The sequence below is a fragment of the Dendrobates tinctorius genome, unplaced genomic scaffold (assembly GCF_039654945.1).
Source record: "Dendrobates tinctorius isolate UK_male_01 unplaced genomic scaffold, ASM3965494v1 ptg000250l, whole genome shotgun sequence".
Lineage (NCBI taxonomy): Eukaryota > Metazoa > Chordata > Amphibia > Anura > Dendrobatidae > Dendrobates > Dendrobates tinctorius.
In genome coordinates, this window is record NW_027361917.1 from 15,045,691 (window position 1) to 15,189,869 (window position 144,179).

The window sequence follows — 144,179 nt, forward strand, 5'->3', positions numbered from 1 at the left end:
TTATCAGTATTAACATTAGTTTTTTTCATGTTTCACATAGAAGCTTATAGGGAAAAAAACACCAAAATTCGCACAGTTCAGCAGCGTCTTCAGCCTCCCAGCGATCGCAGATCGCATGAAATCACATCCACTTTTCTTGCACATATAGGCCGTAGCGTAAATGCTGTGTCTTCCGCTGATTTTTTTGGGGGGGCAGAAATTCTGCTACGTTTAACTGTGTGAATAAATGCTGGGCAGGGTGCAATAGTTGACTGCTTTGTCTCCCATCCTTATAGGACCCCTAGCATGGTCCGCTGAGCTTTGAATGATCTTTTAATAGGCTTGGATTCTGATAAATAGTTGTTGCAATAATCGCTGGAACCAAGTCCTAGTGGCAGGGCTACAACCCACCTCCCCATAAAATATAATGTACCCCCCATAAGAATATAATACAACCCACCTCCCCATAGAATATAATGTACCCCCCATAGAATATAGTACAGCCCACCTCCCCATAGAATATAATGTACCCCCCCATAGAATATAATACAACCCACCTCCCCATAGAATATAATGTACCCCCCATAGAATATAGTACAGCCCACCTCCCCATAGAATATAATGTACCCCCCCATAGAATATAATACAACCCACCTCCCCATAGAATATAATGTACCCCCCATAGAATATAATACAACCCACCTCCCCATAGAATATAATGTACCCCCCATAGAATAGTACAGCCCACCTCCCCATAGAATATAATGTACCCCCCATAGAATATAGTACAGCCCACCTCCCCATAGAATATAATGTAGCACCCCATAGAAAATAATGTACCCCCCATAGAATATAGTACAGCCCACCTCCCCATAGAATATAATGTAGCACCCCATAGAATATAGTACAGCCCACCTCCCCATAGAATATAATGTAGCACCCCATAGAATATAGTACAGCCCACCTCCCCATAGAATATAATGTAGCACCCCATAGAAAATAATGTACCCCCCATAGAATATAGTACAGCCCTCCTCCCCATAGAATATAATGTAGCACCCTACAGAATATAATGTATCTCCCCCCCGGTGTGTATATGTACACGCCGGTCTCCTCATCACCACCGGTGAAGCCGCTGCTGGCACAGAGCTGACATCGTGCAGATGGCCCCGATCACATCAGACAGCGCCGCCCTTTGCTCTCCAATAGAATAGCGTCGTAGTTCGGTATGCGCGCATGCTACGACTCCGGCGACACGGTCCGCAGGAGGATTCTGACAGAAGGACACATGTCCGGTCATATTATAGATATATAGTCACGAGCGAACGGGTTGACACCCTTTAAACTGTTCCAGAAAATGAGTGCAATTTACACTTGTTTTGTTCTATACCTGTTACTTATCAAAAAGTGTGTGCAGTGCAGTGGCTGGGCGCAGGCAGGCGCACGTGGAGGGAGGGACCGCCGGAATAGGCAGCTGCAGCTGCTGGATCAGACTATATTGCAACATGGGCAGCTGCTGTCACCGTCGCGATCCCACCAGCCTCCGAAGCCCACTGGTCTACATCCAGACACCACCGCACACATCTCTATAAGCAGACCTCAGCGCTATTTATGTCCCAGTAATGGCCAACCACTATAAATTATGGAGATTTTTTAAAATGCCACCAGAGTGATCTTCTGACAAACTGAACATCCCTGTTGTCAAAATGTACCGCCCCTGCTGTGTATTCTGGAGAAACTAGGTGACACGTTTGTGTTTCCTGCAGCTCATTTGCATATATGGATGAGCAAGCGCTGTGATTGGCTGCTGTAGAATCCTAGTATGTTTCAGTTGGAAGAGAGGTCAAAGGCCATCGTGTCTGTCCGCCTGCTGCTCAATGCAGCAATGGCAGGATTCCCTAAACCCTCTCAGACAGATGTCTGTCCAGCCTCTGGGTGAACAGTCCCACCGAAGGAGAACTCGTCACCTCCTCTGGTGGCCGCCTGTTCCACTCATTGCTCACCCTCACTGTCAAAAAGTTTTTTTTCTAATGTGTATCTTTTCCCTTTCATCCCATTGCTTCTCGTGCTTCCATGTGCAAATGAGAATAAGGATGATCCCTCTACATTGGGGCAACCCTTCAGATATTGGTGTCCTCCATCTTATAGAAGGGAACGCCTTTCCGACAGAACAGGCTGACTGAACGTGACGGCCGTCGCCATGATCCCTATGGCCGGCGCATACACACTGCTATGTTGCTGATGTTGTAGCACATTACTTCAATGAAATATTAATGGTGCTGACACGTGCCGGATTATCAGACGTTGTCAGTATTAATCGTGGTGACAGGTGCCGGATTATCAGATGTTGTAAGTATTAATCGTGCTGACACGTGCCGGATTATCAGATGTTGTCAGTATTAATCGTGCTGACACGTGCCGGATTATCAGATATCATGAGTATTAATGGACCTGAAACATGTGCCAGATTATCAGATGTTATCGGTATTAATGGTGCTTACAGATGCTGGATTATCAGATGTTATCAGTATTAATGGTGTTGACAGGTGCCGGATTATCAGACTTCATCAGTATTAATGGTGCTGACACGTGCTGGATTATCAGATGTTGTCAGTATTAATCGTGCTGACAGGTGCCGGATTATCAGATGTTGTCAGTATTAATCGTGCCGGATTATCAGATGTTGTCAGTATTAATCGTGCTGACACGTGCCGGATTATCAGATGTTGTCAGTATTAATCGTGCTGACAGGTGCCGGATTATCAGATATCATGAGTATTAATGGACCTGACAAATGCCGGATTATCAGATGTTGTCAGTATTAATCGTGGTGACAGGTGCCGGATTATCAGATGTTGTCAGTATTAATCGTGCCTACACGTGCCGGATTCTCAGATGTTGTCAGTATTAATCGTGCTGACACGTGCCGGATTATCAGATATCATGAGTATTAATGGACCTGACAAATGCCAGATTATCAGATGTTATCGGTATTAATGGTGCTTACAGATGCTGGATTATCAGATGTTATCAGTATTAATGGTGTTGACAGGTGCCGGATTATCAGACTTCATCAGTATTAATGGTGCTGACACGTGCCGGATTATCAGATGTTGTCAGTATTAATCGTGCTGACACGTGCCGGATTATCAGATGTTGTCAGTATTAATCGTGCTGACAGGTGCCGGATTATCAGATATCATGAGTATTAATGGACCTGACAAATGCCGGATTATCAGATGATATCGGTATTAATGGTGCTTACAGATGCTGGATTATCAGATGTTATCAGTATTAATGGTGTTGACAGGTGCCGGATTATCAGACTTCATCAGTATTAACCCCTTAACCCCCAAGGGTGGTTGGCACGTTAATGACCGGGCCAATTTTGACAATTCTTACCCCTGTCCCTTTAAGAGGTCATAACTCTGGAACGCTTCCATGGATCCCGCCGGTGATTCTGACATTGCTTTTTTCTCACGACATAGTGTACTTCGTAGGGATATACTATTGAAGAGAAATAGCGCAATAGTGCATTATCCAGTGTAGGTATATCAATTTAAAAATAATACACTCACCAGATGGAGCTTGTAATAAGCATGGAGGATTCGCTGCTGCAGAAACCACAGATCCACGAGGGACCAACGTAGAAGATGCAGGAGAGGAGAAAAAGTGGTCAGACAATCCGCGCTGCAAATCACTTTGAACCCCCAAAGGGCTTCACAGAAGTTTATAACGTGCAGCCATCCAATTAAATACATCATATTTTTTCCACAAAAATGATCTTTTCACCCCCAATTTTTATTTTCCCAAGAGTAACAGGACCCCAAAAGTTATTGTGCAATTCATCCTGAGTACGCTGATACCCCATATATGGGGGTAAACCACTATTTGGGCACATGGCAGAGCTCGGAAGGGAAGCAGCGCCATTTAACTTTTTTGGCTGGAATTGAGATCGGACTCCATGTCGCGTTTGGAAAGCCCCTGAAGTGCCAAAACAGTGGAAACCCCCCAATTCTAACTCCCACCCTAACCCTAGCCCTGACCCTAGCCCTGACCCTAGCTCTAATGGGAAAATGGAAATAAATACATTTTTTTTTTATTTTATTATTTTTGCCTAACTAAGGGGGTGATAAAGGGGGGGTTTGATTTACTATTTATGGCGGGTTTTAATTTTTGGCAGCTGTCATACGCTAAAAGACGCTTTTTATTGTAAAAATAGTTTATGCATCACCACAATTGAGAGCTATAATTTTTCCTTATTTTGACCCACCGAGTCATGTGAGGTCATATTTTTTGCGGGACGAGTTGACGTTTTTATTGGTACCATTTTCGGGCACGTGACATTTTTTGGTCGCTTTTTACTCCGATTTTTGGGACGCAGTATGAATAAAAACCAGCTTTTCAGGAATTTCTTTTGGGGGGGAGTGCGTTTACACCGTTCCGCGTGCGGTAAAATTGATAAGGCGCTTTTATTCTTCGGGTCAGTATGATTACAGCGATACCTCTTTTATGTCTTTTTTTATGTTTTGGCGGTTTTATGCTATGAAAATTTTTTTTTATAAAAAATAATTATTTTTGCATCGCTTTATTCTGCGAGCTATAACTTTTTTATTTTTTCTCTGATGATGCTGTGTGGTGGCTCGTTTGTTGCGGGACAAGATGTCGTTTTCAGCGGTACCATGGATATTTATATGCGTCTTTTTGATCGCGCGTTATTGCACTTTTTGTTCGTCGGTATGATAATAAATCATTAATTTTTGCGTCGTTTTTTATTTTTTAAGGGGAACGCTAAAGGGGTTAACTAATGGGACAGTTTTATAGGGTGGGTCATTACGGACACGGCGATAACAAATAGGTGTACTTTTATTGTTTTTCTGTTTCTTTATTTTCAAAAAATGAATTTATTAGGGAATAATTTTTTTTCTTATTTATTTAACGATTTTATTAAAATTATTTTTACACTTTTTGTTTTTTACTTTATTATAATGTCCCATGGGGGACATCACTGTCCTGTGACAGATCGCTGATCTGTCACATCACAGATCGCTGTGACAGATCAGCGATCTGTCACAGGCACTGCTGCAGGCTTCCTCATGCCTGCGCTCTGCGGGCAGTGAGGAAGCCAGCTCCCTGCAGGCCCCCGAAGGTCCCCGTCGCCATATTGGATCCGGGGACCTGCAAGAAAGGCGACCCCCGCAGCGGCGCTGCACATCGCGCTGCTGTGGGGGTCGCAGGGAAGCACGGAGGGAGCCCCCTCCCTGCCGATGCTTCCTTTAACCCCCGGTACACCGCGATCATGTTTGATCGCGGTGTGCCAGGGGTTAACGTGTCGGGGGCGGTCACACATTGTGCCGGGTGTCAGCTGTGATAATCAGCTGACACCCGGCCGCGATCAGCTGCGCTCCCCCCGTGAGCGCAGTTGATCGCATTAGACGTACTATTCCGTCCTTGGGACTTAGGTCCCAGGTCACATGGACGGAATAGTACGTCTAATGTAGGAAAGGGGTTGATGGACCTGACAGATACCGGATTATCAGATATTATCAGTATTAACATTAGTTTTTTTCATGTTTCACATAGAAGCTTATAGGGAAAAAAACACCAAAATTCGCACAGTTCAGCAGCGTCTTCAGCCTCCCAGCGATCGCAGATCGCATGAAATCACATCCACTTTTCTTGCACATATAGGCCGTAGCGTAAATGCTGTGTCTTCCGCTGATTTTTTTGGGGGGGCAGAAATTCTGCTACGTTTAACTGTGTGAATAAATGCTGGGCAGGGTGCAATAGTTGACTGCTTTGTCTCCCATCCTTATAGGACCCCTAGCATGGTCCGCTGAGCTTTGAATGATCTTTTAATAGGCTTGGATTCTGATAAATAGTTGTTGCAATAATCGCTGGAACCAAGTCCTAGTGGCAGGGCTACAACCCACCTCCCCATAAAATATAATGTACCCCCCATAAGAATATAATACAACCCACCTCCCCATAGAATATAATGTACCCCCCATAGAATATAGTACAGCCCACCTCCCCATAGAATATAATGTACCCCCCCATAGAATATAATACAACCCACCTCCCCATAGAATATAATGTACCCCCCATAGAATATAGTACAGCCCACCTCCCCATAGAATATAATGTACCCCCCCCATAGAATATAATACATCCACCTCCCCATAGAATATAATGTACCCCCCATAGAATATAATACAACCCACCTCCCCATAGAATATAATGTACCCCCCATAGAATAGTACAGCCCACCTCCCCATAGAATATAATGTACCCCCCATAGAATATAGTACAGCCCACCTCCCCATAGAATATAATGTAGCACCCCATAGAAAATAATGTACCCCCCATAGAATATAGTACAGCCCACCTCCCCATAGAATATAATGTAGCACCCCATAGAATATAGTACAGCCCACCTCCCCATAGAATATAATGTAGCACCCCATAGAATATAGTACAGCCCACCTCCCCATAGAATATAATGTAGCACCCCATAGAAAATAATGTACCCCCCATAGAATATAGTACAGCCCTCCTCCCCATAGAATATAATGTAGCACCCCACAGAATATAATGTATCTCCCCCCCGGTGTGTATATGTACACGCCGGTCTCCTCATCACCACCGGTGAAGCCGCTGCTGGCACAGAGCTGACATCGTGCAGATGGCCCCGATCACATCAGACAGCGCCGCCCTTTGCTCTCCAATAGAATAGCGTCGTAGTTCGGTATGCGCGCATGCTACGACTCCGGCGACACGGTCCGCAGGAGGATTCTGACAGAAGGACACATGTCCGGTCATTTTATAGATATATAGTCACGAGCGAACGGGTTTACACCCTTTAAACTGTTCCAGAAAATGAGTGCAATTTACACTTGTTTTGTTCTATACCTGTTACTTATCAAAAAGTGTGTGCAGTGCGGTGGCTGGGCGCAGGCAGGCGCACGTGGAGGGAGGGACCGCCGGAATGGGCAGCTGCTGGATCAGACTATATTGCAACATGGGCAGCTGCTGTCACCGTCGCGATCCCACCAGCCTCCGAAGCCCACTGGTCTACATCCAGACACCACCGCACACATCTCTATAAGCAGACCTCAGCTCTATTTATGTCCCAGTAATGGCCAACCACTATAAATTATGGAGATTTTTTAAAATGCCACCAGAGTGATCTTCTGACAAACTGAACATCCCTGTTGTCAAAATGTCCCGCCCCTGCTGTGTATTTTGGAGAAACTAGGTGACACGTTTGTGTTTCCTGCAGCTCATTTGCATATATGGATGAGCAAGCGCTGTGATTGGCTGCTGTAGAATCCTAGTATGTTTCAGTTGGAAGAGAGGTCAAAGGCCATCGTGTCTGTCCGCCTGCTGCTCAATGCAGCAATGGCAGGATTCACTAAACCCTCTCAGACAGATGTCTGTCCAGCCTCTGGGTGAACAGTCCCACCGAAGGAGAACTCGTCACCTCCTCTGGTGGCCGCCTGTTCCACTCATTGCTCACCCTCACTGTCAAAAAGTTTTTTTCTAATGTGTATCTTTTCCCTTTCATCCCATTGCTTCTCGTGCTTCCATGTGCAAATGAGAATAAGGATGATCCCTCTACATTGGGGCAACCCTTCAGATATTGGTGTCCTCCATCTTATAGAAGGGAACGCCTTTCCGACAGAACAGGCTGACTGAACGTGACGGCCGTCGCCATGATCCCTATGGCCGGCGCATACACACTGCTATGTTGCTGATGTTGTAGCACATTACTTCAATGAAATATTAATGGTGCAGACACGTGCCGGATTATCAGACGTTGTCAGTATTAATCGTGGTGACAGGTGCCGGATTATCAGATGTTGTAAGTATTAATCGTGCTGACACGTGCTGGATTATCAGATGTTGTCAGTATTAATCGTGCTGACACGTTCCGGATTATCAGATATCATGAGTATTAATGGACCTGAAACATGTGCCAGATTATCAGATGTTATCGGTATTAATGGTGCTTACAGATGCTGGATTATCAGATGTTATCAGTATTAATGGTGTTGACAGGTGCCGGATTATCAGACTTCATCAGTATTAATGGTGCTGACACGTGCCGGATTATCAGATGTTGTCAGTATTAATCGTGCTGACAGGTGCCGGATTATCAGATGTTGTCAGTATTAATCGTGCCGGATTATCAGATGTTGTCAGTATTAATCGTGCTGACACGTGCCGGATTATCAGATGTTGTCAGTATTAATCGTGCTGACAGGTGCCGGATTATCAGATATCATGAGTATTAATGGACCTGACAAATGCCGGATTATCAGATGTTGTCAGTATTAATCGTGGTGACAGGTGCCGGATTATCAGATGTTGTCAGTATTAATCGTGCCTACACGTGCCGGATTATCAGATGTTGTCAGTATTAATCCTGCTGACACGTGCCGGATTATCAGATATCATGAGTATTAATGGACCTGACAAATGCCAGATTATCAGATGTTATCGGTATTAATGGTGCTTACAGATGCTGGATTATCAGATGTTATCAGTATTAATGGTGTTGACAGGTGCCGGATTATCAGACTTCATCAGTATTAATGGTGCTGACACGTGCCGGATTATCAGATGTTGTCAGTATTTATCGTGCCGGATTATCAGATGTTGTCAGTACTAATCGTGCTGACACGTGCCGGATTATCAGATGTTGTCAGTACTAATCGTGCTGACACGTGCCGGATTATCAGATGTTGTCAGTATTAATCGTGCTGACACGTGCCGGAATAACAGATATCATGAGTATTAATGAGCCTGACAAATGCCAGATTATCAGATGTTATCGGTATTAATGGTGCTTACAGATGCTGGATTATCAGATGTTATCAGTATTAATGGTGTTGACAGGTGCCGGATTATCAGACTTCATCAGTATTAATGGTGCTGACACGTGCCGGATTATCAGATGTTGTCAGTATTAATCGTGCTGACAGGTGCCGGATTATCAGATATCATGAGTATTAATGGACCTGACAAATGCCGGATTATCAGATATTATCGGTATTAATGGTGCTTACAGATGCTGGATTATCAGATGTTATCAGTATTAATGGTGTTGACAGGTGCCGGATTATCAGACTTCATCAGTATTAACCCCTTAACCCCCAAGGGTGGTTGGCACGTTAATGACCGGGCCAATTTTGACAATTTTTACCACTGTCCCTTTAAGAGGTCATAACTCTGGAACGCTTATTATTATTATTATTATTATTTATTGTTATAGCGCCATTTATTCCATGGCGCTTTACATGTAAGGAGGAGTATACATAAAAACAAGTACAATAATCTTAAACAATACAAGTCATAACTGGTACAGGAGGAGAGAGGACCCTGCCCGCGAGGGCTCACAATCTTCAAGGGATGGGTGATAATACAGTAGGCGAGGGTAGAGCTGGTCGTGCAGCGGTTTGGTCGATCGGTGGTTACTGCAGGTTATAGGCTTGTCGGAAGAGGTGGGTCTTCAGGCTCTTTTTGAAGGTTTCGATGGTAGGTGAGAGTCTGATATGTTGTGGTAGAGAGTTCCAGAGTAGGGGAGATGCGCGAGAGAAATCTTGTATGCGATTGTGGGAAGAGGAGATAAGAGGGGAGTAGAGAAGGAGATCTTGTGAGGATCGGAGGTTGCGTGCAGGAAAGTACCGGGAGACGAGGTCACAGATGTATGGAGGAGACAAGTTGTGGATGGCTTTGTATGTCATGGTTAGGGTTTTGTAATGGAGTCTCTGGGCAATTGGGAGCCAGTGAAGGGATTGACAGAGGGGAGAAGCTGGGGAATAGCGGGGGGACAGGTGGATTAGTCGGGCAGCAGAGTTTAGAATAGATTGGAGGGGTGCGAGAGTGTTTGAGGGGAGGCCGCAGAGCATGAGGTTGCAGTAGTCAAGGCAAGAGATGATGAGGGCATGGACTAGGGTTTTTGCAGATTCTTGGGTGAGGAATGAACGGATGCGTGAAATATTTTTGAGTTGAAGTCGGCAGGAAGTGGAAAGGGTTTGGATATGTGGTTTGAAGGAGAGATCAGCATCAAGGATTACTCCGAGGCAGCGAGCTTGTGGGACTGGGGAGAGTGGGCAGTCATTTACTGTAATTGATAGGTTCGTAGGGGGGGTCACGTGAGATGGGGGAAAGATGATGAATTCTGTTTTGTCCATGTTGAGTTTCAGATATCTAGTGGAGAAGAAGGATGAAATAGTGGACAGACATTGAGGGATTCTGGTTAGTAGGGAGGTGATATCTGGTCCAGAGATGTAGATCTGTGTGTCATCAGCATAAAGATGATACTGAAAGCCATGAGATTCTATGAGCTGTCCCAGGCCAAAGGTGTAAATAGAGAACAGCAGGGGCCCTAGGACTGAACCTTGTGGGACTCCGACAGATAGGGGGCGAGGTGAGGAGGTGGTGTGTGAGTGGGAGACGCTGAATGTCCGGTCTGTTAGGTATGATGAGATCCAGGAGAGGGCCAAGTCTGTGATGCCGAGGGATGAGAGGGTCTGTAATAATAGGGAATGGTCCACTGTGTCAAAGGCAGCCGACAGGTCCAGGAGGAGGAGGACAGAGTAGTGTCGCTTGCTCTTGGCAGTTAAGAGGTCATTGGTGACCTTAGTAAGGGCAGTTTCAGTGGAGTGGTGTGACCGGAAGCCAGATTGTAAGCGGTCGAAGAGGGAGCAAGAAGAGAGATGGGAGGACAGTTCAAGGTAGACGTGTTGTTCCAGTAGCTTGGAGGCGTATGGGAGAAGTGATATAGGGCGATAGCTAGATACAGAGGATGGGTCAAGAGAGGGCTTTTTGAGGATAGGTGTGATGGAGGCATGTTTAAAGCTTGAGGGGAAAACACCAGTTGTTAGTGATAGGTTGAAGAGATGGGTTAGGGTTGGGATGAAGACTGTGGTGAGGTTTGGGATGACCCGCCGGTGATTCTGACATTGCTTTTTTCTCACGACATAGTGTACTTCGTAGGGATATACTATTGAAGAGAAATAGCGCAATAGTGCATTATCCAGTGTAGGTATATCAATTTAAAAATAATACACTCACCAGATGGAGCTTGTAATAAGCATGGAGGATTCGCTGCTGCAGAAACCACAGATCCACGAGGGACCAACGTAGAAGATGCAGGAGAGGAGAAAAAGTGGTCAGACAATCCGCGCTGCAAATCACTTTGAACCCCCAAAGGGCTTCACAGAAGTTTGTAACGTGCAGCCATCCAATTAAAGACATCATATTTTTTCCACAAAAATGATCTTTTCACCCCCAATTTTTATTTTCCCAAGAGTAACAGGACCCCAAAAGTTATTGTGCAATTCATCCTGAGTACGCTGATACCCCATATATGGGGGTAAACCACTATTTGGGCACATGGCAGAGCTCGGAAGGGAAGCAGCGCCATTTAACTTTTTTGGCTGGAATTGAGATCGGACGCCATGTCGCGTTTGGAAAGCCCCTGAAGTGCCAAAACAGTGGAAACCCCCCAATTCTAACTCCCACCCTAACCCTAGCCCTGACCGTAGCTCTGACCCTAGCCCTAATGGGAAAATGGAAATAAATACATTTTTTTTTTATTTTATTATTTTTGCCTAACTAAGGGGGTGATAAAGGGGGGGTTTGATTTACTATTTATGGCGGGTTTTAATTTTTGGCAGCTGTCATACGCTAAAAGACGCTTTTTATTGTAAAAATAGTTTATGCATCACCACATTTTGAGAGCTATAATTTTTCCTTATTTTGACCCACCGAGTCATGTGAGGTCATATTTTTTGCGGGACGAGTTGACGTTTTTATTGGTACCATTTTCGGGCACGTGACATTTTTTGGTCGCTTTTTACTCCGATTTTTGGGACGCAGTATGAACAAAAACCAGCTTTTCAGGAATTTCTTTTGGGGGGTGCGTTTACACCGTTCCGCGTGCGGTAAAATTGATAAGGCGCTTTTATTCTTCGGGTCAGTATGATTACAGCGATACCTCTTTTATGTCTTTTTTTATGTTTTGGCGGTTTTATGCTATGAAAATTTTTTTTTATAAAAGATAATTATTTTTGCATCGCTTTATTCTGCGAGCTATAACTTTTTTATTTTTTCTCTGATGATGCTGTGTGGTGGCTCGTTTGTTGTGGGACAAGATGTCGTTTTCAGCGGTACCATGGATATTTATATGCGTCTTTTTGATCGCGCGTTATTGCACTTTTTGTTCGTCGGTATGATAATAAATCATTAATTTTTGCGTCTTTTTTATTTTTTAAGGGGAACGCTAAAGGGGTTAACTAATGGGACAGTTTTATAGGGTGGGTCATTACGGACGCGGCGATAACAAATAGGTGTACTTTTATTGTTTTTCTGTTTCTTTATTTTCAAAAAATGAATTTATTAGGTAATAATTTTTTTTCTTATTTATTTAACAATTTTATTAAAATTATTTTTACACTTTTTGTTTTTTACTTTATTATAATGTCCCATGGGGGACATCACTGTCCTGTGACAGATCGCTGATCTGTCACATCACAGATCGCTGTGACAGATCAGCGATCTGTCACAGGCACTGCTGCAGGCTTCCTCATGCCTGCGCTCTGCGGGCAGTGAGGAAGCCAGCTCCCTGCAGGCCCCCGAAGGTCCCCGTCGCCATATTGGATCCGGGGACCTGCAGGAAAGGCGACCCCCGCAGCGGCGCTGCACATCGCGCTGCTGTGGGGGTCGCAGGGAAGCACGGAGGGAGCCCCCTCCCTGCCGATGCTTCCTTTAACCCCCGGTACACCGCGATCATGTTTGATCGCGGTGTCCCAGAGGTTAACGTGTCGGGGGCGGTCACACATTGTGCCGGGTGTCAGCTGTGATAATCAGCTGACACCCGGCCGCGATCAGCTGCGCTCCCCCCTGAGAGCGCAGCTGATCGCATTAGACGTACTATTCCGTCCTTGGGACTTAGGTCCCAGGTCACATGGACGGAATAGTACGTCTAATGTAGGAAAGGGGTTGATGGACCTGACAGATACCGGATTATCAGATATTATCAGTATTAACATTAGTTTTTTTCATGTTTCACATAGAAGCTTATAGGGAAAAAACACCAAAATTCGCACAGTTCAGCAGCGTCTTCAGCCTCCCAGCGATCGCAGATCGCATGAAATCACATCCACTTTTCTTGCACATATAGGCCGTAGCGTAAATGCTGTGTCTTCCGCTGATTTTTTGGGGGGGGCAGAAATTCTGCTACGTTTAACTGTGTGAATAAATGCTGGGCAGGGTGCAATAGTTGACTGCTTTGTCTCCCATCCTTATAGGACCCCTAGCATGGTCCGCTGAGCTTTGAATGATCTTTTAATAGGCTTGGATTCTGATAAATAGTTGTTGCAATAATCGCTGGAACCAAGTCCTAGTGGCAGGGCTACAACCCACCTCCCCATAAAATATAATGTACCCCCCATAAGAATATAATACAACCCACCTCCCCATAGAATATAATGTACCCCCCATAGAATATAGTACAGCCCACCTCCCCATAGAATATAATGTACCCCCCCATAGAATATAATACAACCCACCTCCCCATAGAATATAATGTACCCCCCATAGAATATAGTACAGCCCACCTCCCCATAGAATATAATGTACCCCCCCATAGAATATAATACAACCCACCTCCCCATAGAATATAATGTACCCCCCATAGAATATAGTACAGCCCACCTCCCCATAGAATATAATGTACCCCCCATAGAATATAGTACAGCCCACCTCCCCATAGAATATAATGTAGCACCCCATAGAAAATAATGTACCCCCCATAGAATATAGTACAGCCCACCTCCCCATAGAATATAATGTAGCACCCCATAGAATATAGTACAGCCCACCTCCCCATAGAATATAATGTACCCCCCATAGAATATAGTACAGCCCACCTCCCCATAGAATATAATGTAGCACCCCACAGAATATAATGTATCTCCCCCCCGGTGTGTATATGTACACGCCGGTCTCCTCATCACCACCGGTGAAGCCGCTGCTGGCACAGAGCTGACATCGTGCAGATGGCCCCGATCACATCAGACAGTGCCGCCCTTTGCTCTCCAATAGAATAGCGTCGTAGTGCGGTATGCGCGCATGCTACGACTCCGGCGACACGGTCCGCAGGAGGATTCTGACAGAAGGACACATGTCCGGTCATATTATAGATATATAGTCACGAGCGAACGGGTTGACACCCTTTAAACTGTTCCAGAAAATGAGTGCAATTTACACTTGTTTTGTTCTATACCTGTTACTTATCAAAAGGTGTGTGCAGTGCGGTGGCTGGGCGCAGGCAGGCGCACGTGGAGGGAGGGACCGCCGGAATAGGCAGCTGCTGGATCAGACTATATTGCAACATGGGCAGCTGCTGTCACCGTCGCGATCCCACCAGCCTCCGAAGCCCACTGGTCTACATCCAGACACCACCGCACACATCTCTATAAGCAGACCTCAGCGCTATTTATGTCCCAGTAATGCCCAACCACTATAAATTATGAAGATTTTTTAAAATGCCACCAGAGTGATCTTCTGACAAACTGAACATCCCTGTTGTCAAAATGTCCCGCCCCTGCTGTGTATTTTGGAGAAACTAGGTGACACGTTTGTGTTTCCTGCAGCTCATTTGCATATATGGATGAGCAAGCGCTGTGATTGGCTGCTGTAGAATCCTAGTATGTTTCAGTTGGAAGAGAGGTCAAAGGCCATTGTGTCTGTCCGCCTGCTGCTCAATGCAGCAATGGCAGGATTCACTAAACCCTCTCAGACAGATGTCTGTCCAGCCTCTGGGTGAACAGTCCCACCGAAGGAGAACTCGTCACCTCCTCTGGTGGCCGCCTGTTCCACTCATTGCTCACCCTCACTGTCAAAAAGTTTTTTTCTAATGTGTATCTTTTCCCTTTCATCCCATTGCTTCTCGTGCTTCCATGTGCAAATGAGAATAAGGATGATCCCTCTACATTGGGGCAACCCTTCAGATATTGGTGTCCTCCATCTTATAGAAGGGAACGCCTTTCCGACAGAACAGGCTGACTGAACGTGACGGCCGTCGCCATGATCCCTATGGCCGGCGCATACACACTGCTATGTTGCTGATGTTGTAGCACATTACTTCAATGAAATATTAATGGTGCTGACACGTGCCGGATTATCAGACGTTGTCAGTATTAATCGTGCTGACACGTGCCGTATTATCAGATGTTGTCAGTATTAATCGTGCTGACACGTGCCGGATTATCAAATATCATGAGTATTAATGGACCTGAAACATGTGCCAGATTATCAGATGTTATCGGTATTAATGGTGCTTACAGATGCTGGATTATCAGATGTTATCAGTATTAATGGTGTTGACAGGTGCCGGATTATCAGACTTCATCAGTATTAATGGTGCTGACACGTGCCGGATTATCAGATGTTGTCAGTATTAATCGTGCTGACAGGTGCCGGATTATCAGATGTTGTCAGTATTAATCGTGCCGGATTATCAGATGTTGTCAGTATTAATCGTGCTGACACGTGCCGGATTATCAGATGTTGTCAGTATTAATCGTGCTGACAGGTGCCGGATTATCAGATATCATGAGTATTAATGGACCTGACAAATGCCGGATTATCAGATGTTGTCAGTATTAATCGTGGTGACAGGTGCCGGATTATCAGATGTTGTCAGTATTAATCGTGCCTACACGTGCCGGATTATCAGATGTTGTCAGTATTAATCGTGCTGACAGGTGCCGGATTATCAGATATCATGAGTATTAATGGACCTGACAAATGCCAGATTATCAGATGTTATCGGTATTAATGGTGCTTACAGATGCTGGATTATCAGATGTTATCAGTATTAATGGTGTTGACAGGTGCCGGATTATCAGACTTCATCAGTATTAATGGTGCTGACACGTGCCGGATTATCAGATGTTGTCAGTATTAATCGTGCTGACAGGTGCCGGATTATCAGATGTTGTCAGTATTAATCGTGCCGGATTATCAGATGTTGTCAGTACTAATCGTGCTGACACGTGCCGGATTATCAGATGTTGTCAGTACTAATCGTGCTGACACGTGCCGGATTATCAGATGTTGTCAGTATTAATCGTGCTGACACGTGCCGGAATAACAGATATCATGAGTATTAATGAGCCTGACAAATGCCAGATTATCAGATATTATCGGTATTAATGGTGCTTACAGATGCTGGATTATCAGATGTTATCAGTATTAATGGTGTTGACAGGTGCTGGATTATCAGACTTCATCAGTATTAATGGTGCTGACACGTGCCGGATTATCAGATGTTTTCAGTATTAATCGTGCTGACACGTGCCGGATTATCAGATGTTGTCAGTATTAATCGTGCTGACAGGTGCCGGATTATCAGATATCATGAGTATTAATGGACCTGACAAATGCCGGATTATCAGATGTTATCGGTATTAATGGTGCTTACAGATGCTGGATTATCAGATGTTATCAGTATTAATGGTGTTGACAGGTGCCGGATTATCAGACTTCATCAGTATTAACCCCTTAACCCCCAAGGGTGGTTGGCACGTTAATGACCGGGCCAATTTTGACAATTCTTACCACTGTCCCTTTAAGAGGTCATAACTCTGGAACGCTTCCATGGATCCCGCCGGTGATTCTGACATTGCTTTTTTCTCACGACATAGTGTACTTCGTAGGGATATACTATTGAAGAGAAATAGCGCAATAGTGCATTATCCAGTGTAGGTATATCAATTTAAAAATAATACACTCACCAGATGGAGCTTGTAATAAGCATGGAGGATTCGCTGCTGCAGAAACCACAGATCCACGAGGGACCAACGTAGAAGATGCAGGAGAGGAGAAAAAGTGGTCAGACAATCCGCGCTGCAAATCACTTTGAACCCCCAAAGGGCTTCACAGAAGTTTATAACGTGCAGCCATCCAATTAAAGACATCATATTTTTTCCACAAAAATGATCGTTTCACCCCCAAGTTTAATTTTCCAAAGAGTAACAGGACCCCAAAAGTTATTGTGCAATTCTTCCTGAGTACGCTGATACGCCATATATGGGGGTAAACCACTATTTGGGCACATGGCAGAGCTCGGAAGGGAAGCAGCGCCATTTAACTTTTTTGGCTGGAATTGAGATCGGACGCCATGTCGCGTTTGGAAAGCCCCTGAAGTGCCAAAACAGTGGAAACCCCCCAATTCTAACTCCCACCCTAACCCTAGCCCTGACCCTAGCTCTGACCCTAGCCCTAATGGGAAAATGGAAATAAATACATTTTTTTTTTATTTTATTATTTTTGCCTAACTAAGGGGGTGATAAAGGGGGGGTTTGATTTACTATTTATGGCGGGTTTTAATTTTTGGCAGCTGTCATACGCTAAAAGACGCTTTTTATTGTAAAAATAGTTTATGCATCACCACATTTTGAGAGCTATAATTTTTCCTTATTTTGACCCACCGAGTCATGTGAGGTCATATTTTTTGCGGGACGAGTTGACGTTTTTATTGGTACCATTTTCGGGCACGTGACATTTTTTGGTCGCTTTTTACTCCGATTTTTGGGACGCAGTATGAACAAAAACCAGCTTTTCAGGAATTTCTTTTGGGGGGGGGTGCGTTTACACCGTTCTGCGTGCGGTAAAATTGATAAGGCGCTTTTATTCTTCGGGTCAGTATGATTACAGCGATACCTCTTTTATGTCTTTTTTTATGTTTTGGCGGTTTTATGCTATGAAAATTTTTTTTTATAAAAAATAATTATTTTTGCATCGCTTTATTCTGCGAGCTATAACTTTTTTATTTTTTCTCTGATGATGCTGTGTGGTGGCTCGTTTGTTGCGGGACAAGATGTCGTTTTCAGCGGTACCATGGATATTTATATGCGTCTTTTTGATCGCGCGTTATTGCACTTTTTGTTCGTCGGTATGATAATAAATCATTAATTTTTGCGTCGTTTTTTATTTTTTAAGGGGAACGCTAAAGGGGTTAACTAATGGGACAGTTTTATAGGGTGGGTCATTACGGACGCGGCGATAACAAATAGGTGTACTTTTATTGTTTTTCTGTTTCTTTATTTTCAAAAAATGAATTTATTAGGGAATAATTTTTTTTCTTATTTATTTAACGATTTTATTAAAATTATATTTACACTTTTTGTTTTTTACTTTATTATAATGTCCCATGGGGGACATCACTGTCCTGTGACAGATCGCTGATCTGTCACATCACAGATCGCTGTGACAGATCAGCGATCTGTCACAGGCACTGCTGCAGGCTTCCTCATGCCTGCGCTCTGCGGGCAGTGAGGAAGCCAGCTCCCTGCAGGCCCCCGAAGGTCCCCGTCGCCATATTGGATCCGGGGACCTGCAGGAAAGGCGACCCCCGCAGCGGCGCTGCACATCGCGCTGCTGTGGGGGTCGCAGGGAAGCACGGAGGGAGCCCCCTCCCTGCCGATGCTTCCTTTAACCCCCGGTACACCGCGATCATGTTTGATCGCGGTGTGCCAGGGGTTAACGTGTCGGGGGCGGTCACACATTGTGCCGGGTGTCAGCTGTGATAATCAGCTGACACCCGGCCGCGATCAGCTGCGCTCCCCCCGTGAGCGCAGCTGATCACATTAGACGTACTATTCCGTCCTTGGGACTTAGGTCCCAGGTCACATGGACGGAATAGTACGTCTAATGTAGGAAAGGGGTTGATGGACCTGACAGATACCGGATTATCAGATATTATCAGTATTAACATTAGTTTTTTTCATGTTTCACATAGAAGCTTATAGGGAAAAAAACACCAAAATTCGCACAGTTCAGCAGCGTCTTCAGCCTCCCAGCGATCGCAGATCGCATGAAATCACATCCACTTTTCTTGCACATATAGGCCGTAGCGTAAATGCTGTGTCTTCCGCTGATTTTTTTGGGGGGGCAGAAATTCTGCTACGTTTATCTGTGTGAATAAATGCTGGGCAGGGTGCAATAGTTGACTGCTTTGTCTCCCATCCTTATAGGACCCCTAGCATGGTCCGCTGAGCTTTGAATGATCTTTTAATAGGCTTGGATTCTGATAAATAGTTGTTGCAATAATCGCTGGAACCAAGTCCTAGTGGCAGGGCTACAACCCACCTCCCCATAAAATATAATGTACCCCCATAGAATATAGTACAGCCCACCTCCCCATAGAATATAATGTACCCCCCCATAGAATATAATACAACCCACCTCCCCATAGAATATAATGTACCCCCCATAGAATATAGTACAGCCCACCTCCCCATAGAATATAATGTACCTCCCCCATAGAATATAATACAACCCACCTCCCCATAGAATATAATGTACCCCCAATAGAATATAATACAACCCACCTCCCCATAGAATATAATGTACCCCCCATAGAATATAGTACAGCCCACCTCCCCATAGAATATAATGTACCCCCCATAGAATATAGTACAGCCCACCTCCCCATAGAATATAATGTAGCACCCCATAGAAAATAATGTACCCCCCATAGAATATAGTACAGCCCACCTCCCCATAGAATATAATGTAGCACCCCATAGAATATAGTACAGCCCACCTCCCCATAGAATATAATGTAGCACCCCATAGAATATAGTACAGCCCACCTCCCCATAGAATATAATGTAGCACCCCATAGAAAATAATGTACCCCCCATAGAATATAGTACAGCCCACCTCCCCATAGAATATAATGTAGCACCCCACAGAATATAATGTATCTCCCCCCCGGTGTGTATATGTACACGCCGGTCTCCTCATCACCACCGGTGAAGCCGCTGCTGGCACAGAGCTGACATCGTGCAGATGGCCCCGATCACATCAGACAGCGCCGCCCTTTGCTCTCCAATAGAATAGCGTCGTAGTGCGGTATGCGCGCATGCTACGACTCCGGCGACACGGTCCGCAGGAGGATTCTGACAGAAGGACACATGTCCGGTCATATTATAGATATATAGTCACGAGCGAACGGGTTGACACCCTTTAAACTGTTCCAGAAAATGAGTGCAATTTACACTTGTTTTGTTCTATACCTGTTACTTATCAAAAAGTGTGTGCAGTGCGGTGGCTGAGCGCAGGCAGGCGCACGTGGAGGGAGGGACCACCGGAATAGGCAGCTGCTGGATCAGACTATATTGCAACATGGGCAGCTGCTGTCACCGTCGCGATCCCACCAGCCTCCGAAGCCCACTGGTCTACATCCAGACACCACCGCACACATCTCTATAAGCAGACCTCAGCACTATTTATGTCCCAGTAATGGCCAACCACTATAAATTATGGAGATTTTTTAAAATGCCACCAGAGTGATCTGCTGACAAACTGAACATCCCTGTTGTCAAAATGTCCCGCCCCTGCTGTGTATTTTGGAGAAACTAGGTGACACGTTTGTGTTTCCTGCAGCTCATTTGCATATATGGATGAGCAAGCGCTGTGATTGGCTGCTGTAGAATCCTAGTATGTTTCAGTTGGAAGAGAGGTCAAAGGCCATCGTGTCTGTCCGCCTGCTGCTCAATGTAGCAATGGCAGGATTCACTAAACCCTCTCAGACAGATGTCTGTCCAGCCTCTGGGTGAACAGTCCCACCGAAGGAGAACTCGTCACCTCCTCTGGTGGCCGCCTGTTCCACTCATTGCTCACCCTCACTGTCAAAAAGTTTTTTTCCAATGTGTATCTTTTCCCTTTCATCCCATTGCTTCTCGTGCTTACATGTGCAAATGAGAATAAGGATGATCCCTCTACATTGGGGCAACCCTTCAGATATTGGTGTCCTCCATCTTATAGAAGGGAACGCCTTTCCGACAGAACAGGCTGACTGAACGTGACGGCCGTCGCCATGATCCCTATGGCTGGCGCATACACACTGCTATGTTGCTGATGCTGTAGCACATTACTTCAATGAAATATTAATGGTGCTGACACGTGCCGGATTATCAGACGTTGTCAGTATTAATCGTGGTGACAGGTGCCGGATTATCAGATGTTGTAAGTATTAATCGTGCTGACACGTGCCAGATTATCAGATGTTGTCAGTATTAATCGTGCTGACACGTGCCGGATTATCAGATATCATGAGTATTAATGGACCTGAAACATGTGCCAGATTATCAGATGTTATCGGTATTAATGGTGCTTACAGATGCTGGATTATCAGATGTCATGAGTATTAATGGTGTTGACAGGTGCCGGATTATCAGACTTCATCAGTATTAATGGTGCTGACACGTGCCGGATTATCAGATGTTGTCAGTATTAATCGTGCTGACAGATGCCGGATTATCAGATGTTGTCAGTATTAATCGTGCCGGATTATCAGATGTTGTCAGTATTAATCGTGCTGACACGTGCCGGATTATCAGATGTTGTCAGTATTAATCGTGCTGACAGGTGCCGGATTATCAGATATCATGAGTATTAATGGACCTGACAAATGCCGGATTATCAGATGTTGTCAGTATTAATCGTGGTGACAGGTGCCGGATTATCAGATGTTGTCAGTATTAATCGTGCCTACACGTGCCGGATTATCAGATGTTGTCAGTATTAATCGTGCCGGATTATCAGATGTTGTCAGTACTAATCGTGCTGACACGTGCCGGATTATCAGATGTTGTCAGTATTAATCGTGCTGACACGTGCCGGAATAACAGATATCATGAGTATTAATGAGCCTGACAAATGCCAGATTATCAGATGTTATCGGTATTAATGGTGCTTACAGATGCTGGATTATCAGATGTTATCAGTATTAATGGTGTTGACAGGTGCTGGATTATCAGACTTCATCAGTATTAATGGTGCTGACACGTGCCGGATTATCAGATGTTGTCAGTATTAATCGTGCTGACACGTGCCGGATTATCAGATGTTGTCAGTATTAATCGTGCTGACAGGTGCCGGATTATCAGATATCATGAGTATTAATGGACCTGACAAATGCCGGATTATCAGATGTTATCGGTATTAATGGTGCTTACAGATGCTGGATTATCAGATGTTATCAGTATTAATGGTGTTGACAGGTGCCGGATTATCAGACTTCATCAGTATTAACCCCTTAACCCCCAAGGGTGGTTGGCACGTTAATGACCGGGCCAATTTTGACAATTCTTACCACTGTCCCTTTAAGAGGTCATAACTCTGGAACGCTTCCATGGATCCCGCCGGTGATTCTGACATTGCTTTTTTCTCACGACATAGTGTACTTCGTAGGGATATACTATTGAAGAGAAATAGCGCAATAGTGCATTATCCAGTGTAGGTATATCAATTTAAAAATAATACACTCACCAGATGGAGCTTGTAATAAGCATGGAGGATTCGCTGCTGCAGAAACCACAGATCCACGAGGGACCAACGTAGAAGATGCAGGAGAGGAGAAAAAGTGGTCAGACAATCCGCGCTGCAAATCACTTTGAACCCCCAAAGGGCTTCACAGAAGTTTATAACGTGCAGCCATCCAATTAAAGACATCATATTTTTTCCACAAAAATGATCTTTTCACCCCCAATTTTTATTTTCCCAAGAGTAACAGGACCCCAAAAGTTATTGTGCAATTCATCCTGAGTACGCTGATACCCCATATATGGGGGTAAACCACTATTTGGGCACATGGCAGAGCTCCGAAGGGAAGCAGCGCCATTTAACTTTTTTGGCTGGAATTGAGAGCGGACGCCATGTCGCGTTTGGAAAGCCCCTGAAGTGCCAAAACAGTTGAAACCCCCCAATTCTAACTCCCACCCTAACCCTAGCCCTGACCCTAGCTCTGACCCTAGCCCTAATGGGAAAATGGAAATAAATACATTTTTTTTTTATTTTATTATTTTTGCCTAACTAAGGGGGTGATAAAGGGGGGGTTTGATTTACTATTTATGGCGGGTTTTAATTTTTGGCAGCTGTCATACGCTAAAAGACGCTTTTTATTGTAAAAATAGTTTATGCATCACCACATTTTGAGAGCTATAATTTTTCCTTATTTTGACCCACCGAGTCATGCGAGGTCATATTTTTTGCGGGACGAGTTGACGTTTTTATTGGTACCATTTTCGGGCACGTGACATTTTTTGGTCGCTTTTTACTCCGATTTTTGGGACGCAGTATGAACAAAAACCAGCTTTTCAGGAATTTCTTTTGGGGGGGGGGGTGCGTTTACACCGTTCCGCGTGCGGTAAAATTGATAAGGCGCTTTTATTCTTCGGGTCAGTATGATTACAGCGATACCTCTTTTATGTCTTTTTTTATGTTTTGGCGGTTTTATGCAATGAAAATTTTTTTTTATAAAAAATAATTAGTTTTGCATCGCTTTATTCTGCGAGCTATAACTTTTTTATTTTTTCTCTGATGATGCTGTGTGGTCGCTCTTTTGTTGCGGGACAAGATGTCGTTTTCAGCGGTACCATGGATATTTATATGCGTCTTTTTGATCGCGCGTTATTGCACTTTTTGTTCGTCGGTATGATAATAAATCATTAATTTTTGCGTCGTTTTTTATTTTTTAAGGGGAACGCTAAAGGGGTTAACTAATGGGACAGTTTTATAGGGTGGGTCATTACGGACGCGGCGATAACAAACAGGTGTACTTTTATTGTTTTTCTGTTTCTTTATTTTCAAAAAATGAATTTATTAGGGAATAATTTTTTTTCTTATTTATTTAACGATTTTATTAAAATTATTTTTACACTTTTTGTTTTTTACTTTATTATAATGTCCCATGGGGGACATCACTGTCCTGTGACAGATCGCTGATCTGTCACATCACAGATCGCTGTGACAGATCAGCGATCTGTCACAGGCACTGCTGCAGGCTTCCTCATGCTTGCGCTCTGCGGGCAGTGAGGAAGCCGGCTCCCTGCAGGCCCCCGAAGGTCCCCGTCGCCATATTGGATCCGGGGACCTGCAGGAAAGGCGACCCCCGCAGCGGCGCTGCACATCGTGCTGCTGTGGGGGTCGCAGGGAAGCACGGAGGGAGCCCCCTCCCTGCCGATGCTTCCTTTAACCCCCGGTACACCGCAATCATGTTTGATCGCGGTGTGCCAGGGGTTAACGTGTCGGGGGAGGTCACACATTGTGCCGGGTGTCAGCTGTGATAATCAGCTGACACCCGGCCGCGATCAGCTGCGCTCCCCCCGTGAGCGCAGCTGATCGCATTAGACGTACTATTCCGTCCTTGGGACTTAGGTCCCAGGTCACATGGACGGAATAGTACGTCTAATGTAGGAAAGGGGTTGATGGACCTGACAGATACCGGATTATCAGATATTATCAGTATTAACATTAGTTTTTTTCATGTTTCACATAGAAGCTTATAGGGAAAAAAACACCAAATTTCGCACAGTTCAGCAGCGTCTTCAGCCTCCCAGCGATCGCAGATCGCATGAAATCACATCCACTTTTCTTGCACATATAGGCCGTAGCGTAAATGCTGTGTCTTCCGCTGATTTTTTTGGGGGGGCAGAAATTCTGCTACGTTTAACTGTGTGAATAAATGCTGGGCAGGGTGCAATAGTTGACTGCTTTGTCTCCCATCCTTATAGGACCCCTAGCATGGTCCGCTGAGCTTTGAATGATCTTTTAATAGGCATGGATTCTGATAAATAGTTGTTGCAATAATCGCTGGAACCAAGTCCTAGTGGCAGGGCTACAACCCACCTCCCCATAAAATATAATGTACCCCCCATAGAATATAGTACAGCCCACCTCCCCATAGAATATAATGTACCCCCCCATAGAATATAATACAACCCACCTCCCCATAGAATATAATGTACCCCCCATAGAATATAGTACAGCCCACCTCCCCATAGAATATAATGTACCCCCCCATAGAATATAATACAACCCACCTCCCCATAGAATATAATGTACCCCCCATAGAATATAATACAACCCACCTCCCCATAGAATATAATGTACCCCCCCATAGAATATAGTACAGCCCACCTCCCCATAGAATATAATGTACCCCCCATAGAATATAGTACAGCCCACCTCCCCATAGAATATAATGTAGCACCCCATAGAAAATAATGTACCCCCCATAGAATATAGTACAGCCCACCTCCCCATAGAATATAATGTAGCACCCCATAGAATATAGTACAGCCCACCTCCCCATAGAATATAATGTAGCACCCCATAGAATATAGTACAGCCCACCTCCCCATAGAATATAATGTAGCACCCCATAGAAAATAATGTACCCCCCATAGAATATAGTACAGCCCACCTCCCCATAGAATATAATGTAGCACCCCACAGAATATAATGTATCTCCCCCCCCGGTGTGTATATGTACACGCCGGTCTCCTCATCACCACCGGTGAAGCCGCTGCTGGCACAGAGCTGACATCGTGCAGATGGCCCCGATCACATCAGACAGCGCCGCCCTTTGCTCTCCAATAGAATAGCGTCGTAGTGCGGTATGCGCGCATGCTACGACTCCGGCGACACGGTCCGCAGGAGGATTCTGACAGAAGGACACATGTCCGGTCATATTATAGATATATAGTCACGAGCGAACGGGTTGACACCCTTTAAACTGTTCCAGAAAATGAGTGCAATTTACACTTGTTTTGTTCTATACCTGTTACTTATCAAAAGGTGTGTGCAGTGCGGTGGCTGGGCGCAGGCAGGCGCACGTGGAGAGAGGGACCGCCGGAATAGGCAGCTGCTGGATCAGACTATATTGCAACATGGGCAGCTGCTGTCACCGTCGCGAGCCCACTGGTATACATCCAGACACCACCGCACACATCTCTATAAGCAGACCTCAGCGCTATTTATGTCCCAGTAATGGCCAACCACTATAAATTATGGAGATTTTTTAAAATGCCACCAGAGTGATCTGCTGACAAACTGAACATCCCTGTTGTCAAAATGTCCCGCCCCTGCTGTGTATTTTGGAGAAACTAGGTGACACGTTTGTGTTTCCTGCAGCTCATTTGCATATATGGATGAGCAAGCGCTGTGATTGGCTGCTGTAGAATCCTAGTATGTTTCAGTTGGAAGAGAGGTCAAAGGCCATCGTGTCTGTCCGCCTGCTGCTCAATGCAGCAATGGCAGGATTCACTAAACCCTCTCAGACAGATGTCTGTCCAGCCTCTGGGTGAACAGTCCCACCGAAGGAGAACTCGTCACCTCCTCTGGTGGCCGCCTGTTCCACTCATTGCTCACCCTCACTGTCAAAAAGTTTTTTTCTAATGTGTATCTTTTCCCTTTCATCCCATTGCTTCTCGTGCTTCCATGTGCAAATGAGAATAAGGATGATCCCTCTACATTGGGGCAACCCTTCAGATATTGGTGTCCTCCATCTTATAGAAGGGAACGCCTTTCCGACAGAACAGGCTGACTGAACGTGACGGCCGTCGCCATGATCCCTATGGCCGGCGCATACACACTGCTATGTTGCTGATGTTGTAGCACATTACTTCAATGAAATATTAATGGTGCTGACACGTGCCGGATTATCAGACGTTGTCAGTATTAATTGTGGTGACACTTGCCGGATTATCAGATGTTGTAAGTATTAATCGTGCTGACACGTGCTGGATTATCAGATGTTGTCAGTATTAATCGTGCTGACACGTGCCGGATTATCAGATATCATGAGTATTAATGGACCTGAAACATGTGCCAGATTATCAGATGTTATCGGTATTAATGGTGCTTACAGATGCTGGATTATCAGATGTTATCAGTATTAATGGTGTTGACAGGTGCCGGATTATCAGACTTCATCAGTATTAATGGTGCTGACACGTGCCGGATTATCAGATGTTGTCAGTATTAATCGTGCTGACACGTGCCGGATTATCAGATGTTGTCAGTATTAATCGTGCTGACAGGTGCCGGATTATCAGATATCATGAGTATTAATGGACCTGACAAATGCCGGATTATCAGATGTTGTCAGTATTAATCGTGCTGACACGTGCCGGATTATCAGATATCATGAGTATTAATGGACCTGAAACATGTGCCAGATTATCAGATGTTATCGGTATTAATGGTGCTTACAGATGCTGGATTATCAGATGTTATCAGTATTAATGGTGTTGACAGGTGCCGGATTATCAGACTTCATCAGTATTAATGGTGCTGACACGTGACGGATTATCAGATGTTGTCAGTATTAATCGTGCTGACAGGTGCCGGATTATCAGATGTTGTCAGTATTAATCGTGCCGGATTATCAGATGTTGTCAGTATTAATCGTGCTGACACGTGCCGGATTATCAGATGTTGTCAGTATTAATCGTGCTGACAGGTGCCGGATTATCAGATATCATGAGTATTAATGGACCTGACAAATGCCGGATTATCAGATGTTGTCAGTATTAATCGTGGTGACAGGTGCCGGATTATCAGATGTTGTCAGTATTAATCGTGCCTACACGTGCCGGATTATCAGATGTTGTCAGTTTTAATCGTGCTGACACGTGCCGGATTATCAGATATCATGAGTATTAATGGACCTGACAAATGCCAGATTATCAGATGTTATCGGTATTAATGGTGCTTACAGATGCTGGATTATCAGATGTTATCAGTATTAATGGTGTTGACAGGTGCCGGATTATCAGACTTCATCAGTATTAATGGTGCTGACACGTGCCGGATTATCAGATGTTGTCAGTATTAATCGTGCTGACAGGTGCGGGATTATCAGATGTTGTCAGTATTAATCGTGCTGACACGTGCCGGATTATCAGATATCATGAGTATTAATGGACCTGACAAATGCCAGATTATCAGATGTTATCGGTATTAATGGTGCTTACAGATGCTGGATTATCAGATGTTATCAGTATTAATGGTGTTGACAGGTGCCGGATTATCAGACTTCATCAGTATTAATGGTGCTGACACGTGCCGGATTATCAGATGTTGTCAGTATTAATCGTGCTGACAGGTACGGGATTATCAGATGTTGTCAGTATTAATCGTGCCGGATTATCAGATGTTGTCAGTACTAATCGTGCTGACACGTGCCGGATTATCAGATGTTGTCAGTATTAATCGTGCTGACACGTGCCGGAATAACAGATATCATGAGTATTAATGAGCCTGACAAATGCCAGATTATCAGATGTTATCGGTATTAATGGTGCTTACAGATGCTGGATTATCAGATGTTATCAGTATTAATGGTGTTGACAGGTGCCGGATTATCAGACTTCATCAGTATTAATGGTGCTGACACGTGCCGGATTATCAGATGTTGTCAGTATTAATCGTGCTGACACGTGCCGGATTATCAGATGTTGGCAGTATTAATCGTGCTGACAGGTGCCGGATTATCAGATATCATGAGTATTAATGGACCTGACAAATGCCGGATTATCAGATGTTATCGGTATTAATGGTGCTTACAGATGCTGGATTATCAGATGTTATCAGTATTAATGGTGTTGACAGGTGCCGGATTATCAGACTTCATCAGTATTAACCCCTTAACCACCAAGGGTGGTTGGCACGTTAATGACCGGGCCAATTTTGACAATTCTTACCACTGTCCCTTTAAGAGGTCATAACTCTGGAACGCTTCCATGGATCCCGCCGGTGATTCTGACATTGCTTTTTTCTCACAACATAGTGTACTTCGTAGGGATATACTATTGAAGAGAAATAGCGCAATAGTGCATTATCCAGTGTAGGTATATCAATTTAAAAATAATACACTCACCAGATGGAGCTTGTAATAAGCATGGAGGATTCGCTGCTGCAGAAACCACAGATCCACGAGGGACCAACGTAGAAGATGCAGGAGAGGAGAAAAAGTGGTCAGACAATCCGCGCTGCAAATCACTTTGAACCCCCAAAGGGCTTCACAGAAGTTTATAACGTGCAGCCATCCAATTAAAGACATCATATTTTTTCCACAAAAATGATCTTTTCACCCCCAATTTTTATTTTCCCAAGAGTAACAGGACCCCAAAAGTTATTGTGCAATTCATCCTCAGTACGCTGATACCCCATATATGGGGGTAAACCACTATTTGGGCACATGGCAGAGCTCGGAAGGGAAGCAGCGCCATTTAACTTTTTTGGCTGGAATTGAGATCGGACGCCATGTCGCGTTTGGAAAGCCCCTGAAGTGCCAAAACAGTGGAAACCCCCCAATTCTAACTCCCACCCTAACCCTAGCCCTGACCCTAGCTCTGACCCTAGCCCTAATGGGAAAATGGAAATAAATACATTTTTTTTTTATTTTATTATTTTTGCCTAACTAAGGGGGTGATAAAGGGGGGGTTTGATTTACTATTTATGGCGGGTTTTAATTTTTGGCAGCTGTCATACGCTAAAAGACGCTTTTTATTGTAAAAATAGTTTATGCATCACCACATTTTGAGAGCTATAATTTTTTCCTTATTTTGACCCACCGAGTCATGTGAGGTCATATTTTTTGCGGGACGAGTTGACGTTTTTATTGGTACCATTTTCGGGCACGTGACATTTTTTGGTCGCTTTTTACTCCGATTTTTGGGACGCAGTATGAACAAAAACCAGCTTTTCAGGAATTTCTTTTGGGGGGGGGGGGCGTTTACACCGTTCCGCGTGCGGTAAAATTGATAAGGCGCTTTTATTCTTCGGGTCAGTATGATTACAGCGATACCTCTTTTATGTCTTTTTTTATGTTTTGGCGGTTTTATGCTATGAAAATTTTTTTTTATAAAAAATAATTATTTTTGCATCGCTTTATTCTGCGAGCTATAACTTTTTTATTTTTTCTCTGATGATGCTGTATGGTGGCTCGTTTGTTGCGGGACAAGATGTCGTTTTCAGCGGTACCATGGATATTTATATGCGTCTTTTTGATCGCGCGTTATTGCACTTTTTGTTCGTCGGTATGATAATAAATCATTAATTTTTGCGTCGTTTTTTATTTTTTAAGGGGAACGCTAAAGGGGTTAACTAATGGGACAGTTTTATAGGGTGGGTCATTACGGACGCGGCGATAACAAATAGGTGTACTTTTATTGTTTTTCTGTTTCTTTATTTTCAAAAAATGAATTTATTAGGTAATAATTTTTTTTCTTATTTATTTAACGATTTTATTAAAATTATTTTTACACTTTTTGTTTTTTACTTTATTATAATGTCCCATGGGGGACATCACTGTCCTGTGACAGATCGCTGATCTGTCACATCACAGATCGCTGTGACAGATCAGCGATCTGTCACAGGCACTGCTGCAGGCTTCCTCATGCCTGCGCTCTGCGGGCAGTGAGGAAGCCAGCTCCCTGCAGGCCCCCGAAGGTCCCCGTCGCCATATTGGATCCGGGGACCTGCAGGAAAGGCGACCCCCGCAGCGGCGCTGCACATCGCGCTGCTGTGGGGGTCGCAGGGAAGCACGGAGGGAGCCCACTCCCTGCCGATGCTTCCTTTAACCCCCGGTACACCGCGATCATGTTTGATCGCGGTGTGCCAGGGGTTAACGTGTCGGGGGCGGTCACACATTGTGCCGGGTGTCAGCTGTGATAATCAGCTGACACCCGGCCACGATCAGCTGCGCTCCCCCCGTGAGCGCAGCTGATCGCATTAGACGTACTATTCCGTCCTTGGGACTTAGGTCCCAGGTCACATGGACGGAATAGTACGTCTAATGTAGGAAAGGGGTTGATGGACCTGACAGATACCGGATTATCAGATATTGTCAGTATTAACATTAGTTTTTTTCATGTTTCACATAGAAGCTTATAGGGAAAAAAACACAAAAAATTCGCACAGTTCAGCAGCGTCTTCAGCCTCCCAGCGATCGCAGATCGCATGAAATCACATCCACTTTTCTTGCACATATAGGCCGTAGCGTAAATGCTGTGTCTTCCGCTGATTTTTTTGGGGGGGCAGAAATTCTGCTACGTTTAACTGTGTGAATAAATGCTGGGCAGGGTGCAATAGTTGACTGCTTTGTCTCCCATCCTTATAGGACCCCTAGCATGGTCCGCTGAGCTTTGAATGATCTTTTAATAGGCTTGGATTCTGATAAATAGTTGTTGCAATAATCGCTGGAACCAAGTCCTAGTGGCAGGGCTACAACCCACCTCCCCATAAAATATAATGTACCCCCCATAAGAATATAATACAACCCACCTCCCCATAGAATATAATGTACCCCCCATAGAATATAGTACAGCCCACCTCCCCATAGAATATAATGTACCCCCCCCATAGAATATAATACAACCCACCTCCCCATAGAATATAATGTACCCCCATAGAATATAGTACAGCCCACCTCCCCATAGAATATAATGTACCCCCCCATAGAATATAATACAACCCACCTCCCCATAGAATATAATGTACCCCCCATAGAATATAATACAACCCACCTCCCCATAGAATATAATGTACCCCCCATAGAATATAGTACAGCCCACCTCCCCATAGAATATAATGTACCCCCCATAGAATATAGTACAGCCCACCTCCCCATAGAATATAATGTACCCCCCCATAGAATATAATACAACCCACCTCCCCATAGAATATAATACAACCCACCTCCCCATAGAATATAATGTACCCCCCATAGAATATAGTACAGCCCACCTCCCCATAGAATATAATGTACCCCCCATAGAATATAGTACAGCCCACCTCCCCATAGAATATAATGTAGCACCCCATAGAAAATAATGTACCCCCCATAGAATATAGTACAGCCCACCTCCCCATAGAATATAATGTAGCACTCCATAGAATATAGTACAGCCCACCTCCCCATAGAATATAATGTAGCACCCCATAGAATATAGTACAGCCCACCTCCCCATAGAATATAATGTAGCACCCCATAGAAAATAATGTACCCCCCATAGAATATAGTACAGCCCACCTCCCCATAGAATATAATGTAGCACCCCACAGAATATAATGTATCTCCCCCCCGGTGTGTATATGTACATGCCGGTCTCCTCATCACCACCGGTGAAGCCGCTGCTGGCACAGAGCTGACATCGTGCAGATGGACCCGATCACATCAGACAGCGCCGCCCTTTGCTCTCCAATAGAATAGCGTCGTAGTGCGGTATGCGCGCATGCTACGACTCCGGCGACACGGTCCGCAGGAGGATTCTGACAGAAGGACACATGTCCGGTCATATTATAGATATATAGTCACGAGCGAACGGGTTGACACCCTTTAAACTGTTCCAGAAAATGAGTGCAATTTACACTTGTTTTGTTCTATACCTGTTACTTATCAAAAAGTGTGTGCGGTGCGGTGGCTGGGCGCAGGCAGGCGCACGTGGAGGGAGGGACCGCCGGAATAGGCAGCTGCTGGATCAGACTATATTGCAACATGGGCAGCTGCTGTCACCGTCGCGATCCCACCAGCCTCCGAGGCCCACTGGTCTACATCCAGACACCACCGCACACATCTCTATAAGCAGACCTCAGCGCTATTTATGTCCCAGTAATGGCCAACCACTATAAATTATGGAGATTTTTTAAAATACCACCAGAGTGATCTGCTGACAAACTGAACATCCCTGTTGTCAAAATGTCCCGCCCCTGCTGTGTATTTTGGAGAAACTAGGTGACACGTTTGTGTTTCCTGCAGCTCATTTGCATATATGGATGAGCAAGCGCTGTGATTGGCTGCTGTAGAATCCTAGTATGTTTCAGTTGGAAGAGAGGTCAAAGGCCATCGTGTCTGTCCGCCTGCTGCTCAATGCAGCAATGGCAGGATTCACTAAACCCTCTCAGACAGATGTCTGTCCAGCCTCTGGGTGAACAGTCCCACCGAAGGAGAACTCGTCACCTCCTCTGGTGGCCGCCTGTTCCACTCATTGCTCACCCTCACTGTCAAAAAGTTTTTTTCTAATGTGTATCTTTTCCCTTTCATCCCATTGCTTCTCGTGCTTCCATGTGCAAATGAGAATAAGGATGATCCCTCTACATTGGGGCAACCCTTCAGATATTGGTGTCCTCCATCTTATAGAAGGGAACGCCTTTCCGACAGAACAGGCTGACTGAACGTGACGGCCGTCGCCATGATCCCTATGGCCGGCGCATACACACTGCTATGTTGCTGATGTTGTAGCACATTACTTCAATGAAATATTAATGGTGCTGACACGTGCCGGATTATCAGATGTTGTCAGTATTAATCGTGCTGACAGGTGCCAGATTATCAGATGTTGTCAGTATTAATCGTGCCGGATTATCAGATGTTGTCAGTATTAATCGTGCTGACACGTGCCGGATTATCAGATGTTGTCAGTACTAATCGTGCTGACACGTGCCGGATTATCAGATGTCAGTATTAATCGTGCTGACACGTGCCGGAATAACAGATATCATGAGTATTAATGAGCCTGACAAATGCCAGATTATCAGATGTTATCGGTATTAATGGTGCTTACAGATGCTGGATTATCAGATGTTATCAGTATTAATGGTGTTGACAGGTGCCGGATTATCAGACTTCATCAGTATTAATGGTGCTGACACGTGCCGGATTATCAGATGTTGTCAGTATTAATCGTGCTGACACGTGCCGGAATATCAGATGTTGTCAGTATTAATCGTGCTGACAGGTGCCGGATTATCAGATATCACGAGTATTAATGGACCTGACAAATGCCGGATTATCAGATGTTATCGGTATTAATGGTGCTTACAGATGCTGGATTATCAGATGTTATCAGTATTAATGGTGTTGACAGGTGCCGGATTATCAGACTTCATCAGTATTAACCCCTTAACCCCCAAGGGTGGTTGGCACGTTAATGACCGGGCCAATTTTGACAATTCTTACCACTGTCCCTTTAAGAGGTCATAACTCTGGAACGCTTCCATGGATCCCGCCGGTGATTCTGACATTGCTTTTTTCTCACGACATAGTGTACTTCGTAGGGATATACTATTGAAGAGAAATAGCGCAATAGTGCATTATCCAGTGTAGGTATATCAATTTAAAAATAATACACTCACCAGATGGAGCTTGTAATAAGCATGGAGGATTCGCTGCTGCAGAAACCACAGATCCACGAGGGACCAACGTAGAAGATGCAGGAGAGGAGAAAAAGTGGTCAGACAATCCGCGCTGCAAATCACTTTGAACCCCCAAAGGGCTTCACAGAAGTTTATAACGTGCAGCCATCCAATTAAAGACATCATATTTTTTCCACAAAAATGATCTTTTCACCCCCAATTTTTATTTTCCCAAGAGTAACAGGACCCCAAAAGTTATTGTGCAATTCATCCTGAGTACGTTGATACCCCATATACAGCGTTGGACTGGAACACATTGGGCCCACCAGAGAAAATCATTCTTGGGGCCCACTATGTAGCTGCATAGAGTTAAATACCAGACCACCAATTGTGCGGTAAAACACGCTAATATCCGGGTATAATATAAGGTAGTACATGTCTTAATTATGTAGCAGGAGTTGGGGTAGCCCCCTCATAGAATATAAAGCAGCCCCCTCATAGAATATAATGCAGCCATCTCATAGAATATAATGCAGCCATCTCATAGAATATAATGCAGCCATCTCATAGAATATAATACTGCCCCCCTCATAGGGTATAATGCACCCCCTCATAGGGTATAATACTGCCCCCCCTCATAGGGTATAATACTGCCCCCCTCATAGGGAATAATGCACCCCCTCATAGGGTATAATACTGCCCCCCTCATAGGGTATAATACTGCCCCCCTCATAGGGTATAATGCTGCCCCCCTCATAGGGTATAATGCACCCCCTCATACGGTATAATGCACCCCCTCATAGGGTATAATACTGCCCCCCTCATAGGGTATAATGCACCCCCTCATAGGGTATAATACTGCCCCCTCATAGGGTATAATACTGCCCCCCTCATAGGGTATAATACTGCCCCCCTCATAGGGTATAATGCACCCCCTCATACGGTATAATGCACCCCCTCATAGGGTATAATACTGCCCCCCTCATAGGGTATAATACTACCCCCCTCATAGGGAATAATGCACCCCCTCATAGGGTATAATGCACCCCCTCATGGGGTATAATACTGCCTCCTCATAGGGTATAATACTGCCCCCCTCATAGGGTATAATGCACCCCCTCATACGGTATAATGCACCCCCTCATACGGTATAATACTGCCCCCCTCATAGGGTATAATACTACCCCCCTCATAGGGAATAATGCACCCCCTCATAGGGTATAATGCACCCCCTCATAGGGTATAATACTGCCCCCCTCATAGGGTATAATACTGCCCCACTCATAGGGTATAATACTGCCCCCCTCATAGGGTATAATGCACCCCCTCATACGGTATAATGCACCCCCTCATAGGTTATAATACTGCCCCCCTCATAGGGTATAATGCACCCCCTCATACGGTATAATACTGCCCCCCTCATAGGGTATAATACTGCCCCCCTCATAGGGTATAATACTGCCCCCCTCATAGGGTATAACGCACCCCCTCATACGGTATAATGCACCCCCTCATAGGGTATAATACTACCCCCCTCATAGGGTATAATGCACCCCCTCATAGGGTATAATACTGCCCCCCTCATAGGGTATAATACTGCCCCCCTCATAGGGTATAATACTGCCCCCCTCATAGGGTATAATACTGCCCCCCTCATAGGGTATAATGCACCCCCTCATACGGTATAATGCACCCCCTCATAGGGTATAATACTGCCCCCCTCATAGGGTATAATACTACCCCCCTCATAGGGTATAATGCACCCCCTCATAGGGTATAATGCACCCCCTCATAGGGTATAATACTGCCCCCCTCATAGGGTATAATACTGCCCCCCTCATAGGGTATAATGCACCCCCTCATACGGTATAATGCACCCCCTCATAGGGTATAATACTGCCCCCCTCATAGGGTATAATGCACCCCCTCATAGGGTATAATACTGCCCCCCTCATAGGGTATAATACTGGCCCCCTCATAGGGTATAATACTGCCCCCCTCATAGGGTATAATGCTGCCCCCTCATAGGGTATAAGGCACCCCCTCATACGGTATAATGCACCCCCTCATGGGGTATAATACTGCCCCCCTCATAGGGAATAATGCACCCCCTCATAGGGTATAATGCTGCCCCCTCATAGGGTATAATACTGCCTCCTCATAGGGTATAATGCTGCCCCCTCATAGGGTATAATGCTGCCTCCTCATAGGGTATAATGCTGCCTCCTCATAGGGTATAATGCACCCCCTCATAGGGAATAATGCTGCCCTCCTCATAGGGAATAATGCTGCCCCCCTCATAGGGTATAATGCTGCCTCCTCATAGGGAATAATGTTGCCTCCTCATAGGGTATAATACTGCTCCCCTCATAGGGAATAATGCACCCCCTCATTGGGTATAATGCTACATAGATATATAGATATAGAGTTAGATAGATATAGATTGAAAGATAGATGTAGAAATAGATAGATATAGAGATAGATAGTAGATAATGGATAGAAAGTAGATAATGGATAGATATAGATAGAAAGATTCATAGAGATAGATAGAGATAGATATAAAGATAGATATAGAAAGAAATATAGATAGATAGATAGATCGATAGGTAGATAGATATAGAGATAGATAGAAAATAGATAATGGATAGATAGATATAGAGATAGCTATAGATAGAAAGATATAGAGATAGATAGATATATAGATAGAGATAGATAATAGATAGAGATATACAGATATAATAATAATAATAATAATATAGACATATATAGATAGATATAGAGATAAATATATATAGATAGATGGCTATAAATAAAAATAGATATAGAGATATATATATAGAGATAGATAGATATAGAGATAATAGATATAGAGATAGATAGATAGATATAGAGATAGATATAGAGACAGATAGATATAGAAAGATAGATATAGAGATAGATATAGAGATAATAGCTAGATATAGAGATATGTATAGAGATAGATAGATATAGAGTTAGAAAGATAGATAGATATAGAGAGAGATATAGAGATAGATAGAGATAGCTAGATAGATGGATAGATAGATATAGATAATAGAGATAATAGATAGATATAATAGATAGATATAGAGATAGATGGATAGATCAATAGATAAAGAGAGAGATAGAGATAGATAGATAATGAGATATAGAGATAGATATAGAGATATAGTGTTAGATAGAAAGATAGATATAGAGATAGATAGATATAGAGATAATATATAGATATATAGCTATAGAGATAATATATAGATAGCTATAGAGAGAGAGATATATAGAGATAGATATAGAGAGAAACAGATATAGATATAGAGATAGATATAGAGATAGATAGGTAGATAGATATAGAGATAATAGATAGATATAGAGATAGATAGATATAGATATAAAGATAGATAGAGTTAGAGCGGTAGATAGAGAGAGAGATAGATATAGAGATCGATAAATAGATAGAGAGATAGATATAGATATAGATAATAGATAGAGATAGATAGATAAAGATAGATAATAAATATAGAGATAACAGATAGATATAGAGATAGAGTAAGATAGAAAGATATAGAGATAGGTAGATATAGATAATAGAGATAGCTAGATAGATAGACATAATAGATAGATATAGATATAGATAGATAGAGATAGATAGAAAGATAGATATAGAGATAGATGTAGAGATAGAAAGATAGATATAGAGATAGATAGAGATAATAGAGATAAATAGATAGATAGAGAAAGATAGATAGATATAGAGATAGATATAGAGATAGAAAGATAGATAGATATACAGAGAGATAGATATAGAGATAGAGATAAATAGAAAGATATAGAGAGAAATAGATATAGATATAGAGATAATAGATATATATAGAGATAGATAGATATAGCTAGAGATAGATACAGAGAAAAGATATAGAGATAAATAGAGAAAGATAGATAGATATATAGATATAGAGATAGAAAGATAGATATAGAGATAGAGCGATAGATATACAGAGAGATAGATATAGAGATAGAGATATATAGATAGATAGCTATAGAGAGAGATATAGAGATAGATATATAGATATAGATATAAAGATAGATATAGAGATAGAGCGATAGATAGCGAGAGATATAGATATAGAGATAGATAGATACAGAGAAAAGATATAGAGATAGATAACGGATAGATAAATAGATAGATAGGTATAGAGATAGATAGATATAGATATTAGATAGAGATATATATATATAAAGATAGATATAGATGGTAGCTAGATAGATAATATAGAGATAATAGATATAGATATAGAGATAGATAGATAGACATAATAGATAGATATAGAGATATATATAGAAAGATATAGAGATAGATAGATATATAGATGTAGAGATAGAAAGATAGATATAAATATAGAGCGATAGATAGAGATAGATAATAGATAGAGATAGAAAGATAGATATATATAAGAGAGATAGAGAGAGATATATAGAGATATAGAGATAGATAGATAGAGAGCGAGAGATATAAAAAACAAACAAACCACAATACTCACCTCTCCTCCTCGCTCCTACGCTGATCCCGGCTTCAGTGTCAGGAGCTGCCCCCTCTGCCAGACACACAGCGGGTGCGCGATGTAGTGACGTCATCGCGCACTGGCTGTGAGCCAGGAGCAGAGAGGACTGAGGGCGGCGCCGGCCCTGATGCAGAGCAGTTTACTGGGCTGGGGGCGGGGCCTCTGGGGGTGGAGACCTGAAATGATATTCACTGCTTCGCAGTGAATATTCATTTCTCTTTAGCAGCGGGGACAGGAGCTCCTGCCTCCTGACTCCCGCTGCTACTCCGCTGGCAGGGGCCCCCATAGCAGCTGCATGGTGTGTGACACACCACTGGCTGGGGGCCCCTGGAGCAGCGGGGGCCCTAGGCAACTGCTGGCCCTGTATGCCTGCAGGTGCCAGGGCCCACCAGATGCCAGGGCCCACCGGAGAATCCTCCGGTTCCCCGGTGGGCCAGTCCCACGCTGCCCATATATGGGGGTAAACCATTATTTGGGCACATGGCAGAGCTCGGAAGGGAAGCAGCGCCATTTAACTTTTTTGGCTGGAATTGAGATCGGACGCCATGTCGTGTTTGGAAAGCCCCTGAAGTGCCAAAACAGTGGAAACCCCCCAGTTCTAACTCCCACCCTAACCCTAGCCCTGACCCTAGCTCTGACCCTAGCCCTAATGGGAAAATGGAAATAAATACATTTTTTTTTTATTTTATTATTTTTGCCTAACTAAGGGGGTGATAAAGGGGGGGTTTGATTTACTATTTATGGCGGGTTTTAATTTTTGGCAGCTGTCATACGCTAAAAGACGCTTTTTATTGTAAAAATAGTTTATGCATCACCACATTTTGAGAGCTATAATTTTTCCTTATTTTGACCCACCGAGTCATGTGAGGTCATATTTTTTGCGGGACGAGTTGACGTTTTTATTGGTACCATTTTCGGGCACGTGACATTTTTTGGTCGCTTTTTACTCCGATTTTTGGGACGCAGTATGAACAAAAACCAGCTTTTCAGGAATTTCTTTTGGGGGGGGGTGCGTTTACACCGTTTCGCGTGCGGTAAAATTGATAAGGCGCTTTTATTCTTCGGGTCAGTATGATTACAGCGATACCTCTTTTATGTCTTTTTTTATGTTTTGGCGGTTTTATGCTATGAAAATTTTTTTTTTATAAAAAATTATTATTTTTGCATCGCTTTATTCTGCGAGCTATAACTTTTTTATTTTTTCTCTGATGATGCTGTGTGGTGGCTCGTTTGTTGCGGGACAAGATGTCGTTTTCAGCGGTACCATGGATATTTATATGCGTCTTTTTGATCGCGCGTTATTGCACTTTTTGTTCGTCGGTATGATAATAAATCATTAATTTTTGCGTCGTTTTTTATTTTTTAAGGGGAACGCTAAAGGGGTTAACTAATGGGACAGTTTTATAGGGTGGGTCATTACGGACGCGGCGATAACAAATAGGTGTACTTTTATTGTTTTTCTGTTTCTTTATTTTCAAAAAATGAATTTATTAGGGAATAATTTTTTTTCTTATTTATTTAACAATTTTATTAAAATTATTTTTACACTTTTTGTTTTTTACTTTATTATAATGTCCCATGGGGGACATCACTGTCCTGTGACAGATCGCTGATCTGTCACATCACAGATCGCTGTGACAGATCAGCGATCTGTCACAGGCACTGCTGCAGGCTTCCTCATGCCTGCGCTCTGCGGGCAGTGAGGAAGCCAGCTCCCTGCAGGCCCCCGAAGGTCCCCGTCGCCATATTGGATCCGGGGACCTGCAGGAAAGGCGACCCCCGCAGCGGCGCTGCACATCGCGCTGCTGTGGGGGTCGCAGGGAAGCACAGAGGGAGCCCCCTCCCTGCGTGTGCGTCCTTTAACCCCCGGTACACCGCGATCATGTTTGATCGCGGTGTGCCAGGGGTTAACGTGTCGGGGGCGGTCACACATTGTGCCGGGTGTCAGCTGCGATAATCAGCTGACACCCGGCCGCGATCAGCTGCGCTCCCCCCGTGAGCGCAGCTGATCGCATTAGACGTACTATTCCGTCCTTGGGACTTAGGTCCCAGGTCACATGGACGGAATAGTACGTCTAATGTAGGAAAGGGATTGATGGACCTGACAGATACCGGATTATCAGATATTATCAGTAATAACATTAGTTTTTTTCATGTTTCACATAGAAGCTTATAGGGAAAAAAACACCAAAATTCGCACAGTTCAGCAGCGTCTTCAGCCTCCCAGCGATCGCAGATCGCATGAAATCACATCCACTTTTCTTGCACATATAGGCCGTAGCGTAAATGCTGTGTCTTCCGCTGATTTTTTGGGGGGGGGCAGAAATTCTGCTACGTTTAACTGTGTGAATAAATGCTTGGCAGGGTGCAATAGTTGACTGCTTTGTCTCCCATCCTTATAGGACCCCTAGCATGGTCCGCTGAGCTTTGAATGATCTTTTAATAGGCTTGGATTCTGATAAATAGTTGTTGCAATAATCGCTGGAACCAAGTCCTAGTGGCAGGGCTACAACCCACCTCCCCATAAAATATAATGTACCCCCCATAAGAATATAATACAACCCACCTCCCCATAGAATATAATGTACCCCCCATAGAATATAGTACAGCCCACCTCCCCATAGAATATAATGTACCCCCCATAGAATATAATACAACCCACCTCCCCATAGAATATAATGTACCCCCCATAGAATATAGTACAGCCCACCTCCCCATAGAATATAATGTACCCCCCCATAGAATATAATACAACCCACCTCCCCATAGAATATAATGTACCCCCCATAGAATATAATACAACCCACCTCCCCATAGAATATAATGTACCCCCCATAGAATATAGTACAGCCCACCTCCCCATAGAATATAATGTACCCCCCATAGAATATAGTACAGCCCACCTCCCCATAGAATATAATGTAGCACCCCATAGAAAATAATGTACCCCCCATAGAATATAGTACAGCCCACCTCCCCATAGAATATAATGTAGCACCCCATAGAATATAGTACAGCCCACCTCCCCATAGAATATAATGTAGCACCCCATAGAATATAGTACAGCCCACCTCCCCATAGAATATAATGTAGCACCCCATAGAAAATAATGTACCCCCCATAGAATATAGTACAGCCCACCTCCCCATAGAATATAATGTAGCACCCCACAGAATATAATGTATCTCCCCCCGGTGTGTATATGTACACGCCGGTCTCCTCATCATCACCGGTGAAGCCGCTGCTGGCACAGAGCTGACATCGTGCAGATGGCCCCCGATCACATCAGACAGCGCCGCCCTTTGCTCTCCAATAGAATAGCGTCGTAGTGCGGTATGCGCGCATGCTACGACTCCGGCGACACGGTCCGCAGGAGGATTCTGACAGAAGGACACATGTCCGGTCATATTATAGATATATAGTCACGAGCGAACGGGTTGACACCCTTTAAACTGTTCCAGAAAATGAGTGCAATTTACACTTGTTTTGTTCTATACCTGTTACTTATCAAAGGGTGTGTGCAGTGCGGTGGCTGGGCGCAGGCAGGCGCACGTGGAGGGAGGGACCGCCGGAATAGGCAGCTGCTGGATCAGACTATATTGCAACATGGGCAGCTGCTGTCACCGTTGCGATCCCACCAGCCTCCGAAGCCCACTGGTCTACATCCAGACACCACCGCACACATCTCTATAAGCAGACCTCAGAGCTATTTATGTCCCAGTAATGGCCAACCACTATAAATTATGGAGATTTTTTAAAATGCCACCAGAGTGATCTGCTGACAAACTGAACATCCCTGTTGTCAAAATGTCCCGCCCCTGCTGTGTATTTTGGAGAAACTAGGTGACACGTTTGTGTTTCCTGCAGCTCATTTGCATATATGGATGAGCAAGCGCTGTGATTGGCTGCTGTAGAATCCTAGTATGTTTCAGTTGGAAGAGAGGTCAAAGGCCATCGTGTCTGTCCGCCTGCTGCTCAATGCAGCAATGGCAGGATTCACTAAACCCTCTCAGACAGATGTCTGTCCAGCCTCTGGGTGAACAGTCCCACCGAAGGAGAACTCGTCACCTCCTCTGGTGGCCGCCTGTTCCACTCATTGCTCACCCTCACTGTCAAAAAGTTTTTTTCTAATGTGTATCTTTTCCCTTTCATCCCATTGCTTCTCGTGCTTCCATGTGCAAATGAGAATAAGGATGATCCCTCTACATTGGGGCAACCCTTCAGATATTGGTGTCCTCCATCTTATAGAAGGGAACGCCTTTCCGACAGAACAGGCTGACTGAACGTGACGGCCGTCGCCATGATCCCTATGGCCGGCGCATACACACTGCTATGTTGCTGATGTTGTAGCACATTACTTCAATGAAATATTAATGGTGCTGACAGGTGCCGGATTATCAGACGTTGTCAGTATTAATCGTGGTGACAGGTGCCGGATTATCAGATGTTGTAAGTATTAATCGTGCTGACACGTGCCGGATTATCAGATGTTGTCAGTATTAATCGTGCTGACACGTGCCGGATTATCAGATGTTGTCAGTATTAATCGTGCCTACACGTGCCGGATTATCAGATGTTGTCAGTATTAATCGTGCCTACACGTGCCGGATTATCAGATATCATGAGTATTAATGGACCTGACAAATGCCGGATTATCAGATGTTGTCAGTATTAATCGTGGTGACAGGTGCCGGATTATCAGATGTTGTCAGTATTAATCGTGCCTACACGTGCCGGATTATCAGATGTTGTCAGTATTAATCGTGCTGACACGTGCCGGATTATCAGATATCATGAGTATTAATGGACCTGACAAATGCCAGATTATCAGATGTTATCGGTATTAATGGTGCTTACAGATGCTGGATTATCAGATGTTATCAGTATTAATGGTGTTGACAGGTGCCGGATTATCAGACTTCATCAGTATTAATGGTGCTGACACGTGCCGGATTATCAGATGTTGTCAGTATTAATCGTGCTGACAGGTGCGGGATTATCAGATGTTGTCAGTATTAATCGTGCCGGATTATCAGATGTTGTCAGTACTAATCGTGCTGACACGTGCCGGATTATCAGATGTTGTCAGTACTAATCGTGCTGACACGTGCCGGATTATCAGATGTTGTCAGTATTAATCGTGCTGACACGTGCCGGAATAACAGATATCATGAGTATTAATGAGCCTGACAAATGCCAGATTATCAGATGTTATCGGTATTAATGGTGCTTACAGATGCTGGATTATCAGATGTTATCAGTATTAATGGTGTTGACAGGTGCCGGATTATCAGACTTCATCAGTATTAATGGTGCTGACACGTGCCGGATTATCAGATGTTGTCAGTATTAATCGTGCTGACACGTGCCGGATTATCAGATGTTGTCAGTATTAATCGTGCTGACAGGTGCCGGATTATCAGATATCATGAGTATTAATGGACCTGACAAATGCCGGATTATCAGATGTTATCGGTATTAATGGTGCTTACAGATGCTGGATTATCAGATGTTATCAGTATTAATGGTGTTGACAGGTGCCGGATTATCAGACTTCATCAGTATTAACCCCTTAACCCCCAAGGGTGGTTGGCACGTTAATGACCGGGCCAATTTTGACAATTCTTACCACTGTCCCTTTAAGAGGTCATAACTCTGGAACGCTTCCATGGATCCCGCCGGTGATTCTGACATTGCTTTTTTCTCACGACATAGTGTACTTCGTAGGGATATACTATTGAAGAGAAATAGCGCAATAGTGCATTATCCAGTGTAGGTATATCAATTTAAAAATAATACACTCACCAGATGGAGCTTGTAATAAGCATGGAGGATTCGCTGCTGCAGAAACCACAGATCCACGAGGGACCAACGTAGAAGATGCAGGAGAGGAGAAAAAGTGGTCAGACAATCCGCGCTGCAAATCACTTTGAACACCCAAAGGGCTTCACAGAAGTTTATAACGTGCAGCCATCCAATTAAAGACATCATATTTTTTCCACAAAAATGATCTTTTCACCCCCAATTTTTATTTTCCCAAGAGTAACAGGACCCCAAAAGTTATTGTGCAATTCATCCTGAGTACGCTGATACCCCATATATGGGGGTAAACCACTATTTGGGCACATGGCAGAGCTCGGAAGGGAAGCAGCGCCATTTAACTTTTTTGGCTGGAATTGAGATCGGACGCCATGTCGCGTTTGGAAAGCCCCTGAAGTGCCAAAACAGTGGAAACCCCCCAATTCTAACTCCCACCCTAACCCTAGCCCTGACCCTAGCTCTGACCCTAGCCCTAATGGGAAAATGGAAATAAATACATTTTTTTTTTATTTTATTATTTTTGCCTAACTAAGGGGGTGATAAAGGGGGGGTTTGATTTACTATTTATGGCGGGTTTTAATTTTTGGCAGCTGTCATACGCTAAAAGACCCTTTTTATTGTAAAAATAGTTTATGCATCACCACATTTTGAGAGCTATAATTTTTCCTTATTTTGACCCACCGAGTCATGTGAGGTCATATTTTTTGCGGGACGAGTTGACGTTTTTATTGGTACCATTTTCGGGCACGTGACATTTTCTGGTCGCTTTTTACTCCGATTTTTGGGACGCAGTATGAACAAAAACCAGCTTTTCAGGAATTTCTTTTGGGGGGGGGGTGCGTTTACACCGTTCCGCGTGCGGTAAAATTGATAAGGCGCTTTTATTCTTCGGGTCAGTATGATTACAGCGATACCTCTTTTATGTCTTTTTTTATGTTTTGGCGGTTTTATGCTATGAAAATTTTTTTTTATAAAAAAATAATTATTTTTGCATCGCTTTATTCTGCGAGCTATAACTTTTTTATTTTTTCTCTGATGATGCTGTGTGGTGGCTCGTTTGTTGCGGGACAAGATGTCGTTTTCAGCGGTACCATGGATATTTATATGCGTCTTTTTGATCGCGCGTTATTGCACTTTTTGTTCGTCGGTATGATAATAAATCATTAATTTTTGCGTCGTTTTTTATTTTTTAAGGGGAACGCTAAAGGGGTTAACTAATGGGACAGTTTTATAGGGTGGGTCATTACGGACGCGGCGATAACAAATAGGTGTACTTTTATTGTTTTTCTGTTTCTTTATTTTCAAAAAATGAATTTATTAGGGAATAATTTTTTTTCTTATTTATTTAACGATTTTATTAAAATTATTTTTACACTTTTTTTGTTTTTTACTTTATTATAATGTCCCATGGGGGACATCACTGTCCTGTGACAGATCGCTGATCTGTCACATCACAGATCGCTGTGACAGATCAGCGATCTGTCACAGGCACTGCTGCAGGCTTCCTCATGCCTGCGCTCTGCGGGCAGTGAGGAAGCCAGCTCCCTGCAGGCCCCCGAAGGTCCCCGTCGCCATATTGGATCCGGGGACCTGCAGGAAAGGCGACCCCCGCAGCGGCGCTGCACATCGCGCTGCTGTGGGGGTCGCAGGGAAGCACGGAGGGAGCCCCCTCCCTGCCGATGCTTCCTTTAACCCCCGGTACACCGCGATCATGTTTGATCGCGGTGTCCCAGGGGTTAACGTGTCGGGGGCGGTCACACATTGTGCCGGGTGTCAGCTGTGATAATCAGCTGACACCCGGCCGCGATCAGCTGCGCTCCCCCCCGTGAGCGCAGCTGATCGCATTAGACGTACTATTCCGTCCTTGGGACTTAGGTCCCAGGTCACATGGACGGAATAGTACGTCTAATGTAGGAAAGGGGTTGATGGACCTGACAGATACCGGATTATCAGATATTATCAGTATTAACATTAGTTTTTTTCATGTTTCACATAGAAGCTTATAGGGAAAAAAACACCAAAATTCGCACAGTTCAGCAAAGTCTTCAGCCTCCCAGCGATCGCAGATCACATGAAATCACATCCACTTTTCTTGCACATATAGGCCGTAGCGTAAATGCTGTGTCTTCCGCTGATTTTTTTTGGGGGGCAGAAATTCTGCTACGTTTAACTGTGTGAATAAATGCTGGGCAGGGTGCAATAGTTGACTGCTTTGTCTCCCATCCTTATAGGACCCCTAGCATGGTCCGCTGAGCTTTGAATGATCTTTTAATAGGCTTGGATTCTGATAAATAGTTGTTGCAATAATCGCTGGAACCAAGTCCTAGTGGCAGGGCTACAACCCACCTCCCCATAAAATATAATGTACCCCCCATAAGAATATAATACAACCCACCTCCCCATAGAATATAATGTACCCTCCATAGAATATAGTACAGCCCACCTCCCCATAGAATATAATGTACCCCCCCATAGAATATAATACAACCCACCTCCCCATAGAATATAATGTACCCCCCATAGAATATAGTACAGCCCACCTCCCCATAGAATATAATGTACCCCCCCATAGAATATAATACAACCCACCTCCCCATAGAATATAATGTAGCACCCCATAGAAAATAATGTACCCCCCATAGAATATAGTACAGCCCACCTCCCAATAGAATATAATGTACCCCCCATAGAATATAGTACAGCCCACCTCCCCATAGAATATAATGTAGCACCCCATAGAAAATAATGTACCCCCCATAGAATATAGTACAGCCCACCTCCCCATAGAATATAATGTAGCACCCCATAGAATATAGTACAGCCCACCTCCCCATAGAATATAATGTAGCACCCCATAGAATATAGTACAGCCCACCTCCCCATAGAATATAATGTAGCACCCCATAGAAAATAATGTACCCCCCATAGAATATAGTACAGCCCACCTCCCCATAGAATATAATGTAGCACCCCACAGAATATAATGTATCTCCCCCCCGGTGTGTATATGTACACGCCGGTCTCCTCATCATCACCGGTGAAGCCGCTGCTGGCACAGAGCTGACATCGTGCAGATGGCCCCGATCACATCAGACAGCGCCGCCCTTTGCTCTCCAATAGAATAGCGTCGTAGTGCGGTATGCGCGCATGCTACGACTCCGGCGACACGGTCCGCAGGAGGATTCTGACAGAAGGACACATGTCCGGTCATATTATAGATATATAGTCACGAGCGAACGGGTTGACACCCTTTAAACTGTTCCAGAAAATGAGTGCAATTTACACTTGTTTTGTTCTATACCTGTTACTTATCAAAAAGTGTGTGCAGTGCGGTGGCTGGGCGCAGGCAGGCGCACGTGGAGGGAGGGACTGCCGGAATAGGCAGCTGCTGGATCAGCCTATATTGCAACATGGGCAGCTGCTGTCACCGTCGCGAGTCCACCAGCCTCCAAAGCCCACTGGTCTACATCCAGACACCACCGCACACATCTCTATAAGCAGACCTCAGCGCTATTTATGTCCCAGTAATGGCCTACCACTATAAATTATGGAGATTTTTTAAAATGCCACCAGAGTGATCTGCTGACAAACTGAACATCCCTGTTGTCAAAATGTCCCGCCCCTGCTGTGTATTTTGGAGAAACTAGGTGACACGTTTGTGTTTCCTGCAGCTCATTTGCATATATGGATGAGCAAGCGCTGTGATTGGCTGCTGTAGAATCCTAGTATGTTTCAGTTGGAAGAGAGGTCAAAGGCCATCGTGTCTGTCCGCCTGCTGCTCAATGCAGCAATGGCAGGATTCACTAAACCCTCTCAGACAGATGTCTGTCCAGCCTCTGGGTGAACAGTCCCACCGAAGGAGAACTCGTCACCTCCTCTGGTGGCCGCCTGTTCCACTCATTGCTCACCCTCACTGTAAAAAAGTTTTTTTCTAATGTGTATCTTTTCCCTTTCATCCCATTGATTCTCGTGCTTCCATGTGCAAATGAGAATAAGGATGATCCCTCTACATTGGGGCAACCCTTCAGATATTGGTGTCCTCCATCTTATAGAAGGGAACGCCTTTCCGACAGAACAGGCTGACTGAACGTGACGGCCGTCGCCATGATCCCTATGGCCGGCGCATACACACTGCTATGTTGCTGATGTTGTAGCACATTACTTCAATGAAATATTAATGGTGCTGACACGTGCCGGATTATCAGACGTTGTCAGTATTAATCGTGGTGACACGTGCCGGATTATCAGATGTTGTCAGTATAAATCGTGCTGACACGTGCTGGATTATCAGATGTTGTCAGTATTAATCGTGCTGACACGTGCCGGATTATCAGATATCATGAGTATTAATGGACCTGAAACATGTGCCAGATTATCAGATGTTATCGGTATTAATGGTGCTTACAGATGCTGGATTATCAGATGTTATCAGTATTAATGGTGTTGACAGGTGCCGGATTATCAGACTTCATCAGTATTAATGGTGCTGACACGTGCCGGATTATCAGATGTTGTCAGTATTAATCGTGCTGACAGGTGCCGGATTATCAGATGTTGTCAGTATTAATCGTGCCGGATTATCAGATGTTGTCAGTATTAATCGTGCTGACACGTGCCGGATTATCAGATGTTGTCAGTATTAATCGTGCTGACAGGTGCCGGATTATCAGATATCATGAGTATTAATGGACCTGACAAATGCCGGATTATCAGATGTTGTCAGTATTAATCGTGGTGACAGGTGCCGGATTATCAGATGTTGTCAGTATTAATCGTGCCTACACGTGCCGGATTATCAGATGTTGTCAGTATTAATCGTGCTGACACGTGCCGGATTATCAGATATCATGAGTATTAATGGACCTGACAAATGCCAGATTATCAGATGTTATCGGTATTAATGGTGCTTACAGATGCTGGATTATCAGATGTTATCAGTATTAATGGTGTTGACAGGTGCCGGATTATCAGACTTCATCAGTATTAATGGTGCTGACACGTGCCGGATTATCAGATGTTGTCAGTATTTATTGTGCCGGATTATCAGATGTTGTCAGTACTAATCGTGCTGACATGTGCCGGATTATCAGATGTTGTCAGTACTAATCGTGCTGACACGTGCCGGATTATCAGATGTTGTCAGTATTAATCGTGCTGACACGTGCCGGAATAACAGATATCATGAGTATTAATGAGCCTGACAAATGCCAGATTATCAGATGTTATCGGTATTAATGGTGCTTACAGATGCTGGATTATCAGATGTTATCAGTATTAATGGTGTTGACAGGTGCCGGATTATCAGACTTCATCAGTATTAATGGTGCTGACACGTGCCGGATTATCAGATGTTGTCAGTATTAATCGTGCTGACACGTGCCGGATTATCAGATGTTGTCAGTATTAATCGTGCTGACAGGTGCCGGATTATCAGATATCATGAGTATTAATGGACCTGACAAATGCCGGATTATCAGATGTTATCGGTATTAATGGTGCTTACAGATGCTGGATTATCAGATGTTATCAGTATTAATGGTGTTGACAGGTGCCGGATTATCAGACTTCATCAGTATTAACCCCTTAACCCCCAAGGGTGGTTGGCACGTTAATGACCGGGCCAATTTTGACAATTCTTACCACTGTCCCTTTAAGAGGTCATAACTCTGGAACGCTTCCATGGATCCCGCCGGTGATTCTGACATTGCTTTTTTCTCACGACATAGTGTACTTCGTAGGGATATACTATTGAAGAGAAATAGCGCAATAGTGCATTATCCAGTGTAGGTATATCAATTTAAAAATAATACACTCACCAGATGGAGCTTGTAATAAGCATGGAGGATTCGCTGCTGCAGAAACCACAGATCCACGAGGGACCAACGTAGAAGATGCAGGAGAGGAGAAAAAGTGGTCAGACAATCCGCGCTGCAAATCACTTTGAACCCCCAAAGGGCTTCACAGAAGTTTATAACGTGCAGCCATCCAATTAAAGACATCATATTTTTTCCACAAAAATGATCTTTTCACCCCCAATTTTTATTTTCCCAAGAGTAACAGGACCCCAAAAGTTATTGTGCAATTCATCCTGAGTACGCTGATACCCCATATATGGGGGTAAACCACTATTTGGGCACATGGCAGAGCTCGGAAGGGAAGCAGCGCCATTTAACTTTTTTGGCTGGAATTGAGATCGGACGCCATGTCGCGTTTGGAAAGCCCCTGAAGTGCCAAAACAGTGGAAACCCCCCAATTCTAACTCCCACCCTAACCCTAGCCCTGACCCTAGCTCTGACCCTAGCCCTAATGGGAAAATGGAAATAAATACATTTTTTTTTTATTTTATTATTTTTGCCTAACTAAGGGGGTGATAAAGGGGGGGTTTGATTTACTATTTATGGCGGGTTTTAATTTTTGGCAGCTGTCATACGCTAAAAGACGCTTTTTATTGTAAAAATAGTTTATGCATCACCACATTTTGAGAGCTATAATTTTTCCTTATTTTGACCCACCGAGTCATGTGAGGTCATATTTTTTGCGGGACGAGTTGACGTTTTTATTGGTACCATTTTCGGGCACGAGACATTTTTTGGTCGCTTTTTACTCCGATTTTTGGGACGCAGTATGAACAAAAACCAGCTTTTCAGGAATTTCTTTTGGGGGGGGGGTGCGTTTACACCGTTCCGCGTGCGGTAAAATTGATAAGGCGCTTTTATTCTTCGGGTCAGTATGATTACAGCGATACCTCTTTTATGTCTTTTTTTATGTTTTGGCGGTTTTATGCTATGAAATTTTTTTTTTATAAAAAATAATTATTTTTGCATCGCTTTATTCTGCGAGCTATAACTTTTTTATTTTTTCTCTGATGATGCTGGGTGGTGGCTCGTTTGTTGCGGGACAAGATGTCGTTTTCAGCGGTACCATGGATATTTATATGCGTCTGTTTGATCGCGCGTTATTGCACTTTTTGTTCGTCGGTATGATAATAAATCATTAATTTTTGCGTCGTTTTTTATTTTTTAAGGGGAACGCTAAAGGGGTTAACTAATGGGACAGTTTTATAGGATGGGTCATTACGGACGCGGCGATAACAAATAGGTGTACTTTTATTGTTTTTCTGTTTCTTTATTTTCAAAAAATGAATTTATTAGGGAATAATTTTTTTTCTTATTTATTTAACGATTTTATTAAAATTATTTTTACAACTTTTTGTTTTTTACTTTATTATAATGTCCCATGGGGGACATCACTGTCCTGTGACAGATCGCTGATCTGTCACATCACAGATCGCTGTGACAGATCAGCGATCTGTCACAGGCACTGCTGCAGGCTTCCTCATGCCTGCGCTCTGCGGGCAGTGAGGAAGCCAGCTCCCTGCAGGCCCCCGAAGGTCCCCGTCGCCATATTGGATCCGGGGACCTGCAGGAAAGGCGACCCCCGCAGCGGCGCTGCACATCGCGCTGCTGTGGGGGTCGCAGGGAAGCACGGAGGGAGCCCCCTCCCTGCCGATGCTTCCTTTAACCCCCGGTACACCGCGATCATGTTTGATCGCGGTGTGCCAGGGGTTAACGTGTCGGGGGCGGTCACACATTGTGCCGGGTGTCAGCTGTGATAATCAGCTGACACCCGGCCGCGATCAGCTGCGCTCCCCCCGTGAGCGCAGCTGATCGCATTAGACGTACTATTCCGTCCTTGGGACTTAGGTCCCAGGTCACATGGACGGAATAGTACGTCTAATGTAGGAAAGGGGTTGATGGACCTGACAGATATCCCGGATTATCAGATATTATCAGTATTAACATTAGTTTTTTTCATGTTTCACATAGAAGCTTATAGGGAAAAAAAACACCAAAATTTGCACAGTTCAGCAGCGTCTTCAGCCTCCCAGCGATCGCAGATCGCATGAAATCACATCCACTTTTCTTGCACATATAGGCCGTAGCGTAAATGCTGTGTCTTCCGCTGATTTTTTTGGGGGGGCAGAAATTCTGCTACGTTTAACTGTGTGAATAAATGCTGGGCAGGGTGCAATAGTTGACTGCTTTGTCTCCCATCCTTATAGGACCCCTAGCATGGTCCGCTGAGCTTTGAATGATCTTTTAATAGGCTTGGATTCTGATAAATAGTTGTTGCAATAATCGCTGGAACCAAGTCCTAGTGGCAGGGCTACAACCCACCTCCCCATAAAATATAATGTACCCCCCATAAGAATATAATACAACCCACCTCCCCATAGAATATAATGTACCCCCCATAGAATATAGTACAGCCCACCTCCCCATAGAATATAATGTACCCCCCCATAGAATATAATACAACCCACCTCCCCATAGAATATAATGTACCCCCCATAGAATATAGTACAGCCCACCTCCCCATAGAATATAATGTACCCCCCCATAGAATATAATACAACCCACCTCCCCATAGAATATAATGTACCCCCCATAGAATATAATACAACCCACCTCTCCATAGAATATAATGTACCCCCCATAGAATATAGTACAGCCCACCTCCCCATAGAATATAATGTAGCACCCCATAGAAAATAATGTACCCCCCATAGAATATAGTACAGCCCACCTCCCCATAGAATATAATGTAGAACCCCATAGAATATAGTACAGCCCACCTCCCCATAGAATATAATGTAGCACCCCATAGAATATAGTACAGCCCACCTCCCCATAGAATATAATGTAGCACCCCATAGAAAATAATGTACCCCCCATAGAATATAGTACAGCCCACCTCCCCATAGAATATAATGTAGCACCCCACAGAATATAATGTATCTCCCCCCCGGTGTGTATATGTACACGCCGGTCTCCTCATCACCACCGGTGAAGCCGCTGCTGGCACAGAGCTGACATCGTGCAGATGGCCCCGATCACATCAGACAGCGCCGCCCTTTGCTCTCCAATAGAATAGCGTCATAGTGCGGTATGCGCGCATGCTACGACTCCGGCGACACGGTCCGCAGGAGGATTCTGACAGAAGGACACATGTCCGGTCATATTATAGATATATAGTCACGAGCGAACGGGTTGACACCCTTTAAACTGTTCCAGAAAATGAGTGCAATTTACACTTGTTTTGTTCTATACCTGTTACTTATCAAAAAGTGTGTGCAGTGCGGTGGCTGAACGCAGGCAGGCGCATATGGAGGGAGGGACTGCCGGAATAGGCAGCTGCTGGATCAGACTATATTGCAACATGGGCAGCTGCTGTCACCGTCGCAATCCCACCAGCCTCCGAAGCCCACTGGTCTACATCCAGACAATACCGCACACATCTCTATAAGCAGACCTCAGCGCTATTTATGTCCCAGTAATGGCCAACCACTATAAATTATGGAGATTTTTTAAAATGCCACCAGAGTGATCTGCTGACAAACTGAACATCCCTATTGTCAAAATGTCCCGCCCCTGCTGTGTATTTTGGAGAAACTAGGTGACACGTTTGTGTTTCCTGCAGCTCATTTGCATATATGGATGAGCAAGCGCTGTGATTGGCTGCTGTAGAATCCTAGTATGTTTCAGTTGGAAGAGAGGTCAAAGGCCATCGTGTCTGTCCGCCTGCTGCTCAATGCAGCAATGGCAGGATTCACTAAACCCTCTCAGACAGATGTCTGTCCAGCCTCTGGGTGAACAGTCCCACCGAAGGAGAACTCGTCACCTCCTCTGGTGGCCGCCTGTTCCACTCATTGCTCACCCTCACTGTCAAAAAGTTTTTTTCTAATGTATATCTTTTCCCTTTCATCCCATTGCTTCTCGTGCTTCCATGTGCAAATGAGAATAAGGATGATCCCTCTACATTGGGGCAACCCTTCAGATATTGGTGTCCTCCATCTTATAGAAGGGAACGCCTTTCCGACAGAACAGGCTGACTGAACGTGACGGCCGTCGCCATGATCCCTATGGCCGGCGCATACACACTGCTATGTTGCTGATGTTGTAGCACATTACTTCAATGAAATATTAATGGTGCTGACACGTGCCGGATTATCAGACGTTGTCAGTATTAATCGTGGTGACAGGTGCCGGATTATCAGATGTTGTAAGTATTAATCGTGCTGACACGTGCCGGATTATCAGATATCATGAGTATTAATGGACCTGAAACATGTGCCAGATTATCAGATGTTATCGGTATTAATGGTGCTTACAGATGCTGGATTATCAGATGTTATCAGTATTAATGGTGTTGACAGGTGCCGGATTATCAGACTTCATCAGTATTAATGGTGCTGACACGTGCCGGATTATCAGATGTTGTCAGTATTAATCGTGCTGACAGGTGCCGGATTATCAGATGTTGTCAGTATTAATCGTGCCGGATTATCAGATGTTGTCAGTATTAATCGTGCTGACACGTGCCGGATTATCAGATGTTGTCAGTATTAATCGTTCTGACAGGTGCCGGATTATCAGATATCATGAGTATTAATGGACCTGACAAATGCCGGATTATCAGATGTTGTCAGTATTAATCGTGGTGACAGGTGCCGGATTATCAGATGTTGTCAGTATTAATCGTGCCTACACGTGCCGGATTATCAGATGTTGTCAGTATTAATCGTGCTGACACGTGCCGGATTATCAGATATCATGAGTATTAATGGACCTGACAAATGCCAGATTATCAGATGTTATCGGTATTAATGGTGCTTACAGATGCTGGATTATCAGATGTTATCAGTATTAATGGTGTTGACAGGTGCCGGATTATCAGACTTCATCAGTATTAATGGTGCTGACACGTGCCGGATTATCAGATGTTGTCAGTATTAATCGTGCTGACAGGTGCGGGATTATCAGATGTTGTCAGTATTAATCGTGCCGGATTATCAGATGTTGTCAGTACTAATCGTGCTGACACGTGCCGGATTATCAGATGTTGTCAGTACTAATCGTGCTGACACATGCCGGATTATCAGATGTTGTCAGTATTAATCGTGCTGACACGTGCCGGAATAACAGATATCATGAGTATTAATGAGCCTGACAAATGCCAGATTATCAGATGTTATCGGTATTAATGGTGCTTACAGATGCTGGATTATCAGATGTTATCAGTATTAATGGTGTTGACAGGTGCCGGATTATCAGACTTCATCAGTATTAATGGTGCTGACACGTGCCGGATTATCAGATGTTGTCAGTATTAATCGTGCTGACATGTGCCGGATTATCAGATGTTGTCAGTATTAATCGTGCTGACAGGTGCCGGATTATCAGATATCATGAGTATTAATGGACCTGACAAATGCCGGATTATCAGATGTTATCGGTATTAATGGTGCTTACAGATGCTGGATTATCAGATGTTATCAGTATTAATGGTGTTGACAGGTGCCGGATTATCAGACTTCATCAGTATTAACCCCTTAACCCCCAAGGGTGGTTGGCACGTTAATGACCGGGCCAATTTTGACAATTCTTACCACTGTCCCTTTAAGAGGTCATAACTCTGGAACGCTTCCATGGATCCCGCCGGTGATTCTGACATTGCTTTTTTCTCACGACATAGTGTACTTCGTAGGGATATACTATTGAAGAGAAATAGCGCAATAGTGCATTATCCAGTGTAGGTATATCAATTTAAAAATAATACACTCACCAGATGGAGCTTGTAATAAGCATGGAGGATTCGCTGCTGCAGAAACCACAGATCCACGAGGGACCAACGTAGAAGATGCAGGAGAGGAGAAAAAGTGGTCAGACAATCCGCGCTGCAAATCACTTTGAACCCCCAAAGGGCTTCACAGAAGTTTATAACGTGCAGCCATCCAATTAAAGACATCATATTTTTTCCACAAAAATGATCTTTTCACCCCCAATTTTTATTTTCCCAAGAGTAACAGGACCCCAAAAGTTATTGTGCAATTCATCCTGAGTACGCTGATACCCCATATATGGGGGTAAACCACTATTTGGGCACATGGCAGAGCTCGGAAGGGAAGCAGCGCCATTTAACTTTTTTGGCTGGAATTGAGATCGGACGCCATGTCGCGTTTGGAAAGCCCCTGAAGTGCCAAAACAGTGGAAACCCCCCAATTCTAACTCCCACCCTAACCCTAGCCCTGACCCTAGCTCTGACCCTAGCCCTAATGGGAAAATGGAAATAAATACATTTTTTTTTTATTTTATTATTTTTGCCTAACTAAGGGGGTGATAAAGGGGGGGTTTGATTTACTATTTATGGCGGGTTTTAATTTTTGGCAGCTGTCATACGCTAAAAGACGCTTTTTATTGTAAAAATAGTTTATGCATCACCACATTTTGAGAGCTATAATTTTTCCTTATTTTGACCCACCGAGTCATGTGAGGTCATATTTTTTGCGGGACGAGTTGACGTTTTTATTGGTACCATTTTCGGGCACGTGACATTTTTTGGTCGCTTTTTACTCCGATTTTTGGGACGCAGTATGAACAAAAACCAGCTTTTCAGGAATTTCTTTTGGGGGGGGGTGCGTTTACACCGTTACGCGTGCGGTAAAATTGATAAGGCGCTTTTATTCTTCGGGTCAGTATGATTACAACGATACCTCTTTTATGTCTTTTTTTATGTTTTGGCGGTTTTATGCTATGAAAATTTTTTTTTAGAAAAAATAATTATTTTTGCATCGCTTTATTCTGCGAGCTATAACTTTTTTATTTTTTCTCTGATGATGCTGTGTGGTGGCTCGTTTGTTGCGGGACAAGATGTCGTTTTCAGCGGTACCATGGATATTTATATGCGTCTTTTTGATCGCGCGTTATTGCACTTTTTGTTCGTCGGTATGATAATAAATCATTAATTTTTGCGTCGTTTTTTATTTTTTAAGGGGAACGCTAAAGGGGTTAACTAATGGGACAGTTTTATAGGGTGGGTCATTACGGACGCGGCGATAACAAATAGGTGTACTTTTATTGTTTTTCTGTTTCTTTATTTTCAAAAAATGAATTTATTAGGGAATAATTTTTTTTCTTATTTATTTAACGATTTTATTAAAATTATTTTTACACTTTTTGTTTTTTACTTTATTATAATGTCCCATGGGGACATCACTGTCCTGTGACAGATCGCTGATCTGTCACATCACAGATCGCTGTGACAGATCAGCGATCTGTCACAGGCACTGCTGCAGGCTTCCTCATGCCTGCGCTCTGCGGGCAGTGAGGAAGCCAGCTCCCTGCAGGCCCCCGAAGGTCCCCGTCGCCATATTGGATCCGGGGACCTGCAGGAAAGGCGACCCCCGCAGCGGCGCTGCACATCGCGCTGCTGTGGGGGTCGCAGGGAAGCACGGAGGGAGCCCCCTCCCTGCCGATGCTTCCTTTAACCCCCGGTACACCGCGATCATGTTTGATCGCGGTGTGCCAGGGGTTAACGTGTCGGAGGCGGTCACACATTGTGCCGGGTGTCAGCTGTGATAATCAGCTGACACCCGGCCGCGATCAGCTGCGCTCCCCCCGTGAGCGCAGCTGATCGCATTAGACGTACTATTCCGTCCTTGGGACTTAGGTCCCAGGTCACATGGACGGAATAGTACGTCTAATGTAGGAAAGGGGTTGATGGACCTGACAGATACCGGATTATCAGATATTATCAGTATTAACATTAGTTTTTTTCATGTTTCACATAGAAGCTTATAGGGAAAAAAACACCAAAATTCGCACAGTTCAGCAGCGTCTTCAGCCTCCCAGCGATCGCAGATCGCATGAAATCACATCCACTTTTCTTGCACATATAGGCCGTAGCGTAAATGCTGTGTCTTCCGCTGATTTTTTTGGGGGGGCAGAAATTCTGCTACGTTTAACTGTGTGAATAAATGCTGGGCAGGGTGCAATAGTTGACTGCTTTGTCTCCCATCCTTATAGGACCCCTAGCATGGTCCGCTGAGCTTTGAATGATCTTTTAATAGGCTTGGATTCTGATAAATAGTTGTTGCAATAATCGCTGGAACCAAGTCCTAGTGGCAGGGCTACAACCCACCTCCCCATAAAATATAATGTACCCCCCATAAGAATATAATACAACCCACCTCCCCATAGAATATAATGTACCCCCCATAGAATATAGTACAGCCCACCTCCCCATAGAATATAATGTACCCCCCCATAGAATATAATACAACCCACCTCCCCATAGAATATAATGTACCCCCCATAGAATATAGTACAGCCCACCTCCCCATAGAATATAATGTACCCCCCCATAGAATATAATACAACCCACCTCCCCATAGAATATAATGTACCCCCCATAGAATATAATACAACCCACCTCCCCATAGAATATAATGTACCCCCCATAGAATATAGTACAGCCCACCTCCCCATAGAATATAATGTACCCCCCATAGAATATAGTACAGCCCACCTCCCCATAGAATATAATGTAGCACCCCATAAAATATAATGTACCCCCCAAAAGAATTTAATACAACCCACCTCCCCATAGAATATAATGTACCCCCCATAGAATATAGTACAGCCCACCTCCCCATAGAATATAATGTACCCCCCATAGAATATAATACAACCCACCTCCCCATAGAATATAATGTACCCCCCATAGAATATAGTACAGCCCATCTCCCCATAGAATATAATGTACCCCCCCCATAGAATATAATACAACCCACCTCCCCATAGAATATAATGTACCCCCCATAGAATATAATACAACCCACCTCCCCATAGAATATAATGTACCCCCCATAGAATATAGTACAGCCCACCTCCCCATAGAATATAATGTACCCCCATAGAATATAGTACAGCCCACCTCCCCATAGAATATAATGTACCCCCCATAGAATATAGTACAGCCCACCTCCCCATAGAATATAATGTAGCACCCCATAGAATATAGTACAGCCCACCTCCCCATAAAATATAATGTAGCACCACATAGAATATAGTATAGACCACCTCCCCATAGAATATAATGTACCCCCCATAGAATATAGTACAGCCCACCTCCCCATAGAATATAATGTAGCACCCCACAGAATATAATGTATCTCCCCCCCGGTGTGTATATGTACACGCCGGTCTCCTCATCACCACCGGTGAAGCCGCTGCTGGCACAGAGCTGACATCGTGCAGATGGCCCCGATCACATCAGACAGCGCCGCCCTTTGCTCTCCAATAGAATATCGTCGTAGTGCGGTATGCGCGCATGCTACGACTCCGGCGACACGGTCCGCAGGAGGATTCTGACAGAAGGACACATGTCCGGTCATATTATAGATATATAGTCACGAGCGAACGGGTTGACACCCTTTAAACTGTTCCAGAAAATGAGTGCAATTTACACTTGTTTTGTTCTATACCTGTTACTTATCAAAAGGTGTGTGCAGTGCGGTGGCTAGGCGCAGACATGCGCACGTGGAGGGAGGGACCGCCGGAATAGGCAGCTGCTGGATCAGACTATATTGCAACATGGGCAGCTGCTGTCACCGTCGCGATCCCACCAGCCTCCGAAGCCCACTGGTCTACATCCAGACACCACCGCACACATCTCTATAAGCAGACCTAAGCGCTATTTATGTCCCAGTAATGGCCAACCACTATAAATTATGGAGATATTTTAAAATGCCACCAGAGTGATCTTCTGACAAACTGAACATCCCTGTTGTCAAAATGTCCCGCCACTGCTGTGTATTTTGGAGAAACTAGGTGACACGTTTGTGTTTCCTGCAGCTCATTTGCATATGTGGATGAGCAAGCGCTGTGATTGGCTGCTGTAGAATCCTAGTATGTTTCAGTTGGAAGAGAGGTCAAAGGCCATCGTGTCTGTCCGCCTGCTGCTCAATGCAGCAATGGCAGGATTCACTAAACCCTCTCAGACAGATGTCTGTCCAGCCTCTGGGTGAACAGTCCCACCGAAGGAGAACTCGTCACCTCCTCTGGTGGCCGCCTGTTCCACTCATTGCTCACCCTCACTGTCAAAAAGTTTTTTTCTAATGTGTATCTTTTCCCTTTCATCCCATTGCTTCTCGTGCTTCCATGTGCAAATGAGAATAAGGATGATCCCTCTACATTGGGGCAACCCTTCAGATATTGGTGTCCTCCATCTTATAGAAGGGAACGCCTTTCCGACAGAACAGGCTGACTGAACGTGACGGCCGTCGCCATGATCCCTATGGCCGGCGCATACACACTGCTATGTTGCTGATGTTGTAGCACATTACTTCAATGAAATATTAATGGTGCTGACACGTGCCGGATTATCAGACGTTGTCAGTATTAATCGTGGTGACAGGTGCCGGATTATCAGATGTTGTAAGTATTAATCGTGCTGACACGTGCCGGATTATCAGATGTTGTAAGTATTAATCGTGCTGACACGTGCCAGATTATCAGATATCATGAGTATTAATGGACCTGAAACATGTGCCAGATTATCAGATGTTATCGGTATTAATGGTGCTTACAGATGCTGGATTATCAGATGTTATCAGTATTAATGGTGTTGACAGGTGCCGGATTATCAGACTTCATCAGTATTAATGGTGCTGACACGTGCCGGATTATCAGATGTTGTCAGTATTAATCGTGCTGACAGGTGCCGGATTATCAGATGTTGTCAGTATTAATCGTGCCGGATTATCAGATGTTGTCAGTATTAATCGTGCTGACACGTGCCGGATTATCAGCTGTTGTCAGTATTAATCGTGCTGACAGGTGCCGGATTATCAGATATCATGAGTATTAATGGACCTGACAAATGCCGGATTATCAGATGTTGTCAGTATTAATCGTGGTGACAGGTGCCGGATTATCAGATGTTGTCAGTATTAATCGTGCCTACACGTGCCGGATTATCAGATGTTGTCAGTATTAATCGTGCTGACACGTGCCGGATTATCAGATATCATGAGTATTAATGGACCTGACAAATGCCAGATTATCAGATGTTAACGGTATTAATGGTGCTTACAGATGCTGGATTATCAGATGTTATCAGTATTAATGGTGTTGACAGGTGCCGGATTATCAGACTTCATCAGTATTAATGGTGCTGACACGTGCCGGATTATCAGATGTTGTCAGTATTTATCGTGCCGGATTATCAGATGTTGTCAGTACTAATCGTGCTGACACGTGCCGGAATATCAGATGTTGTCAGTACTAATCGTGCTGACACGTGCCGGATTATCAGATGTTGTCAATATTAATCGTGCTGACACGTGCCGGAATAACAGATATCATGAGTATTAATGAGCCTGACAAATGCCAGATTATCAGATGTTATCGGTATTAATGGTGCTTACAGATGCTGGATTATCAGATGTTATCAGTATTAATGGTGTTGACAGGTGCCGGATTATCAGACTTCATCAGTATTAATGGTGCTGACACGTGCCGGATTATCAGATGTCAGTATTAATCGTGCTGACACGTGCCGGATTATCAGATATCATGAGTATTAATGGACCTGACAAATGCCGGATTATCAGATGTTATCGGAATTAATGGTGCTTACAGATGCTGGATTATCAGATGTTATCAGTATTAATGGTGTTGACAGGTGCCGGATTATCAGACTTCATCAGTATTAACCCCTTAACCCCCAAGGGTGGTTGGCACGTTAATGACCGGGCCAATTTTGACAATTCTTACCACTGTCCCTTTAAGAGGTCATAACTCTGGAACGCTTCCATGGATCCCGCCGGTGATTCTGACATTGCTTTTTTCTCACGACATAGTGTACTTCGTAGGGATATACTATTGAAGAGAAATAGCGCAATAGTGCATTATCCAGTGTAGGTATATCAATTTAAAAATAATACACTCACCAGATGGAGCTTGTAATAAGCATGGAGGATTCGCTGCTGCAGAAACCACAGATCCACGAGGGACCAACGTAGAAGATGCAGGAGAGGAGAAAAAGTGGTCAGACAATCCGCGCTGCAAATCACTTTGAACCCCCAAAGGGCTTCACAGAAGTTTATAACGTGCAGCCATCCAATTAAAGACATCATATTTTTTCCACAAAAATGATCTTTTCACCCCCAATTTTTATTTTCCCAAGAGTAACAGGACCCCAAAAGTTATTGTGCAATTCATCCTGAGTACGCTGATACCCCATATATGGGGGTAAACCACTATTTGGGCACATGGCAGAGCTCGGAAGGGAAGCAGCGCCATTTAACTTTTTTGGCTGGAATTGAGATCGGACGCCATGTCGCGTTTGGAAAGCCCCTGAAGTGCCAAAACAGTGGAAACCCCCCAATTCTAACTCCCACCCTAACCCTAGCCCTGACCCTAGCTCTGACCCTAGCCCTAATGGGAAAATGGAAATAAATACATTTTTTTTTTATTTTATTATTTTTGCCTAACTAAGGGGGTGATAAAGGGGGGGTTTGATTTACTATTTATGGCGGGTTTTAATTTTTGGCAGCTGTCATACGCTAAAAGACCCTTTTTATTGTAAAAATAGTTTATGCATCACCACATTTTGAGAGCTATAATTTTTCCTTATTTTGACCCACCGAGTCATGTGAGGTCATATTTTTTGCGGGACGAGTTGACGTTTTTATTGGTACCATTTTCGGGCACGTGACATTTTTTGGTCGCTTTTTACTCCGATTTTTGGGACGCAGTATGAACAAAAACCAGCTTTTCAGGAATTTCTTTTGGGGGGGGGTGCGTTTACACCGTTCCGCGTGCGGTAAAATTGATAAGGCGCTTTTATTCTTCGGGTCAGTATGATTACAGCGATACCTCTTTTATGTCTTTTTTTATGTTTTGGCGGTTTTATGCTAAGAAAATTTTTTTTTATAAAAAATAATTATTTTTGCATCGCTTTATTCTGCGAGCTATAACTTTTTTATTTTTTCTCTGATGATGCTGTGTGGTGGCTCGTTTGTTGCGGGACAAGATGTCGTTTTCAGCGGTACCATGGATATTTATATGCGTCTTTTTGATCGCGCGTTATTGCACTTTTTGTTCGTCGGTATGATAATAAATCATTAATTTTTGCGTCGTTTTTTATTTTTTAAGGGGAACGCTAAAGGGGTTAACTAATGGGACAGTTTTATAGGGTGGGTCATTACGGACGCGGCGATAACAAATAGGTGTACTTTTATTGTTTTTCTGTTTCTTTATTTTCAAAAAATGAATTTATTAGGGAATAATTTTTTTTCTTATTTATTTAACGATTTTATTAAAATTATTTTTACACTTTTTGTTTTTTACTTTATTATAATGTCCCATGGGGGACATCACTGTCCTGTGACAGATCGCTGATCTGTCACATCACAGATCGCTGTGACAGATCAGCGATCTGTCACAGGCACTGCTGCAGGCTTCCTCATGCCTGCGCTCTGCGGGCAGTGAGGAAGCCAGCTCCCTGCAGGCCCCCGAAGGTCCCCGTCGCCATATTGGATCCGGGGACCTGCAGGAAAGGCGACCCCCGCAGCGGCGCTGCACATCGCGCTGCTGTGGGGGTCGCAGGGAAGCACGGAGGGAGCCCCCTCCCTGCCGATGCTTCCTTTAACCCCCGGTACACCGCGATCATGTTTGATCGCGGTGTGCCAGGGGTTAACGTGTCGGGGGCGGTCACACATTGTGCCGGGTGTCAGCTGTGATAATCAGCTGACACCCGGCCGCGATCAGTTGCGCTCCCCCCGTGAGTGCAGCTGATCGCATTAGACGTACTATTCCGTCCTTGGGACTTAGGTCCCAGGTCACATGGACGGAATAGTACGTCTAATGTAGGAAAGGGGTTGATGGACCTGACAGATACCGGATTATCAGATATTATCAGTATTAACATTAGTTTTTTTCATGTTTCACATAGAAGCTTATAGGGAAAAAAACACCAAAATTCGCACAGTTCAGCAGCGTCTTCAGCCTCCCAGCGATCGCAGATCGCATGAAATCACATCCACTTTTCTTGCACATATAGGCCGTAGCGTAAATGCTGTGTCTTCCGCTGATTTTTTTGGGGGGGCAGAAATTCTGCTACGTTTAACTGTGTGAATAAATGCTGGGCAGGGTGCAATAGTTGACTGCTTTGTCTCCCATCCTTATAGGACCCCTAGCATGGTCCGCTGAGCTTTGAATGATCTTTTAATAGGCTTGGATTCTGATAAATAGTTGTTGCAATAATCGCTGGAACCAAGTCCTAGTGGCAGGGCTACAACCCACCTCCCCATAAAATATAATGTACCCCCCATAAGAATATAATACAACCCACCTCCCCATAGAATATAATGTACCCCCCATAGAATATAGTACAGCCCACCTCCCCATAGAATATAATGTACCCCCCCATAGAATATAATACAACCCACCTCCCCATAGAATAAAATGTACCCCCCATAGAATATAGTACAGCCCACCTCCCCATAGAATATAATGTACCCCCCCATAGAATATAATACAACCCACCTCCCCATAGAATATAATGTACCCCCCATAGAATATAGTACAGCCCACCTCCCCATAGAATATAATGTACCCCCCCATAGAATATAATACAACCCACCTCCCCATAGAATATAATGTACCCCCATAGAATATAATACAACCCACCTCCCCATAGAATATAATGTACCCCCCATAGAATATAGTACAGCCCACCTCCCCATAGAATATAATGTACCCCCCATAGAATATAGTACAGCCCACCTCCCCATAGAATATAATGTACCCCCCATAGAATATAGTACAGCCCACCTCCCCATAGAATATAATGTAGCACCCCACAGAATATAATGTATCTCCCCCCCGGTGTGTATATGTACACGCCGGTCTCCTCATCACCACCGGTGAAGCCGCTGCTGGCACAGAGCTGACATCGTGCAGATGGCCCCGATCACATCAGACAGCGCCGCCCTTTGCTCTCCAATAGAATAGCGTCGTAGTGCGGATGCGCGCATGCTACGACTCCGGCGACACGGTCCGCAGGAGGATTCTGACAGAAGGACACATGTCCGGTCATATTATAGATATATAGTCACGAGCGAACGGGTTGACACCCTTTAAACTGTTCCAGAAAATGAGTGCAATTTACACTTGTTTTGTTCTATACCTGTTACTTATCAAAAAGTGTGTGCAGTGCAGTGGCTGAGCGCAGGCAGGCGCACGTGGAGGGAGGGACCGCCGGAATAGGCAGCTGCTGGATCAGACTATATTGCAACATGGGCAGCTGCTGTCACCGTCGTGATCCCACCAGCCTCCGAAGCCCACTGGTCTACATCCAGACACCACCGCACACATCTCTATAAGCAGACCTCAGCGCTACTTATGTCCCAGTAATGGCCAACCACTATAAATTATGGAGATTTTTTAAAATGCCACCAGAGTGATCTGCTGACAAACTGAATATCCCTGTTGTCAAAATGTCCCGCCCCTGCTGTGTATTTTGGAGAAACTAGGTGACACGTTTGTGTTTCCTGCAGCTCATTTGCATATATGGATGAGCAAGCGCTGTGATTGGCTGCTGTAGAATCCTAGTATGTTTCAGTTGGAAGAGAGGTCAAAGGCCATCGTGTCTGTCCGCCTGCTGCTCAATGCAGCAATGGCAGGATTCACTAAACCCTCTCAGACAGATGTCTGTCCAGCCTCTGGGTGAACAGTCCCACCGAAGGAGAACTCGTCACCTCCTCTGGTGGCCGCCTGTTCCACTCATTGCTCACCCTCACTGTCAAAAAGTTTTTTTCTAATGTGTATCTTTTCCCTTTCATCCCATTGCTTCTCGTGCTTCCATGTGCAAATGAGAATAAGGATGATCCCTCTACATTGGGGCAACCCTTCAGATATTGGTGTCCTCCATCTTATAGAAGGGAACGCCTTTCCGACAGAACAGGCTGACTGAACGTGACGGCCGTCGCCATGATCCCTATGGCCGGCGCATACACACTGCTATGTTGCTGATGTTGTAGCACATTACTTCAATGAAATATTAATGGTGCTGACACGTGCCGGATTATCAGACGTTGTCAGTATTAATCGTGGTGACAGGTGCCGGATTATCAGACGTTGTAAGTATTAATCGTGCTGACACCTGCCGGATTATCAGATGTTGTCAGTATTAATCGTGCTGACACGTCCCGGATTATCAGATATCAAGAGTATTAATGGACCTGAAACATGTGCCAGATTATCAGATGTTATCGGTATTAATGGTGCTTACAGATGCTGGATTATCAGATGTTATCAGTATTAATGGTGTTGACAGGTGCCGGATTATCAGACTTCATCAGTATTAATGGTGCTGACACGTGCCGGATTATCAGATGTTGTCAGTATTAATCGTGCTGACAGGTGCCGGATTATCAGATGTTGTCAGTATTAATCGTGCCGGATTATCAGATGTTGTCAGTATTAATCGTGCTGACACGTGCCGGATTATCAGATGTTGTCAGTATTAATCGTGCTGACAGGTGCCGGATTATCAGATATCATGAGTATTAATGGACCTGACAAATGTCAGATTATCAGATGTTGTCAGTATTAATCGTGGTGACAGGTGCCGGATTATCAGATGTTGTCAGTATTAATCGTGCCTACACGTGCCGGATTATCAGATGTTGTCAGTATTAAATGTGCCGACACGTGCCGGATTATCAGATGTTGTCAGTATTAATCGTGCCTACACGTGCCGGATTATCAGATGTTATCAGTATTAATGGTGTTGACAGGTGCCGGATTATCAGACTTCATCAGTATTAATGGTGCTGACACGTGCCGGATTATCAGATGTTGTCAGTATTAATCGTGCTGACACGTGCCGGATTATCAGATGTTGTCAGTATTAATCGTGCTGACAGGTGCCGGATTATCAGATATCATGAGTATTAATGGACCTGACAAATGCTGGATTATCAGATGTTATCGGTATTAATGGTGCTTACAGATGCTGGATTATCAAATGTTATAAGTATTAATGGTGTTGACAGGTGCCGGATTATCAGACTTCATCAGTATTAACCCCTTAACCCCCAAGGGTGGTTGGCACTTTAATGACCGGGCCAATTTTGACAATTCTTACCCCTGTCCCTTTAAGAGGTCATAACTCTGGAACGCTTCCATGGATCCCGCCGGTGATTCTGACATTGCTTTTTTCTCACGACATAGTGTACTTCGTAGGGATATACTATTGAAGAGAAATAGCGCAATAGTGTATTATCCAGTGTAGGTATATCAATTTAAAAATAATACACTCACCAGATGGAGCTTGTAATAAGCATGGAGGATTCGCCGCTGCAGAAACCACAGATCCACGAGGGACCAACGTAGAAGATGCAGGAGAGGAGAAAAAGTGGTCAGACAATCCACGCTGCAAATCACTTTGAACCCCCAAAGGGCTTCACAGAAGTTTATAACGTGCAGCCATCCAATTAAAGACATCATATTTTTTCCACAAAAATGATCTTTTCACCCCCAATTTTTATTTTCCCAAGAGTAACAGGACCCCAAAAGTTATTGTGCAATTCATCCTGAGTACGCTGATACCCCATATATGGGGGTAAACCACTATTTGGGCACATGGCAGAGCTCGGAAGGGAAGCAGCGCCATTTAACTTTTTTGGCTGGAATTGAGAGCGGACGCCATGTCGCGTTTGGAAAGCCCCTGAAGTGCCAAAACAGTGGAAACCCCCCAATTCTAACTCCCACCCTAACCCTAGCCCTGACCCTAGCTCTGACCCTAGCCCTAATGGGAAAATGGAAATAAATACATTTTTTTTTTATTTTATTATTTTTGCCTAACTAAGGGGGTGATAAAGGGGGGGTTTGATTTACTATTTATGGCGGGTTTTAATTTTTGGCAGCTGTCATACGCTAAAAGACGCTTTTTATTGTAAAAATAGTTTATGCATCACCACATTTTGAGAGCTATAATTTTTCCTTATTTTGACCCACCGAGTCATGTGAGGTCATATTTTTTGCGGGACGAGTTGACGTTTTTATTGGTACCATTTTCGGGCACGTGACATTTTTTGGTCGCTTTTTACTCCGATTTTTGGGACGCAGTATGAACAAAAACCAGCTTTTCAGGAATTTCTTTTGGGGGGGGGGGTGCGTTTACACCGTTCCGCGTGCGGTAAAATTGATAAGGCGCTTTTATTCTTCGGGTCAGTATGATTACAGCGATACCTCTTTTATGTCTTTTTTTACGTTTTGGCGGTTTTATGCTATGAAAATTTTTTTTTATAAAAAATAATTATTTTTGCATCGCTTTATTCTGCGAGCTATAACTTTTTTATTTTTTCTCTGATGATGCTGTGTGGTCGCTCGTTTGTTGCGGGACAAGATGTCGTTTTCAGCGGTACCATGGATATTTATATGCGTCTTTTTGATCGCGCGTTATTGCACTTTTTGTTCGTCGGTATGATAATAAATCATTAATTTTTGCGTCGTTTTTTATTTTTTAAGGGGAACGCTAAAGGGGTTAACTAATGGGACAGTTTTATAGGGTGGGTCATTACGGACGCGGCGATAACAAATAGGTGTACTTTTATTGTTTTTCTGTTTCTTTATTTTCAAAAAATGAATTTATTAGGGAATAATTTTTTTTCTTATTTATGTAACGATTTTATTAAAATTATTTTTACACTTTTTGTTTTTTACTTTATTATAATGTCCCATGGGGGACATCACTGTCCTGTGACAGATCGCTGATCTGTCACATCACAGATCGCTGTGACAGATCAGCGATCTGTCACAGGTACTGCTGCAGGCTTCCTCATGCCTGCGCTCTGCGGGCAGTGAGGAAGCCAGCTCCCTGCAGGCCCCCGAAGGTCCCCGTCGCCATATTGGATCCGGGAACCTGCAGGAAAGGCGACCCCCGCAGCGGCGCTGCACATCGCGCTGCTGTAGGGGTCGCAGGGAAGCACGGAGGGAGCCCCCTCCCTGCCGATGCTTCCTTTAACCCCCGGTACACCGCGATCATGTTTGATCGCGGTGTCCCAGGGGTTAACGTGTCGGGGGCGGTCACACATTGTGCCGGGTGTCAGCTGTGATAATCAGCTGACACCCGGCCGCGATCAGCTGCGCTCCCCCCGTGAGCGCAGCTGATCGCATTAGACGTACTATTCCGTCCTTGGGACTTAGGTCCCAGGTCACATGGACGGAATAGTACGTCTAATGTAGGAAAGGGGTTGATGGACCTGACAGATACCGGATTATCAGATATTATCAGTATTAACATTAGTTTTTTTCATGTTTCACATAGAAGCTTATAGGGAAAAAAACACCAAAATTCGCACAGTTCAGCAAAGTCTTCAGCCTCCCAGCGATCGCAGATCGCATGAAATCACATCCACTTTTCTTGCACATATAGGCCGTAGCGTAAATGCTGTGTCTTCCGCTGATTTTTTGGGGGGGGCAGAAATTCTGCTACGTTTAACTGTGTGAATAAATGCTGGGCAGGGTGCAATAGTTGACTGCTTTGTCTCCCATCCTTATAGGACCCCTAGCATGGTCCGCTGAGCTTTGAATGATCTTTTAATAGGCTTGGATTCTGATAAATAGTTGTTGCAATAATCGCTGGAACCAAGTCCTAGTGGCAGGGCTACAACCCACCTCCCCATAAAATATAATGTACCCCCCATAAGAATATAATACAACCCACCTCCCCATAGAATATAATGTACCCCCCATAGAATATAGTACAGCCCACCTCCCCATAGAATATAATGTACCCCCCCATAGAATATAATACAACCCACCTCCCCATAGAATATAATGTACCCCCCATAGAATATAGTACAGCCCACCTCCCCATAGAATATAATGTACCCCCCCATAGAATATAATACAACCCACCTCCCCATAGAATATAATGTACCCCCCATAGAATATAATACAACCCACCTCCCCATAGAATATAATGTACCCCCCATAGAATATAGTACAGCCCACCTCCCCATAGAATATAATGTACCCCCCATAGAATATAGTACAGCCCACCTCCCCATAGAATATAATGTAGCACCCCATAGAAAATAATGTACCCCCCATAGAATATAGTACAGCCCACCTCCCCATAGAATATAATGTAGCACCCCATAGAATATAGTACAGCCCACCTCCCCATAGAATATAATGTACCCCCCATAGAATATAGTACAGCCCACCTCCCCATAGAATATAATGTAGCACCCCACAGAATATAATGTATCTCCCCCCCGGTGTGTATATGTACACGCCGGTCTCCTCATCACCACCGGTGAAGCCGCTGCTGGCACAGAGCTGACATCGTGCAGATGGCCCCGATCACATCAGACAGCGCCGCCCTTTGCTCTCCAATAGAATAGCGTCGTAGTGCGGTATGCGCGCATGCTACGACTCCGGCGACACGGTCCGCAGGAGGATTCTGACAGAAGGACACATGTCCGGTCATATTATAGATATATAGTCACGAGCGAACGGGTTGACACCCTTTAAACTGTTCCAGAAAATGAGTGCAATTTACACTTGTTTTGTTCTATACCTGTTACTTATCAAAAGGTGTGTGCAGTGCGGTGGCTGGGCGCAGGCAGGCGCACGTGGAGGGAGGGACCGCCGGAATAGGCAGCTGCTGGATCAGACTATATTGCAACATGGGCAGCTGCTGTCACCGTCGCGATCCCACCAGCCTCCGAAGCCCACTGGTCTACATCCAGACACCACCGCACACATCTCTATAAGCAGACCTCAGCGCTATTTATGTCCCAGTAATGCCCAACCACTATAAATTATGAAGATTTTTTAAAATGCCACCAGAGTGATCTTCTGACAAACTGAACATCCCTGTTGTCAAAATGTCCCGCCCCTGCTGTGTATTTTGGAGAAACTAGGTGACACGTTTGTGTTTCCTGCAGCTCATTTGCATATATGGATGAGCAAGCGCTGTGATTGGCTGCTGTAGAATCCTAGTATGTTTCAGTTGGAAGAGAGGTCAAAGGCCATTGTGTCTGTCCGCCTGCTGCTCAATGCAGCAATGGCAGGATTCACTAAACCCTCTCAGACAGATGTCTGTCCAGCCTCTGGGTGAACAGTCCCACCGAAGGAGAACTCGTCACCTCCTCTGGTGGCCGCCTGTTCCACTCATTGCTCACCCTCACTGTCAAAAAGTTTTTTTCTAATGTGTATCTTTTCCCTTTCATCCCATTGCTTCTCGTGCTTCCATGTGCAAATGAGAATAAGGATGATCCCTCTACATTGGGGCAACCCTTCAGATATTGGTGTCCTCCATCTTATAGAAGGGAACGCCTTTCCGACAGAACAGGCTGACTGAACGTGACGGCCGTCGCCATGATCCCTATGGCCGGCGCATACACACTGCTATGTTGCTGATGTTGTAGCACATTACTTCAATGAAATATTAATGGTGCTGACACGTGCCGGATTATCAGACGTTGTCAGTATTAATCGTGCTGACACGTGCCGTATTATCAGATGTTGTCAGTATTAATCGTGCTGACACGTGCCGGATTATCAAATATCATGAGTATTAATGGACCTGAAACATGTGCCAGATTATCAGATGTTATCGGTATTAATGGTGCTTACAGATGCTGGATTATCAGATGTTATCAGTATTAATGGTGTTGACAGGTGCCGGATTATCAGACTTCATCAGTATTAATGGTGCTGACACGTGCCGGATTATCAGATGTTGTCAGTATTAATCGTGCTGACAGGTGCCGGATTATCAGATGTTGTCAGTATTAATCGTGCCGGATTATCAGATGTTGTCAGTATTAATCGTGCTGACACGTGCCGGATTATCAGATGTTGTCAGTATTAATCGTGCTGACAGGTGCCGGATTATCAGATATCATGAGTATTAATGGACCTGACAAATGCCGGATTATCAGATGTTGTCAGTATTAATCGTGGTGACAGGTGCCGGATTATCAGATGTTGTCAGTATTAATCGTGCCTACACGTGCCGGATTATCAGATGTTGTCAGTATTAATCGTGCTGACAGGTGCCGGATTATCAGATATCATGAGTATTAATGGACCTGACAAATGCCAGATTATCAGATGTTATCGGTATTAATGGTGCTTACAGATGCTGGATTATCAGATGTTATCAGTATTAATGGTGTTGACAGGTGCCGGATTATCAGACTTCATCAGTATTAATGGTGCTGACACGTGCCGGATTATCAGATGTTGTCAGTATTAATCGTGCTGACAGGTGCGGGATTATCAGATGTTGTCAGTATTAATCGTGCCGGATTATCAGATGTTGTCAGTACTAATCGTGCTGACACGTGCCGGATTATCAGATGTTGTCAGTACTAATCGTGCTGACACGTGCCGGATTATCAGATGTTGTCAGTATTAATCGTGCTGACACGTGCCGGAATAACAGATATCATGAGTATTAATGAGCCTGACAAATGCCAGATTATCAGATATTATCGGTATTAATGGTGCTTACAGATGCTGGATTATCAGATGTTATCAGTATTAATGGTGTTGACAGGTGCCGGATTATCAGACTTCATCAGTATTAATGGTGCTGACACGTGTCGGATTATCAGATGTTTTCAGTATTAATCGTGCTGACACGTGCCGGATTATCAGATGTTGTCAGTATTAATCGTGCTGACAGGTGCCGGATTATCAGATATCATGAGTATTAATGGACCTGACAAATGCCGGATTATCAGATGTTATCGGTATTAATGGTGCTTACAGATGCTGGATTATCAGATGTTATCAGTATTAATGGTGTTGACAGGTGCCGGATTATCAGACTTCATCAGTATTAACCCCTTAACCCCCAAGGGTGGTTGGCACGTTAATGACCGGGCCAATTTTGACAATTCTTACCACTGTCCCTTTAAGAGGTCATAACTCTGGAACGCTTCCATGGATCCCGCCGGTGATTCTGACATTGCTTTTTTCTCACGACATAGTGTACTTCGTAGGGATATACTATTGAAGAGAAATAGCGCAATAGTGCATTATCCAGTGTAGGTATATCAATTTAAAAATAATACACTCACCAGATGGAGCTTGTAATAAGCATGGAGGATTCGCTGCTGCAGAAACCACAGATCCACGAGGGACCAACGTAGAAGATGCAGGAGAGGAGAAAAAGTGGTCAGACAATCCGCGCTGCAAATCACTTTGAACCCCCAAAGGGCTTCACAGAAGTTTATAACGTGCAGCCATCCAATTAAAGACATCATATTTTTTCCACAAAAATGATCGTTTCACCCCCAAGTTTAATTTTCCAAAGAGTAACAGGACCCCAAAAGTTATTGTGCAATTCTTCCTGAGTACGCTGATACGCCATATATGGGGGTAAACCACTATTTGGGCACATGGCAGAGCTCGGAAGGGAAGCAGCGCCATTTAACTTTTTTGGCTGGAATTGAGATCGGACGCCATGTCGCGTTTGGAAAGCCCCTGAAGTGCCAAAACAGTGGAAACCCCCCAATTCTAACTCCCACCCTAACCCTAGCCCTGACCCTAGCTCTGACCCTAGCCCTAATGGGAAAATGGAAATAAATACATTTTTTTTTTATTTTATTATTTTTGCCTAACTAAGGGGGTGATAAAGGGGGGGTTTGATTTACTATTTATGGCGGGTTTTAATTTTTGGCAGCTGTCATACGCTAAAAGACGCTTTTTATTGTAAAAATAGTTTATGCATCACCACATTTTGAGAGCTATAATTTTTCCTTATTTTGACCCACCGAGTCATGTGAGGTCATATTTTTTGCGGGACGAGTTGACGTTTTTATTGGTACCATTTTCGGGCACGTGACATTTTTTGGTCGCTTTTTACTCCGATTTTTGGGACGCAGTATGAACAAAAACCAGCTTTTCAGGAATTTCTTTTGGGGGGGGGGGGTGCGTTTACACCGTTCCGCGTGCGGTAAAATTGATAAGGCGCTTTTATTCTTCGGGTCAGTATGATTACAGCGATACCTCTTTTATGTCTTTTTTTATGTTTTGGCGGTTTTATGCAATGAAAATTTTTTTTTATAAAAAATAATTAGTTTTGCATCGCTTTATTCTGCGAGCTATAACTTTTTTATTTTTTCTCTGATGATGCTGTGTGGTGGCTCTTTTGTTGCGGGACAAGATGTCGTTTTCAGCGGTACCATGGATATTTATATGCGTCTTTTTGATCGCGCGTTATTGCACTTTTTGTTCGTCGGTATGATAATAAATCATTAATTTTTGCGTCGTTTTTTATTTTTTAAGGGGAACGCTAAAGGGGTTAACTAATGGGACAGTTTTATAGGGTGGGTCATTACGGACGCGGCGATAACAAACAGGTGTACTTTTATTGTTTTTCTGTTTCTTTATTTTCAAAAAATGAATTTATTAGGGAATAATTTTTTTTCTTATTTATTTAACGATTTTATTAAAATTATTTTTACACTTTTTGTTTTTTACTTTATTATAATGTCCCATGGGGGACATCACTGTCCTGTGACAGATCGCTGATCTGTCACATCACAGATCGCTGTGACAGATCAGCGATCTGTCACAGGCACTGCTGCAGGCTTCCTCATGCTTGCGCTCTGCGGGCAGTGAGGAAGCCGGCTCCCTGCAGGCCCCCGAAGGTCCCCGTCGCCATATTGGATCCGGGGACCTGCAGGAAAGGCGACCCCCGCAGCGGCGCTGCACATCGTGCTGCTGTGGGGGTCGCAGGGAAGCACGGAGGGAGCCCCCTCCCTGCCGATGCTTCCTTTAACCCCCGGTACACCGCGATCATGTTTGATCGCGGTGTGCCAGGGGTTAACGTGTCGGGGGAGGTCACACATTGTGCCGGGTGTCAGCTGTGATAATCAGCTGACACCCGGCCGCGATCAGCTGCGCTCCCCCCGTGAGCGCAGCTGATCGCATTAGACGTACTATTCCGTCCTTGGGACTTAGGTCCCAGGTCACATGGACGGAATAGTACGTCTAATGTAGGAAAGGGGTTGATGGACCTGACAGATACCGGATTATCAGATATTATCAGTATTAACATTAGTTTTTTTCATGTTTCACATAGAAGCTTATAGGGAAAAAAACACCAAATTTCGCACAGTTCAGCAGCGTCTTCAGCCTCCCAGCGATCGCAGATCGCATGAAATCACATCCACTTTTCTTGCACATATAGGCCGTAGCGTAAATGCTGTGTCTTCCGCTGATTTTTTTGGGGGGGCAGAAATTCTGCTACGTTTAACTGTGTGAATAAATGCTGGGCAGGGTGCAATAGTTGACTGCTTTGTCTCCCATCCTTATAGGACCCCTAGCATGGTCCGCTGAGCTTTGAATGATCTTTTAATAGGCATGGATTCTGATAAATAGTTGTTGCAATAATCGCTGGAACCAAGTCCTAGTGGCAGGGCTACAACCCACCTCCCCATAAAATATAATGTACCCCCCATAGAATATAGTACAGCCCACCTCCCCATAGAATATAATGTACCCCCCCATAGAATATAATACAACCCACCTCCCCATAGAATATAATGTACCCCCCATAGAATATAGTACAGCCCACCTCCCCATAGAATATAATGTACCCCCCATAGAATATAATACAACCCACCTCCCCATAGAATATAATGTACCCCCCATAGAATATAATACAACCCACCTCCCCATAGAATATAATGTACCCCCCATAGAATATAGTACAGCCCACCTCCCCATAGAATATAATGTACCCCCCATAGAATATAGTACAGCCCACCTCCCCATAGAATATAATGTAGCACCCCATAGAAAATAATGTACCCCCCATAGAATATAGTACAGCCCACCTCCCCATAGAATATAATGTAGCACCCCATAGAATATAGTACAGCCCACCTCCCCATAGAATATAATGTAGCACCCCATAGAATATAGTACAGCCCACCTCCCCATAGAATATAATGTAGCACCCCATAGAAAATAATGTACCCCCCATAGAATATAGTACAGCCCACCTCCCCATACAATATAATGTAGCACCCCACAGAATATAATGTATCTCCCCCCCGGTGTGTATATGTACACGCCGGTCTCCTCATCACCACCGGTGAAGCCGCTGCTGGCACAGAGCTGACATCGTGCAGATGGCCCCGATCACATCAGACAGCGCCGCCCTTTGCTCTCCAATAGAATAGCGTCGTAGTGCGGTATGCGCGCATGCTACGACTCCGGCGACACGGTCCGCAGGAGGATTCTGACAGAAGGACACATGTCCGGTCATATTATAGATATATAGTCACGAGCGAACGGGTTGACACCCTTTAAACTGTTCCAGAAAATGAGTGCAATTTACACTTGTTTTGTTCTATACCTGTTACTTATCAAAAGGTGTGTGCAGTGCGGTGGCTGGGCGCAGGCAGGCGCACGTGGAGAGAGGGACCGCCGGAATAGGCAGCTGCTGGATCAGACTATATTGCAACATGGGCAGCTGCTGTCACCATCGCGAGCCCACTGGTATACATCCAGACACCACCGCACACATCTCTATAAGCAGACCTCAGCGCTATTTATGTCCCAGTAATGGCCAACCACTATAAATTATGGAGATTTTTTAAAATGCCACCAGAGTGATCTGCTGACAAACTGAACATCCCTGTTGTCAAAATGTCCCGCCCCTGCTGTGTATTTTGGAGAAACTAGGTGACACGTTTGTGTTTCCTGCAGCTCATTTGCATATATGGATGAGCAAGCGCTGTGATTGGCTGCTGTAGAATCCTAGTATGTTTCAGTTGGAAGAGAGGTCAAAGGCCATCGTGTCTGTCCGCCTGCTGCTCAATGCAGCAATGGCAGGATTCATTAAACCCTCTCAAGACAGATGTCTGTCCAGCCTCTGGGTGAACAGTCCCACCGAAGGAGAACTCGTCACCTCCTCTGGTGGCCGCCTGTTCCACTCATTGCTCACCCTCACTGTCAAAAAGTTTTTTTCTAATGTGTATCTTTTCCCTTTCATCCCATTGCTTCTCGTGCTTCCATGTGCAAATGAGAATAAGGATGATCCCTCTACATTGGGGCAACCCTTCAGATATTGGTGTCCTCCATCTTATAGAAGGGAACGCCTTTCCGACAGAACAGGCTGACTGAACGTGACGGCCGTCGCCATGATCCCTATGGCCGGCGCATACACACTGCTATGTTGCTGATGTTGTAGCACATTACTTCAATGAAATATTAATGGTGCTGACACGTGCCGGATTATCAGACGTTGTCAGTATTAATTGTGGTGACACTTGCCGGATTATCAGATGTTGTAAGTATTAATCGTGCTGACACGTGCTGGATTATCAGATGTTGTCAGTATTAATCGTGCTGACACGTGCCGGATTATCAGATATCATGAGTATTAATGGACCTGAAACATGTGCCAGATTATCAGATGTTATCGGTATTAATGGTGCTTACAGATGCTGGATTATCAGATGTTATCAGTATTAATGGTGTTGACAGGTGCCGGATTATCAGACTTCATCAGTATTAATGGTGCTGACACGTGCCGGATTATCAGATGTCAGTATTAATCGTGCTGACAGGTGCCGGATTATCAGATGTTGTCAGTATTAATCGTGCCGGATTATCAGATGTTGTCAGTATTAATCGTGCTGACACGTGCCGGATTATCAGATGTTGTCAGTATTAATCGTGCTGACAGGTGCCGGATTATCAGATATCATGAGTATTAATGGACCTGACAAATGCCGGATTATCAGATGTTGTCAGTATTAATCGTGGTGACAGGTGCCGGATTATCAGATGTTGTAAGTATTAATCGTGCTGACACGTGCCGGATTATCAGATGTTGTCAGTATTAATCGTGCTGACACGTGCCGGATTATCAGATATCATGAGTATTAATGGACCTGAAACATGTGCCAGATTATCAGATGTTATCGGTATTAATGGTGCTTACAGATGCTGGATTATCAGATGTTATCAGTATTAATGGTGTTGACAGGTGCCGGATTATCAGACTTCATCAGTATTAATGGTGCTGACACGTGCCGGATTATCAGATGTTGTCAGTTTTAATCGTGCTGACAGGTGCCGGATTATCAGATGTTGTCAGTATTAATCGTGCCGGATTATCAGATGTTGTCAGTATTAATCGTGCTGACACGTGCCGGATTATCAGATGTTGTCAGTATTAATCGTGCTGACAGGTGCCGGATTATCAGATATCATGAGTATTAATGGACCTGACAAATGCCGGATTATCAGATGTTGTCAGTATTAATCGTGGTGACAGGTGCCGGATTATCAGATGTTGTCAGTATTAATCGTGCCTACACGTGCCGGATTATCAGATGTTGTCAGTATTAATCGTGCTGACACGTGCCGGATTATCAGATATCATGAGTATTAATGGACCTGACAAATGCCAGATTATCAGATGTTATCGGTATTAATGGTGCTTACAGATGCTGGATTATCAGATGTTATCAGTATTAATGGTGTTGACAGGTGCCGGATTATCAGACTTCATCAGTATTAATGGTGCTGACACGTGCCGGATTATCAGATGTTGTCAGTATTAATCGTGCTGACAGGTGCGGGATTATCAGATGTTGTCAGTATTAATCGTGCCGGATTATCAGATGTTGTCAGTACTAATCGTGCTGACACGTGCCGGATTATCAGATGTTGTCAGTACTAATCGTGCTGACACGTGCCGGATTATCAGATGTTGTCAGTATTAATCGTGCTGACACGTGCCGGAATAACAGATATCATGAGTATTAATGAGCCTGACAAATGCCAGATTATCAGATGTTATCGGTATTAATGGTGCTTACAGATGTTGGATTATCAGATGTTATCAGTATTAATGGTGTTGACAGGTGCCGGATTATCAGACTTCATCAGTATTAATGGTGCTGACACGTGCCGGATTATCAGATGTTGTCAGTATTAATCGTGCTGACAGGTGCCGGATTATCAGATATCATGAGTATTAATGGACCTGACAAATGCCGGATTATCAGATGTTATCGGTATTAATGGTGCTTACAGATGCTGGATTATCAGATGTTATCAGTATTAATGGTGTTGACAGGTGCCGGATTATCAGACTTCATCAGTATTAACCCCTTAACCCCCAAGGGTGGTTGGCACGTTAATGACCGGGCCAATTTTGACAATTCTTACCACTGTCCCTTTAAGAGGTCATAACTCTGGAACGCTTCCATGGATCCCGCCGGTGATTCTCACATTGCTTTTTTCTCACGACATAGTGTACTTCGTAGGGATATACTATTGAAGAGAAATAGCGCAATAGTGCATTATCCAGTGTAGGTATATCAATTTAAAAATAATACACTCACCAGATGGAGCTTGTAATAAGCATGGAGGATTCGCTGCTGCAGAAACCACAGATCCACGAGGGACCAACGTAGAAGATGCAGGAGAGGAGAAAAAGTGGTCAGACAATCCGCGCTGCAAATCACTTTGAACCCCCAAAGGGCTTCACAGAAGTTTATAACGTGCAGCCATCCAATTAAAGACATCATATTTTTTCCACAAAAATGATCTTTTCACCCCCAATTTTTATTTTCCCAAGAGTAACAGGACCCCAAAAGTTATTGTGCAATTCATCCTGAGTACGCTGATACCCCATATATGGGGGTAAACCACTATTTGGGCACATGGCAGAGCTCGGAAGGGAAGCAGCGCCATTTAACTTTTTTGGCTGGAATTGAGATCTGACGCCATGTCGCGTTTGGAAAGCCCCTGAAGTGCCAAAACAGTGGAAACCCCCCAATTCTAACTCCCACCCTAACCCTAGCCCTGACCCTAGCTCTGACCCTAGCCCTAATGGGAAAATGGAAATAAATACATTTCTTTTTTATTTTATTATTTTTGCCTAACTAAGGGGGTGATAAAGGGGGGGTTTGATTTACTATTTATGGCGGGTTTTAATTTTTGGCAGCTGTCATACGCTAAAAGACGCTTTTTATTGTAAAAATAGTTTATGCATCACCACATTTTGAGAGCTATAATTTTTCCTTATTTTGACCCACCGAGTCATGTGAGGTCATATTTTTTGCGGGACGAGTTGACGTTTTTATTGGTACCATTTTCGGGCACGTGACATTTTTTGGTCGCTTTTTACTCCGATTTTTGGGACGCAGTATGAACATAAACCAGCTTTTCAGGAATTTCTTTTGGGGGGGGTGCGTTTACACCGTTCCGCGTGCGGTAAAATTGATAAGGCGCTTTTATTCTTCGGGTCAGTATGATTACAGCGATACCTCTTTTATGTCTTTTTTTATGTTTTGGCGGTTTTATGCTATGAAAATTTTTTTTTATAAAAAAGAATTATTTTTGCATCACTTTATTCTGCGACCTATAACTTTTTTATTTTTTCTCTGATGATGCTGTGTGGTGGTTCGTTTGTTGCGGGACAAGATGTCGTTTTCAGCGGTACCATGGATATTTGTATGCGTCTTTTTGATCGCGCGTTATTGCACTTTTTGTTCGTCGGTATGATAATAAATCATTAATTTTTGCGTCGTTTTTTATTTTTTAAGGGGAACGCTAAAGGGGTTAACTAATGGGACAGTTTTATAGGGTGGGTCATTATGGACGCGGCGATAACAAATGGGTGTACTTTTATTGTTTTTCTGTTTCTTTATTTTCAAAAAATGAATTTATTAGGGAATCATTTTTTTTCTTATTTATTTAACGATTTTATTAAAATTATCTTTACACTTTTTGTTTTTTACTTTATTATAATGTCCCATGGGGGACATCACTGTCCTGTGACAGATCGCTGATCTGTCACATCACAGATCGCTGTGACAGATCAGCGATCTGTCACAGGCACTGCTGCAGGCTTCCTCATGCCTGCGCTCTGCGGGCAGTGAGGAAGCCGGCTCCCTGCAGGCCCCCGAAGGTCCCCGTCGCCATATTGGATCCAGGGACCTGCAGGGAAGGCGACCCCCGCAGCGGCGCTGCACATCGCGCTGCTGTGGGGGTCGCAGGGAAGCACGGAGGGAGCCCCCTCCCTGCCGATGCTTCCTTTAACCCCCGGTACACCGCGATCATATTTGATCGCGGTGTGCCAGGGGTTAACGTGTCGGGGGCGGTCACACATTGTGCCGGGTGTCAGCTGTGATAATCAGCTGACACCCGGCCGCGATCAGCTGCGCTCCCCCCGTGAGCGCAGCTGATCGCATTAGACGTACTATTCCGTCCTTGGGACTTAGGTCCCAGGTCACATGGACGGAATAGTACGTCTAATGTAGGAAAGGGGTTGATGGACCTGACAGATACCGGATTATTAGATATTATCAGTATTAACATTAGTTTTTTTCATGTTTCACATAGAAGCTTATAGGGAAAAAAACACCAAAATTCGCACAGTTCAGCAGCGTCTTCAGCCTCCCAGCGATCGCAGATCGCATGAAATCACATCCACTTTTCTTGCACATATAGGCCGTAGCGTAAATGCTGTGTCTTCCGCTGATTTTTTTGGGGGGGCAGAAATTCTGCTACGTTTAACTGTGTGAATAAATGCTGGGCAGGGTGCAATAGTTGACTGCTTTGTCTCCCATCCTTATAGGACCCCTAGCATGGTCCGCTGAGCTTTGAATGATCTTTTAATAGGCTTGGATTCTGTTAAATAGTTGTTGCAATAATCGCTGGAACCAAGTCCTAGTGGCAGGGCTACAACTCACCTCCCCATAAAATATAATGTACCCCCCATAAGAATATAATACAACCCACCTCCCCATAGAATATAATGTACCCCCCATAGAATATAGTACAGCCCACCTCCCCATAGAATATAATGTACCCCCCCATAGAATATAATACAACCCACCTCCCCATAGAATAAAATGTACCCCCCATAGAATATAGTACAGCCCACCTCCCCATAGAATATAATGTACCCCCCCATAGAATATAATACAACCCACCTCCCCATAGAATATAATGTACCCCCATAGAATATAATACAACCCACCTCCCCATAGAATATAATGTACCCCCCATAGAATATAGTACAGCCCACCTCCCCATAGAATATAATGTACCCCCATAGAATATAGTACAGCCCACCTCCCCATAGAATATAATGTAGCACCCCATAGAAAATAATGTACCCCCCATAGAATATAGTACAGCCCACCTCCCCATAGAATATAATGTAGCACCCCATAGAATATAGTACAGCCCACCTCCCCATAGAATATAATGTAGCACCCCATAGAATATAGTACAGCCCACCTCCCCATAGAATATAATGTAGCACCCCATAGAAAATAATGTACCCCCCATAGAATATAGTACAGCCCACCTCCCCATAGAATATAATGTAGCACCCCACAGAATATAATGTATCTCCCCCCCGGTGTGTATATGTACACGCCGGTCTCCTCATCACCACCGGTGAAGCCGCTGCTGGCACAGAGCTGACATCGTGCAGATGGCCCCGATCACATCAGACAGCGCTGCCCTTTGATCTCCAATAGAATAGCGTCGTAGTGCGGTATGCGCGCATGCTACGACTCTGGCGACACGGTCCGCAGGAGGATTCTGACAGAAGGACACATGTCCGGTCATATTATAGATATATAGTCACGAGCGAACGGGTTGACACCCTTTAAACTGTTCCAGAAAATGAGTGCAATTTACACTTGTTTTGTTCTATACCTGTTACTTATCAAAAAGTGTGTGCAGTGCGGTGGCTGGGCGCAGGCAGGCGCACGTGGAGGGAGGGACCGCCGGAATGGGCAGCTGCTGTCACCGTCGCGATCCCTCCAGCCTCCGAAGCCCACTGGTCTACATCCAGACACCACCGCACACATCTCTATAAGCAGACCTCAGCGCTATTTATGTCCCAGTAATGGCCAACCACTATAAATTATGGAGATTTTTTAAAATGCCACCAGAGTGATCTGCTGACAAACTGAACATCCCTGTTGTCAAAATGTCCCGCCCCTGCTGTGTATTTTGGAGAAACTAGGTGACACGTTTGTGTTTCCTGCAGCTCATTTGCATATATGGATGAGCAAGCGCTGTGATTGGCTGCTGTAGAATCCTAGTATGTTTCAGTTGGAAGAGAGGTCAAAGGCCATCGTGTCTGTCCGCCTGCTGCTCAATGCAGCAATGGCAGGATTCACTAAACCCTCTCAGACAGATGTCTGTCCAGCCTCTGGGTGAACAGTCCCACCGAAGGAGAACTCGTCACCTCCTCTGGTGGCCGCCTGTTCCACTCATTGCTCACCCTCACTGTCAAAAAGTTTTTTTCTAATGTGTATCTTTTCCCTTTCATCCCATTGCTTCTCGTGCTTCCATGTGCAAATGAGAATAAGGATGATCCCTCTACATTGGGGCAACCCTTCAGATATTGGTGTCCTCCATCTTATAGAAGGGAACGCCTTTCCGACAGAACAGGCTGACTGAACGTGACGGCCGTCGCCATGATCCCTATGGCCGGCGCATACACACTGCTATGTTGCTGATGTTGTAGCACATTACTTCAATGAAATATTAATGGTGCTGACACGTGCCGGATTATCAGACGTTGTCAGTATTAATCGTGGTGACAGGTGCCGGATTATCAGATGTTGTAAGTATTAATCGTGCTGACACGTGCCGGATTATCAGATGTTGTCAGTATTAATCGTGCTGACACGTGCCGGATTATCAGATATCATGAGTATTAATGGACCTGAAACATGTGCCAGATTATCAGATGTTATCGGTATTAATGGTGCTTACAGATGCTGGATTATCAGATGTTATCAGTATTAATGGTGTTGACAGGTGCCGGATTATCAGACTTCATCAGTATTAATGGTGCTAACACGTGCCGGATTATCAGATGTTGTCAGTATTATTCGTGCTGACAGGTGCCGGATTATCAGATGTTGTCAGTATTAATCGTGCCGGATTATCAGATGTTGTCAGTATTAATCGTGCTGACACGTGCCGGATTATCAGATGTTGTCAGTATTAATCGTGCTGACAGGTGCCGGATTATCAGATATCATGAGTATTAATGGACCTGACAAATGCCGGATTATCAGATGTTGTCAGTATTAATCGTGGTGACAGGTGCCGGATTATCAGATGTTGTCAGTATTAATCGTGCTGACACGTGCCGGATTATCAGATGTTGTCAGTATTAATCGTGCTGACAGGTGCCGGATTATCAGATATCATGAGTATTAATGGACCTGACAAATGCCGGATTATCAGATGTTGTCAGTATTAATCGTGGTGACAGGTGCCGGATTATCAGATGTTGTCAGTATTAATCGTGCCTACACGTGCCGGATTATCAGATGTTGTCAGTATTAATCATGCTGACACGTGCCGGATTATCAGATATCATGAGTATTAATGGACCTGACAAATGCCAGATTATCAGATGTTATCGGTATTAATGGTGCTTACAGATGCTGGATTATCAGATGTTATCAGTATTAATGGTGTTGACAGGTGCCGGATTATCAGATTTCATCAGTATTAATGGTGCTGACACGTGCCGGATTATCAGATGTTGTCAGGATTAATCGTGCCGGATTATCAGATGTTGTCAGTACTAATCGTGCTGACACGTGCCGGATTATCAGATGTTGTCAGTACTAATCGTGCTGACACGTGCCGGATTATCAGATGTTGTCAGTATTAATGGTGCTGACACGTGCCGGAATAACAGATATCATGAGTATTAATGAGCCTGACAAATGCCAGATTATCAAATGTTATCGGTATTAATGGTGCTTACAGATGCTGGATTATCAGATGTTATCAGTATTAATGGTGTTGACAGGTGCCGGATTATCAGACTTCATCAGTATTAATGGTGCTGACACGTGCCGGATTATCAGATGTTGTCAGTATTAATCGTGCTGACACGTGCCGGATTATCAGATGTTGTCAGTATTAATCGTGCTGACAGGTGCCGGATTATCAGATATCATGAGTATTAATGGACCTGACAAATGCCGGATTTTCAGATGTTATCGGTATTAATGGTGCTTACAGATGCTGGATTATCAGATGTTATCAGTATTAATGGTGTTGACAGGTGCCGGATTATCAGACTTCATCAGTATTAACCCCTTAACCCCCAAGGGTGGTTGGCACGTTAATGACCGGGCCAATTTTGACAATTCTTACCACTGTCCCTTTAAGAGGTCATAACTCTGGAACGCTTCCATGGATCCCGCCGGTGATTCTGACATTGCTTTTTTCTCACGACATAGTGTACTTCGTAGGGATATACTATTGAAGAGAAATAGCGCAATAGTGCATTATCCAGTGTAGGTATATCAATTTAAAAATAATACACTCACCAGATGGAGCTTGTAATAAGCATGGAGGATTCGCTGCTGCAGAAACCACAGATCCACGAGGGACCAACGTAGAAGATGCAGGATAGGAGAAAAAGTGGTCAGACAATCCGCGCTGCAAATCACTTTGAACCCCCAAAGGGCTTCACTGAAGTTTATAACGTGCAGCCATCCAATTAAAGACATCATATTTTTTCCACAAAAATGATCTTTTCACCCCCAATTTTTATTTTCCCAAGAGTAACAGGACCCCAAAAGTTATTGTGCAATTCATCCTGAGTACGCTGATACCCCATATATGGGGGTTAAACCACTATTTGGGCACATGGCAGAGCTCGGAAGGGAAGCAGCGCCATTTAACTTTTTTGGCTGGAATTGAGATCGGACGCCATGTCGCGTTTGGAAAGCCCCTGAAGTGCCAAAACAGTGGAAACCCCCCAATTCTAACTCCCTCCCTAACCCTAGCCCTGACCCTAGCTCTGACCCTAGCCCTAATGGGAAAATGGAAATAAATACATTTTTTTTTTATTTTATTATTTTTGCCTAACTAAGGGGGTGATAAAGGGGGGGTTTGATTTACTATTTATGGCGGGTTTTAATTTTTGGCAGCTGTCATACGCTAAAAGACCCTTTTTATTGTAAAAATAGTTTATGCATCACCACATTTTGAGAGCTATAATTTTTCCTTATTTTGACCCACCGAGTCATGTGAGGTCATATTTTTTGCGGGACGAGTTGACGTTTTTATTGGTACCATTTTCGGGCACGTGACATTTTTTGGTCGCTTTTTACTCCGATTTTTGGGACGCAGTATGAACAAAAACCAGCTTTTCAGGAATTTCTTTTGGGGGGGGTGCGTTTACACCGTTCCGCGTGCGGTAAAATTGATAAGGCGCTTTTATTCTTCGGGTCAGTATGATTACAGCGATACATCTTTTATGTCTTTTTTTATGTTTTGGCGGTTTTATGCTATGAAAATTTTTTTTTATAAAAAATAATTATTTTTGCATCGCTTTATTCTGCGAGCTATAACTTTTTTATTTTTTCTCTGATGATGCTGTGTGGTGGCTCGTTTGTTGCGGGACAAGATGTCGTTTTCAGCGGTACCATGGATATTTATATGCGTCTTTTTGATCGCGCGTTATTGCACTTTTTGTTCGTCGGTATGATAATAAATCATTAATTTTTGCGTCGTTTTTTATTTTTTAAGGGGAACGCTAAAGGGGTTAACTAATGGGACAGTTTTATAGGGTGGGTCATTACGGACGCGGCGATAACAAATAGGTGTACTTTTATTGTTTTTCTGTTTCTTTATTTTCAAAAAATGAATTTATTAGGGAATAATTTTTTTTCTTATTTATTTAACGATTTTATTAAAATTATTTTTACACTTTTTGTTTTTTACTTTATTATAATGTCCCATGGGGGACATCACTGTCCTGTGACAGATCGCTGATCTGTCACATCACAGATCGCTGTGACAGATCAGCGATCTGTCACAGGCACTGCTGCAGGCTTCCTCATGCCTGCGCTCTGCGGGCAGTGAGGAAGCCAGCTCCCTGCAGGCCCCCGAAGGTCCCCGTCGCCATATTGGATCCGGGGACCTGCAGGAAAGGCGACCCCCGCAGCGGCGCTGCACATCGCGCTGCTGTGGGGGTCGCAGGGAAGCACGGAGGGAGCCCCCTCCCTGCCGATGCTTCCTTTAACCCCCGGTACACCGCGATCATGTTTGATCGCGGTGTGCCAGGGGTTAACGTGTCGGGGGCGGTCACACATTGTGCCGGGTGTCAGCTGTGATAATCAGCTGACACCCGGCCGCGATCAGCTGCGCTCCCCCCGTGAGCGCAGCTGATCGCATTAGACGTACTATTCCGTCCTTGGGACTTAGGTCCCAGGTCACATGGACGGAATAGTACGTCTAATGTAGGAAAGGGGTTGATGGACCTGACAGATACCGGATTATCAGATATTATCAGTATTAACATTAGTTTTTTTCATGTTTCACATAGAAGCTTATAGGGAAAAAAACACCAAAATTCGCACAGTTCAGCAGCGTCTTCAGCCTCCCAGCGATCGCAGATCGCATGAAATCACATCCACTTTTCTTGCACATATAGGCCGTAGCGTAAATGCTGTGTCTTCCGCTGATTTTTTTTGGGGGGGCAGAAATTCTGCTACGTTTAACTGTGTGAATAAATGCTGGGCAGGGTGCAATAGTTGACTGCTTTGTCTCCCATCCTTATAGGACCCCTAGCATGGTCCGCTGAGCTTTGAATGATCTTTTAATAGGCTTGGATTCTGATAAATAGTTGTTGCAATAATCGCTGGAACCAAGTCCTAGTGGCAGGGCTACAACCCACCTCCCCATAAAATATAATGTATATAATGTACCCCCCATAAGAATATAATACAACCCACCTCCCCATAGAATATAATGTACCCCCCATAGAATATAGTACAGCCCACCTCCCCATAGAATATAATGTACCCCCCCATAGAATATAATACAACCCACCTCCCCATAGAATATAATGTACCCCCCATAGAATATAGTACAGCCCACCTCCCCATAGAATATAATGTACCCCCCCATAGAATATAATACAACCCACCTCCCCATAGAATATAATGTACCCCCCATAGAATATAATACAACCCACCTCCCCATAGAATATAATGTACCCCCCATAGAATATAGTACAGCCCACCTCCCCATAGAATATAATGTACCCCCCATAGAATATAGTACAGCCCACCTCCCCATAGAATATAATGTAGCACCCCATAGAAAATAATGTACCCCCCATAGAATATAGTACAGCCCACCTCCCCATAGAATATAATGTAGCACCCCATAGAATATAGTACAGCCCACCTCCCCATAGAATATAATGTAGCACCCCATAGAATATAGTACAGCCCACCTCCCCATAGAATATAATGTAGCACCCCATAGAAAATAATGTACCCCCCATAGAATATAGTACAGCCCACCTCCCCATAGAATATAATGTAGCACCCCACAGAATATAATGTATCTCCCCCCCCGGTGTGTATATGTACACGCCGGTCTCCTCATCACCACCGGTGAAGCCGCTGCTGGCACAGAGCTGACATCGTGCAGATGGCCCCGATCACATCAGACAGCGCCGCCCTTTGCTCTCCAATAGAATAGCGTCGTAGTGCGGTATGCGCGCATGCTACGACTCCGGCGACACGGTCCGCAGGAGGATTCTGACAGAAGGACACATGTCCGGTCATATAATAGATATATAGTCACGAGCGAACTGGTTGACACCCTTTAAACTGTTCCAGAAAATGGGTGCAATTTACACTTGTTTTGTTCTATACCTGTTACTTATCAAAAAGTGTGTGCAGTACAGTGGCTGAGCGCAGGCAGGCGCACGTGGAGGGACGGACCGCCGGAATAGGCAGCTGCTGGATCAGACTATATTGCAACACGGGCAGCTGCTGTCACCGTCACGATCCCACCAGCCTCCGAAGCCCACTGGTCTACATCCAGACACCACCGCACACATCTCTATAAGCAGACCTCAGCGCTATTTATGTCCCAGTAATGACCAACCACTATAAATTATGGAGATTTTTTAAAATGCCACCAGAGTGATCTGCTGACAAACTGAACATCCCTGTTGTCAAAATGTCCCGCCCCTGCTGTGTATTTTGGAGAAACTAGGTGACACGTTTGTGTTTCCTGCAGCTCATTTGCATATATGGATGAGCAAGCGCTGTGATTGGCTGCTGTAGAATCCTAGTATGTTTCAGTTGGAAGAGAGGTCAAAGGCCATCGTGTCTGTCCGCCTGCTGCTCAATGCAGCAATGGCAGGATTCACTAAACCCTCTCAGACATATGTCTGTCCAGCCTCTGGGTGAACAGTCCCACCGAAGGAGAACTCGTCACCTCCTCTGGTGGCCGCCTGTTCCACTCATTGCTCACCCTCACTGTCAAAAAGTTTTTTTCTAATGTGTATCTTTTCCCTTTCATCCCATTGCTTCTCGTGCTTCCATGTGCAAATGAGAATAAGGATGATCCCTCTACATTGGGGCAACCCTTCAGATATTGGTGTCCTCCATCTAATAGAAGGGAACGCCTTTCCGACAGAACAGGCTGACTGAACGTGACGGCCGTCGCCATGATCCCTATGGCCGGCGCATACACACTGCTATGTTGCTGATGTTGTAGCACATTACTTCAATGAAATATTAATGGTGCTGACACGTGCCGGATTATCAGACGTTGTCAGTATTAATCGTGGTGACAGGTGCCGGATTATCAGATGTTGTAAGTATTAATCGTGCTGACACGTGCCGGATTATCAGATGTTGTCAGTATTAATCGTGCTGACACGTGCCGGATTATCAGATATCATGAGTATTAATGGACATGAAACATGTGCCAGATTATCAGATGTTATCGGTATTAATGGTGCTTACAGATGCTGGATTATCAGATGTTATCAGTATTAATGGTGTTGACAGGTGCCGGATTATCAGACTTCATCAGTATTAATGGTGCTGACACGTGCCGGATTATCAGATGTTGTCAGTATTAATCGTGCTGACAGGTGCGGGATTATCAGATGTTGTCAGTATTAATCGTGCCGGATTATCAGATGTTGTCAGTACTAATCGTGCTGACACGTGCCGGATTATCAGATGTTGTCAGTACTAATCGTGCTGACACGTGCCGGATTATCAGATGTTGTCAGTATTAATCGTGCTGACACGTGCCGGAATAACAGATATCATGAGTATTAATGAGCCTGACAAATGCCAGATTATCAGATGTTATCGGTATTAATGGTGCTTACAGATGCTGGATTATCAGATGTTATCAGTATTAATGGTGTTGACAGGTGCCGGATTATCAGACTTCATCAGTATTAATGGTGCTGACACGTGCCGGATTATCAGATGTTGTCAGTATTAATCGTGCTGACACGTGCCGGATTATCAGATGTTGTCAGTATTAATCATAGAATCATAGAATCGTAGAGTTGGAAGGGACCTCCTGGGCCATCTGGTCCAACCCCCTGCTCAAAGCAGGATTCGCTAAATCATCCCAGTCAGATGTCTGTCCAGCCTCTGTTTGAAGACTTCCATTGAAGGAGAACTCACCACTTCTCGTGGCAGCCTGTTCCACTCATTGATCACTCTAACTGTCAAAAAGTTTTTTCTAATATCTAATCTGTGTCTCCTCCCATTCAGTTTCATCCCATTGCTTCTAGTCTTTCCTTGTGCAAATGAGAATAAAGTTGATCCTTCTACAATGTGACAGCCCTTTAGATATTTGTAGACAGCAATTAAGTCTCCTCTCAGTCTTCTCTTTTGCAAACTAAACATTCCCAAATCCTGCAACCTTTCCTCATAAGACAGGGTTTGCAGACCGGTCACCATTCTGGTCGCTCTTTTCTGAACTTGCTCCAGTTTGTTGATGTCTTTTTTAAAATGTGGTGCCCAAAACTGGACACAATATTCCAGATGAGGTCTGACCAAAGAGGAGTAGAGGGAAATAATGACTTCACGTGATCTAGACTGTATGCTTCTGTTAATACATCCTAGAACTGCATTTGCCTTTTTTGCTGCTGCATCACACTGTTGACTCATATTCAGTCTGTGATCTATTAGTATACCCAAGTCTTTTTCACATGTGCTGTCACTTAGCCCTATTCCTCCCATTCTATATATGCTTTTTTCATTTTTATTGCCCAGATGTAGTACTTTGCATTTCTCCCTGTTAAAAACCATTCTGTTAGTTACTGCCCACTTCTCCAGTTTATTTAAATCTTTTTGAATCCTCTCTCTCTCTTCTCTAGTATTAGCTATCCCTCCTAGCTTTGTGTCATCAGCAAATTTAATCAGTTTACCCTCAATTCCTTCATCTAAATCATTGATAAAGATGTTGAACAATACAGGGCCCAGGACAGAGCCCTGTGGTACCCCACTTGAGACATTCTTCCAACTGGATGTGCAGCCATTTACGACCACTCTTTGGGTCCGATCACTAAGCCAGCTATGAATCCACCTAACAGTTGCCTTGTCCATTCCATACTTAGTCATTTTTTCAATAAGGATTGTATGAGAGACTTTGTCAAATGCTTTGCTGAAGTCAAGATATACTATATCTACAGCATTTCCTTGATCCACCCAATCAGTGATACCGTCATAGAAGGAAATTAAGTTAGTCTGACATGACTTATTAGTTACAAACCCATGCTGACTCTGTTTGATCACTTCATTCTTATCCAGGTATTGACTTACATGTTGTTTAATAATTTGTTCAAAGATCTTTCCTGGTATAGAAGTCAGACTCACCGGCCTATAGTTGCCTGGGTCCACCTTCTTCCCCTTTTTGAAGATAGGAACAACATTTGCTCTTCTCCAGTCTTCTGGCACTTCTCCTGTTCTCCAAGAATTTTCAAAGATTATGGAGAGTGGTTCAGAAATTTCTTCTGCTATCTCCTTCAGTACTCTGGGGTGTAATTCATCTGGACCTGGAGACTTGAATTCATTTAGGTTAGCTAAGTGTTTCCTCACTATCTTTCTGTTTATAGATATCCTGGATTCTTCTATTCCCTTAATAGGACAGTGAATAACAGTTGGTGTTACATTTCCTTTCTGAGAGAAAACAGATGCAAAATAGGAATTTAAAAGTTCAGCCTTCTCAACATCCTGTCTTACCATTTCATCATTTTCATCGTGTAAAAATCCTATAGCATCTTTGACTTTTCTTTTACTTTTGACATATCCCCAAAATCCTTTATTATTGCTTTTGACATCTCTTGCAAGCCTCAATTCATTTTCAGCTTTAATCTGATTTGTGCCCTGCAGATTCTGCAGACAGCATTATATTCTTCTTTAGATATGCCTCCCTCTTTCCATTTTATAAACATTTTTTTCTTCCTTTTTAGCATGTGCTTAAGTTCTGTGTTCACCCATCCTGGTTTCCTTAAATGCTTCCTATTCTTCCCTCTTTTCGGAATTGTTAACAACTGTGCTTTGAGAATTTCATTTTTCAAGATTTCCCATCCTTCCTGGACATTTTTGTCTTTAAGGATATCCAGCCATTGGATCCCTCCAATTATCTTTCTGAATCCCTTAAAATCTGCCTTTCTGAAATCTAACCTTGACGTCTGAGTCTTCACAGGTCTTCCGCCTCTAGTTATCCAAAATTCTAAAATAGCATGGTCGCTACCTCCTAGGGTTCCAGCCACTTTTACCTCCTCAACCATTTCCTCCCTGTTTATAAGGATTAGATCCAAGGTAGCAGTTCCCCTTGTTTTCTCCCCTACCTTTTGGAAGATAAAGTTGTCAGCAAGAGAGGATAAGAATTTCCTTGACCTGTTAGTTTTGCCTGAGAGAGATTCCCAACAAATGTCTGGATAGTTGAAATCTCCCATGACAACTATGTCATATTTTTTGGAGAACTTGGCCATTTGATGCATAAAGAGTTCATCCATATCTTCAGCTTGCACAGGCGGCCTGTAGTAAATGCCTACAATGGTGTCCTTTCCATTGTTCTGTCCTTGTATTCTTACCCAAACAGTTTCCACAGAACTCCCAGTCTCTGAAGCTTCAATCTCTGTGCAGATATATGCGTTTCTAACATACAATGCAACACCCCCTCCTCGTTTATCAAGTCTGTTTCTTGCAAATAAGTTGTATCCTTCTAGTCTTGTATTCCAATCATGTGTATCGTCCCACCAAGTTTCAGTGATTCCAATGACATCATATTTCTTTTCCTGTGTTAGTAGTTCCAATTCTCCTTGTTTGTTGCCCATGCTTTGTGCATTAGTATAGAAACATTTTAGTTTGTGATTGGTTTCTCTTTCTCCAATATTGTTATTAATTAGATTCTTTCGTCTTTGTTCTTCCTTTCCACTTCTATTAGCAGAGTTCTCAATAGCATTTGTCAGGTGTATGGCTTTTTCTGGTCTTTTGCTTCCCTTCCCATGTTGTTCTAGTTTAAAGCTCTCCTTACAAGTGTAGCAAGGCGACTTCCAAATACATGCTTTCCAGTCTTCGTAAGGTGCACCCCATCTCTAGCAAGTAGTCCATCGTATAAGTAGTTCACTCCGTGATCCAGAAATCCAAATCGTTGCTGACGGCACCATCGACGTAGCCAGTTGTTCACCTGCAGAATCTTATTCCACCTCCTTGTTCCATGGCCATCCACTGGGAGGATGGAAGAGAAGACCACCTGCGCTCCCAGTTCTTTCACTTTCTTGCCTAAGTCTTCAAAGTCTCTGCAGATGGTTTCCAGGTCGTTTCTTGCGGTGTCATTTGTCCCCACATGTAGTAGCAGGAATGGGTAGTCATCTGTAGGTCTGAAGAGTCCTGATATCCTGTCAGACACATCTTTAATTTTTGCACCTGGAAGACAGCACATTTCTCTTGAAGTTATATCCGGTCTGCAGATAGCGGCCTCTGTTCCTCTCAACAGGGAATCCCCCATGACCACCACTCTCCGTTTCTTCTTCACAACATTTTTCTTTCTCCATCCAGGAGGACTCTGAAGGCGTACAAGGTTGCTGTTTGTTGGCAAAGTCTTATCCTGATGTATTTCTTCATCATTTTCCTGCGTGAGAGCCTGGTACTGGTTTCTGAGCAGTATGGGTGCTGACTGCCTCCTGATCCTCCTGCTTCTCTGGGTCACATGTCTCCATTCCTCTGTTTCTTCAGGTGCACTTCGAATTTCTTCTCTTTCTGTAACATGAAGAGATAATTCTGCTCTGTCCAAGAACTCTTCACCTTCCTTAATGATCTTCAACGTAGCCAACCTCTCTTCGAGATTTTGCAACTTTTCCTCCAACAGGGACACAAGCTTGCATTTGTGGCATGTGAAGTTTGGCTTTTCCACTGGTAAGTCTGTGAACATGTAGCAAGAAATGCAGCTCACCAAATGGCTCCTGGCCTCTTCCATCTTGAGATTTCTTAAAAACGATGAAATATGAGCCAAAATTCTCTTCCCCTGGTTTTCCGATTTCCTCTTTTCAGCTGCAACAGCCAAAACCCAGTGATCGTTGAGCTCGCGGAGACTCTTCACTTATCCCAGAAGGCACTGGGAATATGCAAATGATCTCCTCAAGACTCTTCCCCTGGTTTTCCGATTTCCTCTTTTCAGCTGCAACGGCCAAAACCCAGTGATCGTTGAGCTCGCGGAGACTCTTCACTTATCCCAGAAGGCACTGGGAATATGCAAATGATCTCCTCAAGAATCTTCCCCTGGTTTTCCGATTTCCTCTTTTCAGCTGCAACGGCCAAAACCCAGTGATCGTTGAGCTCGCGGAGACTCTTCACTTATCCCAGAAGGCACTGGGAATATGCAAATGATCTCCTCAAGACTCTTCCCCTGGTTTTAATCGTGCTGACAGGTGCCGGATTATCAGATATCATGAGTATTAATGGACCTGACAAATGCCGGATTATCAGATGTTATCGGTATTAATGGTGCTTACAGATGCTGGATTATCAGATGTTATCAGTATTAATGGTGTTGACAGGTGCCGGATTATCAGACTTCATCAGTATTAACCCCTTAACCCCCAAGGGTGGTTGGCACGTTAATGACCGGGCCAATTTTGACAATTCTTACCACTGTCCCTTTAAGAGGTCATAACTCTGGAACGCTTCCATGGATCCCGCCGGTGATTCTGACATTGCTTTTTTCTCACGACATAGTGTACTTCGTAGGGATATACTATTGAAGAGAAATAGCGCAATAGTGCATTATCCAGTGTAGGTATATCAATTTAAAAATAATACACTCACCAAATGGAGCTTGTAATAAGCATGGAGGATTCGCTGCTGCAGAAACCACAGATCCACGAGGGACCAACGTAGAAGATGCAGGAGAGGAGAAAAAGTGGTCAGACAATCCGCGCTGCAAATCACTTTGAACCCCCAAAGGGCTTCACAGAAGTTTATAACGTGCAGCCATCCAATTAAAGACATCATATTTTTTCCACAAAAATGATCTTTTCACCCCCAATTTTTATTTTCCCAAGAGTAACAGGACCCCAAAAGTTATTGTGCAATTCATCCTGAGTACGCTGATACCCCATATATGGGGGTAAACCACTATTTGGGCACATGGCAGAGCTCGGAAGGGAAGCAGCGCCATTTAACTTTTTTGGCTGGAATTGAGATCGGACGCCATGTCGCGTTTGGAAAGCCCCTGAAGTGCCAAAACAGTGGAAACCCCCCAATTCTAACTCCCACCCTAACCCTAGCCCTGACCCTAGCTCTGACCCTAGCCCTAATGGGAAAATGGAAATAAATACATTTTTTTTTTATTTTATTATTTTTGCCTAACTAAGGGGGTGATAAAGGGGGGGTTTGATTTACTATTTATGGCGGGTTTTAATTTTTGGCAGATGTCATACGCTAAAAGACGCTTTTTATTGTAAAAATAGTTTATGCATCACCACATTTTGAGAGCTATAATTTTTCCTTATTTTGACCCACCGAGTCATGTGAGGTCATATTTTTTGCGGGACGAGTTGACGTTTCTATTGGTACCATTTTCGGGCACGTGACATATTTTGGTCGCTTTTTACTCCGATTTTTGAGACGCAGTATGAACAAAAACCAGCTTTTCAGGAATTTCTTTTGGAGGGGGGGGGGTGCGTTTACACCGTTCCGCGTGCGGTAAAATTGATAAGACGCTTTTATTCTTCAGGTCAGTATGATTACAGCGATACCTCTTTTATGTCTTTTTTTATGTTTTGGCGGTTTTATGCTATGAAAATTTTTTTTTATAAAAAATAATTATTTTTGCATCGCTTTATTCTGCGAGCTATAACTTTTTTATTTTTTCTCTGATGATGCTGTGTGGTGGCTCGTTTGTTGCGGGACAAGATGTCGTTTTCAGCGGTACCATGGATATTTATATGCGTCTTTTTGATCGCGCGTTATTGCACTTTTTGTTCGTCGGTATGATAATAAATCATTAATTTTTGCGTCGTTTTTTATTTTTTAAGGGGAACGCTAAAGGGGTTAACTAATGGGGGACAGTTTTATAGGGTGGGTCATTACGGACGCGGCGATAACAAATAGGTGTACTTTTATTGTTTTTCTGTTTCTTTATTTTCAAAAAATGAATTTATTAGGGAATAATTTTTTTTCTTATTTATTTAACGATTTTATTAAAATTATTTTTACACTTTTTGTTTTTTACTTTATTATAATGTCCCATGGGGGACATCACTGTCCTGTGACAGATCGCTGATCTGTCACATCACAGATCGCTGTGACAGATCAGCGATCTGTCACAGGCACTGCTGCAGGCTTCCTCATGCCTGCGCTCTGCGGGCAGTGAGGAAGCCAGCTCCCTGCAGGCCCCCGAAGGTCCCCGTCGCCATATTGGATCCGGGGACCTGCAGGAAAGGCGACCCCCGCAGCGGCGCTGCACATCGCGCTGCTGTGGGGGTCGCAGGGAAGCACGGAGGGAGCCCCCTCCCTGCCGATGCTTCCTTTAACCCCCGGTACACCTCGATCATGTTTGATCGCGGTGTCCCAGGGGTTAACGTGTCGGGGGCGGTCACACATTGTGCCGGGTGTCAGCTGTGATAATCAGCTGACACCCGGCCGCGATCAGCTGCGCTCCCCCCGTGAGCGCAGCTGATCGCATTAGACGTACTATTCCGTCCTTGGGACTTAGGTCCCAGGTCACATGGACGGAATAGTACGTCTAATGTAGGAAAGGGGTTGATGGACCTGACAGATATCCCGGATTATCAGATATTATCAGTATTAACATTAGTTTTTTTCATGTTTCACATAGAAGCTTATAGGGAAAAAAACACCAAAATTCGCACAGTTCAGCAGCGTCTTCAGCCTCCCAGCGATCGCAGATCGCATGAAATCACATCCACTTTTCTTGCACATATAGGCCGTAGCGTAAATGCTGTGTCTTCCGCTGATTTTTTTTGGGGGGCAGAAATTCTGCTACGTTTAACTGTGTGAATAAATGCTGGGCAGGGTGCAATAGTTGACTGCTTTGTCTCCCATCCTTATAGGACCCCTAGCATGGTCCGCTGAGCGTTGAATGATCTTTTAATAGGCTTGGATTCTGATAAATAGTTGTTGCAATAATCGCTGGAACCAAGTCCTAGTGGCAGGGCTACAACCCACCTCCCCATAAAATATAATGTACCCCCCATAGAATATAATACAACCCACCTCCCCATAGAATATAATGTACCCCCCATAGAATATAGTACAGCCCACCTCCCCATAGAATATAATGTACCCCCCCATAGAATATAATACAACCCACCTCCCCATAGAATATAATGTACCCCCCATAGAATATAGTACAGCCCACCTCCCCATAGAATATAATGTACCCCCCCATAGAATATAATACAACCCACCTCCCCATAGAATATAATGTACCCCCCATAGAATATAATACAACCCACCTCCCCATAGAATATAATGTACCCCCCATAGAATATAGTACAGCCCACCTCCCCATAGAATATAATGTACCCCCCATAGAATATAGTACAGCCCACCTCCCCATAGAATATAATGTAGCACCCCATAGAAAATAATGTACCCCCCATAGAATATAGTACAGCCAACCTCCCCATAGAATATAATGTAGCACCCCATAGAATATAGTTCAGCCCACCTCCCCATAGAATATAATGTAGCACCCCATAGAAAATAATGTACCCCCCATAGAATATAGTACAGCCCACCTCCCCATAGAATATAATGTAGCACCCCACAGAATATAATGTATCTCCCCCCCGGTGTGTATATGTACACGCCGGTCTCCTCATCACCACCGGTGAAGCCGCTGCTGGCACAGAGCTGACATCGTGCAGATGGCCCCGATCACATCAGACAGCGCCGCCCTTTGCTCTCCAATAGAATAGCGTCGTAGTGCGGTATGCGCGCATGCTACGACTCCGGCGACACGGTCCGCAGGAGGATTCTGACAGAAGGACACATGTCCGGTCATATTATAGATATATAGTCACGAGCGAACGGGTTGACACCCTTTAAACTGTTCCAGAAAATGAGTGCAATTTACACTTGTTTTGTTCTATACCTGTTACTTCTCAAAAGGTGTGTACAGTGCGGTGGCTGGGCGCAGGCAGGCGCACGTGGAGGGAGGGACCGCCGGAATGGGCAGCTGCTGGATCAGACTATATTGCAACATGGGCAGCTGCTGTCACCGTCGCGATCCCACCAGCCTCCGAAGCCCACTGGTCTACATCCAGACACCACCGCACACATCTCTATAAGCAGACCTCAGCGCTATTTATGTCCCAGTAATGGCCAACCACTATAAATTATGGAGATTTTTTAAAATGCCACCAGAGTGATCTGCTGACAAACTGAACATCCCTGTTGTCAAAATGTCCCGCCCCTGCTGTGTATTTTGGAGAAACTAGGTGACACGTTTGTGTTTCCTGCAGCTCATTTGCATATATGGATGAGCAAGCGCTGTGATTGGCTGCTGTAGAATCCTAGTATGTTTCAGTTGGAAGAGAGGTCAAAGGCCATCGTGTCTGTCCGCCTGCTGCTCAATGCAGCAATGGCAGGATTCACTAAACCCTCTCAGACAGATGTCTGTCCAGCCTCTGGGTGAACAGTCCCACCGAAGGAGAACTCGTCACCTCCTCTGGTGGCCGCCTGTTCCACTCATTGCTCACCCTCACTGTCAAAAAGTTTTTTTCTAATGTGTATCTTTTCCCTTTCATCCCATTGCTTCTCGTGCTTCCATGTGCAAATGAGAATAAGGATGATCCCTCTACATTGGGGCAACCCTTCAGATATTGGTGTCCTCCATCTTATAGAAGGGAACGCCTTTCCGACAGAACAGGCTGACTGAACTTGACGGCCGTCGCCATGATCCCTATGGCCGGCGCATACACACTGCTATGTTGCTGATGTTGTAGCACATTACTTCAATGAAATATTAATGGTGCTGACACGTGCCGGATTATCAGACGTTGTCAGTATTAATCGTGGTGACAGGTGCCGGATTATCAGATGTTGTAAGTATTAATCGTGCTGACACGTGCCGGATTATCAGATGTTGTCAGTATTAATCGTGCTGACACGTGCCGGATTATCAGATATCATGAGTATTAATGGACCTGAAACATGTGCCAGATTATCAGATGTTATCGGTATTAATGGTGCTTACAGATGCTGGATTATCAGATGTTATCAGTATTAATGGTGTTGACAGGTGCCGGATTATCAGACTTCATCAGTATTAATGGTGTTGACACGTGCCGGATTATCAGATGTTGTCAGTATTAATCGTGCTAACAGGTGCCGGATTATCAGATGTTGTCAGTATTAATCGTGCCGGATTATCAGATGTTGTCAGTATTAATCTTGCTGACACGTGCCGGATTATCAGATGTTGTCAGTATTAATCGTGCTGACAGGTGCCGGATTATCAGATATCATGAGTATTAATGGACCTGACAAATGCCGGATTATCAGATGTTGTCAGTATTAATCGTGGTGACAGGTGCCGGATTATCAGATGTTGTCAGTATTAATCGTGCCTACACGTGCCGGATTATCAGATGTTGTCAGTATTAATCGTGCTGACACGTGCCGGATTATCAGATATCATGAGTATTAATGGACCTGACAAATGCCAGATTATCAGATGTTATCGGTATTAATGGTGCTTACAGATGCTGGATTATCAGATGTTATCAGTATTAATGGTGTTGACAGGTGCCGGATTATCAGACTTCATCAGTATTAATGGTGCTGACAGGTGCGGGATTATCAGATGTTGTCAGTATTTATCGTGCCGGATTATCAGATGTTGTCAGTACTAATCGTGCTGACACGTGCCGGATTATCAGATGTTGTCAGTACTAATCGTGCTGACACGTGCCGGATTATCAGATGTTGTCAGTATTAATCGTGCTGACACGTGCCGGAATAACAGATACAGTCATGGCCAAAAGTATTGACACCCCTGAAATTCTGTCAGATAATATTCAGTTTCTTCCTGAAAATGATTGCAAACACAAATTCTTTGGTATTATTATCTTCATTTAATTTGTCTTAAATGAAAAAACACAAAAGAGAATGAAGCAAAAAGCAAAACATTGATCATTTCACACAAAACTCCAAAAATGGGCCGGACAAAAGTATTGGCACCCTCAGCCTAATACTTGGTTGCACAACCTTTAGCCAAAATAACTGCCACCAACCGCTTCCGGTAACCATCAATGAGTTTCTTACAATGCTCTGCTGGAATTTTAGACCATTCTTCTTTGGCAAACTACTCCAGGTCCCTGATATTTGAAGGGTGCCTTCTCCAAAGTGCCATTTTTAGATCTCTCCACAGGTGTTCTATGGGATTCAGGTCTGGACTCATTGCTGGCCACCTTAGAAGTCTCCAGTGCTTTCTCTCAAACCATTTTCTAGTGCTTTTTGAAGTGTGTTTTGGGTTATTGTCCTGCTGGAAGACCCATGACCTCTGAGGTAGACCCAGCTTTCTCACACTGGGCCCTAAATTATGCTGCAAAATTTGTTGGTAGGCTTCTGACTTCATAATGCCATGCACACGGTCAAGCAGTCCAGTGCCAGAGGCAGCAAAGCAACCCCAAAACATCAGGGAACCTCCGCCATGTTTGACTGTAGGGACCGTGTACTTTTCTTTGAATGCCTCTTTTTTCTCCTGTAAACTCTATGTTGATGCTTTTGCCCTAAAAGCTCTACTTTTGTCTCATCTGACCAAAGAACATTCTTCCAAAATGTTTTAGGCTTTTTCAGGTAAGTTTTCGCAAACTCCAGCCTGGCTTTTTTATGTCTCGGGGTAAGAAGTGGAGTCTTCCTGGGTCTCCTACCATACAGTCCCTTTTCATTCAGATGCCGACGGATAGTACGGGTTGACACCGTTGTACCCTCGGACTGCAGGGCAGCTTGAACTTGTTTGGATGTTAGTGGAGGTTCTTTATCCAACATCCGCACAATCTTGCGTTGAAATCTCTTGTCAATTTTTCTTTTCCGTCCACATCTAGGGAGGTTAGCCACAGTGCCAGGGACTTTAAACTTCTTGATGACACTGCGCACGGTAGACACAGGAACATTCAGGTCTTTGGAGATGGATTTGTAGCCTTGAGATTGCTCATGCTTCCTCACAATTTGGTTTCTCAAGTCCTCAGACAGTTCTTTGGTCTTCTTTCTTTTCTCCATGCTCAATGTGGTACACACAAGGACACAGGACAGAGGTTGAGTCAACTTTAATCCATGTCAACTGGCTGCAAGTGTGATTTAGTTATTGCCAACACCTGTTAGGTGCCACAGGTAAGTTACAGGTGCTGTTAATTATACAAATTAGAGAAGCATCACATGATTTTTCGCACAGTGCCAATACTTTTGTCCACCCTGTTTTTTATGTTTGGTGTGGAATTATATCCAATTTGGCTTTAGGACAATTCTTTTTGTGTTTTTTCATTTAAGACAAATTAAATGAAGATAATAATAACAAAGAATTTGTGTTTGCAATCATTTTCAGGAAGAAACTGAGTATTATCTGACAGAATTGCAGGGGTGTCAATACTTTTGGCCATGACTGAATCATGAGTATTAATGAGCCTGACAAATGCCAGATTATCAGATGTTATCGGTATTAATGGTGCTTACAGATGCTGGATTATCAGATGTTATCAGTATTAATGGTGTTGACAGGTGCCGGATTATCAGACTTTATCAGTATTAATGGTGCTGACACGTGCCGGATTATCAGATGTTGTCAGTATTAATCGTGCTGACACGTGCCGGATTATCAGATGTTGTCAGTATTAATCGTGCTGACAGGTGCCGGATTATCAGATATCATGAGTATTAATGGACCTGACAAATGCCGGATTATCAGATGTTATCGGTATTAATGGTGCTTACAGATGCTGGATTATCAGATGTTATCAGTATTAATGGTGTTGACAGGTGCCGGATTATCAGACTTCATCAGTATTAACCCCTTAACCCCCAAGGGTGGTTGGCACGTTAATGACCGGGCCAATTTTGACAATTCTTACCACTGTCCCTTTAAGAGGTCATAACTCTGGAACGCTTCCATGGATCCCGCCGGTGATTCTGACATTGCTTTTTTCTCACGACATAGTGTACTTCGTAGGGATATACTATTGAAGAGAAATAGCGCAATAGTGCATTATCCAGTGTAGGTATATCAATTTAAAAATAATACACTCACCAGATGGAGCTTGTAATAAGCATGGAGGATTCGCTGCTGCAGAAACCACAGATCCACGAGGGACCAACGTAGAAGATGCAGGAGAGGAGAAAAAGTGGTCAGACAATCCGCGCTGCAAATCACTTTGAACCCCCAAAGGGCTTCACAGAAGTTTATAACGTGCAGCCATCCAATTAAAGACATCATATTTTTTCCACAAAAATGATCTTTTCACCCCCAATTTTTATTTTCCCAAGAGTAACAGGACCCCAAAAGTTATTGTGCAATTCATCCTGAGTACGCTGATACCCCATATATGGGGGTAAACCACTATTTGGGCACATGGCAGAGCTCGGAAGGGAAGCAGCGCCATTTAACTTTTTTGGCTGGAATTGAGATCGGACGCCATGTCGCGTTAGGGAAAGCCCCTGAAGTGCCAAAACAGTGGAAACCCCCCAATTCTAACTCCCACTCTAACCCTAGCCCTGACCCTAGCTCTGACCCTAGCCCTAATGTGAAAATGGAAATAAATACATTTTTTTTTTATTTTATTATTTTTGCCTAACTAAGGGGGTGATAAAGAAGGGGGTTTGATTTACTATTTATGGCGGGTTTTAATTTTTGGCAGCTGTCATACGCTAAAAGACGCTTTTTATTGTAAAAATAGTTTATGCATCACCACATTTTGAGAGCTATAATTTTTCCTTATTTTGACCCACCGAGTCATGTGAGGTCATATTTTTTGCGGGACGAGTTGACGTTTTTATTGGTACCATTTTCGGGCACGTGACATTTTTTGGTCGCTTTTTACTCCGATTTTTGGGACGCAGTATGAACAAAAACCAGCTTTTCAGGAATTTCTTTTGGGGGGGGTGCGTTTACACCGTTTCGCGTGCGGTAAAATTGATAAGGCGCTTTTATTCTTCGGGTCAGTATGATTACAGCGATACCTCTTTTATGTCTTTTTTTATGTTTTGGCGGTTTTATGCTATGAAAAAATTTTTTTTATAAAAAATAATTATTTTTGCATCGCTTTATTCTGCGAGCTATAACTTTTTTATTTTTTCTCTGATGATGCTGTGTGGTGGCTCGTTTGTTGCGGGACAAGATGTCGTTTTCAGCGGTACCATGGATATTTATATGCGTCTTTTTGATCGCGCGTTATTGCACTTTTTGTTCGTCGGTATGATAATAAATCATTAATTTTTGCGTCGTTTTTTATTTTTTAAGGGGAACGCTAAAGGGGTTAACTAATGGGACAGTTTTATAGGGTGGGTCATTACGGCGATAACAAATAGGTGTACTTTTATTGTTTTTCTGTTTCTTTATTTTCAAAAAATGAATTTATTAGGGAATAATTTTTTTTCTTATTTATTTAACGATTTTATTAAAATTATTTTTACACTTTTTGTTTTTTACTTTATTATAATGTCCCATGGGGGACATCACTGTCCTGTGACAGATTGCTGATCTGTCACATCACAGATCGCTGTGACAGATCAGCGATCTGTCACAGGCACTGCTGCAGGCTTCCTCATGCCTGCGCTCTGCGGGCAGTGAGGAAGCCAGCTCCCTGCAGGCCCCCGAAGGTCCCCGTCGCCATATTGGATCCGGGGACCTGCAGGAAAGGCGACCCCCGCAGCGGCGCTGCACATCGCGCTGCTGTGGGGGTCGCAGGGAAGCACGGAGGGAGCCCCCTCCCTGCCGATGCTTCCTTTAACCCCCGGTACACCGCGATCATGTTTGATCGCGGTGTGCCAGGGGTTAACGTGTCGGGGGCGGTCACACATTGTGCCGGGTGTCAGCTGCGATAATCAGCTGACACCCGGCCGCGATCAGCTGCGCTCCCCCCGTGAGCGCAGCTGATCGCATTAGACGTACTATTCCGTCCTTGGGACTTAGGTCCCAGGTCACATGGACGGAATAGTACGTCTAATGTAGGAAAGGGGTTGATGGACCTGACAGATACCGGATTATCAGATATTATCAGTATTAACATTAGTTTTTTTCATGTTTCACAAAGAAGCTTATAGGGAAAAAAACACCAAAATTCGCACAGTTCAGCAGCGTCTTCAGCCTCCCAGCGATCGCAGATCGCATGAAATCACATCCACTTTTCTTGCACATATAGGCCGTAGCGTAAATGCTGTGTCTTCCGCTGATTTTTTTGGGGGGGCAGAAATTCTGCTACGTTTAACTGTGTGAATAAATGCTGGGCAGGGTGCAATAGTTGACTGCTTTGTCTCCCATCCTTATAGGACCCCTAGCATGGTCCGCTGAGCTTTGAATGATCTTTTAATAGGCTTGGATTCTGATAAATAGTTGTTGCAATAATCGCTGGAACCAAGTCCTAGTGGCAGGGCTACAACCCACCTCCCCATAAAATATAATGTACCCCCCATAAGAATATAATACAACCCACCTCCCCATAGAATATAATGTACCCCCCATAGAATATAGTACAGCCCACCTCCCCATAGAATATAATGTACCCCCCATAAAATATAATACAACCCACCTCCCCATAGAATATAATGTACCCCCCATAGAATATAGTACAGCCCACCTCCCCATAGAATATAATGTACCCCCCCATAGAATATAATACAACCCACCTCCCCATAGAATATAATGTACCCCCCATAGAATATAGTACAGCCCACCTCCCCATAGAATATAATGTACCCCCCCCATAGAATATAATACAACCCACCTCCCCATAGAATATAATGTACCCCCCATAGAATATAATACAACCCACCTCCCCATAGAATATAATGTACCCCCCATAGAATATAGTACAGCCCACCTCCCCATAGAATATAATGTACCCCCCATAGAATATAGTACAGCCCACCTCCCCATAGAATATAATGTAGCACCTCATAGAAAATAATGTACCCCCCATAGAATATAGTACAGCCCACCTCCCCATAGAATATAATGTAGCACCCCATAGAATATAGTACAGCCCACCTCCCCATAGAATATAATGTAGCACCCCATAGAATATAGTACAGCCCACCTCCCCATAGAATATAATGTAGCACCCCATAGAAAATAATGTACCCCCCATAGAATATAGTACAGCCCACCTCCCCATAGAATATAATGTAGCACCCCACAGAATATAATGTATCTCCCCCCCGGTGTGTATATGTACACGCCGGTCTCCTCATCATCACCGGTGAAGCCGCTGCTGGCACAGAGCTGACATCGTGCAGATGGCCCCGATCACATCAGACAGCGCCGCCCTTTGCTCTCCAATAGAATAGCGTCGTAGTGCAGTATGCGCGCATGCTACGACTCCGGCGACACGGTCCGCAGGAGGATTCTGACAGAAGGACACATGTCCGGTCATATTATAGATATATAGTCACGAGCGAACGGGTTGACACCCTTTAAACTGTTCCAGAAAATGAGTGCAATTTACACTTGTTTTGTTCTATACCTGTTACTTATCAAAAAGTGTGTGCAGTGCGGTGGCTGGGCGCAGGCAGGCGCACGTGGAGGGAGGGACCGCCGGAATAGGCAGCTGCTGGATCAGACTATATTGCAACATGGGCAGCTGCTGTCACCGTCGCGATCCCACCAGCCTCCAAAGCCCACTGGTCTACATCCAGACACCACCGCACACATCTCTATAAGCAGACCTCAGCGCTATTTATGTCCCAGTAATGGCCAACCACTATAAATTATGGAGATTTTTTAAAATGCCACTAGAGTGATCAGCTGACAAACTGAACATCCCTGTTGTCAAAATGTCCCGCCCCTGCTGTGTATTTTGGAGAAACTAGGTGACACGTTTGTGTTTCCTGCAGCTCATTTGCATATATGGATGAGCAAGCGCTGTGATTGGCTGCTGTAGAATCCTAGTATGTTTCAGTTGGAAGAGAGGTCAAAGGCCATCGTGTCTGTCCGCCTGCTGCTCAATGCAGCAATGGCAGGATTCACTAAACCCTCTCAGACAGATGTCTGTCCAGCCTCTGGGTGAACAGTCCCACCGAAGGAGAACTCGTCACCTCCTCTGGTGGCCGCCTGTTCCACTCATTGCTCACCCTCACTGTCAAAAAGTTTTTTTCTAATGTGTATCTTTTCCCTTTCATCCCATTGCTTCTCGTGCTTCCATGTGCAAATGAGAATAAGGATGATCCCTCTACATTGGGGCAACCCTTCAGATATTGGTGTCCTCCATCTTATAGAAGGGAACGCCTTTCCGACAGAACAGGCTGACTGAACGTGACGGCCGTCGCCATGATCCCTATGGCCGGCGCATACACACTGCTATGTTGCTGATGTTGTAGCACATTACTTCAATGAAATATTAATGGTGCTGACACGTGCCGGATTATCAGACGTTGTCAGTATTAATCGTGGTGACAGGTGCCGGATTATCAGATGTTTTAAGTATTAATCGTGCTGACACGTGCCGGATTATCAGATGTTGTCAGTATTAATCGTGCTGACACGTGCCGGATTATCAGATATCATGAGTATTAATGGACCTGAAACATGTGCCAGATTATCAGATGTTATCGGTATTAATGGTGCTTACAGATGCTGGATTATCAGATGTTATCAGTATTAATGGTGTTGACAGGTGCCGGATTATCAGACTTCATCAGTATTAATGGTGCTGACACGTGCCGGATTATCAGATGTTGTCAGTATTAATCGTGCTGACAGGTGCCGGATTATCAGATGTTGTCAGTATTAATCGTGCCGGATTATCAGATGTTGTCAGTATTAATCGTGCTGACACGTGCCGGATTATCAGATGTTGTCAGTATTAATCGTGCTGACAGGTGCCGGATTATCAGATATCATGAGTATTAATGGACCTGACAAATGCCGGATTATCAGATGTTGTCAGTATTAATCGTGGTGACAGGTGCCGGATTATCAGATGTTGTCAGTATTAATCGTGCCTACACGTGCCGGATTATCAGATGTTGTCAGTATTAATCGTGCTGACACGTGCCGGATTATCAGATATCATGAGTATTAATGGACCTGACAAATGCCAGATTATCAGATGTTATCGGTATTAATGGTGCTTACAGATGCTGGATTATCAGATGTTATCAGTATTAATGGTGTTGACAGGTGCCGGATTATCAGACTTCATCTGTATTAATGGTGCTGACACGTGCCGGATTATCAGATGTTGTCAGTATTAATCGTGCTGACAGGTGCGGGATTATCAGATGTTGTCAGTATTTATCGTGCCGGATTATCAGATGTTGTCAGTACTAATCGTGCTGACACGTGCCGGATTATCAGATGTTGTCAATACTAATCGTGCTGACACGTGCCGGATTATCAGATGTTGTCAGTATTAATCGTGCTGACACGTGCCGGAATAACAGATACAGTCATGGCCAAAAGTATTGACACCCCTGAAATTCTGTCAGATAATATTCAGTTTCTTCCTGAAAATGATTGCAAACACAAATTCTTTGGTATTATTATCTTCATTTAATTAGTCTTAAATGAAAAAACACAAAAGAGAATGAAGCAAAAAGCAAAACATTGATCATTTCACACAAAACTCCAAAAATGGGCCGGACAAAAGTATTGGCACCCTCAGCCTAATACTTGGTTGCACAACCTTTAGCCAAAATAACTGCCACCAACCGCTTCCGGTAACCATCAATGAGTTTCTTACAATGCTCTGCTGGAATTTTAGACCATTCTTCTTTGGCAAACTACTCCAGGTCCCTGATATTTGAAGGGTGCCTTCTCCAAAGTGCCATTTTTAGATCTCTCCACAGGTGTTCTATGGGATTCAGGTCTGGACTCATTGCTGGCCACCTTAGAAGTCTCCAGTGCTTTCTCTCAAACCATTTTCTAGTGCTTTTTGAAGTGTGTTTTGGGTTATTGTCCTGCTGGAAGACCCATGACCTCTGAGGTAGACCCAGCTTTCTCACACTGGGCCCCTAAATTATGCTGCAAAATTTGTTGGTAGGCTTCTGACTTCATAAAGCCATGCACACGGTCAAGCAGTCCAGTGCCAGAGGCAGCAAAGCAACCCCAAAACATCAGGGAACCTCCGCCATGTTTGACTGTAGGGACCGTGTACTTTTCTTTGAATGCCTCTTTTTTCTCCTGTAAACTCTATGTTGATGCTTTTGCCCTAAAAGCTCTACTTTTGTCTCATCTGACCAAAGAACATTCTTCCAAAATGTTTTAGGCTTTTTCAGGTAAGTTTTCGCAAACTCCAGCCTGGCTTTTTTATGTCTCGGGGTAAGAAGTGGAGTCTTCCTGGGTCTCCTACCATACAGTCCCTTTTCATTCAGATGCCGACGGATAGTACGGGTTGACACCGTTGTACCCTCGGACTGCAGGGCAGCTTGAACTTGTTTGGATGTTAGTGGAGGTTCTTTATCCAACATCCGCACAATCTTGCGTTGAAATCTCTTGTCAATTTTTCTTTTCCGTCCACATCTAGGGAGGTTAGCCACAGTGCCAGGGGCTTTAAACTTCTTGATGACACTGCGCACGGTAGACACAGGAACATTCAGGTCTTTGGAGATGGATTTGTAGCCTTGAGATTGCTCATGCTTCCTCACAATTTGGTTTCTCAAGTCCTCAGACAGTTCTTTGGTCTTCTTTCTTTTCTCCATGCTCAATGTGGTACACACAAGGACACAGGACAGAGGTTGAGTCAACTTTAATCCATGTCAACTGGCTGCAAGTGTGATTTAGTTATTGCCAACACCTGTTAGGTGCCACAGGTAAGTTACAGGTGCTGTTAATTATACAAATTAGAGAAGCATCACATGATTTTTCGCACAGTGCCAATACTTTTGTCCACCCTCTTTTTTATGTTTGGTGTGGAATTATATCCAATTTGGCTTTAGGACAATTCTTTTTGTGTTTTTTCATTTAAGACAAATTAAATGAAGATAATAATAACAAAGAATTTGTGTTTGCAATCATTTTCAGGAAGAAACTGAGTATTATCTGACAGAATTGCAGGGGTGTCAATACTTTTGGCCATGACTGTATCATGAGTATTAATGAGCCTGACAAATGCCAGATTATCAGATGTTATCGGTATTAATGGTGCTTACAGATGCTGGATTATCAGATGTTATCAGTATTAATGGTGTTGACAGGTGCCGGATTATCAGACTTCATCAGTATTAATGGTGCTGACACGTGCCGGATTATCAGATGTTGTCAGTATTAATCGTGCTGACACGTGCCGGATTATCAGATGTTGTCAGTATTAATCGTGCTGACAGGTGCCGGATTATCAGATATCATGAGTATTAATGGACCTGACAAATGCCGGATTATCAGATGTTATCGGTATTAATGGTGCTTACAGATGCTGGATTATCAGATGTTATCAGTATTAATGGTGTTGACAGGTGCCGGATTATCAGACTTCATCAGTATTAACCCCTTAACCCCCAAGGGTGGTTGGCACGTTAATGACCGGGCCAATTTTGACAATTCTTACCACTGTCCCTTTAAGAGGTCATAACTCTGGAACGCTTCCATGGATCCCGCCGGTGATTCTGACATTGCTTTTTTCTCACGACATAGTGTACTTCGTAGGGATATACTATTGAGGAGAAATAGCGCAATAGTGCATTATCCAGTGTAGGTATATCAATTTAAAAATAATACACTCACCAGATGGAGCTTGTAATAAGCATGGAGGATTCGCTGCTGCAGAAACCACAGATCCACGAGGGACCAACGTAGAAGATGCAGGAAAGGAGAAAAAGTGGTCAGACAATCCGCACTGCAAATCACTTTGAACCCCCAAAGGGCTTCACAGAAGTTTATAACGTGCAGCCATCCAATTAAAGACATCATATTTTTTCCACAAAAATGATCTTTTCACCCCCAATTTTTATTTTCCCAAGAGTAACAGGACCCCAAAAGTTATTGTGCAATTCATCCTGAGTACGCTGATACCCCATATATGGGGGTAAACCACTATTTGGGCACATGGCAGAGCTCGGAAGGGAAGCAGCGCCATTTAACTTTTTTGGCTGGAATTGAGATCGGACGCCATGTCGCGTTTGGAAAGCCCCTGAAGTGCCAAAACAGTGGAAACCCCCCCAATTCTAACTCCCACCCTAACCCTAGCCCTGACCCTAGCTCTGACCCTAGCCCTAATGGGAAAATGGAAATAAATACATTTTTTTTTTATTTTATTATTTTTGCCTAACTAAGGGGGTGATAAAGGGGGGGTTTGATTTACTATTTATGGCGGGTTTTAATTTTTGGCAGCTGTCATACGCTAAAAGACGCTTTTTATTGTAAAAATAGTTTATGCATCACCACATTTTGAGAGCTATAATTTTTCCTTATTTTGACCCACCGAGTCATGTGAGGTCATATTTTTTGCGGGACGAGTTGACGTTTTTATTGGTACCATTTTCGGGCACGTGACATTTTTTGGTCGCTTTTTACTCCGATTTTTGGGACGCAGTATGAACAAAAAACAGCTTTTCAGGAATTTCTTTTGGGGGGGGGGGGTGCGTTTACACCGTTCCGCGTGCGGTAAAATTGATAAGGCGCTTTTATTCTTCGGGTCAGTATGATTACAGCGATACCTCTTTTATGTCTTTTTTTATGTTTTGGCGGTTTTATGCTATGAAAAATTTTTTTTATAAAAAATAATTATTTTTGCATCGCTTTATTCTGCGAGCTATAACTTTTTTATTTTTTCTCTGATGATGCTGTGTGGTGGCTCGTTTGTTGCGGGACAAGATGTCGTTTTCAGCGGTACCATGGATATTTATATGCGTCTTTTTGATCGCGCGTTATTGCACTTTTTGTTCGTCGGTATGATAATAAATCATTAATTTTTGCGTCGTTTTTTATTTTTTAAGGGGAACGCTAAAGGGGTTAACTAATGGGACAGTTTTAAAGGGTGGGTCATTACCGACGCGGCGATAACAAATAGGTGTACTTTTATTGTTTTTCTGTTTCTTTATTTTCAAAAAATGAATTTATTAGGGAATAATTTTTTTTCTTATTTATTTAACGATTTTATTAAAATTATTTTTACACTTTTTGTTTTTTACTTTATTATAATGTCCCATGGGGGACATCACTGTCCTGTGACAGATCGCTGATCTGTCACATCACAGATCGCTGTGACAGATCAGCGATCTGTCACAGGCACTGCTGCAGGCTTCCTCATGCCTGCGCTCTGCGCGCAGTGAAGAAGCCAGCTCCCTGCAGGCCCCCGAAGGTCCCCGTCGCCATATTGGATCCGGGAACCTGCAGGAAAGGCGACCCCCGCAGCGGCGCTGCACATCGCGCTGCTGTGGGGGTCGCAGGGAAGCACGGAGGGAGCCCCCTCCCTGCCGATGCTTCCTTTAACCCCCGGTACACCGCGATCATGTTTGATCGCGGTGTCCCAGGGGTTAACGTGTCGGGGGCGGCCACACATTGTGCCGGGTGTCAGCTGTGATAATCAGCTGACACCCGGCCGCGATCAGCTGCCCTCCCCCCGTGAGCGCAGCTGATCGCATTAGACGTACTATTCCGTCCTTGGGACTTAGGTCCCAGGTCACATGGACGGAATAGTACGTCTAATGTAGGAAAGGGGTTGATGGACCTGACAGATACCGGATTATCAGATATTATCAGTATTAACATTAGTTTTTTTCATGTTTCACATAGAAGCTTATAGGGAAAAAAACACCAAAATTCGCACAGTTCAGCAGCGTCTTCAGCCTCCCAGCGATCGCAGATCGCATGAAATCACATCCACTTTTCTTGCACATATAGGCCGTAGCGTAAATGCTGTGTCTTCCGCTGATTTTTTGGGGGGGGCAGAAATTCTGCTACGTTTAACTGTGTGAATAAATGCTGGGCAGGGTGCAATAGTTGACTGCTTTGTCTCCCATCCTTATAGGACCCCTAGCATGGTCCGCTGAGCTTTGAATGATCTTTTAATAGGCTTGGATTCTGATAAATAGTTGTTGCAATAATCGCTGGAACCAAGTCCTAGTGGCAGGGCTACAACCCACCTCCCCATAAAATATAATGTACCCCCCATAAGAATATAATACAACCCACCTCCCCATAGAATATAATGTACCCCCCATAGAATATAGTACAGCCCGCCTCCCCATAGAATATAATGTACCCCCCCATAGAATATAATACAACCCACCTCCCCATAGAATATAATGTACCCCCCATAGAATATAGTACAGCCCACCTCCCCATAGAATATAATGTACCCCCCCATAGAATATAATACAACCCACCTCCCCATAGAATATAATGTACCCCCCATAGAATATAATACAACCCACCTCCCCATAGAATATAATGTACCCCCCATAGAATATAGTACAGCCCACCTCCCCATAGAATATAATGTACCCCCCGTAGAATATAGTACAGCCCACCTCCCCATAGAATATAATGTAGCACCCCATAGAAAATAATGTACCCCCCATAGAATATAGTACAGCCCACCTCCCCATAGAATATAATGTAGCACCCCATAGAATATAGTACAGCCCACCTCCCCATAGAATATAATGTAGCACCCCATAGAATATAGTACAGCCCACCTCCCCATAGAATATAATGTACCCCCCATAGAATATAGTACAGCCCACCTCCCCATAGAATATAATGTACCCCCCATAGAATATAATACAACCCACCTCCCCATAGAATATAATGTACCCCCCCATAGAATATAATACAACCCACCTCCCCATAGAATATAATGTACCCCCCATAGAATATAATACAACCCACCTCCCCATAGAATATAATGTACCCCCCATAGAATATAGTACAGCCCACCTCCCCATAGAATATAATGTACCCCCCATAGAATATAGTACAGCCCACCTCCCCATAGAATATAATGTAGCACCCCATAGAAAATAATGTACCCCCCATAGAATATAGTACAGCCCACCTCCCCATAGAATATAATGTAGCACCCCATAGAATATAGTACAGCCCACCTCCCCATAGAATATAATGTAGCACCCCATAGAATATAGTACAGCCCACCTCCCCATAGAATATAATGTAGCACCCCATAGAAAATAATGTACCCCCCATAGAATATAGTACAGCCCACCTCCCCATAGAATATAATGTAGCACCCCACAGAATATAATGTATCTCCCCCCCGGTGTGTATATGTACGCGCCGGTCTCCTCATCACCACCGGTGAAGCCGCTGCTGGCACAGAGCTGACATCGTGCAGATGGCCCCGATCACATCAGACAGCGCCGCCCTTTGCTCTCCAATAGAATAGCGTCGTAGTGCGGTATGCGCGCATGCTACGACTCCGGCGACACGGTCCGCAGGAGGATTCTGACAGAAGGACACATGTCCGGTCATATTATAGATATATAGTCACGAGCGAACGGGTTGACACCCTTTAAACTGTTCCAGAAAATGAATGCAATTTACACTTGTTTTGTTCTATACCTGTTACTTATCAAAGGGTGTGTGCAGTGCGGTGGCTGGGCGCAGGCAGGCGCACGTGGAGGGAGGGACCGCCGGAATAGGCAGCTGCTGGATCAGACTATATTGCAACATGGGCAGCTGCTGTCACCGTCGCGATCCCACCAGCCTCCGAAGCCCACTGGTCTACATCCACACACCACCGCACACATCTCTATAAGCAGACCTCAGCGCTATTTATGTCCCAGTAATGGCCAACCACTATAAATTATGGAGATTTTTTAAAATGCCACCAGAGTGATCTGCTGACAAACTGAACATCCCTGTTATCAAAATGTCCCGCCCCTGCTGTGTATTTTGGAGAAACTAGGTGACACGTTTGTGTTTCCTGCAGCTCATTTGCATATATGGATGAGCAAGCGCTGTGATTGGCTGCTGTAGAATCCTAGTATGTTTCAGTTGGAAGAGAGGTCAAAGGCCATCGTGTCTGTCCGCCTGCTGCTCAATGCAGCAATGGCAGGATTCACTAAACCCTCTCAGACAGATGTCTGTCCAGCCTCTGGGTGAACAGTCCCACCGAAGGAGAACTCGTCACCTCCTCTGGTGGCCGCCTGTTCCACTCATTGCTCACCCTCACTGTCAAAAAGTTTTTTTCTAATGTGTATCTTTTCCCTTTCATCCCATTGCTTCTCGTGCTTCCATGTGCAAATGAGAATAAGGATGATCCCTCTACATTGGGGCAACCCTTCAGATATTGGTGTCCTCCATCTTATAGAAGGGAACGCCTTTCCGACAGAACAGGCTGACTGAACGTGACGGCCGTCGCCATGATCCCTATGGCCGGCGCATACACACTGCTATGTTGCTGATGTTGTAGCACATTACTTCAATGAAATATTAATGGTGCTGACACGTGCCGGATTATCAGATGTTGTCAGTATTAATCGTGCTGACACGTGCCGGATTATCAGATGTCAGTATTAATCGTGCTGACACGTGCCGGATTATCAGATATCATGAGTATTAATGGACCTGAAACATGTGCCAGATTATCAGATGTTATCGGTATTAATGGTGCTTACAGATGCTGGATTATCAGATGTTATCAGTATTAATGGTGTTGACAGGTGCCGGATTATCAGACTTCATCAGTATTAATGGTGCTGACACGTGCCGGATTATCAGATGTTGTCAGTATTAATCGTGCTGACAGGTGCCGGATTATCAGATGTTGTCAGTATTAATCGTGCCGGATTATCAGATGTTGTCAGTATTAATCGTGCTGACACGTGCCGGATTATCAGATGTTGTCAGTATTAATCGTGCTGACAGGTGCCGGATTATCAGATATCATGAGTATTAATGGACCTGACAAATGCCGGATTATCAGATGTCAGTATTAATCGTGGTGACAGGTGCCGGATTATCAGATGTTGTCAGTATTAATCGTGCCTACACGTGCCGGATTATCAGATGTTGTCAGTATTAATCGTGCTGACACGTGCCGGATTATCAGATATCATGAGTATTAATGGACCTGACAAATGCCAGATTATCAGATGTTATCGGTATTAATGGTGCTTACAGATGCTGGATTATCAGATGTTATCAGTATTAATGGTGTTGACAGGTGCCGGATTATCAGACTTCATCAGTATTAATGGTGCTGACACGTGCCGGATTATCAGATGTTGTCAGTATTAATCGTGCTGACAGGTGCGGGATTATCAGATGTTGTCAGTATTAATCGTGCCGGATTATCAGATGTTGTCAGTACTAATCGTGCTGACACGTGCCGGATTATCAGATGTTGTCAGTACTAATCGTGCTGACACGTGCCGGATTATCAGATGTTGTCAGTATTAATCGTGCTGACACGTGCCGGAAAAACAGATATCATGAGTATTAATGAGCCTGACAAATGCCAGATTATCAGATGTTATCGGTATTAATGGTGTTTACAGATGCTGGATTATCAGATGTTATCAGTATTAATGGTGTTGACAGGTGCCGGATTATCAGACTTCATCAGTATTAATGGTGCTGACACGTGCCGGATTATCAGATGTTGTCAGTATTAATCGTGCTGACACGTGCCGGATTATCAGATGTTGTCAGTATTAATCGTGCTGACAGGTGCCGGATTATCAGATATCATGAGTATTAATGGACCTGACAAATGCCGGATTATCAGATGTTATCGGTATTAATGGTGCTTACAGATGCTGGATTATCAGATGTTATCAGTATTAATGGTGTTGACAGGTGCCGGATTATCAGACTTCATCAGTATTAACCCCTTAACCCCCAAGGGTGGTTGGCACGTTAATGACCGGGCCAATTTTGACAATTCTTACCACTGTCCCTTTAAGAGGTCATAACTCTGGAACGCTTCCATGGATCCCGCCGGTGATTCTGACATTGCTTTTTTCTCACGACATAGTGTACTTCGTAGGGATATACTATTGAAGAGAAATAGCGCAATAGTGCATTATCCAGTGTAGGTATATCAATTTAAAAATAATACACTCACCAGATGGAGCTTGTAATAAGCATGGAGGATTCGCTGCTGCAGAAACCACAGATCCACGAGGGACCAACGTAGAAGATGCAGGAGAGGAGAAAAAGTGGTCAGACAATCCGCGCTGCAAATCACTTTGAACCCCCAAAGGGCTTCACAGAAGTTTATAACGTGCAGCCATCCAATTAAAGACATCATATTTTTTCCACAAAAATGATCTTTTCACCCCCAATTTTTATTTTCCCAAGAGTAACAGGACCCCAAAAGTTATTGTGCAATTCATCCTGAGTACGCTGATACCCCATATATGGGGGTAAACCACTATTTGGGCACATGGCAGAGCTCGGAAGGGAAGCAGCGCCATTTAACTTTTTTGGCTGGAATTGAGATCGGACGCCATGTCGCGTTTGGAAAGCCCCTGAAGTGCCAAAACAGTGGAAACCCCCCAATTCTAACTCCCACCCTAACCCTAGCCCTGACCCTAGCTCTGACCCTAGCCCTAATGGGAAAATGGAAATAAATACATTTTTTTTTTATTTTATTATTTTTGCCTAACTAAGGGGGTGATAAAGGGGGGGTTTGATTTACTATTTATGGCGGGTTTTAATTTTTGGCAGCTGTCATACGCTAAAAGACGCTTTTTATTGTAAAAATAGTTTATGCATCACCACATTTTGAGAGCTATAATTTTTCCTTATTTTGACCCACCGAGTCATGTGAGGTCATATTTTTTGCGGGACGAGTTGACGTTTTTATTGGTACCATTTTCGGGCACGTGACATTTTTTGGTCGCTTTTTACTCCGATTTTTGGGACGCAGTATGAACAAAAACGAGCTTTTCAGGAATTTCTTTTGGGGGGGGGGGTGCGTTTACACCGTTCCGCGTGCGGTAAAATTGATAAGGCGCTTTTATTCTTCGGGTCAGTATGATTACAGCGATACCTCTTTTATGTCTTTTTTTATGTTTTGGCGGTTTTATGCTATGAAAATTTTTTTTTATAAAAAATAATTATTTTTGCATCGCTTTATTCTGCGAGCTATAACTTTTTTATTTTTTCTCTGATGATGCTGTGTGGTGGCCCGTTTGTTGCGGGACAAGATGTCGTTTTCAGCGGTACCATGGATATTTATATGCGTCTTTTTGATCGCGCGTTATTGCACTTTTTGTTCGTCGGTATGATAATAAATCATTAATTTTTGCGTCGTTTTTTATTTTTTAAGGGGAACGCTAAAGGGGTTAACTAATGGGACAGTTTTATAGGGTGGGTCATTACGGACGCGGCGATAACAAATAGGTGTACTTTTATTGTTTTTCTGTTTCTTTATTTTCAAAAAATGAATTTATTAGGGAATAATTTTTTTTCTTATTTATTTAACGATTTTATTAAAATTGTTTTTACACTTTTTGTTTTTTACTTTATTATAATGTCCCATGGGGGACATCACTGTCCTGTGACAGATCGCTGATCTGTCACATCAGAGATCGCTGTGACAGATCAGCGATCTGTCACAGGCACTGCTGCAGGCTTCCTCATGCCTGCGCTCTGCGGGCAGTGAGGAAGCCAGCTCCCTGAAGGCCCCCGAAGGTCCCCGTCGCCATATTGGATCCGGGGACCTGCAGGAAAGGCGACCCCCGCAGCGGCGCTGCACATCGCGCTGCTGTGGGGGTCGAAGGGAAGCACGGAGGGAGCCCCCTCCCTGCCGATGCTTCCTTTAACCCCCGGTGTCCCAGGGGTTAACGTGTCGGGGGCGGTCACACATTGTGCCGGGTGTCAGCTGTGATAATCAGCTGACACCCGGCCGCGATCAGCTGCGCTCCCCCCGTGAGCGCATCTGATCGCATTAGACGTACTATTCCGTCCTTGGGACTTAGGTCCCAGGTCACATGGACGGAATAGTACGTCTAATGTAGGAAAGGGGTTGATGGACCTGACAGATACCGGATTATCAGATATTATCAGTATTAACATTAGTTTTTTTCATGTTTCACATAGAAGCTTATAGGGAAAAAAACACCAAAATTCGCACAGTTCAGCAGCGTCTTCAGCCTCCCAGCGATCGCAGATCGCATGAAATCACATCCACTTTTCTTGCACATATAGGCCGTAGCGTAAATGCTGTGTCTTCCGCTGATTTTTTTGGGGGGACAGAAATTCTGCTACGTTTAACTGTGTGAATAAATGCTGGGCAGGGTGCAATAGTTGACTGCTTTGTCTCCCATCCTTATAGGACCCCTAGCATGGTCCGCTGAGCTTTGAATGATCTTTTAATAGGCTTGGATTCTGATAAATAGTTGTTGCAATAATCGCTGGAACCAAGTCCTAGTGGCAGGGCTACAACCCACCTCCCCATAAAATATAATGTACCCCCCATAAGAATATAATACAACCCACCTCCCCATAGAATATAATGTACCCCCCATAGAATATAGTACAGCCCACCTCCCCATAGAATATAATGTACCCCCCATAGAATATAATACAACCCACCTCCCCATAGAATATAATGTACCCCCCATAGAATATAGTACAGCCCACCTCCCCATAGAATATAATGTATCCCCCCCATAGAATATAATACAACCCACCTCCCCATAGAATATAATGTATCCCCCCCATAGAATATAATACAACCCACCTCCCCATAGAATATAATGTACCCCCCATAGAATATAATACAACCCACCTCCCCATAGAATATAATGTACCCCCATAGAATATAGTACAGCCCACCTGCCCATAGAATATAATGTACCCCCCATAGAATATAGTACAGCCCACCTCCCCATAGAATATAATGTAGCACCCCATAGAAAATAATATACCCCCCATAGAATATAGTACAGCCCACCTCCCCATAGAATATAATGTAGCACCCCATAGAATATAGTACAGCCCACCTCCCCATAGAATACAATGTAGCACCCCATAGAATATAGTACAGCCCACCTCCCGATAGAATATAATGTAGCACCCCATAGAAAATAATGTACCCCCCATAGAATATAGTACAGCCCACCTCCCCATAGAATATAATGTAGCACCCCATAGAATATAGTACAGCCCACCTCCCCATAGAATATAATGTAGCACCCCATAGAATATAGTACAGCCCACCTCCCCATAGAATATAATGTAGCACCCCATAGAAAATAATGTACCCCCCATAGAATATAATACAACCCACCTCCCCATAGAATATAATGTACCCCCCATAGAATATAGTACAGCCCACCTTCCCATAGAATATAATGTACCCCCCATAGAATATAATACAACCCACCTCCCCATAGAATATAATGTACCCCCCATAGAATATAATACAACCCACCTCCCCATAGAATATAATATACCCCCCATAGAATATAGTACAGCCCACCTCCCCATAGAATATAATGTACCCCCCATAGAATATAGTACAGCCCACCTCCCCATAGAATATAATGTAGGACCCCATAGAAAATAATGTACCCCCCATAGAATATAGTACAGCCCACCTCCCCATAGAATATAATGTAGCACCCCATAGAATATAGTACAGCCCACCTCCCCATAGAATATAATGTAGCACCCCATAGAATATAGTACAGCCCACCTCCCCATAGAATATAATGTAGCACCCCATAGAATATAGTACAGCCCACCTCCCCATAGAATATAATGTATCTCCCCCCCGGTGTGTATATGTACACGCCGGTCTCCTCATCACCACCGGTGAAGCCGCTGCTGGCACAGAGCTGACATCGTGCAGATGGCCCCGATCACATCAGACAGCGCCGCCCTTTGCTCTCCAATAGAATAGCGTCGTAGTGCGGTATGCGCGCATGCTACGACTCCGGCGACACGGTCCGCAGGAGGATTCTGACAGAAGGACACATGTCCGGTCATATTATAGATATATAGTCACGAGCGAATGGGTTGACACCCTTTAAACTGTTCCAGAAAATGATTGCAATTTACACTTGTTTTGTTCTATACCTGTTACTTATCAAAAGGTGTGTGCAGTGCGGTGGCTGGGCGCAGGCAGGCGCACGTGGAGGGAGGGACCGCCGGAATAGGCAGCTGCTGGATCAGACTATATTGCAACATGGGCAGCTGCTGTCACCGTCACGATCCCACCAGCCTCCGAAGCCCACTGGTCTACATCCAGACACCACCGCACACATCTCTATAAGCAGACCTCAGCGCTATTTATGTCCCAGTAATGGCCAACCACTATAAATTATGGAGATTTTTTAAAATGCCACCAGAGTGATCTGCTGACAAACTGAACATCCCTGTTGTCAAAATGTCCCGCCCCTGCTGTGTATTTTGGAGAAACTAGGTGACACGTTTGTGTTTCCTGCAGCTCATTTGCATATATGGATGAGCAAGCGCTGTGATTGGCTGCTGTAGAATCCTAGTATGTTTCAGTTGGAAGAGAGGTCAAAGGCCATCGTGTCTGTCCGCCTGCTGCTCAATGCAGCAATGGCAGGATTCACTAAACCCTCTCAGACAGATGTCTGTCCAGCCTCTGGGTGAACAGTCCCACCGAAGGAGAACTCGTCACCTCCTCTGGTGGCCGCCTGTTCCACTCATTGCTCACCCTCACTGTCAAAAAGTTTTTTTCTAATGTGTATCTTTTCCCTTTCATCCCATTGCTTCTCGTGCTTCCATGTGCAAATGAGAATAAGGATGATCCCTCTACATTGGGGCAACCCTTCAGATATTGGTGTCCTCCATCTTATAGAAGGGAACGCCTTTCCGACAGAACAGGCTGACTGAACGTGACGGCCGTCGCCATGATCCCTATGGCCGGCGCATACACACTGCTATGTTGCTGATGTTGTAGCACATTACTTCAATGAAATATTAATGGTGCTGACACGTGCCGGATTATCAGACGTTGTCAGTATTAATCGTGGTGACAGGTGCCGGATTATCAGATGTTGTAAGTATTAATCGTGCTGACACGTGCCGGATTATCAGATGTTGTCAGTATTAATCGTGCTGACACGTGCCGGATTATCAGATATCATGAGTATTAATGGACCTGAAACATGTGCCAGATTATCAGATGTTATCGGTATTAATGGTGCTTACAGATGCTGGATTATCAGATGTTATCAGTATTAATGGTGTTGACAGGTGCCGGATTATCAGACTTCATCAGTATTAATGGTGCTGACAAGTGCCGGATTATCAGATGTTGTCAGTATTAATCGTGCTGACAGGTGCCGGATTATCAGATGTTGTCAGTATTAATCGTGCCGGATTATCAGATGTTGTCAGTATTAATCGTGCTGACACGTGCCGGATTATCAGATGTTGTCAGTATTAATCGTGCTGACAGGTGCCGGATTATCAGATATCATGAGTATTAATGGACCTGACAAATGCCGGATTATCAGATGTTGTCAGTATTAATCGTGGTGACAGGTGCCGGATTATCAGATGTTGTCAGTATTAATCGTGCCTACACGTGCCGGATTATCAGATGTTGTCAGTATTAATCGTGCTGACACGTGCCGGATTATCAGATATCATGAGTATTAATGGACCTGACAAATGCCAGATTATCAGATGTTATCGGTATTAATGGTGCTTACAGATGCTGGATTATCAGATGTTATCAGTATTAATGGTGTTGACAGGTGCCGGATTATCAGACTTCATCAGTATTAATGGTGCTGACACGTGCCGGATTATCAGATGTTGTCAGTAATAATCGTGCTGACAGGTGCGGGATTATCAGATGTTGTCAGTATTTTTCTCGTGCCGGATTATCAGATGTTGTCAGTACTAATCGTGCTGACACGTGCCGGATTATCAGATGTTGTCAGTACTAATCGTGCTGACACGTGCCGGATTATCAGATGTTGTCAGTATTAATCGTGCTGACACGTGCCGGAATAACAGATATCATGAGTATTAATGAGCCTGACAAATGCCAGATTATCAGATGTTATCGGTATTAATGGTGCTTACAGATGCTGGATTATCAGATGTTATCAGTATTAATGGTGTTGACAGGTGCCGGATTATCAGACTTCATCAGTATTAATGGTGCTGACACGTGCCGGATTATCAGATGTTGTCAGTATTAATCGTGCTGACACGTGCCGGATTATCAGATGTTGTCAGTATTAATCGTGCTGACAGGTGCCGGATTATCAGATATCATGAGTATTAATGGACCTGACAAATGCCGGATTATCAGATGTTATCGGTATTAATGGTGCTTACAGATGCTGGATTATCAGATGTTATCAGTATTAATGGTGTTGACAGGTGCCGGATTATCAGACTTCATCAGTATTAACCCCTTAACCCCCAAGGGTGGTTGGCACGTTAATGACCGGGCCAATTTTGACAATTCTTACCACTGTCCCTTTAAGAGGTCATAACTCTGGAACGCTTCCATGGATCCCGCCGGTGATTCTGACATTGCTTTTTTCTCACGACATAGTGTACTTCGTAGGGATATACTATTGAAGAGAAATAGCGCAATAGTGCATTATCCAGTGTAGGTATATCAATTTAAAAATAATACACTCACCAGATGGAGCTTGTAATAAGCATGGAGGATTCGCTGCTGCAGAAACCACAGATCCACGAGGGACCAACGTAGAAGATGCAGGAGAGGAGAAAAAGTGGTCAGACAATCCGCGCTGCAAATCACTTTGAACACCCAAAGGGCTTCACAGAAGTTTATAACGTGCAGCCATCCAATTAAAGACATCATATTTTTTCCACAAAAATGATCTTTTCACCCCCAATTTTTATTTTCCCAAGAGTAACAGGACCCCAAAAGTTATTGTGCAATTCATCCTGAGTACGCTGATACCCCATATATGGGGGTAAACCACTATTTGGGCACATGGCAGAGCTCGGAAGGGAAGCAGCGCCATTTAACTTTTTTGGCTGGAATTGAGATCGGACGCCATGTCGCGTTTGGAAAGCCCCTGAAGTGCCAAAACAGTGGAAACCCACCAATTCTAACTCCCACCCTAACCCTAGCCCTGACCCTAGCTCTGACCCTAGCCCTAATGGGAAAATGGAAATAAATACATTTTTTTTTTATTTTATTATTTTTGCCTAACTAAGGGGGTGATAAAGGGGGGGTTTGATTTACTATTTATGGCGGGTTTTAATTTTTGGCAGCTGTCATACGCTAAAAGACGCTTTTTATTGTAAAAATAGTTTATGCATCACCACATTTTGAGAGCTATAATTTTTCCTTATTTTGACCCACCGAGTCATGTGAGGTCATATTTTTTGCGGGACGAGTTGACGTTTTTATTGGTACCATTTTCGGGCACGTGACATTTTTTGGTCGCTTTTTACTCCGATTTTTGGGACGCAGTATGAACAAAAACCAGCTTTTCAGGAATTTCTTTTGGGGGGGGGTGCGTTTACACCGTTCCGCGTGCGGTAAAATTGATAAGGCGCTTTTATTCTTCGGGTCAGTATGATTACAGCGATACCTCTTTTATGTCTTTTTTTATGTTTTGGCGGTTTTATGCTATGAAAATTTTTTTTTATAAAAAATAATTATTTTTGCATCGCTTTATTCTGCGAGCTATAACTTTTTTATTTTTTCTCTGATGATGCTGTGTGGTGGCTCGTTTGTTGCGGGACAAGATATCGTTTTCAGCGGTACCATGGATATTTATATGCGTCTTTTTGATCGCGCGTTATTGCACTTTTTGTTCGTCGGTATGATAATAAATCATTAATTTTTGCGTCGTTTTTTATTTTTTAAGGGGAACGCTAAAGGGGTTAACTAATGGGACAGTTTTATAGGGTGGGTCATTACGGACGCGGCGATAACAAATAGGTGTACTTTTATTGTTTTTCTGTTTCTTTATATTCAAAAAATGAATTTATTAGGGAATAATTTTTTTTCTTATTTATTTAACGATTTTATTAAAATTATTTTTACACTTTTTGTTTTTTACTTTATTATAATGTCCCATGGGGGACATCACTGTCCTGTGACAGATCGCTGATCTGTCACATCACAGATCGCTGTGACAGATCAGCGATCTGTCACAGGCACTGCTGCAGGCTTCCTCATGCCTGCGCTCTGCGGGCAGTGAGGAAGCCAGCTCCCTGCAGGCCCCCGAAGGTCCCCGTCGCCATATTGGATGCGGGAACCTGCAGGAAAGGCGACCCCCGCAGCGGCGCTGCACATCGCGCTGCTGTGGGGGTCGCAGGGAAGCACGGAGGGAGCCCCCTCCCTGCCGATGCTTCCTTTAACCCCCGGTACACCGCGATCATGTTTGATCGCGGTGTCCCAGGGGTTAACGTGTCGGGGGCGGTCACACATTGTGCCGGGTGTCAGCTGTGATAATCAGCTGACACCCGGCCGCGATCAGCTGCGCTCCCCCCGTGAGGACTTAGGTCCCAGGTCACATGGACGGAATAGTACGTCTAATGTAGGAAAGGGGTTGATGGACCTGACAGATACCGGATTATCAGATATTATCAGTATTAACATTAGTTTTTTTCATGTTTCACATAGAAGCTTATAGGGAAAAAAACACCAAAATTCGCACAGTTCAGCAGCGTCTTCAGCCTCCCAGCGATCGCAGATCGCATGAAATCACATCCTTTTTTCTTGCACATATAGGCCGTAGCGTAAATGCTGTGTCTTCCGCTGATTTTTTTGGGGGGGCAGAAATTCTGCTACGTTTAACTGTGTGAATAAATGCTGGGCAGGGTGCAATAGTTGACTGCTTTGTCTCCCATCCTTATAGGACCCCTAGCATGGTCCGCTGAGCTTTGAATGATCTTTTAATAGGCTTGGACTCTGATAAATAGTTGTTGCAATAATCGCTGGAACCAAGTCCTAGTGGCAGGGCTACAACCCACCTCCCCATAAAATATAATGTACCCCCCATAAGAATATAATACAACCCACCTCCCCATAAAATATAATGTACCCCCCATAAGAATATAATACAACCCACCTCCCCATAGAATATAATGTACCCCCCATAGAATATAGTACAGCCCACCTCCCCATAGAATATAATGTACCCCCCCATAGAATATAATACAACCCACCTCCCCATAGAATATAATGTACCCCCCATAGAATATAGTACAGCCCACCTCCCCATAGAATATAATGTACCCCCCCATAGAATATAATACAACCCACCTCCCCATAGAATATAATGTACCCCCCATAGAATATAGTACAGCCCACCTCCCCATAGAATATAATGTACCCCCCATAGAATATAGTACAGCCCACCTCCCCATAGAATATAATGTACCCCCCATAGAATATAGTACAGCCCACCTCCCCATAGAATATAATGTACCCCCCATAGAATATAGTACAGCCCACCTCCCCATAGAATATAATGTAGCACCCCACAGAATATAATGTATCTCCCCCCCGGTGTGTATATGTACACGCCGGTCTCCTCATCACCACCGGTGAAGCCGCTGCTGGCACAGAGCTGACATCGTGCAGATGGCCCCGATCACATCAGACAGCGCCGCCCTTTGCTCTCCAATAGAATAGCGTCGTAGTGCGGTATGCGTGCATGCTACGACTCCGGCGACACGGTCCGCAGGAGGATTCTGACAGAAGGACACATGTCCGGTCATATTATAGATATATAGTCACGAGCGAACGGGTTGACACCCTTTAAACTGTTCCAGAAAATGAGTGCAATTTACACTTGTTTTGTTCTATACCTGTTACTTATCAAAAGGTGTGTGCAGTGCGGTGGCTGAGCGCAGGCAGGCGCACGTGGAGGGAGGGACCGCCGGAATAGGCAGCTGCTGGATCAAACTATATTGCAACATGGGCAGCTGCTGTCACCGACGCGATCCCACCAGCCTCCGAAGCCCACTGGTCTACATCCAGACACCACCACACACATCTCTATAAGCAGACCTCAGCGCTATTTATGTCCCAGTAATGGCCAACCACTATAAATTATGGAGATTTTTTAAAATGCCACCAGAGTGATCTGCTGACAAACTGAACATCCCTGTTGTCAAAATGTCCCGCCCCTGCTGTGTATTTTGGAGAAACTAGGTGACACGTTTGTGTTTCCTGCAGCTCATTTGCATATATGGATGAGCAAGCGCTGTGATTGGCTGCTGTAGAATCCTAGTATGTTTCAGTTGGAAGAGAGGTCAAAGGCCATCGTGTCTGTCCGCCTGCTGCTCAATGCAGCAATGGCAGGATTCACTAAACCCTCTCAGACAGATGTCTGTCCAGCCTCTGGGTGAACAGTCCCACCGAAGGAGAACTCGTCACCTCCTCTGGTGGCCGCCTGTTCCACTCATTGCTCACCCTCACTGTCAAAAAGTTTTTTTCTAATGTGTATCTTTTCCCTTTCATCCCATTGCTTCTCGTGCTTCCATGTGCAAATGAGAATAAGGATGATCCCTCTACATTGGGGCAACCCTTCAGATATTGGTGTCCTCCATCTTATAGAAGGGAACGCCTTTCCGACAGAACAGGCTGACTGAACGTGACGGCCGTCGCCATGATCCCTATGGCCGGTGCATACACACTGCTATGTTGCTGATGTTGTAGCACATTACTTGAATGAAATATTAATGGTGCTGACACGTGCCGGATTATCAGACGTTGTCAGTATTAATCGTGGTGACAGGTGCCGGATTATCAGATGTTGTAAGTATTAATCGTGCTGACACGTGCCGGATTATCAGATGTTGTCAGTATTAATCGTGCTGACACGTGCCGGATTATCAGATATCATGAGTATTAATGGACCTGAAACATGTGCCAGATTATCAGATGTTATCGGTGTTAATGGTGCTTACAGATGCTGGATTATCAGATGTTATCAGTATTAATGGTGTTGACAGGTGCCGGATTATCAGACTTCATCAGTATTAATGGTGCTAACACGTGCCGGATTATCAGATGTTGTCAGTATTAATCGTGCTGACAGGTGCCGGATTATCAGGTGTTGTCAGTATTAATCGTGCCGGATTATCAGATGTTGTCAGTATTAATCGTGCTGACACGTGCCGGATTATCAGATGTTGTCAGTATTAATCGTGCTGACAGGTGCCGGATTATCAGATATCATGAGTATTAATGGACCTGACAAATGCCGGATTATCAGATGTTGTCAGTATTAATCGTGGTGACAGGTGCCGGATTATCAGATGTTGTCAGTATTAATCGTGCCTACACGTGCCGGATTATCAGATGTTGTCAGTATTAATCGTGCTGACACGTGCCGGATTATCAGATATCATGAGTATTAATGGACCTGACAAATGCCAGATTATCAGATGTTATCGGTATTAATGGTGCTTACAGATGCTGGATTATCAGATGTTATCAGTATTAATGGTGTTGACAGGTGCCGGATTATCAGACTTTATCAGTATTAATGGTGCTGACACGTGCCGGATTATCAGATGTTGTCAGTATTAATCGTGCTGACAGGTGCGGGATTATCAGATGTTGTCAGTATTAATCGTGCCGGATTATCAGATGTTGTCAGTACTAATCGTGCTGACACGTGCCGGATTATCAGATGTTGTCAGTACTAATCGTGCTGACACGTGCCGGATTATCAGATGTTGTCAGTATTAATCGTGCTGACACGTGCCGGAATAACAGATATCATGAGTATTAATGAGCCTGACAAATGCCAGATTATCAGATGTTATCTGTATTAATGGTGCTTACAGATGCTGGATTATCAGATGTTATCAGTATTAATGGTGTTGACAGGTGCCGGATTATCAGACTTCATCAGTATTAATGGTGCTGACACGTGCCGGATTATCAGATGTTGTCAGTATTAATCGTGCTGACACGTGCCGGATTATCAGATGTTGTCAGTATTAATCGTGCTGACAGGTGCCGGATTATCAGATATCATGAGTATTAATGGACCTGACAAATGCCGGATTATCAGATGTTATCGGTATTAATGGTGCTTACAGATGCTGGATTATCAGATGTTATCAGTATTAATGGTGTTGACAGGTGCCGGATTATCAGACTTCATCAGTATTAACCCCTTAACCCCCAAGGGTGGTTGGCACGTTAATGACCGGGCCAATTTTGACAATTCTTACCCCTGTCCCTTTAAGAGGTCATAACTCTGGAACGCTTCCATGGATCCCGCCGGTGATTCTGACATTGCTTTTTTCTCACGACATAGTGTACTTCGTAGGGATATACTATTGAAGAGAAATAGCGTAATAGTGCATTATCCAGTGTAGGTATATCAATTTAAAAATAATACACTCACCAGATGGAGCTTGTAATAAGCATGGAGGATTCGCTGCTGCAGAAACCACAGATCCACGAGGGACCAACGTAGAAAATGCAGGAGAGGAGAAAAAGTGGTCAGACAATCCGCGCTGCAAATCACTTTGAACACCCAAAGGGCTTCACAGAAGTTTATAACGTGCAGCCATCCAATTAAAGACATCATATTTTTTCCACAAAAATGATCTTTTCACCCCCAATTTTTATTTTCCCAAGAGTAACAGGACCCCAAAAGTTATTGTGCAATTCATCCTGAGTACGCTGATACCCCATATATGGGGGTAAACCACTATTTGGGCACATGGCAGAGCTCGGAAGGGAAGCAGCGCCATTTAACTTTTTTGGCTGGAATTGAGATCGGACGCCATGTCGCGTTTGGAAAGCCCCTGAAGTGCCAAAACAGTGGAAACCCCCCAATTCTAACTCCCACCCTAACCCTAGCCCTGACCCTAGCTCTGACCCTAGCCCTAATGGGAAAATGGAAATAAATACATTTTTTTTTTATTTTATTATTTTTGCCTAACTAAGGGGGTGATAAAGGGGGGGTTTGATTTACTATTTATGGCGGGATTTAATTTTTGGCAGCTGTCATACGCTAAAAGACGCTTTTTATTGTAAAAATACTTTATGCATCACCACATTTTGAGAGCTATAATTTTTCCTTATTTTGACCCACCGAGTCATGTGAGGTCATATTTTTTGCGGGACGAGTTGACGGTTTTATTGGTACCATTTTCGGGCACGTGACATTTTTTGGTCGCTTTTTACTCCGATTTTTGGGACGCAGTATGAACAAAAACCAGCTTTTCAGGAATTTCTTTTGGGGGGGGGTGCGTTTACACCGTTCCGCGTGCGGTAAAATTGATAAGGCGCTTTTATTCTTCGGGTCAGTATGATTACAGCGATACCTCTTTTATGTCTTTTTTTATGTTTTGGCGGTTTTATGCTATGAAAATTTTTTTTTTATAAAAAATAATTATTTTTGCATCGCTTTATTCTGCGAGCTATAACTTTTTTTATTTTTTCTCTGATGATGCTGTGTGGTGGCTCGTTTGTTGCGGGACAAGATGTCGTTTTCAGCGGTACCATGGATATTTATATGCGTCTTTTTGATCGCGCGTTATTGCACTTTTTGTTCGTCGGTATGATAATAAATCATTAATTTTTGCGTCGTTTTTTATTTTTTAAGGGGAACGGTAAAGGGGTTAACTAATGGGACAGTTTTATAGGGTGGGTCATTACGGACTCGGCGATAACAAATAGTTGTACTTTTATTGTTTTTCTGTTTCTTTATTTTCAAAAAATGAATTTATTAGGGAATAATTTTTTTTCTTATTTATTTAACGATTTTATTAAAATTATTTTTACACTTTTTGTTTTTTACTTTATTATAATGTCCCATGGGGGACATCACTGTCCTGTGACAGATCGCTGATCTGTCACATCAGAGATCGCTGTGACAGATCAGCGATCTGTCACAGGCACTGCTGCAGACTTCCTCATGCCTGCGCTCTGCGGGCAGTGAGGAAGTCAGCTCCCTGCAGGCCCCCGAAGGTCCCCGTCGCCATATTGGATCCGGGGACCTGCAGGAAAGGCGACCCCCGCAGCGGCGCTGCACATCGTGCTGCTGTGGGGGTCGCAGGGAAGCACGGAGGGAGCCCCTCCCTGCCGATGCTTCCTTTAACCCCCGGTACACCGCGATCATGTTTGATCGCGGTGTGCCAGGGGTTAACGTGTCGGGGGCGGTCACACATTGTGCCGGGTGTCAGCTGTGATAATCAGCTGACACCCGGCCGCGATCAGCTGCGCTCCCCCCGTGAGCGCAGCTGATCGCATTAGACGTACTACTCCGTCCTTGGGAATTAGGTCCCAGGTCAAATGGACGGAATAGTACGTCTAATGTAGGAAAGGGGTTGATGGACCTGACAGATACCGGATTATCAGATATTATCAGTATTAACATTAGTTTTTTTCATGTTTCACATAGAAGCTTATAGGGAAAAAAACACCAAAATTCGCACAGTTCAGCAGCGTCTTCAGCCTCCCAGCGATCGCAGATCGCATGAAATCACATCCACTTTTCTTGCACATATAGGCCGTAGCGTAAATGCTGTGTCTTCCGCTGATTTTTTTGGGGGGGCAGAAATTCTGCTACGTTTAACTGTGTGAATAAATGCTGGGCAGGGTGCAATAGTTGACTGCTTTGTCTCCCATCCTTATAGGACCCCTAGCATGGTCCGCTGAGCTTTGAATGATCTTTTAATAGGCTTGGATTCTGATAAATAGTTGTTGCAATAATCGCTGGAACCAAGTCCTAGTGGCAGGGCTACAACCCACCTCCCCATAAAATATAATGTACCCCCCATAAGAATATAATACAACCCACCTCCCCATAGAATATAATGTACCCCCCATAGAATATAGTACAGCCCACCTCCCCATAGAATATAATGTACCCCCCCATAGAATATAATACAACCCACCTCCCCATAGAATATAATGTACCCCCCATAGAATATAGTACAGCCCACCTCCCCATAGAATATAATGTACCCCCCCCATAGAATATAATACAACCCACCTCCCCATAGAATATAATGTACCCCCCATAGAATATAATACAACCCACCTCCCCATAGAATATAATGTACCCCCCATAGAATATAGTACAGCCCACCTCCCCATAGAATATAATGTACCCCCCATAGAATATAGTACAGCCCACCTCCCCATAGAATATAATGTAGCACCCCATAGAAAATAATGTACCCCCCATAGAATATAGTACAGCCCACCTCCCCATAGAATATAATGTAGCACCCCGTAGAATATAGTACAGCCCACCTCCCCATAGAATATAATGTAGCACCCCATAGAAAATAATGTACCCCCCATAGAATATAGTACAGCCCACCTCCCCATAGAATATAATGTAGCACCCCACAGAATATAATGTATCTCCCCCCCGGTGTGTATATGTACACGCCGGTCTCCTCATCACCACCGGTGAAGCCGCTGCTGGCACAGAGCTGACATCGTGCAGATGGCCCCGATCACATCAGACAGCGCCGCCCTTTGCTCTCCAATAGAATAGCGTCGTAGTGCGGTATGCGCGCATGCTACGACTCCGGCGACACGGTCCGCAGGAGGATTCTGACAGAAGGACACATGTCCGGTCATATTATAGATATATAGTCACGAGCGAACGGGTAGACACCCTTTAAACTGTTCCAGAAAATGAGTGCAATTTACACTTGTTTTGTTCTATACCTGTTACTTATCAAAAGGTGTGTGCAGTGCGGTGGCTGAGCGCAGGCAGGCGCACGTGGAGGGAGGGACCGCCGGAATAGGCAGCTGCTGGATCAGACTATATTGCAACATGGGCAGCTGCTGTCACCGTCGCGATCCCACCAGCCTCCGAAGCCCACTGGTCTACATCCAGACACCACCGCACACATCTCTATAAGCAGACCTCAGCGCTATTTATGTCCCAGTAATGGCCAACCACTATAAATTATGGAGATTTTTTAAAATGCCACCAGAGTGATCTGCTGACAAACTGAACATCCCTGTTGTCAAAATGTCCCGCCCCTGCTGTGTATTTTGGAGAAACTAGGTGACACGTTTGTGTTTCCTTCAGCTCATTTGCATATATGGATGAGCAAGCGCTGTGATTGGCTGCTGTAGAATCCTAGTATGTTTCAGTTGGAAGAGAGGTCAAAGGCCATCGTGTCTGTCCGCCTGCTGCTCAATGCAGCAATGGCAGGATTCACTAAACCCTCTCAGACAGATGTCTGTCCAGCCTCTGGGTGAACAGTCCCACCGAAGGAGAACTCGTCACCTCCTCTGGTGGCCGCCTGTTCCACTCATTGCTCACCCTCACTGTCAAAAAGTTTTTTTCTAATGTGTATCTTTTCCCTTTCATCCCATTGCTTCTCGTGCTTCCATGTGCAAATGAGAATAAGGATGATCCCTCTACATTGGGGCAACCCTTCAGATATTGGTGTCCTCCATCTTATAGAAGGGAACGCCTTTCCGACAGAACAGGCTGACTGAACGTGACGGCCGTCGCCATGATCCCTATGGCCGGCGCATACACACTGCTATGTTGCTGATGTTGTAGCACATTACTTCAATGAAATATTAATGGTGCTGACAGGTGCCGGATTATCAGACGTTGTCAGTATTAATCGTGGTGACAGGTGCCGGATTATCAGATGTTGTAAGTATTAATCGTGCTGACACGTGCCGGATTATCAGATGTTGTCAGTATTAATCGTGCTGACACGTGCCGGAATAACAGATATCATGAGAATTAATGAGCCTGACAAATGCCAGATTATCAGATGTTATCGGTATTAATGGTGCTTACAGATGCTGGATTATCAGATGTTATCAGTATTAATGGTGTTGACAGGTGACGGATTATCAGACTTCATCAGTATTAATGGTGCTGACACGTGCCGGATTATCAGATGTTGTCAATATTAATCGTGCTGACAGGTGCCGGATTATCAGATGTTGTCAGTATTAATCGTGCCGGATTATCAGATGTTGTCAGTATTAATCGTGCTGACACGTGCCGGATTATCAGATGTTGTCAGTATTAATCGTGCTGACAGGTGCCGGATTATCAGATATCATGAGTATTAATGGACCTGACAAATGCCGGATTATCAGATGTTGTCAGTATTAATCGTGGTGACAGGTGCCGGATTATCAGATGTTGTCAGTATTAATCGTGCCTACACGTGTCGGATTATCAGATGTTGTCAGTATTAATCGTGCTGACACGTGCCGGATTATCAGATATCATGAGTATTAATGGACCTGACAAATGCCAGATTATCAGATGTTATCGGTATTAATGGTGCTTACAGATTCTGGATTATCAGATGTTATCAGTATTAATGGTGCTGACAGGTGCCGGATTATCAGACTTCATCAGTATTAATGGTGCTGACACGTGCCGGATTATCAGATGTTGTCAGTATTAATCGTGCTGACAGGTGCGGGATTATCAGATGTTGTCAGTATTAATCGTGCCGGATTATCAGATGTTGTCAGTACTAATCGTGCTGACACGTGCCGGATTATCAGATGTTGTCAGTACTAATCGTGCTGACACGTGCCGGATTATCAGATGTTGTCAGTATTAATCGTGCTGACACGTGCCGGAATAACAGATATCATGAGTATTAATGAGCCTGACAAATGCCAGATTATCAGATGTTATCGGTATTAATGGTGCTTACAGATGCTGGATTATCATATGTTATCAGTATTAATGGTGCTGACACGTGCCGGAATAACAGATATCATGAGTATTAATGGACCTGACAAATGCTGGATTATCAGATGTTATCGGTATTAATGGTGCTTACAGATGCTGGATTATCAGATGTTATCAGTATTAATGGTGTTGACAGGTGCCGGATTATCAGACTTCATCAGTATTAACCCCTTAACCCCCAAGGGTGGTTGGCACGTTAATGACCGGGCCAATTTTGACAATTCTTACCACTGTCCCTTTAAGAGGTCATAACTCTGGAACGCTTCCATGGATCCCGCCGGTGATTCTGACATTGCTTTTTTCTCACGACATAGTGTACTTCGTAGGGATATACTATTGAAGAGAAATAGCGCAATAGTGCATTATCCAGTGTAGGTATATCAATTTAAAAATAATACACTCACCAGATGGAGCTTGTAATAAGCATGGAGGATTCGCTGCTGCAGAAACCACAGATCCACGAGGGACCAACGTAGAAGATGCAGGAGAGGAGAAAAAGTGGTCAGACAATCCGCGCTGCAAATCACTTTGAACCCCCAAAGGGCTTCACAGAAGTTTATAACGTGCAGCCATCCAATTAAAGACATCATATTTTTTCCACAAAAATGATCTTTTCACCCCCAATTTTTATTTTCCCAAGAGTAACAGGACCCCAAAAGTTATTGTGCAATTCATCCTGAGTACGCTGATACCCCATATATGGGGGTAAACCACTATTTGGGCACATGGCAGAGCTCGGAAGGGAAGCAGCGCCATTTAACTTTTTTGGCTGGAATTGAGATCGGACGCCATGTCGCGTTTGGAAAGCCCCTGAAGTGCCAAAACAGTGGAAACCCCCCAATTCTAACTCCCACCCTAACCCTAGCCCTGACCCTAGCTCTGACCCTAGCCCTAATGGGAAAATGGAAATAAATACATTTTTTTTTTATTTTATTATTTTTGCCTAACTAAGGGGGTGATAAAGGGGGGGTTTGATTTACTATTTAAGGCGGGTTTTAATTTTTGGCAGCTGTCATACGCTAAAAGACGCTTTTTATTGTAAAAATAGTTTATGCATCACCACATTTTGAGAGCTATAATTTTTCCTTATTTTGACCCACCGAGTCATGTGAGGTCATATTTTTTGCGGGACGAGTTGACGGTTTTATTGGTACCATTTTCGGGCACGTGACATTTTTTGGTCGCTTTTTACTCCGATTTTTGCGACGCAGTATGAACAAAAACCAGCTTTTCAGGAATTTCTTTTGGGGGGGGTGCGTTTACACCGTTCCGCGTGCGGTAAAATTGATAAGGCGCTTTTATTCTTCGGGTCAGTATGATTACAGCGATACCTCTTTTATGTCTATTTTTATGTTTTGGCGGTTTTATGCTATGAAAATTTTTTTTTATAAAAAATAATTATTTTTGCATCGCTTTATTCTGCGAGCTATAACTTTTTTATTTTTTCTCTGATGATGCTGTGTGGTGGCTCGTTTGTTGCGGGACAAGATGTCGTTTTCAGCGGTACCATGGATATTTATATGCATCTTTTTGATCGCGCGTTATTGCACTTTTTGTTCGTCGGTATGATAATAAATCATTAATTTTTGCGTCGTTTTTTATTTTTTAAGGGGAACGCTAAAGGGGTTAACTAATGGGACAGTTTTATAGGGTGGGTCATTACGGACGCGGAGATAACAAATAGGTGTACCTTTATTGTTTTTCTGTTTCTTTATTTTCAAAAAATGAATTTATTAGGGAATAATTTTTTTTCTTATTTATTTAACGATTTTATTAAAATTATTTTTACACTTTTTGTTTTTTACTTTATTATAATGTCCCATGGGGGACATCACTGTCCTGTGACAGATCACTGATCTGTCACATCACAGATCGCTGTGACAGATCAGCGATCTGTCACAGGCACTGCTGCAGGCTTCCTCATGCCTGCGCTCTGCGGGCAGTGAGGAAGCCGGCTCCCTGCAGGCCCCCGAAGGTCCCCGTCGCCATATTGGATCCGGGGACCTGCAGGAAAGGCGACCCCCGCAGCGGCGCTGCACATCGCGCTGCTGTGGGGGTCGCAGGGAAGCACGGAGGGAGCCCCCTCCCTGCCGATGCTTCCTTTAACCCCCGGTACACCGCGATCATGTTTGATCGCGGTGTGCCAGGGGTTAACGTGTCGGGGGCGGTCACACATTGTGCCGGGTGTCAGCTGTGATAATCAGCTGACACCCGGCCGCGATCAGCTGCGCTCCCCCCGTGAGCGCAGCTGATCGCATTAGACGTACTATTCCGTCCTTGGGACTTAGGTCCCAGGTCACATGGACGGAATAGTACGTCTAATGTAGGAAAGGGGTTGATGGACCTGACAGATACCGGATTATCAGATATTATCAGTATTAACATTAGTTTTTTTCATGTTTCACATAGAAGCTTATAGGGAAAAAAACACCAAAATTCGCACAGTTGAGCAGCGTCTTCAGCCTCCCAGCGATCGCAGATCGCATGAAATCACATCCACTTTTCTTGCACATATAGGCCGTAGCGTAAATGCTGTGTCTTCCGCTGATTTTTTTGGGGGGGCAGAAATTCTGCTACGTTTAACTGTGTGAATAAATGCTGGGCAGGGTGCAATAGTTGACTGCTTTGTCTCCCATCCTTATAGGACCCCTAGCATGGTCCGCTGAGCTTTGAATGATCTTTTAATAGGCTTGGATTCTGATAAATAGTTGTTGCAATAATCGCTGGAACCAAGTCCTAGTGGCAGGGCTACAACCCACCTCCCCATAAAATATAATGTACCCCCCATAAGAATATAATACAACCCACCTCCCCATAGAATATAATGTACCCCCCATAGAATATAGTACAGCCCACCTCCCCATAGAATATAATGTACCCCCCCATAGAATATAATACAACCCACCTCCCCATAGAATATAATGTACCCCCCATAGAATATAGTACAGCCCACCTCCCCATAGAATATAATGTACCCCCCCCATAGAATATAATACAACCCACCTCCCCATAGAATATAATGTACCCCCCATAGAATATAATACAACCCACCTCCCCATAGAATATAATGTACCCCCCATAGAATATAGTACAGCCCACCTCCCCATAGAATATAATGTACCCCCCATAGAATATAGTACAGCCCACCTCCCCATAGAATATAATGTAGCACCCCATAGAAAATAATGTACCCCCCATAGAATATAGTACAGCCCACCTCCCCATAGAATATAATGTAGCACCCCATAGAATATAGTACAGCCCACCTCCCCATAGAATATAATGTAGCACCCCATAGAATATAGTACAGCCCACCTCCCCATAGAATATAATGTAGCACCCCATAGAAAATAATGTACCCCCCATAGAATATAGTACAGCCCACCTCCCCATAGAATATAATGTAGCACCCCACAGAATATAATGTATCTCCCCCCCGGTGTGTATATGTACACGCCGGTCTCCTCATCACCACCGGTGAAGCCGCTGCTGGCACAGAGCTGACATCGTGCAGATGGCCCCGATCACATCAGACAGCGCCGCCGTTTGCTCTCCAATACAATAGCGTCGTAGTGCGGTATGCGCGCATGCTACGACTCCGGCGACACGGTCCGCAGGAGGATTCTGACAGAAGGACACATGTCCGGTCATATTATAGATATATAGTCACGAGCGAACGGGTTGACACCCTTTAAACTGTTGCAGAAAATGATTGCAATTTACACTTGTTTTGTTCTATACCTGTTACTTCTCAAAAAGTGTGTGCAGTGCGGTGGCTGAGCGCAGGTAGGCGCACGTGGAGGGAGGGACCACCGGAATAGGCAGCTGCTGGATCAGACTATATTGCAACGTGGGCAGCTGCTGTCACCGTCGCGATCCCACCAGCCTCCGCAGCCCACTGGTCTACATCCAGACACCACCGCACACATCTCTATAAGCAGACCTCAGCGCTATTTATGTCCCAGTAATGGCCAACCACTATAAATTATGGAGATTTTTTAAAATGCCACCAGAGTGATCTGCTGACAAACTGAACATCCCTGTTGTCAAAATGTCCCGCCCCTGCTGTGTATTTTGGAGAAACTAGGTGACACGTTTGTGTTTCCTGCAGCTCATTTGCATATATGGATGAGCAAGCGCTGTGATTGGCTGCTGTAGAATCCTAGTATGTTTCAGTTGGAAGAGAGGTCAAAGGCCATCGTGTCTGTCCGCCTGCTGCTCAATGCAGCAATGGCAGGATTCACTAAACCCTCTCAGACAGATGTCTGTCCAGCCTCTGGGTGAACAGTCCCACCGAAGGAGAACTCGTCACCTCCTCTGGTGGCCGCCTGTTCCACTCATTGCTCACCCTCACTGTCAAAAAGTTTTTTTCTAATGTGTATCTTTTCCCTTTCATCCCATTGCTTCTCGTGCTTCCATGTGCAAATGAGAATAAGGATGATCCCTCTACATTGGGGCAACCCTTCAGATATTGGTGTCCTCCATCTTATAGAAGGGAACGCCTTTCCGACAGAACAGGCTGACTGAACGTGACGGCCGTCGCCATGATCCCTATGGCCGGCGCATACACACTGCTATGTTGCTGATGTTGTAGCACATTACTTCAATGAAATATTAATGGTGCTGACACGTGCCGGATTATCAGACGTTGTCAGTATTAATCGTGGTGACAGGTGCCGGATTATCAGATGTTGTAAGTATTAATCGTGCTGACACGTGCCGGATTATCAGATGTTGTCAGTATTAATCGTGCTGACACGTGCCGGAATAACAGATATCATGAGAATTAATGAGCCTGACAAATGCCAGATTATCAGATGTTATCGGTATTAATGGTGTTGACAGGTGCCGGATTATCAGACTTCATCAGTATTAATGGTGCTTACAGATGCTGGATTATCAGATGTTATCAGTATTAATGGTGTTGACAGGTGCCGGATTATCAGACTTCATCAGTATTAATGGTGCTGACACGTGCCGGATTATCAGATGTTGTCAGTATTAATCGTGCTGACACGTGCCGGATTATCAGATGCTGTCAGTATTAATCGTGCTGACAGGTGCCGGATTATCAGATATCATGAGTATTAATGGACCTGACAAATGCCGGATTATCAGATGTTATCGGTATTAATGGTGCTTACAGATGCTGGATTATCAGATGTTATCAGTATTAATGGTGTTGACAGGTGCCGGATTATCAGACTTCATCAGTATTAATGGTGCTGACACGTGCCGGATTATCAGATGTTGTCAGTATTTATCGTGCCGGATTATCAGATGTTGTCAGTACTAATCGTGCTGACACGTGCCGGATTATCAGATGTTGTCAGTACTAATCGTGCTGACACGTGCCGGATTATCAGATGTTGTCAGTATTAATCGTGCTGACAAGTGCCGGAATAACAGATATCATGAGTATTAATGAGCCTGACAAATGCCAGATTATCAGATGTTATCGGTATTAATGGTGCTTACAGATGCTGGATTATCAGATGTTATCAGTATTAATGGTGTTGACAGGTGCCGGATTATCAGACTTCATCAGTATTAATGGTGCTGACACGTGCCGGATTATCAGATGTTGTCAGTATTAATCGTGCTGACAGGTGCCGGATTATCAGATATCATGAGTATTAATGGACCTGACAAATGCCGGATTATCAGATATTATCGGTATTAATGGTGCTTACAGATGCTGGATTATCAGATGTTATCAGTATTAATGGTGTTGACAGGTGCCGGATTATCAGACTTCATCAGTATTAACCCCTTAACCCCCAAGGGTGGTTGGCACGTTAATGACCGGGCCAATTTTGACAATTCTTACCACTGTCCCTTTAAGAGGTCATAACTCTGGAACGCTTCCATGGATCCCGCCGGTGATTCTGACATTGCTTTTTTCTCACGACATAGTGTACTTCGTAGGGATATACTATTGAAGAGAAATAGCGCAATAGTGCATTATCCAGTGTAGGTATATCAATTTAAAAATAATACACTCACCAGATGGAGCTTGTAATAAGCATGGAGGATTCGCTGCTGCAGAAACCACAGATCCACGAGGGACCAACGTAGAAGATGCAGGAGAGGAGAAAAAGTGGTCAGACAATCCGCGCTGCAAATCACTTTGAACCCCCAAAGGGCTTCACAGAAGTTTATAACGTGCAGCCATCCAATTAAAGACATCATATTTTTTCCACAAAAAATGATCTTTTCACCCCCAATTTTTATTTTCCCAAGAGTAACAGGACCCCAAAAGTTATTGTGCAATTCATCCTGAGTACGCTGATACCCCATATATGGGGGTAAACCACTATTTGGGCACATGGCAGAGCTCGGAAGGGAAGCAGCGCCATTTAACTTTTTTGGCTGGAATTGAGATCGGACGCCATGTCGCGTTTGGAGAGCCCCTGAAGTGCCAAAACAGTGGAAACCCCCCAATTCTAACTCCCACCCTAACCCTAGCCCTGACCCTAGCTCTGACCCTAGCCCTAATGGGAAAATGGAAATAAATACATTTTTTTTTTATTTTATTATTTTTGCCTAACTAAGGGGGTGATAAAGGGGGGGTTTGATTTACTATTTATGGCGGGTTTTAATTTTTGGCAGCTGTCATAGGCTAAAAGACGCTTTTTATTGTAAAAATAGTTTATGCATCACCACATTTTGAGAGCTATAATTTTTCCTTATTTTGACCCACCGAGTCATGTGAGGTCATATTTTTTGCGGGACGAGTTGACGTTTTTATTGGTACCATTTTCGGGCACGTGACATTTTTTGGTCGCTTTTTACTCCGATTTTTGGGACGCAGTATGAATAAAAACCAGCTTTTCAGGAATTTCTTTTGGGGGGGGGCGTTTACACCGTTCCGCGTGCGGTAAAATTGATAAGGCGCTTTTATTCTTCGGGTCAGTATGATTACAGCGATACCTCTTTTATGTCTTTTTTTATGTTTTGGCGGTTTTATGCTATGAAAATTTTTTTTTATAAAAGATAATTATTTTTGCATCGCTTTATTCTGCGAGCTATAACTTTTTTATTTTTTCTCTGATGATGCTGTGTGGTGGCTCGTTTGTTGCGGGACAAGATGTCGTTTTCAGCGGTACCATGGATATTTATATGCGTCTTTTTGATCGCGCGTTATTGCACTTTTTGTTCGTCGGTATCATGAGTATTAATGGACCTGACAAATGCCGGATTATCAGATGTTGTCAGTATTAATCGTGGTGACAGGTGCCGGATTATCAGATGTTGTCAGTATTAATCGTGCCTACACGTGCCGGATTATCAGATGTTGTCAGTATTAATCGTGCTGACACGTGCCGGATTATCAGATATCATGAGTATTAATGGACCTGACAAATGCCAGATTATCAGATGTTATCGGTATTAATGGTGCTTACAGATGCTGGATTATCAGATGTTATCAGTATTAATGGTGTTGACAGGTGCCGGATTATCAGACTTCATCAGTATTAATGGTGCTGACACGTGCCGGATCATCAGATGTTGTCAGTATTTATCGTGCCGGATTATCAGATGTTGTCAGTACTAATCGTGCTGACACATGCCGGATTATCAGATGTTGTCAGTACTAATCGTGCTGACACGTGCCGGATTATCAGATGTTGTCAGTATTAATCGTGCTGACACGTGCCGGAATAACAGATATCATGAGTATTAATGAGCCTGACAAATGCCAGATTATCAGATGTTATCGGTATTAATGGTGCTTACAGGTGCTGGATTATCAGATGTTATCAGTATTAATGGTGTTGACAGGTGCCGGATTATCAGACTTCATCAGTATTAATGGTGCTGATACGTGCCGGATTATCAGATGTTGTCAGTATTAATCGTGCTGACAGGTGCCGGATTATCAGATATCATGAGTATTAATGGACCTGACAAATGCCGGATTATCAGATATTATCGGTATTAATGGTGCTTACAGATGCTGGATTATCAGATGTTATCAGTATTAATGGTGTTGACAGGTGCCGGATTATCAGACTTCATCAGTATTAACCCCTTAACCCCCAAGGGTGGTTGGCACGTTAATGACCGGGCCAATTTTGACAATTCTTACCACTGTCCCTTTAAGAGGTCATAACTCTGGAACGCTTCCATGTATCCCGCCGGTGATTCTGACATTGCTTTTTTCTCACGACATAGTGTACTTCGTAGGGATATACTATTGAAGAGAAATAGCGCAATAGTGCCTTATCCAGTGTAGGTATATCAATTTAAAAATAATACACTCACCAGATGGAGCTTGTAATAAGCATGGAGGATTCGCTGCTGCAGAAACCACAGATCCACGAGGGACCAACGTAGAAGATGCAGGAGAGGAGAAAAAGTGGTCAGACAATCCGCGCTGCAAATCACTTTGAACCCCCAAAGGGCTTCACAGAAGTTTATAACGTGCAGCCATCCAATTAAAGACATCATATTTTTTCCACAAAAATGATCTTTTCACCCCCAATTTTTATTTTCCCAAGAGTAACAGGACCCCAAAAGTTATTGTGCAATTCATCCTGAGTACGCTGATACCCCATATATGGGGGTAAACCACTATTTGGGCACATGGCAGAGCTCGGAAGGGAAGCAGCGCCATTTAACTTTTTTGGCTGGAATTGAGATCGGACGCCATGTCGCGTTTGGAAAGCCCCTGAAGTGCCAAAACAGTGGAAACCCCCCAATTCTAACTCCCACCCTAACCCTAGCCCTGACCCTAGCTCTGACCCTAGCCCTAATGGGAAAATGGAAATAAATACATTTTTTTTTTTATTTTATTATTTTTGCCTAACTAAGGGGGTGATAAAGGGGGGGTTTGATTTACTATTTATGGCGGGTTTTAATTTTTGGCAGCTGTCATACGCTAAAAGACGCTTTTTATTGTAAAAATAGTTTATGCATCACCACATTTTGAGAGCTATAATTTTTCCTTATTTTGACCCACCGAGTCATGTGAGGTCATATTTTTTGCGGGACGAGTTGACGTTTTTATTGGTACCATTTTCGGGCACGTGACATGTTTTGGTCGCTTTTTACTCCGATTTTTGGGACGCAGTATGAACAAAAACCAGCTTTTCAGGAATTTCTTTTGGGGGGGTGCGTTTACACCGTTCCGCGTGCGGTAAAATTGATAAGGCGCTTTTATTCTTCGGGTCAGTATGATTACAGCGATACCTCTTTTATGTCTTTTTTTATGTTTTGGCGGTTTTATGCTATGAAAATTTTTTTTATAAAAAATAATTATTTTTGCATCGCTTTATTCTGCGAGCTATAACTTTTTTATTTTTTCTCTGATGATGCTGTGTGGTGGCTCGTTTGTTGCGGGACAAGATGTCGTTTTCAGCGGTACCATGGATATTTATATGCGCCTTTTTGATCGCGCGTTATTGCACTTTTTGTTCGTCGGTATGATAATAAATCATTAATTTTTGCGTCGTTTTTTATTTTTTAAGGGGAACGCTAAAGGGGTTAACTAATGGGACAGTTTTATAGGGTGGGTCATTACGGACGCGGCGATAACAAATAGGTGTACTTTTATTGTTTTTCTGTTTCTTTATTTTCAAAAAATGAATTTATTAGAGAATAATTTTTTTTCTTATTTATTTAACAATTTTATTAAAATTATTTTTACACTTTTTGTTTTTTACTTTATTATAATGTCCCATGGGGGACATCACTGTCCTGTGACAGATCGCTGATCTGTCACATCACAGATCGCTGTGACAGATCAGCGATCTGTCACAGGCACTGCTGCAGGCTTCCTCATGCCTGCGCTCTGCGGGCAGTGAGGAAGCCAGCTCCCTGCAGGCCCCCGA